The sequence below is a fragment of the Pinus tabuliformis genome, chromosome 9, assembly GCF_031772625.1.
Source record: "Pinus tabuliformis cultivar Carrire ecotype Pingquan chromosome 9, CPIR1, whole genome shotgun sequence".
Taxonomy (NCBI): domain Eukaryota; kingdom Viridiplantae; phylum Streptophyta; class Pinopsida; order Pinales; family Pinaceae; genus Pinus; species Pinus tabuliformis.
The window spans coordinates 995,905,500-996,049,678 of NC_142307.1; the positions used below are offsets into that span (position 1 = coordinate 995,905,500).

At 38.2% G+C, this 144,179-nt stretch overlaps 1 protein-coding gene and 1 pseudogene across 1 annotated transcript; both read right to left on the reverse strand.

The window, feature by feature from the left end:
• Positions 1 to 18,294: 18,294 nt before the first annotated feature.
• LOC149152077 (coniferin beta-glucosidase-like) lies at positions 18,295 to 19,115 on the reverse strand. Its single transcript, XM_089442338.1, has 3 exons — positions 19,007 to 19,115; positions 18,654 to 18,907; positions 18,295 to 18,580 (listed from the first exon to the last, which is right to left on the reverse strand). Exons 1-3 carry the CDS (start codon positions 19,098 to 19,100, stop codon positions 18,461 to 18,463), a joined length of 468 nt encoding a protein of 155 aa, XP_089298464.1. The 5' UTR covers positions 19,101 to 19,115; the 3' UTR covers positions 18,295 to 18,460.
• Positions 19,116 to 19,220: 105 nt separating this feature from the next.
• LOC149152078 (formin-like protein 14) lies at positions 19,221 to 80,367 on the reverse strand (annotated as a pseudogene).
• Positions 80,368 to 144,179: the final 63,812 nt, after the last annotated feature.

Below are 144,179 nucleotides of genomic sequence, written 5' to 3' on the forward strand. Positions count from 1 at the left end.
ATCCACTCACTCGTTCAACATATAAGATTCAAAATTGAACAAGAAGAGGGAGGAATGGCAATAAACTATGTTTTTGGTTTGAAATATTGGTGAACAGGTGGTTGTCCTTGGTGAGGAACAATGCCTCTCGAGTCCCTGTAAAGCCATAGGATGGAGATGACTTTCTCTGGATTCCCTCAGTGGTGTAGATGGAGGATTGTGTCCTTCGATTCCTAGATGGAGAGACTCTCAAAACTTCCTGCTATTGATTTACATTGGGCTCTGGATTCCCTTAAGTGAGTGGAACCACTATGTTTTGTTTAAGGGTGGATATTTACTCTCAAGATTCCCTTGGTATGTTTTGAGTGAAGGTATTGGGCATTTCAAATCCCTGTGTTTCCATTTGATTGCTGAGTGGCTGGTGGGTGTAGGAGGGAGGTCCTCTAGAGTCCCTGTTTCAACTGAAAGTTGGTGTTTTATCCTTGAACCAAGCCCCTCATTCTCTAAAATCTGGCTCAAGGATGATAGTTGCAAGTGACCTTAGCTATAATTGGCTAAGGTTGGGTGGAGAGTCCTCATCCCAAACTCAATTTCCCGAAGCATCATAAGATAAGTGCTCTTATGCATTGCAACACCATTAATCATGTGTTACACTCTTGGATTGAAATCACATGTATATGAGAAATGAATATGTATTGTGTTCTAGACTGAATGCTACTCATGATTGTGCTGAACATGGTATACTTCTTCTCTAATTTAAATTATTATACATTTGAAATATGTGATAGTGCCATTTCTAAACATGACTAATTAACCTGCTAAGAAAAAGGTTAAATAACTGGAAATAGTACCTACACGACTGAACGAGATTATCACATAATAAACAATAAAATGGTGCACAGAGTAAAGGCATATAAATTTCCAATAAGAACCAAATTCTACCATCATAATATTTAGTATACGAATCCTTTTATTACAAAATAATAGTTACATCAAAGACAAATTGTTGACATGGTCTTTGCATACATATAAATGGATGTACATGCGTTTATGAGGCATGAGTTGATGCCAAGGATGTCATCCTCTTTAAAACATATTAAATGTCGATGTTAGATTAGAGGCTCTTGTAGCCTTGCATTTTCAATAGTCATGGAGGTCTTCGCCAAGCTTCATAGTGCTTCTAGTTATGGAATTACAACCCTGAGGGTATGCCTTGGCCCATAGATCATTGAGGAGTGTTGATCTCCTCAAGCCCCTTTTGGTATTTTACAACTTCAGTGGGCTTTGGAAGATAAGTTTGATCGTAAGCTCAGGAGGGGTAGAACTAGTAAGGGATAACGACCCATAGAGGCCATGAAAAAATGTTGGTGTGGATGTCCTAGATTGCAGAACCTATGAAACAAATGAAAAAATGAACCCATGCTTAAAGGGCCAGGTTGGCGCAGAGAACTACAACAAAGTGGACCAACATATAAATTAAGTAGACATGTTGATTCCCTTGGTAGGAGGAAAGACCTAGACATGGAGGATTCTAATTAGCACGCTCATATCACACCATACTATGATTGGGAAAGGGAAGGGTGACTTTACCAAAACAGGCACCTTAGACCATCCCTCATGGACCAATCAGTGGCAGGGTGGGCGAAGATAAGGCCCACAACCCACATGTTGCGACACCCCTTCCTTGTGACATCACCGGGAAGGGAATTGGGGGTGGAACAATTCTCTTGATCCATTGGATCTGATAGAGGAGACGAGGGCTGCTCAATGTGGGGGGTAGAGCCATGAGCTTGAACCCTGATTGCACTGATCCCTGCTAGAATTATTGGTCGTTCAAGTTGCATCGACACAACACATGGAACAAGGCATCGATGAACAAGAACCGTCAAATTAGTGGGGAGATAGTTGGTAGTGAATAGTGACGTGATGTGAAAAGTGATGTGACAATCATAAATATTATTTATATGTTGATAAATAAATGTTTAGATAAATACACACACACACCCATTTTCCTATGCAAAAATAAAATAATGAATACTATCAAACCAATATCCCACTCCTCTAGTTGAACGAGAGGGGTTGGATTTTCAGTAACAACCCATTCCACCGGAGAAAAGGGTAGGATGGGGTTGCATAAGTGGTATTGGAACATCCAAATTCAACACTTGGATTGGATCATTATGAGCAAGTGATGATTTTTAGAAATTACCTAAGCGAGATGTTAGGTGTTAAAAGATAGTCTAAATAAATTAATGACATACCTAAATGGGAATTATTCACTATATGAAATGTTGGAACAACAAAAGGTTTAGCAATCAACTTGACTAAACATATTTCTAGTTGTAATAAATTATGAATTTGGCTGGCCTGCAAACTTTAGAGGGTAAATTGGTATAGTTATGTGCTAATATGGTTATTTTGTTGTAGGTATATTGTCATGGCAACTCTATAAGGGTAGGAACCTATATATAATTGGTTATTTATTTTAATGATTATGCACTAACAACTTAAATTACTTGAATTGTAATTGATGCATGTGAGATATTGAACATCACGAGTATGTTAATTTGGTTTCCTTGTTATAGCAGGGATTACCATGGCAACTCCATAAGCATCAAATTCATGGCCATAACTATGTATTTATTTATCTATTTTCATTGTCTAATAGTGTGTGTGATTGAAAACACATCATAAGAAGCATAAGACAAAGCCAAAGTAGAAATGAGGACTGGAATGGTCCAGTATAGTTCTTAGTAGTCTCATTATGGAAGTGAAGAGGTTAGGGTCAATGAAGAGGAAATATCAGTTAACCAAGGGGCAGGGATTCACTCTTTAGATTGGATGGATACCCTAAGAAGCCTAAGGGCTAAAGTTAGAAGCTTCAAGGAAGATAGTAAGAGGCTAGTGAGAGCTGAAGAGAAGTAAGCTAAGATAAATGCAGTCATTATGAAAAGTCTTTTAGATTTGCAGAGGTATAGGCAATCCAAGATGGGTCAGTTATAGAGATAGAAGGAGCCCTCATAAATGAGAGGAGTATACCAATGAGGCAGATGGTGGAAGTTCTAGGAAGAGGATTAAGCCTGAAAGCTAGGACACCTTGAAGGGAGATGCACCAATGAGCACCCCAAGACGAGGAGCGAACATTGATGTGCATCATGCTAAAAAACCATCTAGTTCTACTACTAGGAGGAACTATCATTGTTCTAATCATCACCATCATCATCATCATCCAGGAAGAAAGGAAAATGATTACACACCTAATGAGTTTGAGAAAGCCAAGCCACTCACATTTGATGGGGATATGACGAAGGTAGATGATGAAAAATCTTGGTTGTTGGGCATGAAGAAGCTTTTTAGAATACATAACTATTGTAAAAATATGAAAGCTAGAGTTGCCACCTACAACTTGAAGGGAAAAACAAATATATGGTGGGAAGATCCGAAGAATGTTAGAGTGATTGTTGAGAGGGAGTTGACTTGGACAAAATTTGAAAAGTTATTCACAAAGCAATATCTTTCTGAACACTATTATGATGGAAATGAAAAGGAGTTCTATGAACTCAAGATGGGGCCATTATTAGATGAGGAATACATCACGAAGTTCCTATGGCTATTGAGGTATGTACCATATCTCAATCATGAGAAAGCAAAGATTCAAAGGTTCATTAGTGGCTTTCATGTGGCATTCAAAGATAAAATTAAGTTTCTGGAACCACTAAATTTGAAGGATGCCATAAAAACGCTGAAGCACTATTATGAGCAAGAAAAATGTAGGCCAGAGATCGAGGGAAAATGGTAGGAAAAGGACAATGCCAGAAATAAGAGAAATTAGCCCAAGAAAAACTCAAAAGATAGGGAAGGTAAGCAACCAACCCCTGTAAACCAATTTCAACAAAAAATATAACGTTGTTGTTAAGGAAAATGTGCAACAACTAGCACTAGAGTAGACCAAGTTTGAGGGATGAGAGCCACTAAAATGTTGGATTTGTGGTGAACATCATAGAAGAAGGGATTATCCACATCAACAAAATGTTGGCCCAAAGATCTATAGTGCTCAAGAAGCTTGGACAATAGGTGATATAGCTCAGAACATGCCGAGAGTTTATGTAGTAGTGGACAACTACCAAGCAGACCAGTAGACATCCATTATTAAGAGGGAAGGTAAGTTGCATGACCAAGTTATTTCCATTTTAGTTGATCTAGGTTCTAGTTATAGTTATGTCAACCTAAATATTGTTGGTATATGAAATCTACTTAGGGAATTGAATGAAGATCCATGGTTGGTTCAGTTAGTAACTAGAACAAAAAGGAAAATTTGTCATTGGGTAAGGTCATGTGTATTTGAGCCTAGTGGCATGCCTATGAAATCTCACTTGAATGTATTTCCATTGGTTGCATATGGCGTACTATTGGGCACAGACTGATTACCCCCATGCCCAAAGATGACACATTCTATGTAAAGATAAAAGCATAAACATAGGTTTGATCTAAAGTGGTCATTGTATTAAATATAAAGTTTTGTCTTAAAATATTTTTGTCTCAAAATGCTTTTGTCTTAAATATAAAGTTTTGTCTTAAACTAATTTTTTCTTAAATTGTTTTTGTCTTAAACTATTTTTGCCTTTAAATTTTTGTCTCAAACTACTTTTGTCTTAAATATAAAGTTTTGTCTCAAAATATTTTTGTCTTAAATTATTTTTGTCTTAAATATAAAGTTTTGTCTTAAAATATTTTTGTCTCAAACTACTTTTGTCTTAAAATATTTTTGTCTTAAACTATTTTTGTCTTAAACATAACGTTTTGTCTTAAAATATTTTTGTCTCAACCTATTTTTGTCTTAAACCTTATATTTGAGACAAATCAATTAATATTAATTTTTAATGTAAAATAAAAAATGAGTTTTTGAGACAAAAGATTTGTTTTGTCTCAAAAAAATGTCTCAAAAATGCCCTTGGTGTAGTAGTGCAAGAGAAGGCGTTAGTTGAACTGAAGCACCGTCCAGCAAAAGCATCAGATGGCCTATGAAAATGAGACACTTTCTTCACCTGGCCTATGAAAATGAGACACTTTCTTCACCCGGCAAGAGCATCAGGTGGCCTATGAAAATGAGACACTTTCTGACCCAACTTATAGTTTCCAATTATATGTCTTGGCATGTTTTTCAACGACTTGATAAACATTAGAGAGACTGAAAATTAGTCTCGACTAGTGGTGGTGACTCTACTGCTCTAGTTGGACCAATACTTTAGTGTCTTTATTAGTATTTCATGTGACTCTCTCCATATTCATGCATCCCGTCACATACTTCAGGAATGGTAAACCGCTTGCAACAAGAAATCGCCTGCAACGAGAAATGACAAACATACTTAATTTTCATAGGGACATGTGTATTAGCAGGAGCCCAATAGGATACTTGTTTAATTTTATATGTCAAAGACAAAAGAAAGGAAAAATATATGTATCAATCTTGCATTCATAAAGAGCGGAAGCATGTGCAAAAGGTATTGATCGAAATTAAAATTTTCATGATGCATCACACTGGAAAGCAAAGAGAAAGCAAAGAAGACAAACAGGCAGAAATATCTTTTGGAACGAATGAATGAATCTGCTTGACTGTAATCCCAATATTCAAATAGAAAAACACATTTCGTAAGGAAATCAAAAGCAATGAAGGAATTTGATCCATCCATAATGACGATGGACTCTCAATAAGAAGACAAACTGGCAATCATAGATTACATGGTTGAAGAAAAAAATTAGAAAACATCTAAAAAGTTTTGTACCAAAACTAGAAAACTGAAACCATTAAATTGAACAAACGTGACCAAAACAATGTTGACCAAAACATTGCAGAGCAAGCTGGATGAGCCAATTTTATAGCATCACGTTAATGAATAACTATAAACCATGTTGACCAAAACATTGCCGAGCAAGCTGGATGTGCCAATTTTATAGCATCACGTTTCAGCGAACAACTGTTCTCTTAACTTTTATTAGAGGTTATATATTTCATTGGCGTACATCTAAGTTCGTTTATTTTGAGGACTTTTTATTAAATACAATAATCTAGTACCATATATTCTTTTTTAGTAAAGTTCATAAGAAAATATAACTCGAATTTTACAATTTAAAATCTGTGTACATCACCTCATTGAAGACCAACGTAAATCCTTAACGTTAAAAACAAAAAATGAGATGAATTCCAACTATTGGAAGAAATTTGTGCAAGTGGGAGTAAACTAGCATTTGCACCAGATGTTGCAAAGAAAACGCCATAAGGCATAAAGTGCGGAAATCCATTATCCATGTAGTGTGTGCATTATTCAACAAGGTGGATCTCTCTAAATTTGTTGCAAACATTTATGTTGTTGCATTGCTAATTTATTTAGAATCTACTACTACCTCCTCTTCTTGGAATATTAAATTTCTTATCACCCCATGATGACAATCCCTCTAATTATTGGCATCACAATTTTTCCACTTTAGTGGCTTTACCTTCAACCTAAAGAAACATGAATTTGAGTCACTCAATTAAAAAGAAATTGCTAAATTGCTATTTATCAGGTTTTGAGTAAAAACAATTAATAACTCATATTTACAACCTTTTAAGTCTTGTATTTATAACTCATATTTATAACCCTTTAAAATGAAACTAACTATCTATATTTTTATTAATAATAAAAAGAATCTTCTTTATAAAACTGACACTCACATGCTACTCCTATATATTTATCTTATATTTAATATTCAGTGTCCATCAATTGAATGACAAGATGAAAGCTCAACTTAATTGCACATTTCTGAACTCCTTTGTGGGAATTCATGTCCCATTAATTTAATGGAAAATTGAAGTTTCAAATACAGTACACATTTTATACCAAATTCAGAGAGTTCATGAACAAACTTTCAAGGTTTTAATGGATCTAGGTCATTTGTATTTTCTCTCATGTTCTGGGTCGTATGTATTTTCTCTGATGTTGACTATACTAGCAATTGTCCCAAAAGGTACAAACCTTAATGTCCTTTTAATGATCAAGCCTTATGTGAAAACAATCATATTGATCCACTAGTGTACAATGATTTGTTACATTTGTCTTGGTCTATAATAGAGGTGTAACAAATATGCATTGAAATCCTATAATTTTAAGCATATAACCCATTAAAACGTGACTTAAAAGTTTAATTGGTAATTATTTATTCAGTAATTTGTACATTGTTAATTCCAATTTCTCTTGAAAACCAATGTTTATATCAAAATTTTAAAAATTAACACTCACTTCTCCCGTAGTTTGGTGTAATGTGAATCTACATTTTTGACAAAGAAAAAATCAATAGAAGTCAAAAACAATTATGGATCCAGAATTGAATCTCAACACAGAGGTGTGCCTTACTGTCTAGCATGTATGAGTGGATATCACAATGAGACATTTCAGAACATTAGATACCTCAGTTTCAGAAAAGGGATGAAAAAAGAGGAATCCCAGATAAAATGGAGACTTCTGACTTATTTTAAGTTTGATACATTATAGGTGCTAAATCCTTTTTCTAACCCTAGCGTCGCTTCTGATCCTAAAATAATTCCACAATGTTCTGATTTTTATTGAGAGCTGAGAAAGTGTTAAAACATGGGTACAAACTCATAACGTTAAAGAGGAGTATACTCTGAATATAAGATTTATCCCAGGTGTCTATCTAGTCCTGTCAGCAAATCTAAAATAATTGATCTTACCATTGGTTTAGGAGCCTATAATACAATTGGATGGATATGAACTCAATTACATCTCAGAAAACATGGGAAGACAATCATATGGGTGGAAATGATAAACTTACATAAAGTTGAAAAAAGCGAATGCCTGGTCTAGTTGAAGCAACCTCTTCAACACTTGATGTAGCCCATGAAGAAAGCGTCTACAACAAATATGTCCAAGCCTCAATTTTTATCAACACAACAAACTATTACAACATCCAAAATCATTATAATTTCTTAAATCCTTAATAGCTATAAGGAAACTAAAACATTCAGAAGATCGATCCCACAAAGAGAAGACTGATGCCCAAACCATTATAGTTCCAGCAGCTCTTGCAGTAGCATACTCTCCTGTAAAAGATGATGGATTCACTTTCAGAAAATATATGCATCAAAATAGGATGTTAACTGTAATACAATAATCTAATGCATACCCTCGGGATGAGCCATCTTTTGCATGGCAGTTGGAGCAATCATAATAGGCATTGATATCTTGAATCCCAACACAGTGGTATTCAGATCCACCTTGGTTACATCAACCAATATTCAGGGACGGAACCTGATACATACAACATCAACCAAAATATTTGTAATAATGTCAATTCCCCTGATGCTTGTAATGAAAGAGGTTCCATAATGTTCAAAAGTTTGACCCAAGACAGGGTGACTAAAATTGAAAATTATAGCTATTCAATGTTTATCTAATCTGATTGCAGTCATAAAGTTGGTGAAAAAATAGATATGGGAGTTGAAGGTACATCTTTTTCAAATGACTGTATTAGCTGAAGGTACAGTAGCTAAACAGGGGAGATTGTGGAATCCATAAGAAACTCATAATATGCAAGCAATTGAAGGGCTATCTTTGTAAAAAAAATAAAAAACAACCATGCAGAAACAAATTGAACCATTTCACTTCCTGCTCATAAACTCAATCTAAACAATTTTTAGACCCGTGCCTTCTGTTAGTGGATATCACAATAAGACTTTTCAGAACATTAGATACCTCAGTGTCAGACAAGGGATGAACAAAGAGGAATCCCAGATAAAATGGAGACTTCTGACTTATTTTAAGTTTGATACATTATAGATGCTAAATGCTTTTTCTAACCCTAGCGTCGCTTCTAATCCTAAAAGAATTCCACAATGTTCTAATTTTTATTGAGAGCTGAGAAAGTGTTAAAACATGGGTACAAACTCATAACCTTAAAGAGGAGTATACTCTGAGTATAACATTTATCCCACGTGTCTACCTAGTCCTGTCAGCAAATCTAAAATAGAATGAATTTTCACTACCTATTTCTAATGTCAGACTCCCTCTACCCAAGTAGAGGTGTGTCCACAGTCAATTCAATTTCCTTAAAACCAGCCCTCTCTGCTCTTCTAACAAGTTGTGCAACAACATTCCTATTCTTGTAAACCTGCCAGCAATGACATCTAAATTTTAACACCACTCATACATCCACATTTAGTAAACCCAACGCAATATAACGGATCTTACCATTAGTTTAGGAGCCTATAATACAATTGGATGGATATGAGCTCAAATACATCTCAGAAAACATGGGAAGACAATCGTATGGATGGAAATGATAAACTTACATAAAGTTGAAAAAAGTGAATGCCTGGTCCAGTTGAAGCAACCTCTTCAACACTTGATGTAGCCCATGAAGAAAGCGTCTACAACAAATATGTCCAAGCCTCAATTTTTATCAACACAACAAACTATTTCAAAATCCAAAATCATTATAATTTCTTAAATCCTTAATAGCTAGAAGGAAATTAAAACATTCAGAAGATCGATCCCACAAAGAGAAGACCGATGCCCAAACATTAAACACTGATGTCAATTTCTTAAACACGAGAGAAGGCATCTTGTAAGCAATTAAATAATATAAGGTGCAATAGAAGTATAGTTTGGACCTTAAAGATACTCACATTTGCAAAAGCCCTGCTCAACTTCTGTAGCGAGTTAACAAGTGCATGACTTTGAACAAGCTGCTTTCCAACACTATAAAAACCTTTGGTGGATGCTGTTACAGTCACCAACTTTCCATTGCAAAGCTTCACCTCAGGGGAAATGGCATGAGAAATATAAGAAATCTACAGAAGAAACAATTCAGTTCCTAGCCATTATGGAGGTGAAGCTCAAAATTAGTGCAGGATTGGATAAGAAGTGCTCATTTCTATAGAAATTTGCAAAAGCCCTGCTCAACTGCTATAGCAAGTTGACAAGTGCATGACTTTGAACAAGCTGCTTTCCAACACTATAAAAACCTTTGGTGGATGTTGTTACAATCACCAACTTTCCATTGCAAAGCTTCACCTGTATATCAGGGGAAATGGCATGACAAATATAAGAAATCTACAGAAGAAACAATTCAATTCCTAGCCATTATGGAGGTGAAGCTCAAAATTAGCGCAGGATTGGATAAGAAGCACTCACGTCTATAGAAAAAAAATCTCCAGGAGGTTTGTCTTCAACAGATTGCCTTGTGGACTTCCTTATGACTGTACATCCCAATGTCATTAGTCACTAAATACTATTCGTAATTCACTTTTTTTCCCTTCAAAGTTCTAACTCATAAGCTCCAAAGAAAATCAACAAATTAAATTTAGCAATGTGCACATTGTTTGCCATGCTTCACAGTTCAAAATTTTCTTGAATCTTTGCATTACAATCAAATAAAGAACCATAGTTTGATGGCTGGAAGAGTACATGGAAAATCTTTCAACATCATATCCATATTTGTATGGGATATATGCATTCTTGTAATATTTCTATTATACACAAGATTGAAAACTACTACTTCCAAATTATAACAAATTGCAGGGAACAATATACTAACATTGGATAGGAGGCAAGAGATGTGAGAACGAGAAGAATTCATAGAACTGGCCAAGTTTAGAGGGAGGACACATTCCTGTCATATCCCCTTTATCTGTGGCCTCTTTGGCAGCAGCCATAGCTGCAATGGCCTTAGATTTCCCCTCTTTCGAGGATTTCTTTCTTCCTTCACCCTTAGAAGAATGTTGGTTTGAGTTCTCTTCTCCATCATTTTCTTTTTCACTAGCCTCAACCTTACCTTCAACTTTTTGAAAGGTCTCTAGTTTATTGTCTTTTCCATCCTTGTTTGCTTCTTTTCTTTCTTTATTGCTAGGTAAGATTTCTTTAGAGCAACATCGTTGTTTTGTTCAGCCACATTCTCTGTCATTGAGTGAGCTGATTCTTTTCCACCTCCCTGCCCAGACCGAGGTTTCCCTTGCTTTCCTGAAGAACCAAAGCATGTTGTACAGGCAACAATGTCCAGTAATCTTCTAATGTGTGCAACTGCATGCTCTTCAGTGTAGTCCTCTGCAAAGGAAAAATAAATGAAAATCATATATAGAGTATTATGCAAACTTTGAGTATAAACAATGCATATTCTTCTTTGCATATATATTTGAAGCACATATGCAAGTAGAAATTTAGTTTAGATCACTTCAAGAAAAAAGAGAACAATTTTATAATATTATGATTTAACATTATTTCTGACCTCTTTTCAAGATAAAAACATTTATATTTTAAAGAAAGGCAAGACAAAATTTCTAGCAATCATAATAGGCATTGATATCTTGAATCCCAACACAATGGTACTCAGATCCACCTTTGTTACATCAACCAATATACAGGGACGGAACCTGATACATACAACATCAACCAAAATCTTTGTAATAATGTCAATTCCCCTGATGCTTGTAATGAAAGAGGTGCCATAATGTTCAAAAGTTTGTCCCAAGATAGGGTGACTAAAATTGAAAATTATAGCTATTCAATGTTTATCTAATCTGATTGCGGTCATAAAGTTGGTGAAAAAATAGATACGGGAGCTGAAGGTACATCTTTTTCAAATGACTATGTATTAGTTGAAGGTACAGTAGCTAAACAGAGGAGATTGTGGAATCCATAAGAAACTCATAATATGCAAGCAATTGAAGGGCTATCTTTGTAAAAAAAATAAAAAACAACCATGCAGAAACAAATTGAACCATTTCACATCCTGCTCACAAACTCAAACTAAACAATTTTTAGATCTGTGCCTTCTGTTAGTGGATATCACAATTAAACTTTTCAGAACATTAGATACCTCAGTGTCAGACAAGGGATGAACAAAGAGGAATCCTAGATAAAATGGAGACTTCTGACTTATTTTAAGTTTGATACATTATAGGTGCTAAATGCTTTTTCTAACCCTAGCGTCGCTTCTGATCCTAAAAGAATTCCACAATGTTCTAATTTTTATTGAGAGCTGAGAAAGTGTTAAAACATGGGTACAAACTCATAACGTTAAAGAGGAGTATACTTTGAATATAAGATTTATCCCACGTGTCTACCTAGTCCTGTCAGCAAATCTAAAATAGAATGAATTTTCACTACCTATTTCTAATGTCAAACTCCCTCCACCCAAGTCGAGGTGTGTCCATAGTCAGTGCAATTGCCTTAAAACCAGCCCTCTCCACTCTTCTAACAAGTTGTGCAACAACATTCCTATTCTTGTAAACCTACCAGCAATGACATCTAAATTTTAACACCACTCATACATCCACATTTAGTAAACCCAACGCAAAATAACTGATCTTACCATTGGTTTAGGAGCCTATAATACAATTGGATGGATATGAACTAAAATACATCTCAGAAAACATGGGAAGACAATCATATGGGTGGAAATGATAAACTTACATAAAGTTGAAAAAAGTGAATGCCTTGTCCAGTTGAAGCAACCTCTTCAACACTTGATGTAGCCCATGAAGAAAGCGTCTACAAAAAATATGTCCAAGCCTCAATTTTTATCAACACAACAAACTATTTCAAAATCCAAAATCATTATAATTTCTTAAATCCTTAATTGCTAGAAGGAAATTAAAACATTCAGAAGATCGATCCCACAAAGAGAAGACTGATGCCCAAACATTAAACACTGATGTCAATTTCTTAAACACGAGAGAAGGCATCTTGTAAGAAATTAAATAATATAAGGTGCAATAGAAGTATAGTTTGGACCTTAAAGATACTCACATTTGCAAAAGCCCTGCTCAACTTCTATAGCAAGTTAACAAGTGCATGACTTTGAACAAGCTACTTTCCAACACTATAAAAACCTTTGGTGGATGCTGTTACAGTCACCAACTTTCCATTGCAAAGCTTCACCTCAGGGGAAATGGCATGAGAAATATAAGAAATCTACAGAAGAAACAATTCAGTTCCTAGCCATTATGGAGGTGAAGCTCAAAATTAGTGCAGGATTGGATAATAAGTGCTCACGTCTATAGAAATTTGCAAAAGCCCTGCTCAACTGCTGTAGCAAGTTGACAAGTGCATGACTTTGAACAAGCTGCTTTCCAACACTATAAAAACCTTTGGTGGATGCTGTCACAGTCACCAACTTTCCATTGCAAAGTTTCACCTGTATATCAGGGGAAATGGCATGACAAATATAAGAAATCTACAGAAGAAACAATTCAGTTCCTAGTCATTATGGAGGTGAAGCTCAAAATTAGTGCAGGATTGGATAAGAAGCACTCACGACTATAGAAAAAAAATCTCCAGGACGTTTGTCTTCAACAGATTGCCTTGTGGACTTCCTTATGACTGTACATCCCAATGTCATTAGTCACTAAAATACTATTCGTAATTCACTTTTTTTTCCCTTCAAAGTTCTAATTCATAAGCTCCAAAGAAAATCAACAAATTAAATTTGGCAATGTGCACATTGTTTGCCATGCTTCACAGTTCAAAATTTTCTGGAATCTTTGCATTACAATCAAATAAAGAACCATAGTTTGATGTCTTGAAGAGTACATGGAAAATCTTTCAACATCATATCCATATTTGTATGGGATATATGCATTCTCGTAATATTTCTATTATACACAAGATTGAAAACTACTACTTTCAAATTATAAAAAATTGTAGGGAACGGTATACTAACATTGGATAGGAGGCAAGAGATGTGAGAACGAGAAGAATTCATAGAACTGGCCAAGTTTAGAGGGAGGACACATTCCTGTCATATCCCCTTTATCTGTGGCCTCTTTGGCAGCAACCATAGCTGCAATGGCCTCAGATTTCCCCTCTTTTGAGGATTTCTTTCTTCCTTCACCCTTAGAAGAATGTTGGTTTGAGTTCTCCTCTTACTAGCCTCAACCTTACCTTCAACTTTTTGAAAGGTCCCTGGTTTATTGTCTTTTCCATCCTTGTTTGCTTCTTTTCTTTCTTTATTGCTAGGTAAGATTTCTTTAGAGCAACATCGTTGTTTTGTTCAGCCACATTCTCTGTCATTGAGTGAGCTGATTCTTTTCCACCTCCCTGCCCGGACCGAGGTTTCCCTTGCTTTCCTAAAGAACCAAAGCATGTTGTACAGGAAACAATGTCCATTAATCTTCTAATGTGTGCAACTGCATGCTCTTCAGTGTAGTCCTCTGCAAAGGAAAAATAAATGAAAATCATATATAGAGTATTATGCAAACTTTTGAGTATAAACAATGCATATTCTTCTTTGCATATATATTTGAAGCACGTATGCAAGTAGAAATTTAGTTTAGATCACTTCAAGAAACAAGAGAAAAAATTTCTAATATTATGATTTAACATTATTTCTAACCCCTTTTCAAGATAAAAACATTTATATTTTAAAGAAAGGCAAGACAAAATCTCTAGCTATCTCCCCTGACTTGTTCAGATTGGGGAGCAGAGTTATTGGTTACCTTCTACAATCGTAAGGGCACAGGGCTTCAAGGTTGCAACATCTGATGAATCCCTCAACCTGTTGCCATGAACCTGGTATAATTCAAGTTCTTACCAAGTCATGGATACTTCAAGAAAACTAAGATGGCCAATGTTGCCATGGTCACACTTAAGCTTTACAAACTATTAATAGATCCAATTTCACTGTACATGGCTATTTCTATCTTGACACGAACACCTGTGTTGTTAATGCAAGTAGGGTCATACCACATGATATCTTGAACAGAACCAGTCAATTGCAATCCACTAGCCTGTCAAACAATCCCATTATTTAATGAGCTTCTGAACTACTGATTTTCTTACCTCATGGGATAAAGAATAGTTGGTCAGATGGCATGTCTCCACATTCGCAGCTAATAATCGACATACATCAAGAATATGGTCTGTGGAAATTCCCTGTTTCCATAAAACAAACATATATTAAAATCTATTGTCGAACCAAACATAACTATCCATAGGTCTGGATACTGCAAGATTGGATTATATTCATCATAATTCTTAAAGCTGGATCAAACATCTATGACAAGACTTATGTTATGAGATAGCGTACCTTTAAAATAACTTGAGAATCATCTGGAGTGTTCACTGTGACGTCTAGCACAGTAGGCAGGACTGCAAGCAACAAACGATACCATATAGTCATTGGTTGCCACCATAACATTTTCTTATTTTTAAAAGCAAACGGAGACCTCATATTTGTATTGATATAAAAGTACTAAGATCAGATGAACTTGTGAATAGCCAAGAAGCTGCCCACAACTGGTCTTTTCCTTTTCAACCAATTAATCACATCGAGATCAGAGAGAACAACCACTGAAATGCAATGATAGGGCATCAGAGAGTAACCACAACACGGCCCATGCGATGCCACAGCCAAAATAATTGGAAAAAGGATACAGAGTATTTCTTGAAAAAGGATACGAAGTATTTCTTGAAGATGTAAATCATAATATGACTCGTCAAAAATAATTTTTCTGAGATTCAGAAGGTTACAAGCAAAGGCAGGAACTCAACCCCAAGATTTCTCCAGGTGCTTCTCTATCCATTTTCATTCTATTCAAACACAATACTGAAGAATTATTTGAAATATCCCTCTACCAGGACTATTACAAGCCTTCCAACTCAATGATCTGTCAATTTCACCTGTAACATATGATGCCAGTCCAAAATCCGCTGTCTGCAAGAAAAAAACCAACTTAAGGAAGAAGTCTGGACCTTGAATATAGGAAGAACTAAAAACAACATCCTTCTATTTAAATAACTCATAAAATGGAACACATACCTTCTCCATTTTCCCAAGATCCAAACCTTCGAAATTCTTTAAGGTAAGATATGGAGGCAATGCGAATCTACATTTTTGACAAAGAAAAATCAATAGAAGTCAAAAACAATTATGGATCCAGAATTGAATCTCAACACAGAGGTGTGACTTACTGTCTAGCATGTATGAGTGGATATCACAATGAGACTTTTCAGAAAATTAGATACCTCAGTGTCAGACAAAGGATGAACAAATACAACATCAACCAAAATCTTTGTAATAATGTCAATTCCCCTGATGCTTGTAATGAAAGAGGTGCCATAATGTTCAAAAGTTTGGCCCAAGACAAGGTGACTAAAATTGAAAATCAATGTTTATCTAACTTGATTGCAGTCATAAAGTTGGTGAAAAAATAGATACGGGAGCTGAAGGTACATATTTTTCAAATGACTATGTATTAGCTAAGGTACAGTAGCTAAACAGGGGAGATTGTGGAATCCATAAGAAACTCATAATATGCAAGCAATTGAAGGGCTATCTTTGTAAAAAAAATAAAAAACGACCATGCAGAAACAAATTGAACCATTTCACATCCTACTCACAAACTCAAACTAAACAATTTTTAGACCCGTGCCTTCTGTTAGTGGATATCACAATCAGACTTTTCAGAACATTAGATACCTCAGTGTCAGAGAAGGGATGAACAAAGAGGAATCCCAGATAAAATGAAGACTTCTGACTTATTTTAAGTTTGATACATTATAGGTGCTAAATGCTTTTTCTAACCCTAGCGTCGCTTCTGATCCTAAAAGAATTCCACAATGTTCTGATTTTTATTGAGAGCTGAGAAAGTGTTAAAACATGGGTACAAACTCATAACGTTAAAGAGGAGTATACTCTGAATATAATATTTATCCCATGTGTCTACCTAGTCTTGTCAGCAAATCTAAAATAGAATGAATTTTCACTACCTATTTCTAATGTCAAACTCCCTCCGCCCAAGTCGAGGTGTGTCCATAGTCAGTGCAATTGCCTTAAAACCAACCCTCTCCACTCTTCTAACAAGTTGTGCAACAACATTCCTATTCTTGTAAACCTGCCAGCAATGACATCTAAATTTTAACACCACTCATACATCCACATTTAGTAAACCCAACGCAATATAACTTATCTTACCATTGGTTTAGGAGCCTATAATACAATTGGATGGATATGAACTCAAATACATCTCAGAAAACATGGGAAGACAATCATATGGGTGGAAATGATAAACTTACATAAAGTTGAAAAAAGCGAATGCCTGGTCTAGTTGAAGCAACCTCTTCAATGCAAGAAAGCATCTACAACAAATATGTCCAAGCCTCAATTTTTATCAACACAACAAACTATTTCAAAATCCAAAATCATTATAATTTCTTAAATCCTTAATAGCTAGAAGGAAATTAAAACATTCAGAAGATCGATCCCACAAAGAGAAGATCTATCCCCAAACCATTATAGTTCCAGCAGCTCTTGCAGTAGCATACTCTTCTGTAAAAGATGATGGATTCACTTTGAGAAAATATATGCATCAAAATAGGATGTTAACTGTAATACAATAATCTAATGCATACCTTCGGGATGAGCCATCTTTTGCATGGCAGTTGGAGCAATCATAATAGGCATTGATATCTTGAATCCCAACACAGTGGTACTCAGATCCACCTTTGTTACATCAACCAATATACGGGGACGGACCCTGATACATACAACATCAACCAAAATCTTTGTAATAATGTCAATTCCCCTGATGCTTGTAATGAAAGAGGTGCCATAATGTTCAAAAGTTTGGCCCAAGACAGGGTGACTAAAATTGAAAATTAGAGCTATTCAATGTTTATCTAATCTGATTGCAGTGATAAAGATGGTGAAAAAATAGATACCAGAGCTGAAGGTACGTCTTTTTCAAATGACTATGTATTAGCTGAAGGTAGAGTAGCTAAACAGGGGAGATTGTGGAGTCCATAAGAAACTCATAATATGCAAGTGATTGAAGGGCTATCTTTGTAAAAAAAATAAAAAACAACCGTGCAGAAACGAATTGAACGAGATTTCCTGCAGATATACATGAAATGGAAAAAAGAGAACAAGAGAACCCACCATAATAGGCATTTGCCAAGCTTCCATGTGGAATGTAGTCATAAACCAATAGTTTTTCCTCTATACTCCAATAGAAAGCTCGGAGGCGAACAATGTTGGGATGTTTAACCCTACTGATTGCTTTAGCTTCTGCTTCAAAATCCTTGATACTATGAGACAAACTAAAATGGAAATACATACCCGAGCAACCATTCTGTAAATAAAATTTTAATTAATTAACTGAATTTAAAAAAAATTAAAATAAAAGTTTTACGATGATACTCTTAATTTTTTTATTCATACCCATGTTATCCTCTCCACATCGATCCCAAATCTCAGAAACTCTAAATCATAAAATATCCCCACTTACTTAGCTTATAACATTTGAATGAACCTGGAACTAAAAATAATCAAAACAGAATACCACGATTGAAACTTACCTGTTAACTTAGCTGAAAATGATATATTTTCTAGAGGTGTAAAACGTATCCACCATCATCCTACCTACAAATGGATAAGTCCAAAAAAAGGGAGAAAAAGTTTTTAGCACCAGCAATTTAACAGCATCATCTTACCAGCCAATAGTGAAGTCCAGAAGCCTCTGAACAGCTGAAATGTCTTGTGAATTGTTTAGCAGTGGTTCATACCATTTGCATGACATTACAATTCCAATGAACCCTTCTTGATCAGCCTGTTGGTTACATAATATTCTCTATTAATTATATCATCCCACCAAAATATGTTAATTGCATACGTATTTATACCTGGTATTCTTTCCTGTACAGCTGGACCGCTGAAGCGTGGGCGCGCAGTATATTGTGCGCAGCGATATATGGCTCCGTGGAAGAGTTGCCCGCCCTGCAACCCCCTAAGACTGCTGAGCATCTCCCTGGAGGATAAGTGCCTGTATCATACCCTCGTGGTACGAAGATATTCGGTTCATTAAAAGTGCTCCAATATTTCACTCGCCCGCCAAAATTTCTGAAACATGCCTCTGCATACCTAGTAAAATCATCTCCGCAGAGCCACAACAACGGTGATTAATACAAATTGATGATCCCCCCTTATATTTCGTATCATGAGAACTTATAATTGATGTAGAGGAATGCAAAGTACACAATATTTGGGCTGAGCCAACCCCCGTATAGATCCTCCAGGGCTTGTGGAATATCGTAGTGACACAGCGCAACAAAAGGCTGGATCCCTGCCATTTATACACACTTTCTGTAAATTTATTTATTTATATGCATAGTGGAATTCTAATTAATCAAAAAAAAACGCGTGAAGGAGTCTAAAATTAAAATGAGCAGAAAGGAGTGAATGGGACAAAACTAAGATTGATGAATATTATTCCCTCGGCTCAGCAGAGAGTCGATGAGTTCATTATAGTACTTGACCCCGCCCATATTGATTTCTCCACGGCCGTCTGAAGAAAAAAATTATAAAACAAAGTTAGCACAAGTATGATGTTCGAATTTGGATCAAATTCACAACCCCATGAATTCACACCAGGAAAAATGCGCGCCCAAGATATGGAGAAGCGGTATGAATCCACCCCAATTTCCGACATCATCTCCACATCTTCCTGCAATATCATAAGATGAAATTGGCTGGATGATTCAAGGTTTTTGGTCTTTGACAGTAACTATCAGATTTGATGATGGATTGAGTAATCATCTAAAATATAGGTTCCACAATTTTTTTCCGCAAATCTCTAACAATACGAAACCAAGACAAATCAAGAGTGGAATGCAATATAGAGAAAGAAAATATATACCTTATAGCGGTGATACTCGTCATCTGTTACGTCTGCGTTCATTCCATCGGCAATTGTTCCTGCACCTCCCAGTACAAATTAACCTTTGAATTTGGAATTTGATTTTGAATCTGAAAGTAGGGTTGGTAATTGATTCTGAATCTGAAGGTAGGGCTGAAATAATTATAGGTGTATGCGAGAACACGTCCCAGTTGCTAAGTCCTTTTCCATCGGCCAGATAACCTCCCTCCACCTGAAATTAAAAATAAATCAATGGCGGCCCTCAAAATTGAAATGATGGAGAGAAGATATCTTGGGTGCGTCCGTGCGTGTACCTGATAAGCGGAAGAAGCCACGCCGAACAGAAAATCTGATGGGAAGTCGCTCCTGCTCAACTCAGATTTCTCCACAAATGATCACTTAACGAAGCAGGAAAACAAGAGCAACAGAAACACCATTGAGGTGAAGCAAGTACCCACCTGAATCTTAAACAAGAGCAACAGAAACACCATTGAGGTGAAGCAAGTACCCACCTGAATCTTCATTTTCTTTTCAGGGAACCTAACAAAACAGTAAAGTCCACGTAGAAGCCCCTGGAAGTAGCGTAGCGTCGAGCAGGACAAGCGCCGATCCACTGAGTCGCATCGTATACCCGTCTAATCAAATGGATGGCTAAGATTATTTTCATCGTCTAACACTTAAATCAAAGGCTCAGAAATCTACACGTAACCCAAGAGAAAAATTGATTCCAAAGAAAAACGCCTTACGGCTTAATTACTACAATTGCTTATAACTAATTTCGTAATTCATTATAAACTTGTAATTCATTAATGAAGCAAAACCCAAAGAAATAAATAGATAATATGGAAGCAAGGGAGGGAGCGGATAACCATAGAGATGAGAGGAAGTGGTATAACCATGCCGATAATAGTTGCATGGGTAGATGAGAGGAAGCGGTATAACCATGCAGATAGTAGTTGCAACTTGGGGCAAGAATGCACCAACTAGATTGACATTGTCTCCAGAAAAACAAGTTGGATGGGCAGCCATCAGATGTAACAGTGGCGACACCATTATCACATGCTGACAACTATGTTGGTGCTAGACCATACTGAAAGTTTGCGAGCCCACCATTTCGCGTTTACTCTCCCACTGGCTGACCGGTTTCTCCCCACAATAATTTCATTCTTCACCGTACCACCAATATTGATATTCTTCCATTAAATATATATGTCATCCTTTGGATGTAATTGCACATAGCCTATACATTGCAATGAGCTTCTAAATTATGTTAGGGAACGTCTCGTGGACTTGGTTCATGCAGCGTTTTCATTTATACACACTTTCTCATTTGTTACACCGTGCTATGTTACATTGATTTCCATGATAATGGTCGAAGATCATGTTGACATGAAAATGGTACCTTTTTCCATATCAAGACCTCGAAATACAAAGGTTAACCGAGATTAAAAAGTGGTTTAACATTCATTAATGATTCGTGAGTCAAATATGAAGACTTCGAAATTAAACGGTTAACAAAGATTGAGAAGTGGTTTATCATTAGTGATTTCTTTATAAATAATATTATTAAAAGGAAGATTGAAAAGTAATATTTAAATTTTAAATTAATGTGAATTTAGTTTAATATTTGATATTCTTAATAAATTAATGTTAATGTTTTATAACCATAAGTTATATATAATTTATATAAAGAATAATGCTTTATATTGTAAATTTAACATTAACATTAATTTATATTGTCAACGTCATAGCTGACTTTGAAAGGAATAAAATGTTTGATTTAAAATTATATTTTAAACATTAACACGTGTCATATATTTATGCATTAAGTTAATAAATTTTAAGAAGGATATTTATAGTTATGTAGTGAGGATCTAAAATTATTATCCTAATCATTTTTTAACTTAATAACTTATTTATAAAAAAAATTATGTTATGTTTAAGTGAATATTGTCCATGGGTTTAGAGCAGATGGTAAAAGAGCATAATGTTAAGGCACTTATGGAGTAAAGTCACCTATTTTCTGTAGGTAAAAATCTAACCATACTTTATGGTGTAAAGGTCATCTACTTTGTGTAGTTAAAAATCCAACCATACTAAGGGATATTCTGGCTTATGTGTTGTGATCCTCGGATGGCTTAGATGTCTAGTCATAACAACATAAGCCAAAAGTTAGGCATGTCAGTGATATTTAGACTCACATTACTTAACAAACAAACAAAAAAGTTAAGTGAATAACGAAATATAGACAAATTTATAATTTATTTTTAGAGTGGAAAAAATTATAATTTATTTTTGAATAGTTAATGAAGATTTTTGTTCTATTTGCTATTTGAAAATATGGAGTGATTCATTTCCTTTATTAAAATATGCACACTATATAAAATAAATTATTGTTAGATTTAAGAATACATACATACACTTTTGCTAAATACTATGATCAAATTATTTATGTCTAAATAATTTTTGTCATAGAGCCAACACCTTTGTAGTCATAATAAAAATTATTTTTCATGAAATTATACTCATTTTAATCAAGTTTAACTTTATCTCCACACACACACATATATAAGGAGACCTAACACCAAGGAGACCTATCACCAAGGAGACTTCTGATCGAGTTAGGGGGATTGTCACTTTATTTTTTAGCCTAGAACAACCACCCACAAGCCTCTTTAGATAGGCAAACAAACTTCAAACCTCAACGAAGCCCCTATATTGGTTGGAACATTCCTTGTTCATGACATCTACAGTTCGACTTAGTCCAATGGTATTTCTATAAATTGTCAAGTCTTATATATCTAAATGATAAGAGAATTAAAATCCCATGTCCATTTTCTTCTATTCCTTCTTATCATTAAATGATGGTCATTACTATTATAGTTTGTTTGGTTGATTTTTTTGTATCAAAACTTCCTTGGCTAGATCTGAGGCTAATGTCTATCTTGTCTAATATGGAAAATTATGAAGAAATTAGGGTTAAGTGGCAAGTTGAGAGGACGCTTGGCGATTTCTTCATGGCTAGTATACCATTAATGACTGTCTTGTCTTATATGGGAAAATATGAAGGAATTGAAGGTGGATATTAATTGCTCCTTGGATTTGGGGTGCAATATGGATTTTTGAAGCTACCGATATAGAACTATTGGGAATCTCCTTTGAAAATAGTAGGATGGAACAATCTGATAGATCTCGCTTCTGACACGTGGTGAGTCCAACTTAATGGATATATTAGGAAGGTCAGAGCATCCTTGGCATCCATCTCCAAATAGAGTCAGCCTCTTAATAAACTCCAAAAGAAGACAAATAGATTTATTATACACATTAGATCTAGATCAAAAACCGACAAAACCTGAAACACTTTTACTTAGCTCCACCTACCCAAAATCAATAGCAGACAACCACCCCAAATAACAAACTAATTTAATCACTAATAATTACAACATATATGGACTTCCTCACAAAACCCTTTAATAATCCTATTAAACATAAAACTTATAAAACCCTTTAATAAACCTATTAAACATAAAACTTATAAGAACAATGTTTTCCGAAACCATATAAACGAAACCTTTAATTACACTCTCGACTAGTTCATGTGGTGTTTCACATGGAAACTTATATAGGAAAATCTAAGCTACCAATGAAATTTCCATGTGAATCATACCTATTATCCACACATTGTGGATTCCACATTCCTTAAGAGAGATTATTGAACGAATACCTTTTCTTTTCCACGATGTGTTTGTGTTTATTACATATTGAATGTGTTTTAGTTATGTGTTTCTCTCACATTGAATTGGTAGATTATAATTTTCCAACTAGAGGTGTTTGTGTTTATTATATATTGAATGTGTTTTAGTTGTGTTTCTCTCACATTGAATTGGTAGATTATAATTTTCCAACTAGAGGTGTTTGTGTTTATTACATATTGAATGTGTTTTAGTTTTGTGTTTCTCTTACATTGATTTAGTAGATTATAATTTTCCAATTAAAATTAATAGATTAAATATTTTTAAACGAAAATGTGAGAAGTGAGGCTATCATTTATTTTTATTATTTAAAATTTAATATTCATTTGTTTTAGTTGCAATTGTATTATGATTAAAATTTGGTAGGTCAAAATAAGTATGATTCTAAATTAATTTAGATATTTAAATTTAAAAATATAATGTGATGTTTTTATTAGGTGTAGAGTTGTATTTTATAATAAAAATAAAATATACATGTTTGATTATTTTTAATAAAAAAACTATCAAATATGTTGCTTGCTCAGTTTGTTCTTGATATTACAATCTAATGTCAAGAAGATGTAGTAGAAAGTGATCATTTTTTTATTTTTTATTTTTAAATCTTGTATTAGGAGAAATAAACTAATTAACCAAAAAAAATTATATCTTCACTTTTAATAGTGCGAAAGACTAATAACCTTTGTATTTTTAACAATATTTCAATAAAAGTCTTAAATAAACTCTTTGAATATCTAGGTAAATTAATTTATTTCCAGAATATATATATATATATATATATATATATATATATATATATATATATAATATATATATATATATACTTTTTTTTTTTTTTGCTTAAGCAAGAGTAGTTCCTTCTATTTCATTATATCAAGAATAAATTTACAGAATATACAAAAACCATGAACTCCAAGTGGCTTCAGGAAAGCCAAGGGTATGGTGCTAAAGTAAAGCTCCACCCCGCTACAACAACCAGCAATAATCTCTCAAAACAAACCTTAGGATAAACCATAAAAAACATAAGCCTAATTAAAGGCTCCACTATCCACCCACGTCTTTATTGCAACAAGCCCGACAAGACTCGGGGCCCCACAAAAAAGCATATATAGATCTGACCGTTGACACAACCCCACGAAATCAGACAGCCCAATGAAGTATCGCACCACATAAAATGTAGGAAACTTAACTAGCGATGGAGGGTGGTTTCATCACCCCACCCTGTCCATGTGGCGAGATCCTAATGGTATCGCTCCCAAAAAAACTAAACTGCTTACCATCCCAAATCTACGTGATCGCCCGTAAACCACTTTAGCCTGGTTTTCCGACCGGGAAGAGGAATGAAGGGGATCCGCCTTCATCAGGACACTAGAACCGCCCTTGTCCGGAAACTCACGCCTCAGTACATGCAACAGAGACCACCGTTGACTGTGGATAGAACCCTGTTGAGCAATCTTAGGAGAAAGGGACCTGGTCACTTTCCACTAGGGTGTTAAACGACAACTTTGAACATGTCTGTCTCCTCGGTGCCTGCTCGAGAACCGTGATCGAGCCTGTTTAGACATCATTATACAGTATCTTTCCTTCTGGCCCAATGTTTGAAAATTTCTCTATCTTCTACTGCTTGTTCTTAACAAAGGGCTTTTACTCTACCCTGAGACATTTCCTACCACTTCATCTCAAATCTGCTCTCTGTATTAATCACTCCTTGGTTGGCTAGAGTGTCCGCTAGTTTGTTGGCTTCTTGTCTAACATGTCTGAAACTAACAGTTCTTAGACTCAAGAGATGTTTTTGTATTCTTTGATACACTTGTATTAGTCTCCAGTGTTTTGAGACCTTCTCTGGCGCTGCTCCACAACTGATTCTTTTAACGGCTTTTAGAGAGATTTCTGAGTCTGCCTCTATGATGACATTTAAGCTATGATTTAGATTCAATAGTTCTAGGCATTGTTATAAGGCCATTAATTCAGCCATGTTATTTGTGGCTTTACCTAAGTGGCAATGGAAAATGAAGCTTATAATTCCATCTTCATCTCTTAACACCCATCCATATCCAACTATTCTAGGGTTGCCTTTTCAGGCACCATCAATATTGCATTTCAGGTATACTTTCGGAGGAGGCTGCCAGAAATCCTTTTCCCTTCCCAAATTTCCTTCTTTTCTACTGAGTCCATTGGTACTGATCTCTTGCATTCTCAGTTGCCTAAGGGTTCTCATCTCATTTACTGTGGGAGGGTTTTTGGGATAATTGCGAACAGTGGTACTAACTGTCTCTCTAATCTGCTCCAAGATCAGATCCAACAGGCAAAGAGGATTGGATTTTTCATCCTTGAAAATTCTTTTATTCCTTTCTTTCCAGACATTCCAGATGATGAAGCTTGGCATAAAGGCCCAAGCCAGATTGAGAATCTCATTCTCCGAAAAGTTCCTTCTCCACTTGTTCAGGGTATTTGTGATGCTTCCTTTATCTCTGTCTGTTTGTTGAAAAATGGTTGCAAAAGAGTCCCACAACCAAAGGTAAAGGTGCAACTGTTAAGAATATGCTCCATTGTTTCCTCTTGAGCTTCACATAACTAACATCTAGAAGGCCCAATAATCCCTCTTTTCCTAATGTTGTCCCAAGTTAAGATTTTCTTATGGTGAACTAACCATGTGAATAGCTTTATCTTCATCCACCCTTGTTGGCTCCAGAGTTGTTGCCAAGAATACGTTGCAGTGTTGGAATCCAGGTTCAGGGTAATCCTCATAGCTTCCTTAAGATTAAAGGAGCCTTCTTTATTGAGGCCCCATCTTAACTGATCCTACCCCTCTGTTACCAAGATTTTCCTTTGTTTTAGTATGCTCATAATTTCCTCGGCTTTTGTTTCTAGGGGACTATCCTCACTACAGTATATGCTTCTCCAATTTCTCCATTTTCCGGAGTTGTGAGGAAGATTCCAAAAATCTTTAACTCTGGTTAGTCCCTGGGAATCTATTTCCTACTTGAGGTATCTATAGTCCTCTTTTAGCAGCATTGGTTCTTGTTGCCATTTGTCCTCCCAAAAGAGAGCAAGATCTCCTGCTCTGATTTCCCAGAAACTGTGGTCTTGAACTAGGCTTCTATTTTCCCAAGCTTTATTCCAGATGTAAGAGCCCTTTATATTTCTAGACATTCTAATAAGATCATTAGTTTTCCATGAACTTGCATATTTTTCTTTCCAGGTTTTAGCCCATTGAGCTTCTAGTTCTTTAACCCATCTCCACCAGAGTTTGGCTCCTAGTACATTACTTAAAATTTCCTGATCATCTAATCCTAATCCCCCACGACTCTTAGGTTTGCATATTTTATCCCAAGAAACAAGTCTCCATTTCTTCCTTATTTCTTCCTTGCCCCAAAGGAAGTCTCTCTAGATATTCCTGAATTACTGTAAGACTCCTTTGGGAGCTGGGAGGGCTGATAAAAAGAAAACCGGGATTGACTGTAGGATAGATTTTGTAAGAATCAACCTACCAGCCAGGTTCAATGATCTGATGGTCCATTTTTTCACTTTGTCTTGCATCTTATTGAGCACCGGTTCCCAAATACTCTTGTGCAGGGGTCTGTCTGTAAGGGGAATTCCCAAATACTTTGAAGGGAGGGAATCCCTTTGAAAGCCCATAATTCTTGAGATATTTCTCTGAATTGCAATGTTAGTATTTAAGAAAATATTTTTGATTTGGAGAGATTGACTTCCATACCTGTGGCCAAGGAAAAATTATTCAAGATTTGTTTGTACGCTGAAGCTTCTTTGACTGTAGGAATTCCATGCAGCATTGTGTCATCCACAAATTGTTGATGAGTCATTGTCTGACCATTCTCGGTTAATTGAAGTCCCTTAATTTTTCCCAAGGCTTTAGCCTGATTAATGGATCTACCCAATCCTTCCATCATGAGGATAAAGAGAAAGGGAGAGAGTGGGTCACCCCGCCTGAAACCTCTAGAAGGAGTGAAGATAGCTGAGGTAGATCCATTCACCAGAATAGAAAAGCTGGAAGAAGTTACCAGAGCCATAACCCATCTGACCCAGTTGTGATCAAACCCAAAAGCAGCAAGGATCCTCTTGATATAGCTCCAGTTTACCTTGTCATAAGCTTTGGCAATATCTAATTGCATGATCATACCGGCCTGCTTTTTGCTGGTTAGCGTGTGAACTGTCTCGTGTGCTAGAATGATATTATTAAGGATTTGTCTGCCTTCCACATAACCAAATTGTTCACCTGAGATTAAAGAAGGAAGAAGAGGTTTGAGTCTGCTAGCCAATACCTTGGATATAATCTTGTATACCACATTACATAAAGCAATGGGTCTAAACTTATCAGTAGTCAGGGCTGAATCCTGTTTGGGGATCAGAGAGATGAAGGAGGTGTTGAGGGCTTTTAGAATAGTCCTGCTTCTTCTAGAATCCTCCACAACATTCAGAATGTCCTATTTGACAATGTTCCAGCAAGCCTTAAAAAAATCCACATTGAAACCATCTGGACCTGGAGCTTTGCCATTCTGCACGTCCTTGATAATCTTATTGACTTCCTCTTCAGTGACTGTTTTGTTCAGGTTAATATTGTCCTCTCTAGTCACCAGCTTAGGGATGTTTTTTGCAATTTCTCTGATGCATTGCTCCCTGTCTAGATTATTTTCCTTAGTGATACTTCTGAAATGTTGAACCAACACTTCTTCGATATTCTTGTGGGAGGTCTGGAGTTGCCCTTTGTCATTCAAAATCGCAGAGATTCTATTGTGAGCCCTATTGGCTATGGTGGATCTATGAAAAAATTTAGTATTACGTTCCCCTTCTTTGAGCCATTGAATTCAAGACTTTTGCCTCCAAAAGATTTCCTCTTGTTTGCATAATTTCTCCCATTCTTGATAGTGTTTATCAGCTTGCTGAATTTTGACTTTATCAAAACCCTTTGTCATCAATGCCTAGTTGAGTTCTTGTAGTTTGGCTTCCACTGCCTTTTTCTCCACAAAAATGTTGCCAAACACCTCCTTGTTCCATTCTTTGAGTCTGAATTTAATACGCTGAAGTCTTTTGTGTAGGATGAACATATTCGTGCCCTGGATCTACAGATCTTTTGCCTACCATTTTCAATGTTGCTGATGAAATCTGGGTGGGAGAGCCAAATATTCTCAAACCTGAAGGGTCTGTTTTTGGGAGAATCAAACCCCTTGAGTTCTAGTTGTATTAGCCAATGATCAGAACCTCCAAAGGGGATAACCTTAGCTGTTATTTCTCTATTTGCTAGCATAAGCTCCTCTGAGATTAAAAATCTGTCTAACTTGGAGGCGACCTGAGCCTCACCTCCTCTTTTGTTGTTCCAAGTATAAAGGCCATTATGCATTGCCAAGTCAACCAGATTCATATCATCTGTAAAGGTTTGGAACAATTCAGAGTCTTTATTTAGCAATCTGGTGCCTCTTTTTTTTCTGAAAGTGATTTAATCATATTAAAATCTCCTCCCAAGACCCAAGGTATTTCTTCATGTCTACTTCTGAGCTCTTCCAAGGAGTTTAATAGTCTTAGTTTCTCATCTATTCTTTGTGGCCCATAAACATTTGTGACAAGGAAAGTGTCCACAACTCCCATTGGTTGAATAATTACAGATAGATAATTTCTTGATGCCTCCGCATCTAATATACTGACTCTTTGGGGGTTCCATAGAGTGAGGATGCCTCCCACTGTGTTTTTTGCTTTCACTTCAAGAAACTCAAATCTGTCCATCCATTTGCTATGGATTTTCTTTAACTTTTGAATGGAACATTTTGTTTCTTGAATAAAGATTATATCCGGTGTCGCTAGTTTCATTCTATGACTTACCATTCTTTGTTTTCTTTTACTGCTAGCTGATATTCCAAGATATGAACTTCATAATTAAAGATTTGTGAAAGAGTAACTGGTTAGGTCTTTCATCTTACCCGAATCTATCATTAGCTTTCCACACTCCATCAAGAGCTCATTTTGCTTTTTCCTGCCCCTCTTCTTTCCTGGATTTCTAGTTGCTAATCCTGGAGTTGATTTCATGGTTTTCACCCCTCTGTGCTCCTTCTTGTGAATACTTTTACCTTTATCCAACCCTCTTTCCTGGGTTTTCCATAAAAATAATTGTTGTATTCTAGAGCATTCTTTTGGAGGTATTGATTCTATTCCTCCCTTGGAACCCTGTCTCAAGAAGCCTTCCAGATCCAGGTTTTCCTTGTCTAGAATTTCCTGTAATTCATGATCTTTCAGATCTATTTCGCTTTGGGTCATTTCCTAGTCCATCTCCATTTCTGTCTCACTCATAACAGTCTCATTTTGATGTACCATATCTTGAGATTCTTTTCTGTTTTCTTCCTTTTCTTTTTCACTAGTATCTTTCTCCTGAGGTTGATCATCCTTCCTGTTTTCTTCATTCTCATCCAGCACCTGATACTTGTTCTGATTGACCTTCAACCTCTCGTTTTGTTGTTGCTTCATACCCTTTTTCCCCCTTTACTTCTGCCTGCCACTTTCTAAAAGCTCTCTGTATCCTTCGAAGTATTGGGGTATTCCTTGTTGTCTACTTTACTAAGAGGGAAATCCCTGAACAGATGTCCATGTTCATGGCATCTAAATGGGATATGCTCGTAGTCCACTGTCTGCACCCACTCCTCATCAAAAACTTCCAAAATAACTTCATCCGGTAGAGCTTCTGATAGATCCATTTCCACACATATTCTTGCAAAGGAAGTATATTTCCCTCTTCTTGTGGCTTTGGAAACTTTGACAAAACGCCCTAGTTTATTACCAATCACTGCTAGCGATTCAGTTTGTCAATAATCAAGAGGTAGAGAGTATAGCGTTACCCATACTGGAACCGAGGTGAAGGTCTCCCGCTCTGGGACGAAGTTCATCATCCAAGGCCTCATATAGAGACCAACTGCTACATAAAAGTAGTGTCCTCCTTCGAATATTTTTTCTTTGTCTTCGATGTTTGAGAACAACACTATGAAGAATCCCTTTGACCCAAGATGTAGGACAATGCTTCCTTTGGGCTTTCAGTGATACTTGATCCATGTTTGTAAAGCTTTTTCAGTGGGCCATAGTCCCATGAATTTACAAATAATGGCATAGTTCCCCATGTGTTGTTTAAGCGCTTTCAGAGCAGGGTCATTTAATATTATTCTAGGAGTGATTTCAGCTTTAGGCTTGCAAGGTCCCTTTTTCCTGTGGTCTCATGAATCAAGATTTTTTTCTACTTCCTCCTTGTCCTTTATGCTGTTGTTTACCTTGGTCTTAGTCCCCTCTGTTCCTTTATCATTATCTCTATTTTTTTCCCCAGCCCCACCTTTGTTGTTTAACTTCGTTGTTTTGCCTTCGTTGGATACCGCATCCTTGTAGGAGGGATTCAAGCTCCCTCCTTTGCCGCCCTCCATCAGAAACTGTCTCTGCTATCCTCTGAACCGTCGCTGCTTGCTCCTGCCCTTTTTTCTCCCTGTGCACATGGTTATTATGAAGTGATTATATATATATATATATATAAAACTTTGATTATAATATAATATCTAAATAAAAAAACTAAGTAATTGAAAGGAAAATAATAATTACTTATTATAAAGATAATGAGAAGAAGATGTGTAATTCATTCCATTATTAAGTAATATGTGGCATTTAAAAAATATTAATAATAATTACAAAATCAATAATGTTAAAAATAAAATATTTCAATATCCATGTGATGTAAAATATTTCAACATCAAATAAATATATATATATATATATATATATATATATATATATATATATATATATATATATGATTAAGAAAAAATATATATATGTTATATAAAGTAATTGAAAAGAATAAATTTATAGAGTTAAAAAAATTATACAATTTGGCTCCATTTCAAGTCTAGTTTTTTGTTTATTTTGTCTATAGTTTTTGGTAAATTTTGCAATATAAAAGAGATTTGCACCTCAAGAGAATTGATCCCTCTCAAGGCTTGCTAAATACATGGTTAACATAAGTGTTTATTGTACATGGTGTATATGATACAATTTGAAAACCCTAATAAAAAAACTTAACATTTTAATATTTTTTATTTATAATATATATTAATACACTTATATAGATTAAATGGTAATCATATTCAACATCAAGAGACTTACCTACTTCTGTGGCATATCTTACATCTATTAAATTTTTAAAAAATTATAAAATTTAAGTTAATTTAATTATTATTACTATTATATTTGATTATAAGACAATTAATATATGAGTTAAACATATATACATTAACAAAAACAAAAACAAAAAAAAACAAACAAACATGTAATAAAAAAAAAAAAACATGTAATAAAAAAATTAATAGAAACTATAATAAACTATAAAAATTCAGTACTATAAATAAAAATTTAAAAGAAAACCAATTTAACCTATATAAAAATCACATTTTTAAAATTAAATATTAAATTTATCACATCATTTGTCAATTAAATATTGAATTCAAAATCATATATATTATTTAAATATTAAATTATTTTTTAAAATATATTTATTATAAAAAAAATTATAAGTTTTGTTATTGTAATTAAAATATATGCAAATAGGATTTATACATATGCCTTTTGTAACCTTTTTAATTTAATTAGAAAAGTTGAGTAAATCCCATAAAGTTTTATAGTATGCATATTATGCATATGCTCAAGATAAATTTAATTATGATTTTAAGTTTTTAATTTAAAAAACACGCAAACCAAAATATATTTGTATTTTTATTAAATTATATAATTATAGAAGCTTAAATACAGAAATTATATAATGTTTGATGCTTGTTTTAAGGATAGGTGAAGTATTTACCCAATACGTTGGAGGGTTTAACGAGATCACACACTCTTCCAGAAGTTTTTATTGTCATATTTTTAACTTTGATAATTTACATGTTGAAATTTATTTATAGATAAAAATAAAAATAATTAAATATATTTGTAGAGAGTTTTTTAATTTTTAATTATTTGATGATTTTAGAATTTCATGAAGTATTAGTGGCAATGTAAAAATGAAAAAAGGAGAAATATGTTAAGAGGTATGTATTTAATTACTTTCGAGATGGTGTAAAAGGATGAAATGAAAAAAATGAGTTGACTTTCTGAATATATAATGTTTATTTATAGAAACTGTGTATAACTTTGTGAATTTTGATTTTTCTTCACATTAGTATCTTATTTTTGATACTAAATATAATGCATATGTTTCTTATAGTGCATCCTTTAAGTATCTAAATGATGGAATCTTGCTACAATTTTTTTTGGAGTTGTAGAGAATGAATTGTTCTTGTGCATAGTTGTATATGCATGATTCCATATCTATGTGCATATATGGAGTCCATCTTCCATATATGCACACTTCCATAAATATGTGAATATAAAAAAGCCACACATATAAAGAAGTAATCTTTTGCATATGTGCAGATTTTGTATATGCACATATATATATGGAAGCATGCATATACGGAAGATAGCTTCCATATATGTGCAACTTCAGTATATGGCTTTTGTTTATGTGCATCTTCTATAAGATAGATATGGAACTTTGCATATACAGAAGATTATTTCCATATATGCACAACTTTTATATATGAACATATATATGGAATTCATCTTTGGTATATCCACATTTCCATATCTATGTGCATATATAGAAGTTATGCATATAAAAAAGTTGCAAATATATAGAAGCTATCTTCCACAAATTCACGCTTCCATATATGTGTGTATATACAGAAACTACGCATATATAGAAGCTAACTTCTATATATGCATAATTTTTGTATATACACACATATATATGGAAGTGCGTATACATGGAATATGACTTCCATATATTCGCAACTTGTGTATATGCAAAACTTCTATACATGCACATAGATATGGAACCGTGAATATACAAAAGATGACTTCCATATATATGTGCATATATAGGAGCTGCACATATACGAAAGCCATCTTTTGTATACGTACTCTTTCATATATATAGAGAGAGAGGGGGGGGCAGGGCCGAGAGAGGATATGCATATATACGGAAGCCATATTCTGTGTATGCACATAGATATGGAAGCGTGCAGATAGAGAATATGGTTTCCACATCTATGTGAATATATAGAAGTTGTGCATATATGGAAGCCATATTTTGTATATGCATACTTCCATATCTATGTGCATATATAGAGATTGTGCATATATGTAGGCCATCTTCCATATATGCACACTTCCGTACATATGTGCATATCTAGAAGCCACGCATATAAAGAAGTCATCTTCTGTATATGTGAGGATTTGTATATGCACATATATATATGGAAGCATGCATATACAGAAGATTATTTCCGTATATGCGCAAATTTAGTATATGGCTTATGTATATGTGCATCTTCTATAAAATAGATATGAAACTCTACATATACTGAAGATTTCTTCCGTATATGTGCAATTTCCGTATATGTACATATATATGTAAGTCATCTTGCATATATGCATGCTTTCTTATCTATGTGCATGTAGAGAAGTTGTGCATATACAAAGGTTGCGAATATACATAACCCATATTCCGTAAATGCACACTTCCATATATATATGTGTGTTTGTGTATACATGAGTTGCGCAAATACAAAAGCCAACTTCTATATATGCACAACTTTAATATATACACTCATATATATGGAAGTGTGTACATATGGGAAATGGCTTCCATATATATGTGCATATACAGAAGGAAACAATCTTCTATATATGCACAGTTTCATATCTATGTTATAGAAGATGCACATATACAGAAGCCATATACTTCAGCTATGCATATATGAAAGCTATCTTCCATATATGTTCACTTATATATGTGTGTGTGTGTGTGCATATACAAAATATTCACATATATGGAAGATAGCCTCTTTATATGTGTGGCTTCTGTATATGCACATATGTATGGAAGTGTGCATATATGGAAAATGGACTTCATATATGCAAAAACTCTATCTTTTCACATATATATGGAAGCATGTAGATATAGAAAATGGTTTCTATATATGCACAAATTCTATACATGCACATACATATGGAAGTCATCTTATGTATATGCATGCTTCCATATCTATGTGCATATACAGAAGTTGCACATATACAAGATATTGTTTCTGTATATGTGCAGATTTTGTAGATGCACACACACACACACACATATGGAAGAGTGCATATACGAAAGATGACTTCCTTATAGGTGCACTTCCATATCTATGTCATAGAAGATACACATATAAAGAAGCCATATAATGAAGTTGCGCATATATGAAAGTTATATTCCATATATGCATGCCTATGTGTGTGTGTGTGTGTGTGTGTGTGCATGTGCATATATAAAATTTTCACATACACAGAAGATGAATTCCTTATGTGCGTGGCTTCTGTATGTGCACATATCTATGTAAGTGTGTATATACAGAAGATGGTCTCCATATATGCATAACCTCTATATATGCACATAGATATGGAAGTCATCTTCCATATATGCACCCTTCCATATATGTGCATGTACAAAAGTTGCACATATATAGAATATGGCTTCCATATATGTTCATATTTTATATATATATATATATATATGCAATAGTGTCTATATGGAATATGGCTTCCATATACATTTTCCTCTCGAACTATGAAATGTGTAATTAGGGAAGGCTTATTCAAGGTTCTGTGTAGTGGAAAATTCCATTAGACAAGATGATGAGCATGTTGAATGAAGATGCGTAGTGTGTAGTTCTCAAGAAAGAGGAGGCAAATATTGTGCAATTGAGTATCACGGGAGCTAAGGGATGACCTCACTATCCACTGGAACTATGCAATGCACAATAGAAGGAAAGATACGATAAAATACTGCACAGTGAGGGGTTTTAGTCAGCAATAGGGACATGACTAACCACTATAACTATGCAATGCAAATTAATTGAGGGACATGCTCAGTGAATTGTGAAATTAAGGTTCTTATTGACATATTTCTCACTAGAAATTCACAATGCACAGTAGGACATCCACTGGATGAAGGGATTGTGTAGTTGAGCAAGTTATGGAGATATGGAGATAGGGTTCCAAGCTATAATTGTGTAATACATAGTGGTTTAGGAGGTGACTATGAATATTGCATAGTTGGGGATGGCAGTGAGACAAAGATGACCCCACTATCCACTGCAACTATGCAATGCACAATCGAGGGCCGAAGGAGTCATGAACTAAGCAGTTGAGAAAGGTTGGTAGCCATAGTGATGGCCTAAACTATAAGGTTTCTCAATAAGCAGGTGGATGAGTTTGTCCTCTAGGATTTCACAGTGCATAGCTCCAAGAGGCATAGGAAGCTTCATCTTGACTTAAGACTGCACAATATGCAGTTCTAGGAGGGAGACATATTATCAAGTCGCACAGACATTGAATGCTCTGAAAATGACTAAGTGTGGGATCATGGAGACAAGAGAGTACAAGACATGCAAAGAAGTCCTGGAATAATGATCTCACACTTAGATAACATCAACACAAGCGAAAATTCTCATTAACCAAAAAAAACATGCATAGCTTGAAGCAACAACAAAGTGGCACTTATTTCTGAAGGTAACAATTGAAACATAGCTTTGCGACACTTAGAATACAAGTTAGGACACAAGTTTCAGTTGCAACAAAAAAGTGTGCCAAGTTGTGGGAAAGTGTCTATAAGATATTATTATGGTATATATGATCAATTAATTCAAGGGAGTGCACTAGAGTTGCCTCTAGTAGTGCGCTAAGATCTAACACATGCAAGAGTACAAGCATAAAAGCAACACTTGCGATAGTAATAAAAAGTGAAAATGACACTTACAAAAGCTAAAGAAAGTGAAAGCGACATATACTAAGGCAAAGAGAAATCAAAAGTGACACTTGTGAAGGTGAAAGAAACAAAAAATGATAGTCGCGAAAGTGAAAGAGACACTTACAAAAGAATATGTGCACAAAAACAGATGTGCACAAAATTGATAGTTAAGAAAAGATTTAGATGATGCCATGGTTGCAACTAAGAGTGAGAGAATGAATGACTCATAGGATTACATGCTCTCCGTCAACTAAGATTTCAAATTGACTATAAAAAAGGATTTCACAGTGCAATGTCACCATGAACTATGCAAGTGTTGTCATCAAGTATTACATAATGTGTAGGATTTGAGCAATGCCTATCACCAACGTGCAATCACTGTTGCTAAGGAATGCACAACCACTACTTTCAAAGACTGTGAAAACACTACTTTTAAGGGTTTACATTGGCTGCTAGGCTTATTAGAAAGAAGTGTGCTTGTAAACGCACTAAAAAACTAAGCATGCGTGAGCAAGTGACTTTGGCACTTGAAACCTTTAGAAGAAGACTTAATTTGATTCGGATTTAAACAGTAACACAACAAATTATAGAGATAAGCATAAACACAAAGATGCAGTAGAAATAATACTTCATTTCATTAATGTAAAATACTGAGATATGTTTACAAACAAAAAATGGAAATAAATAGCTAGGGCGATGGTAGCTTATCTCTGAGAAGAGATGTGGTGGCTACATGCCTCTGAACTATGCTACAATGAGGCTCGAAGGCCTATTTATTGTTGAGAAACAATGGAAAACCCTAAACATCCAAAAACCTAACCCTAGAAGATGAAACGCCAAACTGTGGGCCCCGTTTGGGTAAATTGGTACATCAACTTCCTGGGGTCGTAACTTTGGCATACGATCTCCGTTTGACGCATACAATATCTCGTTAGAAAGATATATCTGAGAAATACAACTTTAGGAAGAGAAACATCATTTAGGGCCTCGAAACGGCTCTAGAAGTTTAGGACCCGAAAAACTGCTAAAAATAGTAAACTGTGCTACAATTAAGGAAACTGAAAAGTTGAAAGAAATAATGGTGGGGGCCCAAGTGGACTTGGCGGGTGGCCACTAATATCCACCTGGAATATTCCTCCCCCCTTAGGAAGCAATGGTCCCCTTTTCGTTGAGTTCCTCCATGAGATGAGGAAACTTCTGCTTAACTTGGTCCCTGGTGAGCCACTTGCCCTGGTGAAGGAGTTGGCTTGCTTTGACAACTCGATACAGTTGGATGTGCTCAATGAAGCTATTTGCCTTATTTGTTTCGAACTGGACATGAGCCGAATCTGCGTTAGTAGCTGCAAATGGCATGGCCACATTAATGGGACATAGTGGTTGGAATCCCAAGCCCACCTGAAAAGGGCTATGGCCAGTCGAGCTGTGGAGAGCCTGGTTGTAGTTGTGCTAAACATAGGGGAGGCTCTCATCCCATGTGCATGGATGATTTGAGTTGTACATGCACAGAATATGTACAATCATCCTGTTGACAACCTCTATCTGGCCATCAATTTGAGGATGGAAGGCTGTGGACTTAATGAGTTTGGTGTTCAACATCAACCAGAGATTAGACCAAAGTGTACTGAGGTACCTACTATCTCGATCTGAGATGATAGACTGTGGGATCCCAAAGTGCACCCACACTCGTTCAAAGAAGAGTTTAGCAGTGGCTTCTACTATGATATTCTTCTTGCAGGCCGTCATAATGGCCATCTTCGAGAACCTGTCGACAACCACAAAAACACAGTCATTTCCATGCTTAGTGGAAGGAAGGCCTGACATGTAATCCATGGAGATGGATTCCCAAGGTCGACTAGGGGTAGGCAGCGGGGTATAGAGGCCTTGCTTCTTGATTTTTGGTTTGGCAATGGCGCAGGCAATGCATGATCTTATGTACTTCCTGACATCCTGTCGAAGATTTGGACAGTAGAAATACTTCTGTAGTACTACCACAGTTTTCTCAACCCTGAAACGCCCAGTAGCCCGACTGTAGTGTGCTTCCAAAATCATCTTGGCACGCTCGCTTGAAGGAACACAAAGGTGACCCAGGTGGCATAACAGGGCATACTAGAGGTGAAAATCTGGAACATGCAGAACCCTCCAAGAGTGTCTGGTGTGTGTGGCCAAATTCTCGGTTTCTTTTGTAGATAAGTGGCCAATCAGAAGTCTCATGCCCAAAAGAGTTGAGCATGGTGGTTAATGACATGATCGGTGGTCGACTGAGGCAATCTGCAACATTATTGGTACTGCCCTTCTTATACTTGATATTCAAATGGAACTATTGCAGGTATGTGGACCACTTCTGATGGTGATCATTCTGTAATTTCCCTTGGGTCTGTATGAACTGGAGGGGTCGGTGGTCTGTGTGGATGACCGTTTCCTTCCCCAAAATGTAATGTTTCCATTGTCGGCAGGCCTGCACAATGGAATACATCTCTTTGTCATAAGTGGGATACTTCGGGGCTATGTCTGAAAGTGTCTCACTGTGATATGCCACTGGATGTCCGTGTTGAATAAGGATTGCCCCAATAGCTAGTCAGAGGCATCTGTCTTGACCTCAAACGGTTGTTGCAAGTCTGGCAATGTGAGCACTAGTGTCGAGCAAGGGCGGTCTTTCAACTCTGTGAATGCTTTTTGTTGAGATTCAGACCAAAAGAATTTTCCTTTTGCTCCTCCCTTAGTGACTTGACTCAAGGGCCAAGTGATATGAGAAAATCCTAACATGAACCTGTGGTAGAAGTTGTCAAGACCTAGAAAGCTGCGGAGCTCCATTAGAGTGGTTGGAGAGGGCCAATCCCGAATGACTTGGATCTTGGCTGGATCCACATGCACCCCCTGTTCATCAATAATGTATCCTACATACTGAACCTGGGTTCTGCCAAAAGTGTATTTCTCCAAATTAGCACATAACTTGTGTTGCCGCAGTGTTTGGAGAACCTGTCGGATGTGCTGGAGGTTCTCTTCCCAACTTTTGCTGAAGATCAGGATGTCATCCAAGTATACCACTACAAATGGGTTGGTGAATGGCCACAATATGTCATCCATTAGCCTCATGAAGGTTGCAGGAGCATTCGTCAATCTGAAAGTCATAACCAACCATTTGAAAAGGCCCTCCTTGGCTTTGAAGGAGTCTTCCACACATCGGAGGGTTCGATTGGTACTCGGTGATATCTTGACTTCAAATCGATCTTATTGAAATATTTTCACCCCTTTAGTTGGTTCAGGAGGTCATCGATCCGTGGGATCAGGTACCTATTATAGACAGTGATCTTGTTCAGCGCTCGATAGTCAATACAGAGTCTCCAAGTCCCATCCTTCTTCTCTACCAACACGATCGAGCTCCCACAGGGTGATGAACTCGGACGGATGTGACCTTTATGCAGCAGCTCCTAAATCTGCCTCTTGATTTCATCGTTCTCAAGAATGGAGCGCCGATAGATTGGTCCATTAGGCAGCGACGCACCTGGGGTTAGATCAATGGAGTGCTTGACCTGACAGTGCAGAGGAACCCCTGCAGGGGAGGTGAAGTTGTCCTCATACTCCTCCACGACCTTGTCCATCTGTAGTTGTCATGTGGAGGGGCCTTTTCTAGAGGTCGTGGCCACCGTCTTCTTCTTTCCTTGAGGGCGTATCATCAAGAAAACAAATTTCCTTGTTTTGGAAATGAGCTTACTGCATTGTTTTTCAGTAACCAAAGAGATGGCGGTAGGCGGTGCTACCTCTGGTATCCTGTACAACTTATTTCCCAAAGTAATAATAATAGCATGGGGCCTTGATTCATACACATCATGTCGCTTCCATAAGTATGGTTGTCCTAATAATACATCACAAACTTCAAGGGGAGCAATGTCACACAATACCTCATCCGTGAAGGGCTTGATGTTGTATGGAAGGCGACACTGCTGGCTCACACGAAGATCCCGTCCTTGGTGAAGCCACCCAATGGTGTACGGTTGTGGATGTTTTGTGGTTGGTAAGCCCAGCCACTTCACGACCTCTGCCGAAATGAGGTTCTTTTGGCTCCTGCTGTCGATAATGAACTGTAGCGGGGATCCCTTTACCCACATCTGGGAGTGGAAGAGACACTCCTCCTCCTCTAGATCTTTGGGTTCCTCCTTCTGGATCTTCGTGGTGGCAACGGTGGCGTTGGGCTCCGCATCGATAATCTACTTCCCTTTGTCATTCCCCTTGTCGGGTTCTGACTCAGAGTCGAAACATGCATTTGATTCTGAAACCTTTAGCTCAGCCACTAGTGACTTCTTGGCCCGACACTCACTTGTGTTGTGAGTGGAGCTCTTATGGAACTCACACCATTTTCCCGTGTCCTTTTTTGGCTTCGTGGTGCTGTTCTTTTCTTGCAACTTTGGCGGGTTGTCTTGGGCCACCCCGCCTTGGCTTTGTCCTTTGTTCTGCGATTTGAGGGCACCTTTCCCTTGCTTCGGATTTGCAGATCCAAAGTCTCACTTCTTCTGTTTAAACTTTTGCTCGACCTTGATGGCATATCGGTATGCCATGCCAAGCGAGGAGATGTTCAGGAATTCTATTTCTTCCTGGATGTACTTGTGCAGGCAGCCGCGGTATTTGAGTATCAAATTCTACTCTGAATCCTTGATACCCAACTTTGTGCAAAGGGTATGGAAAATATTGGTAAACTCTAGCACATCTTGGTCCCTTCCCTGCCGCAACGTGGTCCACTTTATGTATTGATCCTCATAGCTTTTGAGAGGGTAGTATTTCTCCTTAACGGCATCCCGGAATGAATTCCAGGTGGGTGCGGCTGAAAATAGTGAGCCGATACATTCATCCTTCTACTCACAGTAGGTTTCCCACCAGTCCTTGATGTGGGGGGCTGCTTTGAGAAGAGCGAAAATAATCTTTTCCCGACTGGAAAAGTCATGAACAAAAAAATAACCCTCTAGCAGATTTAACCATTTATCAAGCACATTTGCGTCTATCTGACCCTCGAATATGGGGATTTCAAAATTAACTTGTACCTTAAATGGTGTGGTGTTTCCAGAGTAGCTGTGGGAAGCCGATGCATCGCCCCTGGGTAGCCGCTGAATAATCTAGGCAAAGTTGTCCATCATCGCATTCCTTTGTCGCTCAAGGGCTTCTTTGAGCAAGATTTTGATAGGATCTCCTGCTCCCTCGTCTTTCTTTTCATCTGCCATGGGAGGTCGTCAGGTTTTGCGAGGCTGGTCTTGCAAAGGTTCGACTAGTTCAAGCCCTAACTCCTTATATCCCGACCTCATTGGGGAGATGCAAAGAAAAATAGATAAAAAGCAGACCACTCTGATACCACTAATCCGGATTTAAACAGGAACACAACAAATTACAGAGATAAGCATAAACACAAAGATGCAACGGAAATAATACTTCATTTCATTAATGTAAAATACTGAGATATGCATACAAACATAAAATGGAAATAAACAGCTAGGGCGATGGTAGCTTATCTCTGAGAAGAGATGTGGTGGCTACATGCCTCTGAACTGTGTTACAATGAGGCTCGAAGGCCTATTTATTGTTGAGAAACAATGGAAAACCCTAAACATCCAAAAACCTAACCCTAGAAGATGAAATGCCAAACTGTGGGCCCTGTTTGGGTAAATTGGTACATCAACATCTCGGGGTTGTAACTTTGGCATACGATCTTCATTTGTTGTGAAAAATATCTCATTAGAAAGATCTATCCGAGAACTACAACTTTGGGAAGAGCAACATTGGTCCATGGATCCATGTTGCTCCTAGTTTTCCCAAAAAACGTCGTTTAGGGCCCCAAAACGGCTCCGCAAGTTTAGGACCTGAAAAATGCTAAAAATAGTAAACTGTGCTACAATTAAGGAAACTGAAAAGCTGAAAGAAATAATGGTGGGGGTCCAAGTGGACTTGGCGGGTGGCCACCAATATCCACTTGGATCATAATTACTTAGGAAAACATTGTTTAGTCACAAAGAGATTATGAAAAATCATGGAATGACAGATCATAAGATCACAAGGAGGCTACAAAATTCAAGTACAGGCAAAATTTTGCAAGGTGTTTTTTGCAACGACAACACTTCCATATATCAATCCATTTTAAGAGTTATCAAGAATGAATGTATGGGGTGAAATGACCATATTATTTTAAGACAAGTCAATGTCGAGGGTTCTTTTAGACTTGTCATTTCCTTATCACTATTGGAGTGTTATGATTCATGGGAATGTTTTTGCCCACTCTTTTTCGAAGCCAAGATTATGTGTGATTTACTTTTCCTTTTAGTTAAGGGGTGGACCCTGTTGAAGAATATAACTAGTGTTGATCTTCATAATTATATTTGAGTCATGATGTAATGTATTTGTCAAAAGAAAGAAAAATAAATTTTGTTATTAAAGAAATTGACTTACTAAAACATGAGTTTCATGCTTAAGTCAACTGTTTTTAGGTGAAAGCCTCCATTGACAAATTCTAGGGTTTATGTCAAGCGTTCTTGTCCATGTAATATTCTAAAATACCCTTCTTTATCTCTATTCATCAAACAATAAATTTATTTTATTGTAAAATACATCAATTAGACCTCCACCAAGTCGGCCTCAAACTAGACAAGTTGGCCTAAACATAGGGGAAAAAACTCATATATAAAGGAAACAACTTGACCGCATTTTTCACTCACATTCACATGTTTGATATACAACTTCTGTGGCTACAAAAAAGTGTGAATTTGTAAGGAAGAAGATCAAAGGGATTAAAAAAAAGGATCTTACCAAGCAAGAGACGTCAAGTTTTTCTTTATCCTATACCACATGTGCGATGTTATGGAGTGTTGTAGGGGGCCAAAATTCTATAGTAGTCATGGAGGCCGAAATTATGAAGCTGGGGTTGAAATTTTGTAGATGGGAAGTCAAATTTCTTGATTTTTGCTTGGGTGAAGTTGATGGATAAGAAGAGACTACTAAATCATCTTGGAAGGTTGATTTGGTGGAGGAGGAAGGTTTGTTGGTCTAAGGTCTTGGTATATCTCATTTTGAATCTACTGAAGGAAGAGTTCTTTGACTGGCTTTTCCCTTATATAGGGTTTTAGCCCTCGCTGAGTGCCTACATCCGGTGCCCATGATCTTCATGTTTTTGTTTTGATAATTACTTTATGAGAAGAAGATAAAGTAAGAACACAAATAATTTAATAAGAACATAATAATATCACAAGTATTTATAAATATAAGAAAATATTTCTGCCTTTTTGATTTTCTAACACGGTTTTAGAGCTAACGTGAAGAAGAAGGAAAAAGGAAGTTTAAAGATATATTGAGGAAAAGAAGATAAAAGAAATGTCATTAAGGAAAAAGTATCATATAAGGAGATAAGTCTAGTATCTACAGGAACTATGCCAAACTCAATGAAGGGAGAAAACAAACTAGAAGGAGCCTCAAACTATAGGGCCTGGAAAAAGAGAAAAGATCTCATCCTCAAAAAGAAAAACTTTTGGATCTTGTTCAAGGAAAAGTCAAGAAACTCGTAGATGAAGAAAATAAAGCAAGGGTCAGAGAAACTGAAATCTTGGTGACGAACCTAATAGTGGATGGAGTAAAGGAAAACTTAATTCCATACATTTTCAACATAAATTCTACTCAAGAAATGTTTCAGGCTCTCTTCAAATTATTCACAATCAAGAATATTGGTCAAATAGAAAGCCTCAAGAATGAACCAAGAACTATTAATATGATGAATGATGATACCATTTCATCATATTCAATAAGGATAACTAGAATCCGAGATGAACTCCAAGAAATAGATGAAACTGTACTAGAAAGAGTGCTTGTAATTACTGTTCTTCTAGGAATACCAAAATATTGGAGTGATTTTGCATAAGGAATCAAAAGTTGGAAGGATACACCAACATTTGAGAAAATGTGGTATGCATGATGTCAAGAAGAAGATCAAATATTTTTAGTAAACAACAATATGGAAGATGAAGAATAAAACACCTCTAATGCCCATTATGCTCATCACACAAAGAAGGGAACCTTCAAGAAGTTAAAAGGACAAAAGAAGAAAGTTTACCTACCAAATATTGAATGTTATAATTGCCACAAGATGGGTGATTATAAAATCCATTGTCCTCATAATACAAGGAATAAGAAGAGAGATAAGGATCAAGTAAATATTGTCGATGAAGCATTATCAAAGAATAATAAGTCTGAGGAATCAGAATTCAAGGACATATAAGCTACTAAGTCCTATATACATATCCTTCTTAGTCTTGTATTGTTTTCCTTTATGTTTTGATTTCTAGATTTTGTAAGTATAACATGCCTTGTTGGAACATTTTTGAATTATTTTGATAGGTTGTAGGTATCCCTCAAAATGATTGGGTTAAGTGAGAGCCTCCACCATTTTACCAAAAAGATAAGTATTTTGTTCTTAATTTCATCCTTTCATGTTTGGTTTCCTCCTCACATAAAGACTTATTTATATTATATACTAATAACCCTTTTTCTTCTTTATATTTTCCATAGTTAGGAAAGACTGCAAAATACACAAAGGTTATGGAGGAGACCTGAAAGGATAAACTTGAAGCATGGAAGCATGGAAGAAGCTATGCTGCAAAGGAATACCTTCAATAATTGATCTCCTACAATGTTTGTTAAGGAATAACTCAAGGTATGTCTTTGACTATAAGCTTTATCATAAATTTCTCTTCATGTAAAAGGTATCATCATTCTTCTTTTGAAATTTATTTTACATTAGTGACATCGCTATGTCTAGGATTTTTAATCACAAAAGATTCTTGTTAGGGTGATTAATCATTATATTGAATCTACCCTCATGGTATTATTTGATCATTCTTGTGTAAACCTAATTCTTAGGGTTCACTATAAAACCCTAGCCTCTTGTTGCTAAAGGTATGTTAATATTAAATATGAAAATATATTTTACTTAGGGTTTTTATAATTTGATAATTAAGGTTTTGAGATCATTATGTTAGAAACCCTATCCCTTTAGGGTTTTCTAATAATGTCTAAATTATGTATTGAAACCCTAGATCTTTAGTGTTTGGTAAATTAAGGTTTATGAGCAAAACCCCTTGTAATGACTATAGTAAGATCCTAAGAATGAAGCCCTACGTGTATGTTCGTATGTTTGATCAAAACCCTAGCCCAATGAATTTTTTTGTATAAAACTTTGATGTATTGATGTTTGTGTCTTGGGTTTACCTAGTGGGTATGAATATTGATGATAAATGCTAGTACATAAATTCCTAGATATGTATATGCAAGTATGATAACCTAATTGTTGATACTCATGCTTTTGTTGGTGAATTCTAGGGTATCTAACAAAGCCCTAGTAGAGATTGATATTCAAGGATGTGATTGTTTTCTCATATAGTTTTGATAAATCTATGGTTTGCAGCAAACCCTAGTAGAATTATGACATGTAAAAGCATATTTTTGATGTAAATCGCTATGATTGGATTATTATTTTTTTGAAATATAAGGCTTTGTGTCTCGAAGATGAAGCCTAGGATTTGTGACAAAAGCCTAGCAAGAAGTTGAAGTGTAGTATGTAAAGAGATGTAACTTATGCTCATTATAAACCTAACTAGGTTTAGGTGTTTGATGTGTAAACTCAAAATGCTTCCATATGATTATGATATAGTTAAATTCATGCTTCTGTATGTTCGTACTTGCTATTAAAGTTTTTCAAGTACATAATCTTCAACATGTTGAAGATGTTCATAAGTAAAGATGACTCTTGATAATATTCATAAGCATGATGAAGGAAGCTATGTGAATGATCATGATTAAGATAACCTTGATACCGTAAGAAGGAATATAAGCCATGAAAGGTTCTCCGATGTTATGAAAGAAGGAAGTGGTCGATATCCTTATGTTAAGAGGGAGCTTGGATAGAAGAAAGGGCATATCTCCCCAATCAAAAGGGAGGGAATATTATGACAATGAATACTTTGAAGTAAGAAAAAGTACTATCAATACGTGTTCATGAATTTGCAAAAAAAAGGATTTGAGAAAGATCTGAAGATGTATTTGGTCTTGTTGAAGAAATGAAAGAAGAAGAAAGCTTCCAACAAATTGTATATAACTTGATAAAGAAAGTAACATAAAAAAATAAATTAGTTTACATAGATATTCAAAGAGTTTAGTTAAAGCTTTTATTGAAATATTGTTAAAAATACAAGAGTTATTTATCTTTCTCACTATTAAAAGTGAAGATATATGTTTTTTTGGTTAATTAATTTTTTTCTCCTAATACAAAATTTTATTAAAAAAAATTATCACATTTTACTACATCTTCTTGATATTAGATTGTAACATCAACAACAAACTCACTCATAATTCTTTTAATTACAACTAATCAAACATGCATATTAGTTTTTGTTTTTAACTATCATTGGCATCGTTTTTATTATTTAAAATATTTTTTTTATTGTAAAATTCAACTCTACACATAATAAGAGAATTAAATTGTATTTTTAAATTTAAATATCTAAATTAATTTAAAATTATAAATACTTTGACATTTAACCAAATTTTAATCATAGTACAATTGCAATTAAAACCATGAATATTACATTTAAAATAATAAAAATAGATGATAGCCTCACTTCTCACGTTATTCATTTAAAGATCTTTAGTCTATCAACTTTAGTTGGAAAATCCTAATCTATGGGCCCAAACCAATTCAATGTGAGAAAAACACATAACTAAAACACATCCAATGTGGAATAAACACAAACACATCGCCAAAAAGAAGGTATTTGTTCAATTATCTCTCTAAAGAATGTGGAATCCACAATGTGTGGATAATAGGTATGATTCACATGGAAATTTCATTGGTAGCTTAGATTTTCCTATATAAGTTTCCATGTGAAATACCGGATGAACTAGTCGAGTGTAATCAAAGGTTTTGTTTATATAGTTTGGAAAATATTGCTCTCGAAGTTTTATGTTCAATGAGTTTATTAAAGGGTTTGTTAGGAAGTCGATATATGCTGCTAATTATTAGTGATTAAATTAGTTTGCTACTTGGGGTGGCTGTCTTCTATTGATCTTGGGCAAGTGGAGTTAAGTAAAAGTGTTTCAGGCTTTGTGGGTTTTCTTAACCTAGGTCTAACGTGCATAGAAAATATAGTTGTCTTCTTTTGTAGTTTGCTAAGAGGCTCACTCTATTTGGAGATGGGTGCCAAGGATGCTCTAACCTTCCTAATAGTTCCCTTAAAGTTGAAGAAGATAAGTGGGTTGGAGGACAACATCTCCTTTAGTTTTGGACTCACCACGTGTTGGAAGCGAGATCTATCAGATTGTTTCGTCATACTGTTGGCAAAGTAGACTCCCAATAGTTCTATATCGGTAGCTTCAAAAATCCATATTGCACCCCAAATCCAAGGAGCAATTAATAACCACCTTTAATTCCTTCATATTTTCCCATATAAGACAAGATAATCATTAACGTTATACTAGCCATGAAGAAATTGCCAAACGTCCTCTTAACTTGCCAATTAACCCTAATTTCTTCATAAGTTTCCATATTAGACAAGACAAACATTAACATCAAATCTAGCCAAGGAAGTTTCGATACAAAAAAAATCCAAACAAAATATAATAGTAATGACTGTCATTTAATGATAAGAAGGAACAAAAGAAAATGAACATGGGATTTTAATTCTCTTATCCTTTACATATATAAGACTTTACAATTAACAGAAAGATCATTGTACTAAGTTGAACCGTAGATGTCCCGAACAAGAAGGAATTTTTCAACCAATATAAGGGCTTCGTTGAGGTTTGTAATTTGGTTTTCCAATCTAACGAGACTTGTGGGTGGTTGCGTTAGGCAGAAATAAAGTAGCAATCCCACTAACTCGATCAAAAGTCTCTTTGGTGATAGGTCTCTATATATAAAGATAAAATTGTTTTAAATGAGTATAATTTCATGAAAAGTAATTTTTTATATGACTACAAAAAATGTTGGCTTTATAACAAAAAATTATTTAGACATAAATAGTTTGATCATAGAATCACATTTTAAAATTTCTTTACTTTAATTATTTAGCAATATCTATGTATTCTTAAATCTAAGAATAATTTATTTTATATAGTGTGTATCATTTAATAAAGGCAATGAATCACTCTATATTTGGAAATAGCAAATAGAAGATATATCTTCGCATTAACCATCCAAAAATAAATTATAATTTGTTACACTTGAAAAAATATATAAATTTGTTTATGTTTAGTTATTCACTTAATTTTTTTTATTTGCTAAATAATGTGAGTGTAAATATCATTTTCATGCCAACATGATCTTCGACCATTATCATGGAAATCACTGGAACGTAGCAGGGTGCAGTTAGAAAAGGTGTGGTCGTAAAATCGACAAATGCGAAAATGTTACAAATGAAAACGCTGCATGAACGTTCAATAAAAAAAATTAGATGAATTCCTACTACTGCAAGAAATCTGTGCGAGTGGGAGTAAATTACTACAATTTATTATAACTAATATCATAATTGATTGTAAACCTGTAATTCTTTAATGAAGCAAAACCCAAAGAAAATAATAGAGAAGCTTCACTAATGACCAGCTTATTCACACTCGATGATCGTTTCGTCTAGCAAAAAAAAAAAATATGATTCATTTATGTGATGCTCAAATATAGCAACAACTTACATCCAAAAATCACGAATCAATGTGATATCAACAAGGCTATGTGCAATTACATCCGAAGGATGAAACGTATATTTAATGGAAGAATATGAATATTGCTGGTGCTCTTAAGAATGAAATTATTGTAAGGAGAAACCGGTCAGCCAAGTGGGAGAGTTAACGCTAAATAGTGGGCTCGAAAACTTTTAATATGGTCTAGCACCAACATAGCTGCCAGCATGTGATAAAGGTGTGGCCGCTTTTACATCTGATGGTTGCACATCCAACTGGTTTTTCTCGAGACTATATGAGTCAAGTGGGTGCATTCTTGCCCCAAGTTGCAACTATTATCTCCATGGTTATACCACTTTCTTGTTCGGAATAATGCTTAATTACGGATTTTGTGTTCTCTGCAAAATTAAAGCAACAGATTGTTAGGGGGTCACTGCTGGAAAGTGTTGGAAATTAGCTGTGATGTCAGTGGGTTTGTTTCAGAGTTGATTTTAGTTATAATTTTACTATATAAGAATGTAGTTAATAGTTGAATTAATAAATGAGATTTGCAGCATTTTTTAGCTCACACAGTCACTGTGTTTTTTTAATTGTTTTATCCTTTTTTTTATATGTATTTTTCTTCATAGTACTGTTGGCTTCTCAATTGGCTTGAAATAATTCATTTCATATTCTACAAGTGGCATCGAGCAGTAAAATTATTTTGGGTTAAAGTTGTATTGTTGGAATTTCGCCAAAGTTAATCATGTCGAATTCTAACCAGATGCTAGTTCCAAAATTTAATGGGAACGATTATGATTATTAGTGCATTAAGATGCTAACCTTTTTGATTGGAAAAGATTTGTGGGAGATTGTTGAATCAGGATATGAGGAGCCAGCTGATTGGAATGCTCTTACAGCGAATGAAAGAACAACAAGAAAGGAAGCAAGGAAGAAGAATGCTCAAGCTTTGTTTCACATTCAGATAGCTCTTGATAAGAGCTTATTCCAAGAATATCAAGAGCAAAAACTGCCAAAGCTGCCTGGGAGACTCTACAAGAAGCCTACCAAGGTAGTGATCAAGTTAAGGTGATCAAGCTTCAGACATTGAAGCAAGAGTTCGAAAATTTGAAGATGCAAGAAGCTGAAAGTGTCAGTGACTATTGTGTGAGAGTCAAAGATGTGGTCAATAAAATGGCTACACTTGGAGAAGCTGAAGTAATGAAGTTTTAATTTAAAAAGTATTGAGATCTTTAACACATAGATGGAATCATGTTGCAATAATCATGGAAGAAAGTAAGGATTTTACAAAACTACAATTTGATGAATTGGTTGAATCTTTGATGTCTCATGAAGAAAGATTGAAGGAAACTTTTGAAGGTGTAGAGAAAGCTTTTTCCTCTAAATTACAAATTACAAATTACAAAGAATGAAGATGCAAGTACCATCAGTACCAAAAGCCATCAAGGTCAAGGTAAATGGCAAAGCCAAAATTATTCAAGAGGTAGAGGAAGAGGTGGCTCAAGTGGAAGAGGTTGTTTCAGAGGAAGAGGTAGATGTAGATTTGATAAGAGAAATGTTCAATGCTACTATTGTAACACGTATGGTCACTTTGAAAGAGAATGCAGATTGAAAGAAGGTAAAAATGCTAATTATGCTCAAGAAAGTGGTGAGTATCCTCTAGATCACTTATTTTTATCTTATGCCAAAGGTGAAAATACTAGTAAAGATGTTTGGTACCTAGATTCTGGATGCTCTAACCATATGACAGGGAATGAGAAGTTGTTTTCAGCAAAGGATGGAAGTTTCAAATCCAAGATCCAGCTTGGTGATGATAAATCATTGGAGGTTGCTGCCAAAGGAGCTAAGGAGGTCCAAACAAAAGAAAGTATAAAGAGTATTCATGACATTTATTATACTCCACAATTCAAGCATAATTTGTTGAGCGTTGGGCAGCTATGTGAGAAAAATTATAAACTCGTCTTTGAAAATAAGACATGTACTATCTATGATAAGAATAAGGGAAATAGGGTGATCACTGTTGTGCCTATGACAAGAAATAGGATGTTTCCCTTGAGGTTTGATGAACATAATAGCAATCTTGCAAATATGGCTTATGAAGATTCAAGTTGGTTATGGCATCTCAGGTATCGGCATTTAAATTTTCAGAGTTTGAAGTTTCTAACCTCACATGCATTAGTTTCTGGTTTGCCCAAGGTAGAAGAGCATAAGGAGGTTTGTGAAGGATGTGATAAAGGAAAGCATGCAAGGGAAAGGTTTCCAAAGGGTAGGGCATGGAGGGCTCATCACCCACTTCAGCTTGTTCATTCAGACATATGTGGTCCTATGCAAACTAAGAGTTTGGGTAAGTCATCATATTTCATCACTTTTATTGATGATTACTCACGAAATTGTTGGGTATATTTTTTGAAGGCCAAAAGTGAAGCCCTGGATACATTGAAGAAGTTCAAAGCCCTTCTAGAAAATGAGAGAGGGTGCAAGATCAAATGTTTGCAGACTGACCGTGGAGGATAATTCTGCTCAAAAGCTTTCCAGAGTTATTGTGATATGAATGGCATCAGGAGGCAGCATACTATAGCATACACACCCCAGCAGAATGGCATAGCTGAAAGAAAAAATCGTACTGTGTTGAAATGGCAAGATGCATGCTACAAACTAAGGGATTGAGCAACTCTTATTGGGGAGATGCAATTGCTACATCAGTATACATCCTCAACCGTAGCCCCACCAGTGCACTGGAAAATATGACTCCTTATGAAGCATGGTATGGGAAGAGGCCTAATGTTAATCATTTCAAAGTTTTTGGTTGTTTGGCTTATGTGCATGTACCTGATCAAAATAGAAAAAAGTTAGATGCAAAGAGTGAGTTATGTATTTTTATTGGGTATAGTGAGACAAGCAAGGCTTATAAATTGCATAATCCTCTAACTAACAAGCTTATTGTCTCAAGAGATGTAATTTTTTATCAAGGGGGAGTTTATGGCCATCAAAAAGGCCATGTTGAGAAGACAAAATATGTTTTGAATGATGATATAATTGTTGATAATGATCATGACTAGCCAACTAATGTTTCTGTAACTAGTGGCTTAACTCCACCAAGCAGCCCTTCATCAATTTCTTCAACATCAATTTCAAGTCCAACTTCTTCTCCAAGGTCTACAAGGAAGGTAAGAAGATTGAGTGATATATATGAGAGGAGTGCAAATCAAGCACATGAAGAAAGCCCAATATGTGAGATAGCCAATTTTGCTTTATTAGCCAAGGCTGAATTTGAACCATCATGTTTTGAAGATGCATGTACCAATGAGGTTTGAATGCAAGCCATGCAAGAAGAGATGGATTCCATTCAAAGGAATGACACTTGGAAGTTGACAGAGCTTCCACATGACAAGAAAAAGATTGGCACCAAATGGGTCTATAAGACTAAATTTAACAATGATGGAGTTAAAAATAATTAATATTTTTTGTATTAATGGAGAAAATGGTTACATTTTTGTAACGTTCTCCCTAGTTTAGGATTAGTTCCTAAAGTTTAGGGGTTTGGGTGCAACTTCTTAATTCCTAGTATTGTATTTAATGATGTAATCTTTCATTGATGAATAATAGAGTGTACGAGAGTGATCTCTCTGTTTTGTGAGTGTAATCTCCAGGTGCAGGCCACACCTGAAAGCTACATCTCTTTCTTTTCAATTCTGTTCACATTTTATTTTGGTATCAGAGCTCAGATTGGGTGAGCCTGATCTTTTCTCACCTTTGTGGCTGAAGTGCCTTTGTAGCTAGCTTACCTATGTGGTAGAATTGCCTGTGTGGCTTGAAGTGCCTTTGTGGACGCGTGTACACAAGAGCTCTGTGCTCAATTGAGCAGGTGGACTGCAGAACACTTGGCTCGGACTCGGAATTTTTTTTTCTGAGTAGAAGGGGGTTGGCGCGGGTTACTGGCTCGGGATCGCACCAGAACTCTAGATTGGCGCGGCTGTTTTGTTATTAAGTGCGCCATCGCGCCAGAACACTGATTGGCGCGGAATTTAAGGAGGAAATCGCGCCAGAAATTTTGCCTCGCACCGATTTTATCTTGGCGCGGGATTTTCGCTTGGGAGAGCGCCAACTCACCTTCAAGGGGATCTGCGGGAAGCCTCAACTTCGTTTGGCGGTTTGCAAGGGGTGCAGATCGGTGAAGTTGCAGATCTATCCAGGAGAGGCAGATCAGATCAATTTTGATCAGATCAATTCTTCGACTGTATTGGAAACGCCGAATTTTCTCGTTGGAGCGGGATTGCCAGACACTGTAGATCGGTGGCAGAGGTGACAGATCGATCTGACAGGTATTGTTTTTTTGTTGTTGGGTAGATTCAGAATGAGTAATACGATGGAATCTTACCTTAACGAGTCTGGTAAACTCAATGGATCTAACTTCACGAATTGGAAGTTTAAGATCCAGACCTTGCTCGAGGGTGCGAATGCTTGGTCCATAGTTACAGGCGATGAGCAGAAGCCGAACGGAGGGCCACAGGAGCAAGATTGGGAAAAACGAGAGAACAAGGCCAAAGTCTTGTTGAAGATGTCTGTGAAGGACAATGTTATTGCGCACATCAGAGACTGTAAAACGTTCGCAGACATCTGGACGAAAATAAAAAGTCTGTATGAGACCCAGAATACAAGCCGAGTCTTGGCACTTAAAAGCAAGCTATTTTCAATGAGGATGGACGAAAGGGAGACTGCTACTGCATTTGTTGCACGAATTAAAGATGTGAAAGACGGATTGGGGGCCATCGGAGTGGCGGTGTCTGATGAAGATCTTGTTGCAATCACAATGAACGGGATGCGAGATGATTTTCAAACATTCATCACTGGAGTGTCGGCAAGGGAGAAAGCGCCCACATTTGATGATCTCACTGGGATCTTGCAGCAAGAGGAGGAGCGGCAGCAGAACTTGAACCCCCAGAGTGATGATCTTGCACTGATGGCAAAACGACGATCATCCAAAGGAAAGCAGTCACAGCAGCAATCAAAGCAGAAAGGAGGAACATCACATAAGAATCTGCATTCTCATAAAGGTATGCTTGCAAATCATTCTTAAAAGAAATGTTATTATTGTGGAAAGAAGGGTCATATACAGAGTGAATGTTATAAGAAGCAGGCTGATGATGCAAAGAGGAGGCAGGCAAATGCAAAGCACAGAGGATACTTTGTTGAAGAAGAAGACTTCAGTCATGAATTTCGACTGTTCACAGTCGACTGTGCCCTTTCTGCATCTAATGAGGACAATATTTGGTATGTTGATTCCGGAGCATCCTCTCACATGATAGGTAGAAAGGAATTTTTTGATAGTCTTGAAGAAAGTATAAATGGATCAAAAATATATCTAGGAGATGATAGTGGATATGAGATTAAAGGTCATGGGGTGATTTCAGTTAAGTTACCAAATGGAAAAATTAGTCACCTTACAAATGTTTTATATGTACCTGGAATTAAGAAAAACCTGATATCTTTATCCATGATGGCTGATCAAGATATGCAAGTTGAGTTCTTCAAGACTCATTGTGTGATAAAGGATTGCATGAATGAAATAGTTTCAACAAGCATGCGAGTTGGAAGCCTATACAGACTGGATGCAAAAAGCATACCAAAGCAAGCCATGGTTGCAGGAGGATCGATAGCCGAACAACTCTGGCATCAGAGGTTCGGTCATTTGAATTTGCAGGACCTCATGTTATTGCAGAAGAAAGGTATGGTTGAGGGGCTCCATATCTTTCGTAATATCCAGTTAAATTGTGATGGTTGTGCCTTAGGTAAAATGCATAGAGAACAGTTTCCTGTGCATGATAGGAGGAAGGAAACAGATGTTTTAGAACTAGTGCACACTGATGTATGTGGACCTATGCAGACAAGGTCGCTAGGAGGAGCATATTATTTTCTGTTATTTACTGATGACTGCACTAGATATTCATGGGTTTATTTTTTGAACAAGAAAAGTCAGACTTTCCAGTGCTTTATAGAATTTAAAACCTTGGTGGAAAAACAGTTTGGTAAGAGTATAAAAATTCTCCGATCTGATCAAGGGGGAGAATACAAGCTAAAGGAATTCATGAAATTTTGCAAATCTCATGGGATTGTTCAGCAGTATACAATGCCACACACACCACAGCAGAATGGAGTTGCAGAGCGCAAAAACAGAACCTTGGTGGAGTGCGCAAGGAGTATGCTACAAGGTAAGGGTCTGTCTAATAGTTTTTGGGCAGAGGCTATCAACAGTGCTGTATATTTGAAGAACAGAAGTCCTACTAGGTATCTTGGCTTCAAAACTCCTTTTGAAGCTTTATATGGATTTAAACCAGCAGTAAACCATCTAAGAGTATTTGGGTCAAAAGCATTTGCCCATATATCCAAAGCTGATAGGAAGAAATTAGACCCTAAAGCAGTTAAATGCATCTTTGTTGGTTATGGCACATAATTTAAAGCATATAAATTATTCAATCCTGAGTCTCGTAAGACATTTGCAAGAAGGGATGTAGTGTTTCATGAACAGGTACAGGAAGGGAAAGATGACATTGGTGATGATTGGCACATTCCATTGTTGTTGGAGGAAAGCAGCGAGGATGAAAGAGAGCAGGAGCAGAAAGAAGAGCAAAAAGAAGAACAACAAGAAGGTGATGATGCAAGCCCAGTTATAGCAGAAGAAAACAAATTTGAGGTAAGTCCCCTACCAGGGAGGTCATGTAGGAAGACTCAATTACCATTAAAATTGAGAAACTATGCTTTGATGTCAAAGGTTTTGAACATTGTAGAACCCTCTAATTACAAAGAAGCTAGTCAATTTAAGGAATGGAGAGCTGCAATGAATGAAGAGATGGAATCAATTCTTAGAAATGATACTTCGGATTTAGTTGAGTTGCCTAAGAATAAAACACCCATAGGATGTAAATGGATGTTTAAACCAAAAATGAATGCAAACGGAAGTATAGAAAAGCTAAAAGCTAGGCTGGTTGCAAAAGGATATTCACAGCATGAAGGTATAGATTTTGATGATACTTTTGCACTTGTAGCAAAGTTAAATACAATCAGAATGCTTATTGCTTTAGCTACTAAATGTAATTGGGAATTACACCAGCTTGATGTTAAATCTGCATTTTTAAATGGTGATTTAAAAGAGGAAATTTACTTAGTACAGCCAGAAGGATTTGTAAAGCAGGGGCAGGAACATCTTGTTTGCAGATTGAAAAAGGCTTTATATGGTCTAAAGCAAGCACCCAGGTCTTGGTACGAAAAGGTTTATTCTTTATTTGTAGAGCATGGTTTCCGTAGAAGTTTAAATGACCCAAATTTGTATACCAAGTACAATAATCAGGGGCAGATTATTTTGATTTCTTTGTATGTGGATGACATGATTATAACAGGAAGTGCAGATGATTTAATCAGAGGAATCAAAAGGCTTATGGCACAAGCTTTTGAGATGAAAGATCTTGGAAGCCTTCACTATTGTCTGGGATTAGAAGTATGCAGAGATACTGGGCAAACTTTTCTTACCCAAGGGAAGTATGCCAGAAATCTGTTAGAAAAGTATGGTATGGATCAGTGTAGATCAGCAGCGATACCTTTGCAGCAGAATCTGAAATTGAGCAGTGATGATGGCACTATGGAGGTTGATGCCACAATGTACAGACAGCTGGTTGGCAGCTTGATATATCTTACAACAACCAGACCTGACTTGGCATACTCTGTTAGTGTGTTGAGCTAATTCATGTCGAAACCGCTTGAAAGTCACTGGATAGCAGCAAAGAGCATGTTGAGGTATCTTTGTGGTACTGTTAATTATGGTATTTTATACACTGATGTATCTGATGTTACTCTAGCAAGTTTTTCAGACTCAGACTGAGCAGGTAACCTGGATGATCGGAGGTCCATCACAGGTTACACATTCAACATAGGTTTCGGGGTCATAGCTTGGAGCAGCAAGAAGCAGAGTACTATAGCCTTGTCTTCATGTGAAGCTGAGTATCAAGCATTGTGTGCAGCAATGTGTGAAGCGATCTGGTTGAGAAGGCTTCTCAAAGATGCTGGAAAAGAACAGAAGAATCCCACTTCCATCAAAAGCGACAACCAGAGCACCATTAAATTAGCATACAATCTAGTGTTTCACAAAAACACCAAACATATAGACACTCAGTTTCATTTTGTTAGAGAGAAAATACAGTCAAAATAAATTACTGTTGAATATTGTAAAACTTGTGACAATGTGGCTGATATTTTCACAAAGCCTCTTGCACGAGTGAAATTTGAATTGTTTAGAAAGATGCTAGGAGTCCAGGAGAACCCTTTCTCCATTAAGGGGGGGAGTTAAAAATAATTAATATTATTTTGTATTAATGGAGAAAATGGTTACATTGTTGTAACGTTCTCCCTAGTTTAGGATTAGTTCCTAAAGTTTAGGGGTTTGGGTGCAACTTCCTAATTCCTAGTATTGTATTTAATGATGTAATCTTTCATTGATGAATAATAGAGTGTACGAGAGTGATCTCTCTATTTTGTGAGTGTAGTCTCTAGGTGCAGGCCACACCTGAGAGCTACATCTCTTTCTTTTCAATTATGTTCACATTTTATCTGATGGGAGTGTTGAAAGACATAGAGCAAGATTAGTTGCTAAATGATTCACACAGAAGTATGGAATTGATTATGAAGAGACATTTGCACCAGTAGCAAGACAAGAGACCATTAGAATGTTGGTTTCATTAGCAGCTCATAAAAAGTGGAGCATACATCATATGGATGTGAAAAGTGCCTTCTTGAATGGGTACTTAGAAGAGGAAGTATATGTGGAGCAGCCACAAGGTTTTGAAGTGGAAGGAAAGGAGAATAATGTCTACAAGTTGAAGAAGGATTTGTATGGCCTTAAGCAAGCACCAAGAGTGTGGTATGCAAGGATTGATGGATACTTTCAGGAAAATGGCTTCCAGAGAAGTAAGAATGATCCTACCCTTTACTACAAACAAGAAGGTATTGATATTTTAATCATAAGTCTGTATGTTGATGATCTATTGTATATTGGTAGTAGTTCTAAGATGAATGATAAATTCAAAGCTGCTATGATGAATGAATTTGAGATGAAAGATCTAGGCATCATGAAATATTTTCTAGGAATGGAGATTTATCAAAGTAAGGATGCAGTTTTCATTTTTCAGACAAATTATGCACAGGATATGCTAAATAAATTTGATATGCTTGATTGTCATCCATCCCCTACTCCAAGTGCTCATGGAGAGGTGTTATGTAGAGATGATGGTGATGATTTAGTTGATGAGAAAACTTACAGAAGTACTGTGGGGAGTTTGATATTTCTAACCCACACAAGGCCTGATATTACATATTTATTTTCACTTGTTTCAAGGTATATGACAAACCCATCTGAAATATATATGAAGGCAGCCAAGAGGATTTTAAGGTATGTGAAAGGCACTCTAAATTTTGGTATTCATTACTACTCTTCTGAAAAGTTCAATCTTGTTGGATTTAGTGATTCAGATTGGGGAGGTAGTCTTGATGACCGTAAGTCCACATCTGGAAATTGTTTCTTTTTTGGTGCTGGTTTGATTACATGGAGCTCAAAAAAATAAAGAATTGTTGCCCTCTCATCCACATAAGCGGAGTATGTTGCAGTTACCTCAGCAGATACACAAGCTCTTTGGCTTAGAAAAATTTTGGAAGAAATTGGAGAAAAACAAATTCAGCCTACAGTGATTTATTGTGATAATGTAAGTGCCATTAAGTTAGCAAAGAATCCAGTTCATTACAGGAGGACCAAGCATTTTGACCTGAAATATCACTTCATTAGAGATTTGGTGCAGAAGAAGAATATTGAATTGAAGCATATAAATACTCAGCATCAACTAGCAGATATCTTCACCAAAGCAGTTGCAAAAGATCAATTTTTAGCACTACAAGATAAGATAGTAAATCCTCATTAATCATTAAGGGGGAGTGTTGGGAATAATGCTTAATTAGTTATGTAAATCGCTGACAAAGTAGCCAGCAGATTTTGTGTTCTCTGCAGAATTAAAACAGCTGATTGTTAGGGTGGTCACTGCTGGAAAGTGTTGGAAATTAGCTGTGTGTTGTTGGGAAAAGTATCTATTCAGAACGCCCCTATCCCACTCTAAGGTGTGACAGTGCCTTAGCAACAAACAAGGAAAACTACTTGAGTATTCTTCTTTATGAAATGTAAATGAAGAGGAAGGATGTAACTAACCTGTATCTTTCGCTAGTTTGTTGATCCAATCGCTCTTCTCTTTGTTTGCTTCCCGCTGCCTACTCCATTACTGGCCCAGCTTCACTAAGTTCCTGCAAGATCACAGAAGAGAGAAACTACACGAAGATATAGATTTACATTCATAAAAAGCTCAGGATCAGATTAAGCTAAACATGCAAATATAACAAAACATCACTGATATACAAGCAGGTAGAAGAAACTCAAATAGTTTTATTGATATGATAAGAAAGTCCAAGAGGAGATATAACCAAGTGAGTCCCGATCCAACATCTACCTCCCAGCAAAGGAATCCCTTCCTTACCTCCAACAAAGCATAAATCACCCAATGTACTAATCTCAATCTCAAACCAACAACAATTCTCTGCAAAGTACAAAATTCCAGCCTCTGGATCTCTGGGATGAGGGATCCATATATAGATGTAAGCAGAGAGGATGAGTCAGCTTATGTTTTGACTTGTGGCTTCTCTCTGTCAGTTCTTGCTTCCACTTGGAGGCTGAGAGCCTCTTACTCATCCTTGGTCGAACTCAGTGAGGCAAGTGTCATTGAGGAAGATTCTGGAAGCTTCCATTGTCTGTACACCTCGCGGAATGACACTGCCATTTGGCATTTCTCGCTCAGCGCACCCTGGTAGTGCATTTAGGTGCATTGCAACACACCTAGCTAGTGTACTGGGGTGCTTTGCAACGCAGGCAGCTAGTGGAGCACTTGAATTGATCCTGATTTGACTGATTCTGAGTAGTTTTTGGTGGAGAACTTCTGGTAGAAGCTATCATTGGTTGACCTTGTTCCTTTAGAGGCAGGAACAACACTTTTAGGGACTTTGGATCCCTTGGATTATGGATATTTCATGCCCAAAGCTGTAAGGCACAAAAATGTTTATAATAGTTGCCCCCTAAAGTATGAGGCCGTTTATCGGGTGAAATTCTTTATTAGGAGGATCCGAAGTTCTTTCAATGCTGGGAGGAGACCTATAATAAGATACAATACAATACATTATTTTTCATACTGTTTTCGTGATCTAGCTGAGGCGGGCATTCCCATGCTCAGCTTTATAAATTCATTTTTATGTACATAGGACAGACAATCGTCTGATGGTAGACTGATGATTCTGATGAAATCATCATCCTTTTGGTAGGATGATTATCTGTGCTGCAATGCTATACATGTCAATGTCTTTATTTTTCCTGAATATATATCGCATCCAGGATGGATGAAACTAGATCCGGGGTCTTCAATCTCGTCCGATCTTCACTCTAAGTACAAGTCGATCCATGTGAGAAATGTTTTGAAGTCGAACATGGAAAGACATCGCTTGATTACCAGTCAATGGTGTAAACTGTTAACAAGCGCGAGAGGAATCACCGATAATGATAATGACCCTCAAGGTACTGCAGTACAATTCACGTGGTGTGAATAAAGGACTTGGCGTCGAACACCACGCAAAATCTTTCGGTCGAAGGTCATTGATGTATACCTGTCGCCGAAAGTGAGAAACTTGCCATTGAGGCATGCAAGCTTCAAAGTACTGAAGGGGGTGTTCCTAGATCAACTTCTTGGATAATGAGTTGATGTCGACAAGAAGCGATCCGTCAAAGGAGGGCCTTAATGTATCCCACATCAGTGACACGGAACGGAGCAAATGATTTTGATGGAGGTGAAAACGATCTGATGATATATGGTTCAGGGTGGCGGTCATGAAAGAATGAAGTATAATGTATGGCAGTGGATGGGACATGGGTTACTTCTCTGGATGACTTCTCTTGAACATATCGACGAAACTTATATGATGGATTGGTAGCATTTACCCCAAAGGTGGATGGTATGGCGAGACCATGGTGATGTGACCGGTGAATGAAACAACCCAACCCGACTCTGGCACAGAGTGGAAGTGTCATGTTCAAGAGCGACTTGCTACCAATAAAGGTTCTTTGAGTTTCTTCCCAAATTTTCCCTAGTCATTGTTGACCAGTGCCTCTTTATTTTTGTCAAGCTTGAGGAGGATAACATATGCTTGTTCTATAATTTGCCCTTCGGGCAAACCCATCGCTATGTTTTAACGAGCCTAGCGATAGTGAAACTCGTTCTCGTCTAAACACAAGTTTGTCGCTATTAATCCTTTTAACGAGTCTAACGACAAAGATAACTCGGTCCTTTTCATTTTTAGAGAGTCTGAAAAGGTACGTAAAGTTAACTCCGGAATTCCTTTTTCGTCATCTAATCCCTTAAGTCCGAAAAAGTATAAAACAATACAGAAGGGATGAATTTTCGATAGTTTTAACGAGCCGAACAAAACAAGCGCTCGATCTTTTTGTGCAATAATCCCTCAGGTCCAAAAAGATTAAAATCTAGAGGAGGGATATCACTTCGGTTGCTTTAACGAGCTGGAAGGCCAAAACTCGGCAATCTTTTCATATTTTACGAGTCAGATGAAAAGAGCTTAAAGAAGACTCGTCTTTTGAGGAACGAGTGATAAGACGGGTAGCAGCTGATTCCAGGTAAGGGTTGGAATTTTCCAATCACGGCAGTGTCACAAGGATGGCTAGTGAAATCACTCTTTGCAGCTGTTCCTCAAAATGGGTAAACAATCAAATGGAGGTGAATGATCAGCCAATGGAAAAGTGGAGGTGACGGTGCAAACACGACCAAGGCTTTAATGGCTAATAATGTTACATTCACGGTGGTTATTTACCGGAGGATAGTTCATTTTTTAACGAGCTTAAACGCGGGTTGAAACACTTGCTCGATCTTATGTTTATTTTTTAACGAGCATGAACTATGTTCTAAAACTGCTCGATAATCCAGTCATATGATAAGAATGTCTCATATAAGATGCCATTTTTTATGGAGCTTGCGCCTTACAAAGCTATGCCCCGCATCCTCTCGTTATGCAAGTTCGGAAACGACTAATCCTACGAGTTTAAAGGGTTAGAGGTCCTAAAAATTTAAAAAATAAATAGCCGCCCCTTGCTTGCACTCCAAAAGGTTTGCATGCCCCCAGGTATAAAGTATGATTTCAAGGTTACCCCTCAATTTGTAGAAAAAACATTTGTTCTATCAAGAAAGGCCTACCTCTTTCAGGTTACCAAAGATTGTCTCATTTGCGCAGCAAACAAAACATTTCTCCAGCGATGTCTACCGAGATAAACAAAGGTGAATGACGACGCCCGCCGATTCACATAACTTTGACAAAAGAATCTTATTCTAGAACAACCCCTTTTCCAATCACGGACGGGGTACGGACTAGTCATATTCTCCCGCGGAAACCTACCCTATACCCAAAGTTTTCCTGCCGAAGCAGACCAGGACGCATGCCCCCTGGGTTCCAGTCATATCCCTCCGAATTACTCGGCCTCATCGGGAGGACGAACCGTGGGTTGAGACATTTCTTGCGCAAAGAGACCATTTATGGATGGTATATGACTATTTGCGATGCATGATCCGGGAAATGAAAGCTGGTCCACGAGCTTGACCACTCTTCCTTTGTGCGGAAAACACATTACTCTAAAGAGTGAGGAGACGATGGCTCCCATGCAATAAATATAGTCTCGTCCAAGGAGTAGGTTATAATCCAAGGGTCCTTGAACGACCATCACGCTCATTTGAACGGTCTTCCCTTTCAATGTTATGGGCACGTTGGGGAGGATCCCTAAAGGTCGACTGGTTCCTTTATCAAAGCCTGTCAGATTTCTCATCTCAGGCAAAAGCGATGGCGAACCAAGCGCTTTCCAAGCAGTAGAGGAAAGGATACTCACAGAAGCCCCCTCATCTATGATGGTACCAGCCATCACCATTCTATATATTTGGACAATAATTCTGAACGGTATGCTTGCTGGTAAACGGGGTCTGCCTAGTTGATTCCAGTCGAAGGAGAGAACTAGGTTGCTTGGCGGTGGGACCGAGTAGACGGCTGGGTACGGCTCTGACGAACTTCCTTCCTGCGATAAAGGAATGGGTAGGTTGCCCCCGTGTTCTTCGGAGTCTGTGTTGATGAAGAGAATTTGGACGGTGTCATCCTTATTCTCCTCAGTGACTGTATCATTCGAAGATAAAACCTCTGAAGGCAAGACCGGGTCAACTGCCGCCTCGACCTTTTGACTTTCATCGGGTATGGATTCAGCTGGTTCATCTTCAATGACCGGCACTTCAGCTGACCACTTGAGCGGGCCAGCTGGATTTTCAACTAACGAAGGACTCGGCAAGAGTTTTTTATATCCAGGAGGAAGTCGTAACGGTGAAACCGAACGATCATCCAAAACTCTTTTAGCTTCGTCTAAGAAGGGACAACAGTGGATGGCATGATTGCCTTCGCACAGTTTACAAGGAGATCTAGCTCTCCCTTTTTGTCCTGGGACTTCACTTTCGCTAGTTGACGGTGTGCTTTCAACATGGCTATCGGAGGTTGACGCCACCGGATTGTGCAAACGGGGAGACCAGTCCCTTAGTATCCGAGGGATGCAGGGACAATCTTTGTGAAAGTGGTCTCCCTTGAAAATGACACATGGCGATTTAGCCCTGGTCAGTGCAGTGTGTGGATTTTCGTTAGACGACACTCGTTTGCCCCCAGTCGCTTTTGGCTCCTTCTTCTTCTTCTCTTTCTTCTTCTTTTCCTTCTTCTCCTTAGGAACTTGACTTTTGGCTTTACCAGCCCCATCAAGCGAAGAGGAAGGAGGAGAGGAAGAATTAGAGGAAGTAGAAGGTTGGTGGGTAACTCTGGACTGGTCTAACTGCTGATTCGACTGTTCAGGAATAGTGGTGTTCTGAACGACATTGGTTGAGAAGAGCCAGACTGGCAAGCCAATTGTCAGTCCTGGAAGCGACAATGTGGCCATATGGGGCACACCAACATCTCCCCAAGAGGAGAAGGGACTAGGATTTCCACCAAGGGGAATTCCTTGGTTGGTAGGCTCCATTTTCTCAACCTAAAGATCAACGCGGGAGAAAGGGTATGAATATTCCATTTAAAATAAATTTTAACGACGCTTGGACATAACTTGCTTTTTCAATTTTAAAGAGTCGAGAAAAAGCAAAAGATGACTCTTGTCTCCTTCGATTTTTAATGAGCCTGAAGTGACAAGTGCTCAGATGGACCTTTTCCGTTAAGGAGTCTGAAAAGGAACGAAAGGGACTGCTCTGGAGATCTAGGTAGAGGGTGTGCCAAACCAATCACAAAACCGCATAATACTTTTTAAGGTACGGGCGGTCAATCTTCCCGAATGCTGTGTTCAATGCATTGCGATCAGTAGGGCGGCCGACACGGCTTCCTATGGATAAAGGTTTTGAGCCTATAGGGGTCTCCCAATATATACTCGACGGTACGTGGGAGCACAATCCGTACTGGCACTTATCGTCTCTCAGGAGGAATCACCCAACCATCAGTGAGGCCGACAGTCACCAGGTTTTACGACGCTGGAACACGTCTCTAGCCTAGACCTCTATGTTGTGCGTTAAGTTCCAATGCGTTGTTAAGTTCATTCAATTTATTTTAGGTTGATCTTTCTTAGAAGTTTGCCTTTTTGGATCACCACGAGATGTAGATACAATTCCTAAATGCAGTCTAAAGATGATAAGCAAGCTTTTATCTCTTTTCAACAATGAAAATCCTAGCTACAAGGGGAAAAGAAAGACACAATCTTTTCTCAAAGAGCATAGAGCACACTGTAAATGCACTTTTCTAAATCAATCCATACAAACTGTCAAAATGAAAATGCACTTGTGCATGTATTTGTTTTCACTTTCTTAATATTGATGCCTAAAAAGAAAGTTGTTGTACAAATTTGAATTCGATTTCAAGTGAAAAACACAAACAAGCTTCTTTTTCGAAATCAACAAAGTAGAGACGATTAGGACACTTTATGATTTTGAAATAAACACTTGTTTCGACACTAGAAATTCATAAATTCAAACCAAAAGACAAAAGTAAAAGCGTAATCAACTGTCAACAGCAAACAAACTCACTCCTAAGATCAAAACGACACTTACGACAGGTCTAGATATAAGGGCGATAGTGTGACTAGTTTACTTTTGTAATGGGAAATTGCAAATGATGTAACAAATACACAAAAATAAATACAGTTTCTTTTATACAACTGAGGCGGAATTAAGGCAAAGAAAAGGGATTTTCAGATAGGTACACTCACTGATAACAGGCTGCAAAAATCAGAGATAAAACTAAACAAAATGAAGCAAAGAACCACAGCTGCACAGGGCAAAGGCTGATCAGCGCACCTGTTGCATAGAGAAACTGAATTGCAGCGCAGGTAGCCCTCTCGGGACCTGCGTTGAAATGCAGAGTCTCTTCACAGAGCCTGCGCTGAAGCAGAAACGAGAATTGTCTCCGGGTTCTGGGTCACGGTTTGCAGTTTGATCTAAGGTTTTTGGCCGGATAAAAGCTATCAACAAGGTACAATTAGAGGGATGATTTAAAGGAGGACTAAGAGCTATCACAAAGGGCAATTAGAGCATTTGTGGATCATCTGTTCAGATCATAAACAGGCCCAGTGAATGGACTAGAGTAGCAGATCTCTACTTTGTATTTGTAAATGGAAAATGCAGTTCGATTCGCCACTCCTAAGTTTATGAGAAGAACAACAATAGAAACACAAATAAACTAACTAGATACGATCCCCAGTGGAGTCTCCATTCTGTTGTTGGGGAAAGTATCTATTCAGAACACCCCTATCCCACTCTAAGGTGTGATAGTGCCTTAGCAACAAACAAGGAAAACTACTTGAGTATTCTTCTTTATGAAATGTAAATGAAGAGGAAGGATGTAACTAACCTGTGTCTTTCACTAGTTTGTTGATCCAATCACTCTTCTCTTTGTTTGCTTCCCGCTGCCTGCTCCCTTACTGGCCCAGCTTCACTAAGTTCCTGCAAGATCACAAAAGAGAGAAACTACACGAAGATATAGATTTACATTCATAAAAAGCTCAGGATCAGATTAAGCTAAACATGCAAATATAACAAAACATCACTGATATACAAGCATGTAGAAGAAACTCAAATAGTTTTATTGATATGATAAGAAAGACCAAGAGGAGATACAACCAAGTGAGTCCCGATCCAACATCTACCTCCCAGCAAAGGAATCCCTTCCTCGCCTCCAACAAAGCATAAATCACCCAATGTACTAATCTCAATCTCAAACCAACAGCAATTCTCTGCAAAGTACAAAATTCCAGCCTCTGGATCTCTGGGATGAGGGATCCATATATAGATGTAAGCAGAGAGGATGAGTCAGCTTATGTTTTGACTTGTGGCTTCTCTCTGTCAGTTCTTGCTTCCACTTGGAGGCTGAGAGCCTCTTACTCATCCTTGGTCGAACTCAGTGAGGCAAGTGTCATTGAGGAAGATTCTGGAAGCTTCCATTGTCTGTACACCTTGTGGAATGACACTGCCATTTGGCATTTGTCGCTCAGCGCACCCTGGTAGTGCATTTAGGTGTGTTGCAACGCACCTAGCTAGTGTACTGGGGTTCTTTGCAACGCAAGCAGCTAGTGGAGCACTTGAATTGATCCTGATTTGACTGATTCTGAGTAGTTTTTTGTGGAGAACTTCTGGGAGAAGCTGTCATTGGTTGACCTTGTTCCTTTAGAGGCAGGAACAACACTTTTAGGGAATTTTGATCCCTTGGATTATGGATATTTCATGCCCTAAGCTGTAAGGCACAAAAATGTCTATAACATTGTGATGTAGATTTGTTTCAGAGTTGATTTTAGTTATAGTTTTACTATATAAGAATGTGGTTAATAGTTGAATTAATATATGAGATTTGCAACATTTTTTAGCTCACATAGTAACTATGTTTTTTTAATTGTTTTATCTTTTTTTTATATGTATTTTTCTTCATAATACTGTTGGCTTCTCAATTGGCTTGAAATAATTCATTTCATATTCTACACTCTCATCCACCCATGCAACTATTATTTGCATGGTTATACCACTTCCTCTCATCTGCATGGTTATACCACTTGTGGCGCTCCAATTGTTGTCACTTCACCAGAATACGTTCTCTCCGAAAGGCCCATTAGAATGCTGGAGGAGGCAGTCGCCTTTTCTTTCCCTTGCATATATAAGCGCATACTTTGTAAGCATGACATTCCATTTTAGTGGAGGACTCCCACTTGCCTCCTTGCCTTGCTCTGTGAAGCGAGAAATCCTTATATCATTTTAGTGATGCTCGTACCTACTGCAACCACTTGTATGCTGCTCGTTACAACGCTTAAGGTAACGACTACAAAAAGTAAGACGCAATCGCCTGCTCATTTTAAGGACAACAATGAAAAAGAAATCTGATTAGTAGAAAAGTAGTGGCTAGAGCTGGATGGAAGTGGTGGCAATATCTCATTCAACCATTCCTGAATCTGAAATTCAAATTTCTAATTTTTGTTTGGGCTGGGTTTCTCATTCAAATGATGTGCCCATCACGCGAGTACATTGTTCATCTTAACTGTGATATGATAGGTGGAGGTGGCAATAAATATTACATGCACGCGAGTACATTGTTCATCTTAACTGTGATATGATAGGTGGAGGTGGCAATAAATATTACATGCAGAGACAGACTGATGGATGACCAGGGGTCTCCAGGCTAGTTCTTATGGTCTTCCTGATGTCATGCTAGTCATGTTATGACTATGTCATGTGAATGGTAATGGACTACACTTTAATGATTGGATTAATGACTTGATATTAAGAATTGCTTTGTAAGCCTCCTTTACAATGATTTTATAGTGATTTGACTTTTATGAAGACTTCCCAAATGAGAAAAAAGGATCCCATCTAAGTAAAGATTAAAGATGTACTTTTTTCATTATGAGGAAAGGTTATCCGGAATGTTCAACATTTCGGTATTCGTTGGGCATTCATCCAAGGTGTTGTCTTTAAGCACTTGAATATTCACACCATGTAGGAAAGTACTCAGAGGAAAGACCCTAAATATTCACACCATGTAGGAGAGTAATCAGAGGAAAGGAAAGGAAAGGGTGTGAGAACTTTCCATACCTGAGATGATGTCAAGACCAATTTTCACGGTGGAACCATTGCCAATGCTCTAGGACAAATTGGCCAGAAACCAATTTTTGGATAGGAGCAGACTTCTCCAAGATTGGGAAATCCTAGCTGATACTGGAGCACTATCTCGAATCCACCCTGCAAGGTCCTTGTTTTTTTTAGGTATTTAGCTTTAATGATTCTGCCCCAGAGACCTTCACCATTGGCAACCTTGCAAATATTCTTGAGGAGAAGGGCCAGATTGAAGTTTTCCAGGTTTTTGAGGCCCCAGCCCTCGGCAGCGACAAGCCTAGACAGCATGTCCAACCTAACAAGATGGATTTTATTATTATCTCCTCTTGATCAGCCCAAAGGAAGTGGGTGGAGATGCTATTAATCTTGTGAATGACGCCCTTGAGAAATTTATAGATGTGCATCCAATAGATTGATATGCTCTGCAAAACTAAATTAATTAGAATAAGCCTTCACCTAAGGAAAGCCATTTATGGGACCATGAAGTGAGGCACTTCTCCAGATTTTCAATCAGTCAGAACCAGTCATAATTACCATATCCAATTGGCTTAAGAGTAAAGCCCAAGTAGTTGAAACCCCCCTCCAATGGGATGGATTTGACTCCAAACATATTAGCGATTTCTTGCATTATTTCCCATCAGGGCCCACAGAAATCAAAACAGTTCTTTCTTTATTCATATACAACCCTGTTACCTGTCCAAAATCGAGGAGAATCTCAGGAAAAATCATCCTCTCGTTAATGTCTGTACCTTATCTTATGCAATTCACTAATGAAATATTTTCATCCACGTGGTATAGACGTTTGACAAAGAGCAAGGGACCTGACTAAGTACAGTGTGTTGTGATCTGGCTGTTGACGAAGAACAATTTGAACCAGATCATCTTTGTATAATCTTTACTTGTTATTGTTCTTCCAAACAATTTTGAGTCCTCTCTGCAAGGAACTCCTCATAGTTTGAAGATGGAGAGATCATCCCACTGAATTGTGCTTTGCAAAAAATAAACATCCTCTCAGCCTTCCCTCAACTTCCAAAATCTCAATCTCCCACTAAGATCTCCCATGAATCATAAACATGGGCATGTCATGGGCCTTTTTCGATGTTGCCTCTTAAGGGAACTCCATACAGGAGGAGCTGGTGGTGTCCTCCATCTCCGAAGGGAACACAACATTTCCCTTTATGTAGGAATAGGAAATTAAACCAATAATTCTTGTGATTTGTTAGCTTTCAAGCTCACTCTACACTTGGCCTACGAAAAAGGCATTCTGCAAATTTATAGGGATTCTCTACTAATTATATAATGGATGAAAAGAGTTTTCAATCTACAAAACTACACCATGCTACTTCCAAGTCAGCATAACATATCTGATTTCACTCATATCACTTTTAAACATGTCTACAGGAGCACGAAAACAGAGGAAGGCCTTTAATCCAACATTGTGTTGGCATTGGAAAAAGGAACCTAGAAATTACAAGAACTCAACAAAACCACACCTCAAAAGATTTTCATGAATCATGGGTTTAAAATGATGTAATACTGCTTACTAATTTTTAACCGAAAGTCTAAACAGGTTTTGATGAACACTGATGAATACAGACTGAATTCTGATATGCATTTTCTGTTTCAAAGGCCGATAAAGGAAAAATCAGAACACTTTCTTTAATGTAATTTTGTGCAAAGTTCACTTTTGGATTTAGATGGAGGCTATTGGATTAGTCTTGTGAAAGTTGGCTAAACATGTCTACTGGAATGCTCATCGCCATCGTCCTCTGTAATTTTGTTACATTAGAGCTCTTTTCCTTTGGAAAAAAAATAATTATGCCAGTTTTGTTTTTGAGGTTGTCTTTTTCGCTTTTTATCAGAATACTTTAAAAACTGGAGCACTGGAGCTCTAGCCTCAATGTAATAGTTTTTTGTCAAGGTGGAAATATTGTTGATGGCAAGCGGATCAAAATAATGTGCACAAAACATTACGATAGTTGCAAGAAGTGGTATAGCCGAAAAAAAGTTTCGTTGCTGCAAAAAATAGCTTCACACTATTGACTCTCACCAACCATGGCCACCTACATTGCAACCATCCAAGACAGGAAGGAAGTTGTGATGGCTACTTTACTTCACAGCCAATGATGTGACAATTTCTACTTTTCACCAATGCTCCGAAACTCGCGAGGATTGTCCATTTCATGGCCACCTAGGGGAAACACAAACCCATTGGATGAGTGAATGGGAAACCTAGGGAAAGGAACAACATTTGATGCTTCTTAGGAAATGTGTGTGGACCTTTTGCATGGACCAGAGTAGAGCTTTAAATTATGTCGATTTGTCTGTCCAAAAGATGAAGTGTCACAAAAACTTATAACACCTGTCGGAATAGCAGCTAGAAGAGATGCCACTAACAAGCAATGTTGTCCGAGTGCATCTAATAATAGAGAAGGCAGAAGCAATAGAACGAAGATGGCTGCTTCAACATCTATTGAAACTATTGTCTCGATTGCAGTCCTTTTTGCAGCTGTTGTCCTTTTTGCATATCTTAAAAGTAACAGCCATATATGATGAGATTTTGACATTTTGACAAGGTCAGTGAGTCTGTAGATGGCACACGTGACACCTATACATAAGTTATGCTATTTATGGCTATTAAAAAACAGCACATTCAAGAATGAGACCAAACAAATGTTACAATCATATTTGGTTACTAGTGATTCCTCCACTTATAATTTATAAGTGACAAGTTCAAACATATTGTCATAGGAAAACAAGGGTGAAAGGTACATACAATCATATCTGGTAGAGGCATCTTGATTTTTGTTAACATAATTTCACAATTGTTAGCCCTTCGCATGTCAATGCAAAGGGGAATACAAAATTATGTTCATTAAAAATGCTCAAATAACCACTAGGGTATACACAAAAAAGAAAGTAACTAGGCTTCGAGCACATGGCAAAAAAAAAGAAAAGAAAAAAGAAAAGTCAATATATTGCATGCATGTGGTATTTAGATTATCTGGTGTATCAGAAATAAAAATGCATTTTCTAAAGCTATCAAGAGTATCCAGTTGAGTGAAAAAAACAAAACCATTAATAATTGGGGATATATAATCCATCAAGTCAAACCTAAGTTAAGGCATCCTAAGTAGTCAGAAATGTATAGAGATAGTTTGGTGTAAAACATAAGTCAAGGGTTCATGGATGTAGAAGTTGTTGATGGTGCTGGACCCGCCAACACGACAGGGGATATCCCTTATAAGAAGTCCCAACTATACCTCAAACCATTTGGAGTAGGAATCCCAACAGTGGGTACTACAGTAGCGCTTTGACTAGCGCCTTAACAACGATAACGCGCAGATGTAAGTCATATCTCTTTGTCGGAAGCAAGGGTGTGACCTTGCAGCAAGTCAAGAGAAATGCATGGGGAGGTTCTAACACACGGAGGGGAAAGAAGTGTGTCCCATAGAAGTCTGTAATAGTACGCAACCTGAAAGGAACACACGAGCTGAAAGACATCACGAACTGGAAAGCAAAATAGTTGACAATCCAAAATGATGAGTTAAACCAACAACACACTTCAATAAGATTTATACAATCACATACAGAATAGTCCATACATAAATGCATAAGTTAAAACTACATACATTGCTAAAGTAACTAGAATAGTTGAACTACAATAATAACATATGCATGAAACATGATGGTTTTATTATATTATATAAAGTGAAAGTTCCATCCATACATAAAACCATGACAACCACTAGCCCTAATAGTGGAACGTTACAGTTAACACTGCCTGCTCCTCCAAAGAGATGTACTCACTTTGTAATGTGGAGAAGCCAAGGCTCGTCACAGTACTCCCCAAGACCTCTCTAAGAAATGCCTAGCAAAAGCTTGGTTCTCAAAAGCCTGTTCTATGAGTTATGAGGTTCTATATATAGCAAAGGGTGGGGTGACCCTTGACATTCCCTTTGACTCTTGAACTACCCTCATGACTCTTCAAATTCGTTACATATAACTCTTTACATTACATATGAATGTTTGCATTCCACTAATGACACTTGGAATTTCACTTTACATTACATTTGATTACAACAATTACGACTCATAGTAGTGAGGTGGCCGAGACAACTCATAACACAACTCAACATGACACTATTGACATGTATTGGCTGACTGTGGTGTCCATGTCAAGCTGTTGTGTTGTTAAGTGATGGATGTGTCTTTGAATGTGCTTTGTCTTCATCTCCGCATAGCTTGGTGCTGCAGGGTATTCTATGGTCCTAGTCTTCCCAAGATGGTTCCATGCATGTGCTTCTTTCGCTTGTTGCTTGATGTGTTTCGTGTGTACGTTCAATTGCAAGAAAGTCTTTTAGTATGCGCTCCTTCTTCATCTCGTTCGTTGTCATGCCCTGTTCCATCAATGTACCTGTTCATGTAATCAATCATGATGAGATGGCATCAAATCCAAAAGTATCCTAGTCTATCATGATGCATTATTTTCTGTCTCGGGTGCAAGTGACCAAGAGGAAGGACAAGGCACTGAAACTATGCAGAGCACAACTTAGGCCGGGATGAGAGGCTCTAGAGGACTGTTGAGAAAAAATGCATAGATGTCACTAGGAGGTAGATTTGTGCAATACGGGACAACAACGACAGCTGCAAGATAGGACCCAAATGGGCATAACTGTGCAGTTCCCGTGAGGAAGACAAGGAAGGGTGTCAGGAGGGACTCCTAGGCAATTTTGTGCAGTTTTCATGATGAATATTGGATAAGTCATCTGGGGGTCCAGCTGGAAATCTACGATGTTTCTCCGGGTAAGACAGAGTGGGCAGCATGAAGCATTGCCAGACATTTCTGCGCCATTTTACAGAGCAAGGTTGGATCAGGCTGCGGGGAGCTATTGGTCAGAACTGCACAATTCTAAGGGACAGTCTGGGACAGACAACAAGGGCCTTCCCAAAATAACTACGCAGTTTATGGGATGAGTGCAGAGTGGAGCACGAGGCAGATTTCAAGTCAAAACTACACAATTTTCAAAGGGAGAGCAGAGTAAGCCAGCAGGGGGCTTTCTAGTTAGATTTCCGCAATTTCCTATGATAGTGAAGTGATAGGTAGTAGAGGTCTGTCTCACATGTCTGTGCAGTTTCTACATGCATTGCAGGCCCGCAGGAAGTTGGGAAACTTTTGTGCATTTTTGGGGAGCTGTGCAGCCCCAGGTCACAATACAGTTAAGGTTTTCTAGTTAACAAGAGGGAGGCTTGATGAGTGATCTTGCGGGAAGCGTAGACTGGATTAGTCTTAGGGACAAATTTTGCATAGTTCTGGGAGATAGTCAGCTTTCTCACTTCCAGGATTGCGTAGTGCAAGCTTCCCCGAAGGACAACCTCAAGTTCTGCGTAGTTCTGGGCAGCGGAGCAGGGTCACTGAGAGCTGAAACTGCACAGTGCAGCTTAGTCGGGGTCCGGTTGAACGAGGGTTGTTCGATAGATAATTTTTAAGGAAAAATAGCTAAGTGTGAGAGCAAGTGAACTAGCGATGACTTGACATTGTAATCACACACTTAGCATACATGACAACATGACGACACTAACCACCAGGACAACATAACAAAGCATGCCCTGTGCAGGACCGTCTAATGGTTAAAGTGACAAGTCTGACATATGGGATAGACCTTCGGATGACCGCGACGACACTTGTGTGACAGTGCTTACGAATTTTTGTGTGAGTGTGACAGGTGTTCACATAGCTAAGACAACCCAAACACACAAAGACAAAGCTTCGAAATCACCAGAACCGGATCACAAGCATGACATAGCAATCAACATGCCATAGACGACAGTTGGTTCAACAAGAGAAAAGGAAGCAAGACACGTAGGGGAAACACATGGAATGACTTTTAGTTCTTGCAAACATGCATGTAATTGAAGAAAGAATGATATTAGAATGACAGGGAGTCCTTCAAGCTACACTAAGACATGTACTTCAAAAGATATACTTTACTTACCTTACTTACCCTCAAGATGATCATGCATTCGACAGAGTTTGCATGCAGTCTTGATATTTTATAATAATTTGGTTTCTTGGTCCTTGTACTCAACTCCTTGAGAGTGATATATCATGTCATCCTTTCATGTAGTCATTGAGAGATAATTCTGCACAGTTTCAAAGGTCAGTGACTACTGCTGGGATGAGGCCATGGGAGGCCGATCTGTGCAGTTTCTGAAGAAAAGATAGATTGGACAGATTGGACTGCTGCAGGATGGAGTCTTGGCAGGACAACTATGCATAGTTTCTGAGTGTAGTGTAGTCTAGGAAGCTGAGAGGCAATACTGCAGTTTCTTAGTGCAAGTCACTGCTGTGAGATGGGTCCCGGGAGGACACATCTATGCAGTTTTAGGTTGCAAGACAGACCGAGAAACCAAGGGACAATAGTGCACAATTTCTGATGATAGTGGGTTCGGCTGGGAAAGGGCATTGGAGGAAAGCACTGTGTAGTTTTGGATGCCAAGGGAGGTTAGGGTCTCTGTGCATTGTGCAATTCCAGCAGGAAAGGGAAAAAGCTTGAGGGTTGCAAAAGCAAAGTGTGTAGTTTCAGAAAGCACAATGAGGTTAGGTTGCTCACGAAACCAACTAAGTTTGAGATTAGTGAAACCGATGTAAATAGTTATAGAACTTGACTATGATCGCATACGAACACTTAGTTATAAAACATAGACCATTGAGGGCATATAAAACATACTCTCCTTGATGCAACAACCTTCGTGACAAGAGTGTGTGAAGTGAGTGTGAAACATGTCTATGTGATGAAAACAACCCATACACACGATGATTCCCCTTAAAGCCAAACAACGTCCCCTTTGCATGACAAACAATAATCCCTATGCCCAAAGATGACACATACTGCATAAAGATGAGAACGTGAACAAATCTTAAGATCAAGGAGGGGGCTTGAGATCATCAACTTACCAATAAGTGACCAAGGAACGATCGATCACAGGATCCAAGGTAGGCTCTGAAATTTGTATGTGAGCCAAAATTTTGGAGGGTGGTTGTAGCCGCTACAACTGAAGCAAAAGTGAAAAAATAAAACACCAACTCTTTTCATCTTTTCAGAGATCTCGGAGTCCAGAATAGAAATAGACTGCATCAAAACATGACAAAAAATAGTTAAGATGTTTAGTCATCAAGCTTTGAAAGGGAAAATGATTGAGACTACACATATCTTCTTTCCCTCCCATCCTTTTTGTACAAAACCTTAACATCTGAGAGTATATAAACAAATAATTGCACATTGTTGCAAAGAAACAAGAGTTTTGCTGCATATAACCTTAAAATGGTTAAATTAAACCAAAAAATGGTGATAACCAATGGCTAATTTTCCATGGAACTGTAAGATCTGATATAATGAATCTATAGCAGCTAGATCAAACAACAATAGATCCTATGCAACTCAAGCATAAAGTAGGATAGGTTTGTCCTACTCCAAACATGAGCTACCTACAAGTTCTTTATACATGAGCTACCTACAAGTTTTTTATAGAAATAAACTATAATCTACAAACAATACATACATAGGCATGTATATAATTTAAAATGAACCCAAGCCCTGCTCAAATTGTGTAGGAAGCCTAGAAGTTTAAAAGAAAAATGACATAAATGAAACCATCACTATTTGATGAAGCTGATCATGAAGAATTCATGTGCACTAGTACAATTTCATCTCTATTGCAGATATTCCTACATTTAGAGATGACAAGACAGTGAGAAAGTATATTCCCATGATACATGTGAGAGAATTTCTATGTACATATCTTAACAGTAAGGACCTAATTATGCCTCATGCAAGTAAAACAAAATTAGGGCATCACATGCTAGAATGGAATTAATTATCTTGTCAGCCATAAAAGAAGTGGAAGAACACTGGAGGGAAAACAAAATAGAATATCAAATATATAATTCCATGTTGCCTTGTAGGTAATTAGTATTTGCAAGCAGCCATCAACTGCTCATATGTGGAGCAGTCCAAATCTTTTGTAATTGCAGACCATAAATGCAAAGTAACCCAGCAAGAGCTTCACACGAGAATTAGAAGTTCATCCAGGCTTTTTACTGTTGACTAGGGTTTAAACATTCCCATTTTAAAGACCAAAGGCTGCTCGGTTCTGCCTTTGTGCACTTGGTGGTTCATTAATCATGGAAACCTTCCTTTGGATGTAAAAGGTTAGCTATTTAGTCATATTATTTCTATTGTACATTGTTAATTTCAGATGTAAGAATGGTGTAGTTAATAAAATTTCAGACGTGAGAATGTTGTAGTTTATAAAATAATTCAAGCCCACTATATAAGAATTGCTTTGTGCCCACTTCATTCACTTTGAAGACAAAAGTGAATTTTTTTCTCCCGTAACAACATTTCCCTTTTGTCCTATAGCAGTGTTTGTCTAGAGCCATGAAACCAAACAAATCGTTCATATACTACTGCCTGTTATTTGAAATCAGTAATGGAAAATTCTAAGCCTTGAAGAACCAAATACCCATGTTAGATCCAGGTCCTCATAAGGCTACAATCAACAGCATTTGTGCTGATCAGTATTCTTACAATACAATTGATATTTTCGTTAACAACCGCTTCCACAGAACAGTTAAGAAAGAATCTCTTTAAATTTTAGAACATTCCAGCCAAATTTTTAAAACAGACCAAAAATAACTAATATACCGTCCTTGTAAAAATGAATTCTCCAAAGATAAGAGCAGTATCGTACTAATATTCCATGTTTCGGCAAAACGATGTTGACTAAGAACAGTCCACAATGTGTACGGTAAAGTAATAAGATCCAGGACAAGTTTGGCTACGTTGGCGTTGTTCAACATTGCCTACACCTAATGTAGAAAACAGAAAATAGCCTAAACAAAGGATAACAATCAGCCTACATCAGAACACGATGATTTCAAGTTCCCTTCCGTGTTGAATGTCAATGTCATTTTATATTATTTGTCTTCATTAGGTCATCTAACTTTCCCAAGAAACGACACTAACCTTGGATTGAGTTAATAGATTTATTCCCCGTTAAATCAGCATGCTTTAAAGTAGTCAGTGCAAGCACTAAAATATAGAGGTGACAAGTACCCAAGGTTATTGTATATACAGAAAAGTAATCACTATATTTATAAATAGTAATGGTTTCAAAATACATATGCACCGATAGCTCTGAATAAAAAACTTTTGTGATTGTAGGTACTTATTAAAACCTGAATAGCAATAAAAGTGTAACTAAAGGTTCGGCTGGACGAAAAGTCTTTAGGTCTTAAATTACACATAAATGTATTTTCCTGTTTTCTCAACCACATTTCTAGATTTCAATATGCGTACAAATGAAGGATAGACAATAGAAGGATGATATATGTGGCTACATACCAAATGTGCAATCTCTAGTTTAGGCACATTAGTGCCCCAACGATTCCTTCCAATTCCCGTGCTTCCTGAATTTGAAGATGTCACATTAGCTTAAAAAAGACTTTCGAGTTCAGACATATCAATTTCTGGGGCCTTGAAAGACAACACCAAAATCAGTGGGATGAGAACTTTCAAATGCTCGAATGACCAGGGATGGGTACCATGAATGCAAGAATTACATGTTAATAACTAACAACAAATAGAAAACAAAACAATGCATGGGACATCCAAAATATGTTTTTGATGGTTTTTTGACCCCCTCGCCTGATCTTCCTGTCTTTGAGTATCTGCCTAGAGGTTGCCCTGCATTGGACGTGTAACTTAAATTCAATGTAGTGGCTCCAAATATGCTTGCTTTGGGGCTAATGGTGCCGATGATGTTGTAGTTGGATGACCCCTTCCAATTGGTTGTAAAGGGGCATTGGGTATACTCTCCATCTTCTATGTGGAGAAGGTGGTGAGGGAGCACCAGTTCCTTCAACCTTGTACCTCTGGAAGGGGAGGTGGGGGTGGAAGTGGACGTGAAGGGCCTCCATAACCTCCACTTGGGGGAGGAGGATGTGGGGGGAATTCTATAACTTCCCCTTGGAGAAGGAGGTGGTGAAACTCTTGGAAGAGGTGGTGGTGGACCTCTTGGAGGAGGAGATGGAGGTGGAGTTGGTAAGACTCCACGACTTTTACTCATAGGAAGAGGAGGTGGTGGAGGTGGGAGTGGTGGGCTTCCATGACTTGTACTCATAGGAGGAGCGGTCGGGCAAGTGGCCTCCACGACTTGTAATTGCATGAAAAGGTTGTGGTGTGGAGGGAAAGGACGACGGTGGCACACCCGCTGATTGATGAGGTGGTGGTGGGGGTGGAGGTGGATTTGGAGGTGAAGGAAATATTGGGTCTGATCTTTATGGAGGATATGCTAGAGGCTGAGACGATTTCATTTCCCTTCACGGTGGTGGAGGAATTGTCTGAAAAGGTGGTGTTGATACATGAGTAGTATATGATGCAATTTGAGCTGAGAAATTGGGCTCAAACTTTGATTTATAATGCAATGAAGTTGGAAGAGAATCTTCATGTTTAACCTCTTTCTCCTCTTCTTCAAATACCATGGGTATTGAATGTACATTTTGCATGCTACGCAAAGTTGGGCAATTGTGCATACCATTGGAAAAGAGTTTCTCAAATCTTTCTTGAAAGTCATAAGAAGAAATATGTTGAAAAAACAATAGTGCAACATCACCTTCACTATCAATCCACTCAACACTACTGAAATATTCCTGGACCCTTGCAAAAGATTTCATAGGCAACCCACATTTCTCTTCTCCATTCAATGTTGCGATAGGCGGTGTTGAAGGAGAAGGGCATTCTACTTCTCCAAAGAGAACTTGATGACAAATATTTACAAGTAAATGACATCAATTTCATAAAATGAGATGACACAAAGTTTAGAACTATTGATTGAAAACAATACATCTTGAAAGAGCGAATTTTTTTGAAAACCATTCCTTAGAATCCCAGAGGATGTCAAGATCATCTACGTTTAGCATCAAAACATTGGACCAAATAAAAGAAGCATTGAACATAAATCTAAACATCATAACCTCTCTCTCTGGATCTATTTCTAAATGAATGCATTCCAAAACAACAACCCCTTGTACCATGCATTGGATCTCAATTTTCACAAGATCAATCAATCTTCTCAAAGAATGTATGGTGTCATCACATAAGTTCTAATATAATTGAAGCAATAATATTCAATCTGTCAATATAAGCATAAACAATGTACATTAGAATATACATGCAAATGGAACACCTAATTGTAGTGCCGCAATGTATTCTTCTTCTTAGTCATGGAGAAAAGCATGTGTACAAAGCCCACCCTTATTATTAATATCCCACCCAAACACATGAATAATTGGATGACAACCATTATGGGAACCAAAGCTAGGTACAACACGAAGAATGAGACAATCCAAAGAAAATGACCCCTCCAACGATGGCCACTCCAGGGACATATTTCTTGTAGCAGCATATTGAAGATACTACAACTGTGAAGGAAATGGATTTAGAGGTGACAAGAGCTGCAGATAACCTTTTGGCGCCTCTCTGTAAACACTATCAAGAATCCTTTGCTCACCAGTTTGAAGCTTTCTGTAAATGAGAAAGCACGAAAGAAGAAAAGCTAGTAAGGGCCAGCCTCCTTTTTCACAATGCATAAGTATAATGTTCTGATGGTTTCTCATTGACAGCCACTTATCACTTGCACGAAGAAAATGATGGATCAGAGACAACGGAAGAAGAGGGCAATTCTCATACTGTCTGGGGTAATCCATAACTGTAACATCATATTCACACACAATTTCCGCAAATTCACTTCTCTTCTCTCCCTCTCTGAAATTAAATGCGAGAAAGGCAGAATCGGGATACTGTTCATGCAACTCAGTGACAATTTCTCGCAAATAAATGTGATATATCTCATCTGGTAGAACCTCAGTTGAGAAACATGAGTCGAATACTGCATGCCATAAAATGAAATGGAAATTTTAATATATTTACACAAAAATTTAACAAGTAAAGATTTGCAATACAATTGCTTACCATAAACTCTATAAGCAAATTTAGCAAGGCCATCGGGACACCTTCTCCACAACAATCTGCTAAGTAGAGACATTCTGAGACTGGTTGAAGATACTGTTAATTTCGCAGCTTGATGACAAATTCCAACCATTGCATTAAATTCCTCTTTTTGAGAGGAGCAAAATTTACTTTTGAATCACTCAATTTGGACAAGGAAAAATATATTTTTGATAAAAATCCCACATTGGCACATTTTTTTAGGTCAACCTAGAAGAAAAATGAGCACCCCTCCAATGCATATAAATACAAGTTAAGTCTTCCTCATTTGGCACCTTATCAACTCAACACATTCTTCTCTCTCTTCATCTGATTGGTTCGTACAACTCAAGGATTGTAGGAATCTCTCACACATGTGAAGGATAGGTGTCTTTTTCTGTTTGGGCCAAATTTTATATCTGTTGCAAGGATTTTACCAGCGTTGACCAAGGGGTTTTTGATTGATTTTGACTGTGATTTTCTTGGGATTCTTCTTGTTTCTCTAGGCCACATTGGAGGGTAAAAAATCGAGGAAGTGTTGGAACTTTAACAGAAAACCAATTGTAGACTTTGACTGTAGGCTTCCTCTATGCCTTGACCAAGTTTGATTGCTCATAATTGGACTTTTTTTACTTCTGGTTGACTAGCTAAGGAGTCTGAGTTGGAAGACCTTTCACCGAGTTTCTAAGGGACTTTTTTAACAATTTATTGTTGATAGGTTAGGGAAGATATTGCTATTGTTGACTGTTGTTGACTTGGACAAATTTGCTGAAGAGTTGACTTTTGTTGACTTCCTTTCTCTCTTGTCTCTATTTTGGATAAATTGTTTGGAAATTGACTTGGTTGGATATTGGATATTATCTAGTCAAGGCTTTACTTTGACTCTTGATGATGTACACTCTTTGTTGAACATTTGAAGACAATCTAATAGAAGAAGATTTGCGAAGGGTTCCCCCCTTGTGAGGATTTTCCCTGGTCATTGACCAAATATTATTTCTCTTGTCTCTTGGTTCTATTTCATTATGCATTTGTATAATTGTTCTCTCTTCTATTGCTCTATTGTCATTGGCTAATTGAAGAAAGTGAATTTGTAATTTGGATGCTATTGGAAATCGTTGACGTAATAGTTGTAGCATAAAATGAAAAATTAACATGCTATCAGAGTTGAGGTGAAGACAAGCCCAAGAGACATAAATAAAAAGAATCCATCCTCTAGCATTGGAATTTTGGTCTGGTAAAAAATGTCTTCCTCATACTTTAGGGATAATGAAAAGTTAGTTGATGCATATGGCTTTGCAGCTTGGAATACTAGGATCAATGCCACCTTTGAGAAGTACGATGTCATGGAATTTGAAAAATCATCTCAAGGAAAACAATTTGAGCCACAATATGGATTTGAAAAATCAACTCGGGGAATCTAAGACGCGCAAGGGAGATACTATACAATCATTTGTCATGAGAATCACTAAAATCAAGGATCAATTCCAGACTTCTCAAGAAATTGTTCCTAACAAGGAATTAGTGATGACTCCCCTTACTGGTTTGTAGAAAATCCTGTAGATTCACAAGCTCATGGAAGTACAAAAGCATAGGACAAGAATTTGCTTCTACTTTCAACCAGTGGAAGCCAATAGATTGAGGAAAACAATATGAATAAGAAAAAGATAAATCAATGGCACATAACACAAGATGTATCTGGGGAAATCCACTGCTCAAAAACCCACTATCTGTATTGCATATTTCAGAAATATGAGTGAAGATACAAAGCTTGTTCTCACTAGAACAATTCCGCAAAAGTATGCTCAACTCTCTCAACTCACAAGCTAGCTCTTGGCCAACACTTAACCAATTCTGCATCTCTCTAAGCCTCTAATCTCTTGTGTAACTCTTAGGATGAAGAGCCCGTATTTAAAGGGAATTCATGCTTCCAAAACTACGCAATCCAAACATAGGATCAATATATGTTGCATGCATGATATTTACACTCGAGTAAATAATACCATAGATAGTACACTGTCCCTCCACTCTAGTCTCAACTAGGTATTTCTCATAATCGACATGCATGAGTTTTTGAAGAGGGAATCTTTAGTTAAATCGAGTAGCACTAGTGGATGCATTAGTGCACCAACTGACTATTAGTCATATATTAGTTCCAAAAACAATTTAGAACTAATTTAACTGAACTTAACTCAGTAAACTGACTTATCTAATTTCCAACTCAATTTAAACTCATATTAGACCCCTAAAACTTAGGGAGAACATATACATGACTACATAAAGACTTCCAACTCGAAATTCTAAGCTAATTAAGTTAATTAAACATAATTAACTATTTACAAGTTGTTATGAGAACATAATTCGATTTTAAATCTCAGTTTAATTCAAGGACAGATTAAAATGGAATTTCTTGTTGCCATTTCTCAACACTCCCTCTTAACAAGAAAGGGATTATCAGCTACCCCGATCCTGTCTATGCGAAACTTGAATTTACATCTTAATAATGCCATTGTCAAAATGCCAAAATCTTGCTCCTTCGTTGGAATTTACTCTAACAACATAATCCGCCTCAATACACAATCTCTGAGATGATGATATCAGATATCAATATGCTTGGACCGATCATGAAAAACTGGACTTTCGGATAGTTTGATACAACTTTGATTATCGCAATAAATCATAGTTAGATCCATCTACTTACTAAACAAACCAATCAGGATATTCCTCATCCATATGGCCTCACATACTGCTTGACTCGTAGTCATGTACTCTGCCTTTGCCAAACTGAGTGCAACCAATCTATGTTTCCTACTGTACAAAGAAATTTCCGCTGACCCAATACTGAAGATCCCTCCTGATGTGATCTTCCTATCGAATGGAATCCTCGTCCAATCTAAATCAGTGAAGCCTTTAAGCTTCACTCCATTTGTCCGTATGTACCATAGTCCATATTGAGAAGTTCCCATGAGGTATCTCAACACATGCTTTGCCACCTTCCAATACAGCTTGGTAGGGCTAACCATCGCTTGACTAAGCTGGTTAACTGCATAGAACATATCTGGTCGTGTGTTCACCAAGTACATGAGTGAACCCACAAGCTTCCTGTAAACAGTAGCTTCCACTACTTCTCCTGAAGTAGCATCCTCCTTCCTCCAGTTACCTGCTAGAGGAGTCTCCATGGGTTTGTTGCTCTCCATGCAGAATCTCCTGAGTATCTCGTTGGCATACTTTCCTTGAGACACAAACAACTCCCCATCTCCCTTTTATACCTCCATGCAAAGAAAGGAATGCATGAGCCCCATGTCCTTCATATCAAACTCTCTTGCAAGGTCCTCCTTGCAAGACTTGATCAGTTGATCATCACCTATCATTATGAGATCATCAACATAAAGTACAATGATCAACAACTTACCTTCCACCACCATGTGGTATAGGTTCGCATCCGCTTCACTCTTCATGAAGCACAACCCATGAAGTAGCTATCTATCCTAGTGTACCAAGCACATGGTTCTTGCTTCAGCCCATACAATGATCTTTTGAGCTGACACACATGCGACTCACGGTAAAAGGTCTCAAAACCTTCAAGCTGCTCTATGTACACCTCTTCTTCAATCATGCCATTAAGGAAGGTTTTCTTCACATCCATTTGATGTATCTTCCAACCCATATCCATTGGTAATGCCAATATATATTTGATCGACGAGTACCTTGCAAAAGGAGAAAAGGTTTCATTATAGTCAATCCCCTCTACCCGGGAAAAGCCACAGGCCCAAAATCTAGCCTTATGCTTCTCCACACTACCATATGTAACTTTCTTTACCTTTTAAATCCAACAGGATCTCACCACTAACGTGTTCTCTGGTCTTGGGACCACATCCCAAATACTATTACGAGGTATGGAGTCATATTCCTCCACCATAGCATCAACCCAAACTGGATGTTGCACTGCTTCCTTAAAGGAAGATGACTCTGTCACAACACATTCGCTCATAAGACCCATGTATCGAGTGTACCTCTCAGGTGACCTTCTTTGCCTGCACTGAGAAGTGGGTGCTCCCACATTATCCCATGCATTATCCAACAATATGTCAGCTTCTCTGGTGCGCTTTCTTCCCTATCTGGAAGACTTTTCCTGGGTGGATGTCTCCACTCATAGATCCTTTGCATGTGGCTGCTCCACATCAATATGAGGCTCCTCAATATTAGGAGCTAACAACTCCTCCACCTCATCTGCATGTATCTCAAGCTCCCTCTTAAGGGAAACTCACATGGCCTTCTCCTCATCGAATTTGACATCCCTGCAAACCACTGTCATCCTATTAGTCGGCAAGTACACCCGATAGTTGTGAGGTGTATCAGTGTACCCCACAAATATCCCCAACTCTGTTGTCGGCTCAATATTCTTTCGTGCATCTATGGAAATATACCGATGACCCAAAAATCCTGAAGTGACCAACATCTACCCCCTTATCGGAATAAGCCTCCTCTAGTGCCTTCATCTCAAGTATCTGATGTGGGCTATGGTTCTGAACATAAACCGCTATGTTTCATGCCTCAACCCACAAGTGTAGTGGTAGGCCCTAATCATGCAACATTGCCCTCGCTACCCTACTATGCTTTTGTTCTTCCTCTCGGCCACCCCATTCTGTTGAGGGTTATGGGGTGCCGTCAACTCCCATTTAATCCCTTCCATTGCACATAAGTTCTTAAACTCATTTGAGAAATACTCACCACCGTTATCACTCCATAGAGATTTAACCTTATTTCTTGACTCTTTCTCCACCAATGCTTTAAACTCACTAAACTATGTGAAAGTTTGATCATTTTTTTGCTTGAAAATATCCAGCACTTACGAGAATAATCATAAAAAAATATAACATAATACATGTTTTTGGTCGTGGATGTTGTTGAGAATGGTCCACATACATCTGAATGGACTCGGTCTAGAATAGACTCTACTCGATTATCTCTGTCGTGAAAGGAAGACTTGGTGTATTTTCCCAAAGTAAACCCCTTGCATGTATCAACTTACTCAAGTGTACCTTTAGGAAGACCGATAGAGATCTGTTGCAATATCTTCAAGCCCCATGATGCAAGCGGCCCAATAGTTTGTGCCACAAATAGCCAACGTCTCGGCTCTACACCCTTTCTACTTTTTTGCTCAAAGAAACACACTCCTCTACCTCGAGCTTATAGAGATTCTTCACCTGAATCCCTATCTTCTTTACTTGACCCGTGGCTATGTGTTGAACGAATGCCTTTCCTTTGAGAAGATCACATCATAGCCTCTGTCCTCAAGCATGGAAACGGGTACCAAGTTCTTCTTTAGCCCGAGAACATACCTAACATTATTCAAGGTGAGTGGAGCCCCATGCTCCCACTGAAAAGTAATCGTGCTTAATCCAGTAACACTATACTTCTCGTCGTCACTCGTCACGATATGCATCTGGAGATCTTTGTCCTCGAGGTCACATAATAACTCTGTCGCTAGTCATGTGGAATGAAGCTCCACTATCTAAGTACCATACACTTCCCATCATTGACGACACCATGCATGCAATGAGGAAAAATTCCAATTCGAATTGAGAGGCCAAAGCCTCACCCGCCACTCCTCTTGAGGACTTATTCTTCGACTTCTTGAGTGGACAATTTGTAGAAAAATGGCCCAACTCATGACAATCAAAGCACTTAACTTTCATCATGTATTTCTTCTTACCTCCATGATAACAATCTGATTTGGAATGGGAAGATTTCCCTTTCCCCTTCTTAGCCTTAATCGCTAAGGCACAATTCTCTTCATCATCAAAATTTGATTAAGAGCCATCCCTGGTGTTCCTCCTGATCTCCTTCGGCATCAAATATGACCATAGTTTTTCCCAATCCGGCAGCTTCTCTCGACCATTGACAGAGTCCTGATAACTATGCCAACTCTTTGGGAGGCCTAGGAGAGAAATAATCAGCATATCATCCTTGGCAATCGTGATTCCAACATTTACAAGTTCATCATGACATTGAGTGAACTTGGTCAAGCATTTTGGAATAGTCTTGCCTTTCTTCATTTTGATTTTTCGAAGTTTGTCCTTCAGTGCCAATTTCTTTTGGTCATTTCTATTCTGATACAAGTTCATTAATGTTTTCCATATAGAATACAGATTTTCCTTACCATGGAGACTCGAGACAATGTGGTCTCGAACTCCCTCAAGGATTATCTGCCTCACCTTCGCAATAGACTTCTTCCATTCGACCAAATTTTGTGCATCCGATGCCACTGGATTAGGAATTTCTTTATCAATGAATTCCTTCAAGCCATTATCCTCTATCACATCCTCCATTTTGTCCCTCCAGGCTATAAAATTTGAGCTGCCTTCCAAGGCATACTCGAGCCGCAAACCGTAGAATGCCATTTGTCGATCTTGAAGTATGTATTGCAAATTCGAATTTCACCTATAACCCAAAACTCAAAACTTCAAAATCTCCTCTAGTATATTGTCTTCAGCTTTGATACCATGTAGAAAATTTTGTAGATTCACAAGCTCATGCAATGTGCTAAAGCATAGGACAAGAATCTACTTCTACTTTCAACCAGCGGAAGGCAATAGATCGATGAAAACAATATGAACAAGAAAAAGATAAATCAATGGCACATAACAAAAGATCTATCTGGGGAAAGCCATTGCTCAAAACCTTGCTATCTGTATTGCATATATCAGAAATATGAGTGAAGATACAAAGCTTGTTCTCACTAGAAAAATTCCGCACACATATGCTCAACTCGCTCACCTCGCAAGCTAGCTCTTGGCCAACACTTAGCCAATTTTGTAGCTCTCCAAGATTCTAATATCTTGCATAATTCCTAGGATGAATAGCCTGTATTTAAAGGGAATTCATGCTTTCAAAACCGACAATCCAAACATTGGATCAATCTGTGATGCATGCATGATATTTACACTCCAGTAAATAATACCACTGATAGTACACTGTCCCTGCACTCTAGTCTCAACTTGTTCTTTCTCAGAATCGACATGCATGAGTTTCTGATTAGGGAATCTTCAGTTAATTGGAGTAGCACTAGTGGATGCATCAGTGCACTAAATGACTATTAGTCCTCTATTAGTTCCAAAAACAATTTAGAACTAATTTAACTGAAATTAACTCAGTAAACTGAGTGATCTTATTTCCAACTCAATTTAAACTCATACTCGACCCCTAAAACTTGGGGAGAACATATACATGAATATAGAAAGACTTCCAACTCGAAATTCCTAGGATAATTACGTTAATTGAATGTAATTAACTATTTACAAGTTGTTATAAGAATAGAATTTGATTTTGATTCTCAGTTTAATTCAAGGACAAATTAAACCGGAATTTCATGTTGCCATTTCTCAACATAGTCTTCCTTTACCACGGGACGTGTTCATTACTTCTATCAACAATACATAAATGATACCTACTTTTGATGAGCTACTTTCTCTATTCAATCAAGAGGAAAGATTGATGATATCTAGGGGGGGATTAAAATGGGAAATGAAGGAGAGCCTACTACCATCATTGCTCAAGGGAAGAAGAATAACAAGAAGAAAGGAAAGGGAAAGGAATATAATGCAAGAATACCTCCTAAAGACAACCGAGACTCGAAGGAATCAAGAAGACGAGATAAATATGTTGAATGCTACTGGATCAAAAAAGTCACTATGCTTGAGTTTTTCTCTGAGAAGAGAGATGCTCAAGAAGAAACACTTCAAGGTTCTACAACATTACATGCTACAACAACAACAACAAGTCATATGATATAAGAGATGATATGAGAGATGTGTTACAGATCCATTTGGGCACATAACTCCCATCATCCAGATCAGTCATTGGGCTAATCAAACCCTAATTCGTTGCTACATGCCCTAGACAAGTCACACTTGGAATGCTTCTTCCTGAGAGTTTCTTGGCTTGAAGCCCTCTAGAATTTCCTCCTTGAGGGACCAGTGCAAACTTGGCCAGGGGTAAGTGCACTTCAGTGCAGGTAGGCTCATGTTAGGGTGCTTTCCATAGCACTTAGGCCCACTTTGACCTACGATGGGCAAGTTTGAACGAAATCATTATAGGGTTTTGGGAATATTCTTATCTTCCGGAGCCATCTAGAAGATTCCCCACTTATCATCTCCTATTGTTACACTAAAAAATGTCACCTTGACTACTTACAGTTAGTATGGCTCAAATCAACAAGTCATGCTACCCTCTTAGGCAAGTCTCATGCCTCTGTTATCCATCTCAAACTCAAAGAAGAGAGAAAGTCTTGTAAAAATCATGTTTATCTCTGGGGTCGCAGGTTCTCTCTAGCCTTACCTGCGGGGACGCTGACCATGTTCACAAAATCTGCGTCCATAGACGCTCTGTATGTTAAGGGACAGGTGCGTCCCTCTGTAAAAGGCAAAATGCGCGAGTTTTATCTTGAAAAAGTTACTTGTGGTTACTTCTAGAACATTCTAGAGGTCGGTTTGATGAAATGGATGCGCCTCCAGTTGGTTCATGTATCTCTATTAAGGGGGAACTTATCCCATCAATAAGGGAGCTATCCCACCCATAGAGGGGGATGATCCCATTGATAGTGGACCTGAATAACCTCTTTACAGCACTATAAATGAAGGCATTGAGCCAGAAGGAGAAGAGGTTGGAGCTATACATTTTCTTTGGGTAAATGCTGCAGGATTTAGGTCTTCCATTAGAGCCTTTGTGAGGAGAGATTGTCTTCACTTGATTCTACTTGGGAGAGGGTGAGCTTTGTCAAAGTAGAGGAAAACCCTTGATGGACCTGGGAGGAACTTGCACAACACCAAGGCCAGGTTGTAAGAGTTTCTTTGTTTCGTTATTAATACAAACTGGTTTATTTTTCTCAATAGCTTGTGTTAATGAGTTATTTCATGTGTTCCTTGGTCTGCATGTTGAATATATGTTTTATTATATGAAATGCAAGTGCTTGGTAATTGTTTGATTGTTTGTGGTTGCAGGAATTGACTTGAAGGAGGAGCTCATCCGGATCGTCAAGAACGGACTTCAACAACAGCGTTTTGGAATAAGGTAAGCCTAAACACTTGTAGTTTTCATGTTGTAAAAGGTGTATTTAGAGAAAGATCACTCCATTTTGTCTTGTTTGTCATTAGAATGTCTTAGACTTCTAGGAAGGTCAGTCGTGTCCGCACCCTTGACAGATTCCGTGTGACAAATTGGCGACTCCACTGGGGAATCCATTAATGAGAGAGTCTTTTCCTTTATATGAACTTTGCTTTGAGAAAATCATTTTTATTTTCTGGTTTTTGACTGTGAGAATTAGTATTTGGGTGGCTTAGCTGTAGCTTTAGTTGGCTTTAGTTTTTCTTCTTTTTTCCAGAAAGACGCAGTCTCTGTGTGCTGCACAGTGCGTCCTTGGACGCGCTGTTGTCGACTGCACAGTGCGGGGCCGCACCTGTGACAACGGCTGGCCTGCGTCTTCCTGTAAAAGTTAAGAAAATTCCATTTTTGCTTAAATTACTTTTAGATTTTGTTTTTTCTTAGTGTTTTCTGCCCAGATCCTTTAGTACCCTGTCAAGAATTCTCACCTGAACTCGTTTTGTGAGCTTTGAGTGTTTTAGTGGTTTTCAACGAAGTTTAGACCTAGGGTTTGATTTTTGGAAAGGCTTTGTAGTGACTTTGAGCTTAGAAAGTTGTCCAGCCTTAGATATCTCTGGTTAGTCAACCTTCTTAGAAGTTGAGCCTGCGTAAAGTCTCCTTGTTTGAGCAACTTGTCATTTGAGTTGTTTTGGGTCAAATTTCGAATTGCTTGTTTTTAAAGTATTGATTTCCATTTTCAAAAAGGACAAAAAGATTAGAATTTTGTTTTGACTAGTTTTTGGTTCTGCAATAAGCTAGTCCTTGATTTGATTGTGATCAAGTAAAAACCTTAGAAAAATCATTGTTAGTTTTGGCCTCGTTAAGATTGCTTAGAGTAAATTTGCCTTTAGTTTGCTTATGAGTGCATTTTCATAGATTTTAAGAGTTTTAAGATTGATTTTTGGTTATATTAGATTTATTTGCTTTATTAAAAGAAAAATACAAAAACATCTTCTTAAAAAGTCTTGTTTCAAGTAGCTTTTTGTTTTCAAAAGAAGAAAAGAGTTTTTTTCGTGCATGTAAAGAGAAGTTATGTTTTTATGCTTGGAAAAGAAAAACGAATTGTTTCTTTGATTGTCTTCAATTAAGAAGTTGCTTTTATAAGGATTGCATTCTCTCAACTTTTTAGTTAAGCAATTCATCGAAAAAGTAAAGTAGTGGATAAATCATTTTAGGTGCATTTTGTAGTGGTTTCGAGTCGAGTCAACACACCACTAGTTTCACTTCCATCACCTTTTGACTTAAGAAACAACCTTAAAAGTAACGCTTAAATTAAAATCAATCTAGTAATCTTTATTTTTCTAGGGCTCTGAAGCACCAACATAGCTTAGGCTAGGGTCTTGGAGTAGGTGAGTACTTAACTCTCCAAGACTACAAAACCAAACAGATAGTCTATCTTGAGTAGAACAAATCCAATTGTTTCAGTTACATTCTGGGAAAGCTCCTCTTAAAGGAGAAACACGAGCTCGTGTCCGAACCAGTGAGGGGATCATCCTCCCTCGTTGGGAACGACGCCAGGCAGTACGTATTACAAACGGTAAACCTCGGATTAACCATTGTCGAGGAGCCAGGGGTCACTTATCGGTAAACCTTGGATTGTTGTCAAGGAGCCGGTAAGGGGATTGGAGCTTGCTACTCTGCCCTTGCGTGCTGTCGGAGTTTAGACTGTTCCCCCAGGTGTAATTGTTGTGATTGGTAACCTTAGTGGCCATAATATCTAGGATTCTACCCAAGGTGACGGTGGAGGGAAGGTCCCACTGTACCTGGAGCAGACGTCGGTTATACTCACTTGGATTTTCTGGGGGGTTCGCTTCACTTCGAGACGGTTAAAGTGGAGGAACTTGGTCCAGTCTATTCATTAAGCAGGTTGCCGGGGTAACTGTTCCACCCACTATTTCTGTACTGAATCCTGCGAGGTTGGGCCTAATCACCAACTAGCGCTTTTGGTCCGGAAGACTACTGTTTGTGTGTGGTTTGACGCTCTAGATTATTTAGGCGTGTGCTTCAAATTTGATTGGTTCTTTAGAAGACTTTAGGTGGTTTGATTTGAAATTTTTTACTTTGATTTCGTGTGTTGTAGTTAAAAATCTTTAATTGTGGCGGAATTACCGAGACAGTCCCGTAGACTTCGGGGCAAGTCTCCTGAGATTGTTACGGGATAGATTTGTTAAGAAAACTCCGTAAATCGGGGGGTGAATCTCCTGAAACACCCGGGTCATTTAGAAGGGTTAAAGGTCCTTGTAACTCCTCCTAGTGGCAGTAGAGTAGGTTCACCTGAAGAAGGAGAATCTTCTTGGTAGTCCATCCAGATTACCAAAGATTAGAAACAGGTTACAATCCCGAAGCTGTTACAGTTTCCGAGCTTGCTGGTAGTTTTTCATCTGCCAGTGAAACAGGCGAAGAACCTGAAATTTCAGAACCTGTTACTCCAACTCCTAGTGTTCCTGATTCACCAAGAATAGAAAGAATTATCACCGAAAATCTTCCTGTTGGATTAATTGCTATAGAAGAACTTGTTCCAGAGGAAGAAATAGGCGTTTCTGATTCTGAAGATCTAATTACCCTTGATCTAAGGGAGCGTGAATCCATCTTTTACAGTCCTCCTAGAAGTGAGTCTTGGTACCTTGCATTAACCAATTTTTTAGACAACTCAGTAGGTTTTTCTACACCTCGTACTCCGGTTCCACCTAGAGGAATTCATTCTCCTGTAAATATGTCTGGTCAGTCATCTGTGTTTTCACAAAGTCCTGAATCATTTTTACATGGCGGTCCTTCTGTTCCTACTGGGTATCAGTCACTTTCTGGTACCTTTGCGGGAGCATCTCCTCAACCTGTTGATCATGGGTTATTAGTTGGAAACAGTGGTAATGTACCATTGAGTATAGGTGAAGTTTATATGATGTCAGGTTCAACTCCCATTAACCAACCTCAAGGTGGCCAATTACCGCCTGGGGGGCAACCTTCGTTAATGCCTGGGGGGCAACCTCAAGGTACTTCATTTGTGACTGGGGGGCAACCTCAAGGGTATCAACCCCAGCCTCAATACGTACCCCAAAGTCAACCTCAGTATCAGTATCAACCTCAAGGATGGCAACCTCAAGGATGGCAACCCCAAGGGTATCAACCCCAAGGGTATCAACCTCAAGGATACCAACCTCAAGGTCAAGGTCAACCCCAGTATTCGTATTTACCTCAAGGTTATCAACCTACGGGTCAATACCCTGGTCAAGGTTATCAACCACCTCAAGGGCAATCATATGGGACTACACCTTACAGTTATCAACCCTATCCTCAATACGGCTATGGATCTCAGTATCCTCAACCTGTTACGAGTCAATACCCTGGAATGTTAACATGGGATCCGTCACAGGGTCAACAGATGTCGCAACCAAGTATACAGTCGGTACCTCAAGCAGGACAACCTGCAGTTCCTGGTCCACCCCAGCAACCGCAACCTGTCCAGTCAAGTGTTCAGACCCCTGTAACTTCTGTAGTTACTCAGCCGCCAATTGCACCGAGTACTCCACCTCACACGGCTGCAGCAACTACCGCTTCATCTACCATGCTTACATCTGGAGTATCGGCAGCTCCGGTTTCTACTGTCCCTGTAACCGCTCCTCAGACATCTGTACCGTTGTCTGGACCCACGGTTCAAACCACAGTCCAGATGCCTGCAGGTCAACCTGGTACAAGTACGGTTGTTACTACTCAACCTCAATTTGTTCAACCTCCGTACCAGGGACAGTATCAACCTGGGCAAGCTGCCCAACAACCGGTTTACCAGTATCAACCGTATCCTGGGTACAATTATCAACCACCTCACAACCCCAGTACGGTCCGGTTAATCCTGGTTTTCCAGGAGGATATAATATCCCAATGCGAATCCTGTTCCTAGTTATCCTGGATATCCTCCTCCTGGGGCTGGTATTGTGACTCAGAGTTTCAGAGATCCTAACCGGCAGTTACCATTTATTGCGACTTTAGATTTACCCGACTTGACGCGCCTAACGAACGATCCAATTCAATATCTTCCGTTCTGGCCGCCAATGCCAAATAAGTTGCCCAGCGATATACCCAAGTTCGAAGGTAAGTCTGGAGAGGATCCGTCTAATCACGTGATGACTTACCACCTCTGGTGTGCATCAAATTCCATCTCAGATGATTCTATCCGCTTACGTCTTTTCCAGCGTACACTCATTGGTCTCGCAGCCAAGTGGTACATTGAGTTGCCACGGGCTTCTTTTTACAACTTTAGCCAGTTAGCTACTTCATTCTTAACTCATTTTCAGTTACCAGTCAGATACGATAATGGTACGGAATTATTAACTTCGCTAAAACAATCGACATCCACGTACATTTCTGATCACATCCATGAGTGGAGACGTCGAAGGAGATTAGTGAAAGTTTTTATCCCGGACCAAATTTTAGCTGAATGGTTTGTAAAATCATTATTACCAAGAATTACTGAAGATGTAGCTAAGGCCGGCGTAGTTACTGAGGAGCAAGTCATTGCTCAGGCACAATACCTTGACTTAGTTTACACTCAGTCGGGTACGTTACACGAGAAAATTCCGGATCTTCCAAAGTCAAACCAAATCGCTGCTGCTCCTTCGGGATCTCATGCCGCTGATGGTATGATCGGTATCGTGACTACGAAGAGTAAGAAGAAGTCTTCCAAGACCTCCAATACTCCAATTATCACTTTGCCTGATTCTCCGACAGGAGAGTCTTCTCCTCCTGAACTTACCGCCGACATTCACGCTGTAGAGTCATCTACGGCCAAATCCAAAAACGGTGGAAAGAAGAAAGGAAAGAAGAAGGCTAAAGCAGACAAGGCTCCAAAGGAGAAAACGGAAAAGTCGGAAACTAATGACGAAAAGCGCAAACCTCGTTATCCTTGTCTCATTTGTGAAGAAGATCATTTTACGAGAGACTGCCCTCATCGGGCCGAGGTAGTGAAAATAGTTAAAGGTTCTCCGACTCCTGCTGTGTTAAAGAATCCATTCCCGAGCAGGAAAAAAGATGATAGGTTCTTCTTCGAATGCCAGTGAAGAACCCATTTTGATGATGTCTCATGTCAGGATTGCGACTCGATCGCAAGATTATGGTAGTAAGGCTCCTGTTGATGGTAAAGAAGCAGAATCTTCTAACTCTAACCCATCAACCTCAGCTCCTGGTTCCGATCCACTACAGATCGAAAAACCTAACCCAGACTTAGTGATTAAGCCGCCCGCCAAGGGTGTACTTCGAAGGTCTGCTTTCAATCCACATGCGAGAGCAGCCCAGAATTACAACATTGTTGAAGACTTAGCTGTTTCACCTTCAGCAATGTCGGCACTCGAAGTGCTGCAATCATGTCCAGCGCAACGAAAATTGCTTTTGTCGGCTATTGGAGCTGTCGATGTTCAGGACCCGAACCTAATGATCTTTGATCTAGAAAGTAGTACACCGCGTCTCCCCCATCAAATGGCTTTCCAAATTCCAGTGATAGTCAAAAACAGGCCTATTCATCGGACTGTGATTGATGAGGGAGCTTCTACGTGTATTATGTCGATTCAATGTTGGAGATCGCTTGGTTCTCCTTCGTTGAACCAATCCCCCACCATCCTTAAGGCCTTTGATGGCCGTGGGTTCCGTCCGTTTGGTATTCTACAAGAATTGCCTATAGGGGTCGAAGGTAAAACCGTTAGTCTGGATGTGGAAGTGGTTGATGCCCCTCTAGACTACAACCTTCTTTTGGGTCGAAGTTGGTCATATGCTATGACAGCGGTCGTTTCATCGGTCTTCAGAGTCATTAAGTTTCCACATAACGGTAAGATCGTGACTATTGATCAGCTGACATACTTTTCATCCGACCCAACCTCTTTAGAAACTATCCAGCATGTTGGTAAAACGACAATCCCTTATAGGGACATTGGTGTAGGTTTAGTTAAGGATTCCGGTTTACTGGGAACTTTTCCTCTCCCTCCACTCAATGCAGACCCTTCGTTCGCAACAATTCATATGATCACGTCAGAAAACATTATTTATGATGATCCTTGGTATGTTCCTCTGACTCTGAGCTAGACTCACTCGGTGATGTTATGCCGTTGAGTCCGTATGAGATTGCTTATGAAGCTCTTATGTCTTTTACCGACTTTCATTCAACCGACCAAATGAATGTGGTCAGTGAAGAGTCACTTTTCACCTCACCCTTAGAACGGATAACGTTTCCCGAAGAAGTGTCATCTGACGAACAACTTCGCGAAATCCTAAGTGTAGATGATCTACCATGGGAAGATCTCCATCACAGATCTTCGTTTTTACCTAAGGATGATGCATTTGAAAATGATTTTTCATCTATCTTTACCGCTGAATATGTCAAAGACGCTCAGGATCCAACGAAACATTCTGATTCAGAGCTGAATTTAGGGAATATTTCTCGTACTATTCCCATTGATATTTCAGTGAAGCCCGGAATCAAGGAGAACATTCATATAGGTGCCGCATGTACTGACGAAGAAATTGAAACTTACAAGGCCCTATTCCAAGAATTCCGCGACGTGTTTGCCTGGTCCTACGAAGAAATGCCAGGAATCGATCCTGCCATTGTTGTTCATGAAATCAAAACCTACCCGGATGCTAAACCCATTCGGCAACGGTTGCGTCAGATTCACCCTCGAAAAGCAGCTGCAATCAAAGCCGAAGTCGAAAAGCTGTTGAAAGCAGGTTTCATTTATCCGATCCCGTTAACGGATTGGGTATCGAATATTGTTCCCGTCAATAAAAAACAAGGAACAATAAGAATCTGTATCGATTATAGGGATATCAATCGAGCTTGTCCAAAAGACAACTATCCTACGCCTTATATCGATCAAATTATTGATGATTGTGCCGGAAGTGAGATGTTTTCCTTCATGGATGGTTTCTCAGGGTATAATCAAATCAATATTCTACCTGCCGATCAACCAAAAACAGCATTCATTTGTCCATGGGGGACATTTGCTTATTGCAAATTACCTTTTGGCCTTAAGAATGCCGGTGCTACTTTTCAACGGGCCATGTCTTATGCATTTCATGACATCAAGCACATTGTGCAACCCTATCTCGATGATTTGCCTGCTCATTCTTTACACCGAGCTGATCACCTTGTCCATTTACGAGCAATCTTTATGAGGTGTAGGCATTATCGAATTCGGTTGAATCCCCACAAGTGTGTTTTCTGTATAGAAACAGGTCGATTGCTGGGATTTGTTGTTTCCAAAACCGGCATTCGCGTCGATCCCTCGAAAGTCGAGGCTATCATCCAATTGCCTCCTCCTTCGAGTTTGCGCCAACTCCAAAGTTTGCAAGGGAAAGCAAACTTTTTACGCCGATTCATCCCTAACTACGCCGAGGTCACTAAAGGTTTTACACGGTTGTTGAAACAGAACGTACAATTCTTTTGGGACGAGATTGCTCAACAATCTTTTGATGCACTGAAACACGCGTTGACCCATGCACCGTTATTGCATCCTCCCAACTACAACCAGGACTACTTCTTATACCTCGCAGCTTCGCATTCCACCATTGGAATGGTGTTAGTTCAAGAAGATGAATTCAAGGCAGAGCATGTGATATATTACCTTAGCAGAACCTTAAATCCAACTGAGTTAAAATATTCGCATGTGGAGAAATTGGCCCTGGCAGCCGTTCAAGCTGTCCAGCGTTTTCGTCACTACATTCTTCTCCGCAAAACTACTGTTATTTCGGATTGCAACCCTATGATTTATATCTTGACAAAACAACTGCTAGGGGGCAAGTACTCTAAATGGATCGTCATCCTGCAAGAGTTCGACTTGGAGTTTGAGAAGTCCAAGTCTAAGAAATCTTTAGTCTTCGCGGAATTGATGTGTGATTTCCCGAGTGCTGACACAGAGACTGTGGCAGAGGAGTCCATTGCGGACGAATCTTTGTTTCTTATTAGCACTGTAGATCCGTGGTATGGGGATATAATCATCTATCTCCAAACCCAAACCTTTCGGCCTGAAGCTTCCAAGGAAAACCGTCGAAAAATTCGGTTTCAATCCCAGCAATACAGAATTATTGGAGATACACTTTATCGCCTGGGGGCAGACTTAGTTTTTCGACGTTGTTTAACTCACGATGAGGCTGAGAGAGTTTTGAATGATTGTCACTCTGGAGCATGTGGCGGTCATATGTCTGGGTATGCCACAGCTCAGAAGGTGTTGCGCGCTGGCTATTTCTGGCCGTCTATGTTTAAAGATTGTATCCTTGCCGTCAGAAAATGCCACAACTGTCAAGTGTTTGATCGCAAGATGCGCGCTCCACCTGCTCCTCTCCACCCTATAATTGCCGCTGGTCCATTCGCCAAATGGGGCATTGACTTTATTACTTGTAACCCTCACTCGGCCGGGGGGCATGCGTATATCATCCTTGCGGTTGATTATTTTACTAAGTGGGCCGAGGCGATGCCTACATTCGACGCAAGCGGCAAGACAGCTGCACTTTTCGTATTCAATCATATCATAACTAGGTTTGGTGTCCCACAAGCAATCATTACGGACCATGGAAGCCATTTTCGAAATGTCATGATGACTGAACTTACAAGCCAGCTTGGTTTGCGCCACGATAGCTCTACACCTTATTATCCGCAAGCCAACGGTTTGGTTGAGTCAATCAACAAAGTTCTAGTCGTCATGATTCGACGGATCATTGGTATCCATCGAACGAATTGGCATAACATGTTATTTTCGGCGCTATGGGCATATCGAACTTCAGTGAAAAATTCAACAGGTTTCACCCCTTTTCAGCTAGTTTATGGCTTAGAAGCTGTGTTACCTATTGAGTGCGAAATCCCATCACTTCAAATGGCTGTCGAATTACTTCCAGCTACTTCCGAAGAGGAGAAACGGTTGTTATACTTAGCTAAATTAGATGAGACTCGACGTGACGCTACTTTAGCTATCGAGACTCACGCGAAACGAATGAAAGCTCAGTACGATAAAAATGTAACCCCTCGAAGTTTTTCGGAAGGAGACCTAGTACTATTATATGATCAAGCTAACGATAAGCTAGGTGCTGGAAAATTCGTTCCCATGTGGCATGGGCCCTACATTGTAAAGCGAAAGCTAGCAAAAGGGGCTTATGAGTTAGTTGATTTTGATGGGGACTCTTTGGGCAAACCCAGAAATGGACTTTACCTAAAGAGGTATTATGCTTAAAATGATGGATGGAGAAATTTTTAGATAGGTTAGATTTCCTTTCTAGCTAGCAAGTGTGTTAGTTTAGTCAGTGTGCTTAGCTTAGCAAGTGTGGTTTTTCGTCATTATTTTGGCTCATCTTGGTTTTACTCTTGATATTGTAGATGTCGACGCCTCTCCAAACATACATTGGATTTGCTGATGGTGCTTGTCGTAGTACACGGAATATCTCTTCCGCAGCTTGGGTTATCTATTCGCCCTCTGACGAGTTAGTTTCTATGCATGGGGTAAGCCTCGGTCAAACAACGAATAACATTGCAGAATACAGTGCAGTGGTTGAATTATTATCCGAATCTATTTCATTTGGAATTCGACGTTTGATAGTGAGGTTAGATTCTGAACTTGTTGTATTACAGCTTAATAGAGTTTATGCCATTAGAAATCCTGTGTTATTAAGGTTGTTTTTGAGAGTGCGTCTCTTGGAACGTGAATTTGATTACATTGAATATCAACATATTCCAAGGTCTTTGAATACATTAGCAGATGCAATTGCTTCTCAAGTGTTGGACAGACATTTATAATAATCATGCAAGTAAATTTAAAGACATTTCATCATACATGTTAAACAAGATAAGCCGGTAATAGTGATATATATATATAGATAGAAGTGTGTCCAAAAATATATACATCGTCTTCGATCATAGGTTTAACACACCTTATGATCGGCAAAATGATAGTACAAAAAGTCAAAAATGTCACATGTGACTACAAAAGTGACTAGTCAATCACTGGTGGTGCTCTCTGTACGACACCACTGCGCGGGCTACCTTACGCAAAAATCTCCTAAACGGTCCAGGGACCGCGACTACGAAGCGCTGAAGCCTCATTGGAATGTCATCCATAGTAGTCTCAGGTATATCTGCCGTGAGACGCTCTAGATCATGCTCCAAATCGCTAGTACTTCTGCTGTCGCATCCTGTGGGCCGGTGCCGGTGCAGCTGGATGTCGTCTGTCGTAAGGCCGGAGATTGGCTGGACGCTGTGGTCCAACATCTGCATTTTTAAAATTTTACTGTTACTTTGAGACGATATATATGAAAAATAAAAAATACATAATTAGAAAACTTGTGAAAATGAAAGTACCTCTGTCATCCCATTGTTCTCCCTGTGGAAGAACCATGTCCGGATCACCTCTGAAATCCATTCCGGCATATGGAAAGTCTTGTATCACAAAAAGCTGGCCCTCTAGCCAGTCGAAGTAACTGTCTGAGAATCGAACCACTGCAGCACCCTCGTCAGGATGCCGGGCCATCACCGCAACCCATCGAACAAGCTTTGGCTCCCGAGGACCCAAGTCATCAACAGTGAGTTGCTGAGGGATCAGCATAGGAACTCTCTCCAAGGCAAAGCTCACGACTAGAGGCCCATATCCAAAAGTCTTTAGTCGTCCGTTCTTTGCCTTGGTTAGTTGGCTCTTCATATGAGCCGACACAGCTTCGCACCAGTTGAAGATGGTGCCTTGGTAACAGTCAACTGCCATCCGCATTTGGGATCCGGAAGCAATGTGCAAGGCGGCCGCGCCACAAATCTGGTGACCGTAAATGCAATAACTCTAAGTTCCGCCAGAGCGATGTGCTTTATCTCCACGCCTTTTTTATGGCGAGTCCCTGGTCTGCACCACTCCTCGCGGAGATCATCAAGGGATTGGCCACCCGGCCTGGTCCCCGCAAGGTTGAGTTGCTCACCTCTGTTTGGCAAGCCAGTGAGAAAGTATACATCCGAGGGCTCTATCTCGAGCTGGTGCCCTCCAATGTAAAAGCATTGATCTTGAACGTTCCATCGCTCAACCAGCCATTCCAAAAATCTTACCTGGCCCCTCATGCCCGGTATGGTCCAATATTTGTACAATCCACATGTTCTTAAGGCATCCAGAGAGGGTTGGTGGTTAATCGCAGCTTCATCGTCCTCTACGTGCTCTCTCTCTCTCCAGTCTAACATGTTTGGCCCTGCACATCAAAAGAGTCAATTAGAAATTAATTTGAGAAATTTGGTGGTTTTTTGAGAGAGTTAGGGTTTTGAAATGCGCCCTTTGCGGAAGACGCACCCCGGCTTTTTAGCACAGGGCGTCCGGACGCAGCTCGCCTGAAGGCGGACTGCGTCCCAGACCTTTTTCCGTGTGAGAAAAAGTCGGGGGACGCGGTCACCCGAAGGGCACCTGCGTCCGCCGAGGGGCGCATTTTGAACCCAAAACCCCCCAAAAAATGAAACAGAGACCTAAAAAAAACTAAACGGATAAAAATGAAGAGTGGGATGTGTAAAATACCTCGGTGAAGCGGCGTTCGATTCCGACGGTCAGATTTTCCGCAGCAGCAACCACGGGAAGTTTCTTGTCAAAAGCTCCTTTTTCAACCTCAACAGTGAAACGGTAAAAATGACATGGTAAAAGGTCTTTTTATAGGTTTTTTGGATGAATTAGTTCATTTTTTACCATGAAAAGATGTTTTCAAATGTATTTTTGCCTATTTTAAACAGGTATGAGTAATGTGTCGCTTTTGTGCAGGACGAAGGGATTTCGAGGGAAATTGTAATTTTTCACAAACAAAATTTCAGAGTCATCTTTTAAGCCCTTTTCTGACTCCTAAAACATGAAAAGATCGCCGAGTGTTTCTTTTTCACTCGTTAAAACGGAATTAAAAGACGGTCCCTTTTAGCTCTTTTCTGACCGCAAAATCAGGAAAAGATTGCCGGGTTTTTGTCGTTTCAAACTCGATAAGGAAATAAAACGACGTGTCTTTGATCGCTTTTTACTTTTCAGGTCAACGACACTATTATGAAAGTACTCCTTGGTCGCAAGATCAAGCGGTTCCCCCAGGTATTATTTTATACTTTTTCGGGCTTGAGGGACACAAATATACGAAAAAGTTCAACGTGGAGTTTCCTTAAGTTTTTCAGACTCTCTAAAATTGAAAAACGCCGAGTTTCTCCTATACTGGGCTCGTTAAACTTTTACAGTAAAGGACCTGTTCAATTACAAACAGGAACGAACCACTCCTTCCTAGGGTTCGCAATTTAAACTAGGTTGGACTCGTCCGAAGGATGAGCTTATAATCAAGCATATGTTATCCTCCTCAAGCTTGTTAAAAATAAAGAGGTACTTGCCAGAAATGGTGGGGGAAAAAAGAGAAGAATGAACCTATTTGTCACCTTTTGTCTCAGAAGAAACTTTATTACCGCTCTTGAACACGACACTTTTCATTCACCTGGGTTGGGAAATCTTTTACCTCACAGTTGACTAAATCACTTTGAAAATCTTTAACCGGGTTCAGGGATCAACTTTGAGTTATTCGTCACCAAACCATCTGTTGTGTCGTTATGTGTTCAAGAGGTCTGCAAGCAAAACTTTCATCTGCAAAATACTTGTCATCCATTTGACCATCCCTGAGTCAGTCCTTACAGCAACATTTCTTCAACTTGAACAATGATTTCGTGTTGCGGGCTTGCCTGCAACGGGTCGCTTTCTATCGACATCGACACATTATCTAGAAAGATGACTTAGGAATCGACAGTACCTTGAAGTCTGCATGCATCAATGGCAGGTTTCTCGCCTTTGACGTCAGTTTACATCATTGACTTTCGATCAGAGGATTCCGTGAAGTGTTCGACATCAAAACATCTATTCACATTTCACGGGTTGTGCTTGGTACTTTGAGAACCATTGACATTACTGGTGGTTTCTCTCACGCTTGTTAACAGTTTACATCATTGACTGGTAATCAAGTGGTTTCTACCATGTTCGACATCGAATCATTTAATCACATGGCTAGAATCGTACCAATTCGGGAAGTAGAAGTGAAGACCCTGGATCTAGTTTCTACCATCCAGGCTGCGAGGAGTTTTGTATTCATTGTCTATGTAGACTAATCATAAACAGATGGCTGCGTCCATACTGTGTCTACAAAAGTCTATAAAAATGATGTACTGCAAGATCATTCCTGTATCAGAATAGTTAGTCCATTAGTTAAAGTTTTGAATCTGAGTATGGGAATGCCTACCTCAGTGATGATATAATCTTATCCATGTATTTTGTGTTGAAAATTGCAGGTTCCAACCAGGCCATCCACAAGGCAATCCTTGAAATGATAAAGCGCTTCACCCTTCCTAGAATTACAAAACCCTATTCTATTCCAGGCTTCGCACTTTAGGGGGCAATCTGTTACACTAAAAAATGTCACCTTGACTACTTACAGTTAGTATGGCTCAAATCAACAGTCATGCTACCCTCTTAGGCAAGTCTCATGCCTCTGTTATCCATCTCAAACTCAAAGAAGAGAGAAAGTCTTGTAAAAATCATGTTTATCTCTGGGGTCGCAGGTTCTCTCTAGCCTTACCTGCGGGGACGCTGACCATGTTCACAAAATCTGCGTCCATGGACGCTCTGTATGTTAAGGGACAGGTGCGTCCCTCTGTAAAAGGCAAAATGCGCGAGTTTTATCTTGAAAAAGTTACTTGTGGTTACTTCTAGAACATTCTAGAGGTCGGTTTGATGAAATGGATGCGCCTCCAGTTGGTTCATGTATCTCTATTAAGGGGGAACTTATCCCATCAATAAGGGAGCTATCCCACCCATAGAGGGGGATGATCCCATTGATAGTGGACCTGAATAACCTCTTTACAGCACTATAAATAAAGGCATTGAGCCAGAAGGAGAAGAGGTTGGAGCTATACATTTTCTTTGGGTAAATGCTGCAGGATTTAGGTCTTCCATTAGAGCCTTTGTGAGGAGAGATTGTCTTCACTTGATTCTACTTGGGAGAGGGTGAGCTTTGTCAAAGTAGAGGAAAACCCTTGATGGACCCTGGGAGGAACTTGCACAACACCAAGGCCAGGTTGTAAGAGTTTCTTTGTTTCGTTATTAATACAAACTGGTTTATTTTTCTCAATAGCTTGTGTTAATGAGTTATTTCATGTGTTCCTTGGTCTGCATGTTGAATATATGTTTTATTATATGAAATGCAAGTGCTTGGTAATTGTTTGATTGTTTGTGGTTGCAGGAATTGACTTGAAGGAGGAGCTCATCCGGATCGTCAAGAACGGACTTCAACAACAGCGTTTTGGAATAAGGTAAGCCTAAACACTTGTAGTTTTCATGTTGTAAAAGGTGTATTTAGAGAAAGATCACTCCATTTTGTCTTGTTTGTCATTAGAATGTCTTAGACTTCTAGGAAGGTCAGTCGTGTCCGCACCCTTGACAGATTCCGTGTGACCACCTGAGCTCAAATTGGAATAGGGAATAGTTAAGTACCTCCTATCCTCTCATCCTTCCTCATAGAAACTAACTCTAAGTTTGGAAGGGCCATTCAATACCCTCATTTATGATCAAACCTCCTCCATTTTCCTATAAATTGAGCACTCATTACGTGATCAGGGGGCTGGACATTGAGAATTTGTAAGGAGATACTATTGGTGTGAGGATTGATATTATAAGCAAGTATTGTTATGTTGCCAGAGTGCTGTGCTATTGATGTGATGTTGGTTGGAACCTAAGTTGAATAGTGACAATGGATCGGACTTCACGGTTGTAACTCTTCCTTCTACTTAATAAAGTTGTTTACACCTTCTTCCATATGCTTATCTTGATATATGATGTTTATGTGTGAATGTATCTGATTCCATTTACTTATAGTTGATAGATCTCTTTCTTTGATTGGTTCTTTGTCTTCTGTTTATGCTTGCAGGTACTTTTTGAGCGAGTTAAGTTCGATAATGAGTGATGGGAGCCATACAAAGAGACAAAAAGAAAGCAAAAGAACAAGTAGGTCCTTTGATTAAATTGTGTTATTTATTGGCTATAGAAAAAGGATAAGCACTTTAAATCTGTTGTTCTAGGTATAACTACCTACCTAGGGAATTAGTATTTATCCGTATATGAAAAATTCCTCATAACAAATTGGCGACTCTGCTGGGGATAAATCATCATTCCATGTATTTTACCGGCATCCTAGTACACTGTAGTAGACCTTACTTGCTTCCATTGATCTTGTTTCGGCCTTTTAGAAGTGTTTTTTTGTCAAAATTGTGCTTGTAAGCCCCTAGGATGGCCTCTCTGGCACCAATGTAGGTTTGGTCTAGAGAAAGAGCATTGCAGAGCACCCTTAACTTGAGGACAGTGCTCTGAAGTGCATTGTCTCCCATTCAAGGTTGTGCCGATCCTCCTTAGGACAAAAATCCTTCCTTTGAGTTGATTTTTTCCCAAATTTCCTTCTGTTTCTTCTTGTTGAAAGGTCAATGATGCTTGCGTCTGAAATCAATTTGTGTTTCCTTTGTCAACCCTACTTTGTCCTTGATTGTTTAGTGTTTCTTAAATGATTTCTTTATCACTATCAAGTCATTGTCAAAGTTAGTTTATAGTATTTTTTCAAAAGAAAGTGTTGTAAAAGTCTTCATTTCTTTCTAAATAGAATTGTCGTAAAGTCTTCATTCTTGCAAAAAGATTGATTTATTGTATGTGCATTAGTTTCCTTTTTTTCATCATAACATTAAGGGAATTGAAAATAAAAACCTGCATTGTGCATTGGAAAAGTTTTTGTGTGCTCATTGGAAGAGTTTAGGGAAATTACATTAGATGTGTTCTTTGTTCTTTGATTAAAAGAATCTGATTGCTCTATCCCTATTACCTAAGGTTTTCATTGTTAAATTTGAATGAAAATAATGCTTATCATATTAGTTGCATTATAGGAATTGAAAATACATCACATGGTGAACCTTGAAAGGAAAATTCTTAAGCAAGATCAACTTAAAATTAACATCAATTAATGTAATGGAGCATTGTCACCTAACGCAAAACATTTAGAGGTTCTAGGCTAGAGACGTGTTCCGATGTTGTAAAACATAGCAGTTGTCGTTAACTTGTCTGCGATACATTCTGAGTGTGATACCTCATTCCACGTACGTGAGTATATCGTAGCTCGTCCATGTGCCTTCGGGTATATAGGGCGGTGTTATAGTACATAAAGTATATGGGAATGCTCTTACTATGCGGTTTCGCATTAGACAACGCTAATATAGATTGGGCCTCCACGTACTTTTGGGTATATATGGCAGGACAACACTAGGTTTCTATCCATCCTTAGGTAATTGAATTGGCTGCCTTGTACACTGTGATACAGCGAACATAGTATTCAGGGAGATTGCCTGCTCGTACTTCTTGGTTCACCAAGAGGTATTCTGTAGTTCACAGTTGCTTGGTAAACCTTTTTCCTAGTTTACCCTTTTTTGTTTATTTCGTTTTTGTAATAAAATCAATCAGAAATCGTGGAGGAAAATCAACCCTTACCCCATCGTTCGCGGAGAGCAACGAGTAAAGTGCCTTTACCACCCGAAGCTACACCTATCCAGTCGAAGTGATCTCATTTGACTGGATCCAGTACTTCACAAAACTCTGGTTCTTCATCTGAATTACTATAAACACCTATACCGGTACGTACTGTGACCCTAGTAAATCCTATGGTTACTAGTGCATCTGTTACTGAAATGGAATCTCCACAATTACCTGAGGAAACTAGAATTGAATCTAGTGAAATGGTAACCCAAGTTGTTCAACAACAAGTTGATTCTCAATCCAAAGTTGTTCAACAAGAAATTACTTCTGAGCCTGAATCTATTCAACCAGAAGTTGATCCTAAACCTATCACTATTCAATTAGAAGTTACTTCTAAACCAGAAGTTGTTCATGAAGCCTAACCTGAACTTGTTCTTTTACCAGAACAATTGGATCTTGAGGTTGAACAATCAGAAGTTGCTACCTTACTGGAAGAATATTGACCGGTACATCCTCAGACATCCGTAACTGTCGAGACTTCCTCTTTACCTCAACAAAAAATACCAGAAATATATTATGGACCAGACGGTGGAATTCTTCCCCCTGGTTTGATTTTGATAGAAGAGGAACCTGATTTAGAATCACCTAGAACTCCATTCCCTTTTGGAACTGGACTTTATATGTATCCTCATACTCCTCATTTTACTGCTCCTTTTGATCCTGATTACTTTCATACACCCGTTGATTCGTTAGCAAATTTATTTGGACATCTAAATATGGAAGAGTCAACATCCCAGACCGTACCATCTGTTACGGCTATGGCATAATATTTTTTTGCAACCACTTTGATGTTCACTATGACACCTAAGTCACACTTGTATGGTGTTCCGTTCATCCCATCGAGTTACCAATCTTTATCGGGAACCCACTCAGGTGTTTCTTCTAGCCCTTGGTCTTCGCCAATGTCCTCTACTGGAATTTTATTTGGTTCCTCATTAACGGATACCGAACAACAGGACCCATCAAGTTCACATGAAGCTGGTTCATCTAGTTACTGTCCTATGTATCCGCTTTACATTGGACTACACCCATACAGAGAAAAATATGCACATTCTACTTATCCTCGATTTTTTGGGGGGCAACCATATGTCGGTATGACATTGTCTTTAGGTCAGCCTGGAATGATTGTCTATCAGTGGCAACCAACAATACCCATTCAACCTAGGCTTGTGTATCCATAACAACCTATGAAATCTGTCTCATCCATACCTACAACACCTATTGTTACAGCTTTACTGCAGTCACAAGCTCAGATTGTTGTATCTCAACCGGTGCAGGCTGGTCCTTCAACCTCAGACCCCGAAGTTTCAGGTATATAGATCCAACCTTCTCAAGCATTTTTATAACAACCACTTTTGTCTGGAGTCCAACAACTTCAGGCTAGTTTACCCTTTACTGGAATGACTCAGACTTACACTAGTTTAGTGTATTCACAACCTGGTCAACCTTACATTGGTGGGCAACAACCATTGTATCAACAACAACAACAGTTTCTTCAAAAACCTTGGCAACCCCAATATCAACAACAAAAATTCCAGCAATACCAACCTCAACATGGAATTAGACAACAAGCCTATGTTGGGTTTGGTCAGAAATAAGTTTATCCAAATCTTGGTCAACAAGCCTACGCTGGGTTTGGACAACAACAAATATACCCTGGTGCACAACAACAACCTTACATCGGATTTGCTCAACAAACTTACCTATATCAAGGTTACCAACAACAGATGCCTTATGTTGGTATGCAAAGGCCTATTGCCCAAACAATTCCATCATACCTTGGATATGCTCAACCTGACCTCAATAGACAGTTTCCTTTCGTTGCGACACTTGAGTTACCAAATCTAAATCGGCTCACCAATGAACCAATTATTTATGCACCTTGGTGGCCGTGATTGGACTCATAAGTTACCTTCTGATATTACGAAATTCAATGGAAACCTTGGAGAAGACCCGTCCAACCATGTCATGACTTTTCATTTATGGTGTTCATCAAACTCCTTGAATGATGATTCTATTAGACTACGTCTTTTCTAGAGAACGCTTACTGGTCCAGCTGCGAAGTGGTACATTGAGTTGCCACGATATTCTTTTGATAACTTCACTACCTTAGCTACCACGTTTTTAACCCACTTCTAGTTACCCATAGATATGAAACTGGAAAAAAACTATTAACCAACTTTAAATAGACTATTGCTACTCATATCTCTGATCATATTCATGAGTGGCGTCATCATTGTCAAATGGTTAAAACTTATGTTCCTGATCAGCTTCTAGCTGAGTGGTTTATAAAATCCTTGCTACCATCTATAACTAAGAATATGGTGAAAGGTGGAGTTGTCACAGAAGAGCAAGTGATTTCTCGTGCCCTATATTTGCACTTCATTTGCACACAATCTGGCATGCTCTATGACAAGATCCTAAATGCACCCCGACCAACTTTCACTATTCCTCCTCCACCATCGAGTAAGGACTCTCATGCCGTAGACGGTGTGATTGGTTCTTTGAGCACACAAATGGCAGGTAGACCATCTGGTCAAACACTTTCCATTTCTAATCAAACTTCAAATGCATCTAATAACACACTTGCTTCTGAAATCAATGTCATGTCATCTGGAAAAGGCAAGAATGAAAAGCAACCAGGAAGCAAGAAGAAGGGGAAAGGAAAGAAGAAACAAAATAATGCCCCTCAAGAGAAATCATCTGATTCCTCTCCTTCGGCTAGGAAACCTTGTTACCCATGTTTGATCTATAACGATGAGAATTTTACGCAAGATTGTCCTCACTGCTTCGAAATCTCAAAGCTTCTCAAGACTTCTAATACATCCACGGTATTGAATGATCCATTTCCGAACCCGGAAACACATATGGTTGCTACATACCATTCTTCCACTTCCCAAGTGCTTATGCTATCTGCCTCTAAGCCAAAGAATGATATTTTGGTGTCAACATGAAGTAAAGATTATTGAAATCAACCTTCGTCATCGAATAACTAGGCTAATCAACCTAATCCTTCGAATTTGACTTCGTCTTATCCTATTCCACCACCTATTGCACCAAAGTTAACAACAATACCGCCTAAGGGAGTTGTACATAAATCAACATTTAACCCTCGAGCTCGAGCTGCACAAAATTATAATATAGTAGAAGATTTGGCTCAGTCACCTTCTGCTATGTCAATGCTCGAGGTACTTTAGATCTATCCCTCCCAAAGCAGGCTTCGTTATCAGCAATTGGTGGAATCGATCCAATTGATTCCAATCTTGTGGTTTTCAACCATCCGGGTTATACGCCAGAGTTACTAGCACAATTAACATTGCCGATTCAAGTAAATGCCTTGAATAGACTTGTTCATCGAATGATTATTGACGAGGGGGCATCTACTTGTATTATGTCTATGAATTGTTGGAAAACACCTGGCTCACGCCTTTGTCACGTTCACCAACAACGTTAAAGGCTTTTGACGGTCGCACATATACGCCTTGTGGGATATTGAGTAATTTGCAAATCGAACTAGGAGGCAAAACAGTAACTGTTGAATTTGAGGTTGTTGGCGGACCCCTTGACTACAACATTTTGCTAGGAAGACCATAGGTTTATGCTATGGCTGCTGTCGTTTCAACATACTTTTGTACGATTACATTCCCTCATAAGGGTGGAATCATAGTTATTGACCAACTTGCCTTCTTCGCCTCTAGTTCACAGGATACTGGAAGCATTCCGTTGGTACACGGACCCCTGCTATCTCTTCAAAACATTGGTGTAGGTCTCTTTAAAGATTCTTCCCTAATGGGTACTTTTTCACTACCACCACCATCAAATTTGGCGGAAGTGGCAAAAGTTGAGACTTGCAACATGATATCTTCCACTTCATCTGACTTAAGGAAGATTACCAATAGTTTTGAAGTTGATAGTAGTAATGAAATCATGCTGCTAAGCCCTATTGAGATAGCATAGCAATCAATCTTTTTGGCTTGCACGGCGAACCCAAATCCATTTTCGTCAATTGTATGGGTAGATCGTTCATTAGAATATGGTACTTCCTCTGATCCTTTTTCACGTATATTTTGTACTGATGAAGGAATAATCCAATAAATGATGATGGAAGGAGAGCCATGGGAATATTATCATCATCATTCCCATCTTCTAGATCACATAGAATATTATTCAAATGAGCTTAACCACCCTTCAATTATCGATTTCCTTTCGAATTCTGTTTGCATAGATACAGTAGATTCCGAGCAAAACTTGTAAAACATCGAAGAAACTATTTCTATCAATATTTCGACCAAACCTAACATTGTAGAAAAAATTGATGTTGGCAAATCTTGTTCTCCATCAGAACTTGATATTTATCATTCTCTCTTTCATGAATTTCGAGATATATTTGCATGGTCATACGAGGAGATGCCAAGAATTGACTCTAGTATAGTTGAACATGAAATCAAAATGTATCCTGATGTCAAACCAGTGTGAAAGCGCCTCCATCCTATTCATCCAAAGATGGCTGTTTCTAGTAAATAGATGTTGAAAAACTTTTGCATGCTGGTTTCATTTACCCTGTCCCTCTTAATGATTGGGTTTCCAATATTGTTCCTGTCATGAAGAAACAAAGGACAATACAAGTGTGCATCGATTATAGGGATGTTAATCAGGCTTGTCCAAAAGACAATTATCCTACTCCCTTTATCAACTAGATTATTGATGAATGTGCCGGATGCAAAATATTCTCATTTATGGATGGATTTTCTGGCTATAATCAAATCAATATCTGCCCAGAAGACCAATCTAAAACTGCTTTTATTTGTGTATGGGGCACATTCGCTTATAGGAAACTCCCTTTTGATTTGAAGAACGCAGGGGAAAATTTTCAGAGGGCAATGAATTATGCCTTCCATGACATCAAACATATTTTTCAACCATACCTTGATGATTTACCTGCTCATTCATGAAAGCGGTTTGATCACCCACAACATTTGAGAGCTATATTTTTACGGTGTCGACACTACAAAATACGACTCAATCCACACAAATGTGTGTTTTGTGTTGGTTTTGGTCATTTTCTTGGATTCGTAGTGTCTAAGGATGGAATTCGATTCGATCCACTAAAGGTTCAGGCAATTCTTGACTTGCCTCCACCTTCTAATCTACTACAGTTATATAGACTCCAAGGGAAGGCTAACTTTCTGAGGAGGTTCATTCCCAATTATGCTGAAATGGCTAAAGAATTTACTCGTCTTTTGAAAAAGGGGATACCCTTCCATTAGGATCAGGTTGCGCAAGCTTCCTTTGATGCTCTTAAAGATACCTTGATTAGAGCCTCAATAATGCATTCCCCGAATTATCAAAACGACTACTTCCTATATCTCGCCGCTACAGATACAACCATTGGAATGGTTTTAGTCCAAGAAGAAGATGGGATTGAACATCTGATATATTATTTGAGACACAATCTCAATGATACATAATTTAAGTACTCTTATTTCGAAAAGTTAGCTTTGGCTGTTGTTCAAGCTATATAGAGATTTCGCCACTACATCTAGCTCCAAAAGACCACTGTCATTTCGAATTGCAACCCTATGGTGTATATTTTGTCACGTCAATTACTGGGGTGAAAATAATCAAAATGGATCGTCATTTTGCAGGATTTTGATTTGGAATTCATCAAATCCAAATCAAAGAAATCTCTAGTCTTTGCCGAGCTTCTTTGCGACCTTCCCTCGAATACCATTGATTCAACATCAAAACCATCAATTCTGGATGAGTCTCTATTCCTGATTTCGTCATCTGATGCGTGGTATGGAGATATACTGATTTATCTCTAGACCCAAAATTTCCAGCCTGATACCTCTCGCTCGCAATAACGACGTATCTGATACCAAGCCAAAGATTATTAGATCGTTGGCGACACTCTTTATTGTCATGGTATCGATATGATTTTACGAAGGTTCCTCAATCATGAGGAAGCCGAGAAAGTTTTGAATGATTTCCATTCAAGTGCTTGTGGTGGACACTTATCTGGTTATGCTACCATGCATAGAATTCTCTGTGCTGGTTACTTCTAGCCTACCATATTGCATAATTGCCTTCAGAAGTTGTCACGCATGCTAGATCTATGACCATAAAACTAGATTACCACCTGCACCATTACATCCTGTCATTGTTGTTGGACCATTCACCAAATGGGGCATTGACTTCATGACATGTAACCCCACCTCGGCTGGGGGGCATGGGTATATTATAGTTGTCGTTGACTATTTTACCAAATGGGCTGAGGCGATGCCAACATTAAACAACAGTGGCGAAATGGCTGCACTTTTCTTTTTCAATCACGTGGTTGCCCGGTTTGGTGTACCACACACTATAGTTATAGATCATGGGTCGCATTTTTGCAATCACATGATGGCTGAGTTAATTGCCAAGTTATGACTTTCACATGATAATTATACTCCTTATTATCTACAAGCGAATGGAAAAGTTCAGGCCATCAACAAATTCCTAAAGCAAATGCTTCAAAGAATGATTGGGGTTCATAAACAAAACTGGAATTTAATCCTATACCCTGGCTTGTGGGCATATCGAACCTCGATGAGAAATGCAATTGGATTTATACCCTTTCAATTGGTGTATGGTCTGGATGCAATCTTGTCGAAACAATGTGAAATTTCATCTCTCAAACTCGCGATTGACCTGTTACTTGACACTTCTGAAGAAGAAACATGTTTCTTGGAACTTATCCATCTGGATGAAACTTGTCCTAAAGCCACATGGGCTAACGAAGTGCATAAGAAATGAATCAAGCGTAATATGGCAGAAATGTCAACCTTCGCATTTTCTCAGAAGGAGACCTCGTCTTGCTTTACAATCAGGAAGCTGATAAGCTAGGACTAGGAAAATTTGAACCACTATGGATGGGTCCTTATATTGTCAAGAGTGTTTTTACAAAAGGTGCCTACGCGTTGGTGGATTATGATGGAATTCCATTGTCATAGCCCCAAAATGGGTTGTATCTCAAACGTTACTATGCTTAATTGAGTGTATTAAAAATCATTGTATATATGCTTTAACTGCATGTGTGTGTGTCAGTGTGTCTTTTAGAGTTTTTATGTGGTTAAGTAATCTGATTTGCACTTTTTGCAGATGTCGGAACCTTTGGAACCATTTGTTGGTTACGCCGATGGTGCTAGTCGTAGTACACAGAACATATCTTTTGCAGCATGGGCCATTTTCACTCCAAGTGGCGAGTTAGTGAGTTTTCAAGGGATTTGTATCAGTCGATCAACAAACAATATCAATTAGTATAGCACGTTGATCAAACTTATCTCTGATGCCATTTCACTTGGCATCCATCGAATCATCATTAGGCTAGACTCACAACTCGTTGTACTACAACTAACAAATATTTATATCGTCTGAAACCCAATGATTCTTCATATGTTCCTTAGAGCTCGTCTTTTGGAAAGACATTTTGAGTACATTCAATATCAACATATTTCTAGAAACTTTAACACATTAACCGATTCATTAGCAAACTATGTGTTAAACAGAAATTTGAGACACATGTAAAAAAAATATTTTGAATTCACATCATTAGTTGAATAGGATTGCACATAAGCTAGGACTAGGAAAATTTGAACCACTATGGATGGGTCCTTATATTGTCAAGAGTGTTTTTACAAAAGGTGCCTACGCGTTGGTGGATTATGATGGAATTCCATTGTCATAGCCCCAAAATGGGTTGTATCTCAAACGTTACTATGCTTAATTGAGTGTATTAAAAATCATTGTATATATGCTTTAACTGCATGTGTGTGTGTCAGTGTGTCTTTTAGAGTTTTTATGTGGTTAAGTAATCTGATTTGCACTTTTTGCAGATGTCGGAACCTTTGGAACCATTTGTTGGTTACGCCGATGGTGCTAGTCGTAGTACACAGAACATATCTTTTGCAGCATGGGCCATTTTCACTCCAAGTGGCGAGTTAGTGAGTTTTCAAGGGATTTGTATCAGTCGATCAACAAACAATATCAATTAGTATAGCACGTTGATCAAACTTATCTCTGATGCCATTTCACTTGGCATCCATCGAATCATCATTAGGCTAGACTCACAACTCGTTGTACTACAACTAACAAATATTTATATCGTCTGAAACCCAATGATTCTTCATATGTTCCTTAGAGCTCGTCTTTTGGAAAGACATTTTGAGTACATTCAATATCAACATATTTCTAGAAACTTTAACACATTAACCGATTCATTAGCAAACTATGTGTTAAACAGAAATTTGAGACACATGTAAAAAAAATATTTTGAATTCACATCATTAGTTGAATAGGATTGCACATAAGCATATATATAAAAACTATGAAATTAAAGTAGATGAATGCTTTAAAGTTTTTACAAAATTTGTGTCCAAGACATGTCTGGTCATCTGACCTAAAAACTCAAAATGCATGCAAAAAGCATCCTAAGTAGAAGTGATGCTCATGGTAATAGGTCATAGGCTGAGCTATCATGTGCAAGAGCCACATCCAATGGCCTGGAACACCAATAGTATGGCGCTACATCTTCATAGTTAACTCCTCGATCCGGACATCCAAAATACCAAGGATTAATCCCTCTACATGATCCTGCAACTCAGCCAATGTCTCGACCAAATCCAGATCCTAGAGAACTCTCTCCCAACATTTCTCCGCACTGGCCCACCTGCCTCTTGTGGGTGCCTCATAGGTCAAATAGTACCCACATCTGTGCGCATGAGAATGATTTTAGTTTAGTCTTGGAACATCAAAATACAAAAATATGTATAAACTTAAAGATCAAAAAACATTTTGGTCAAAAACAATTTACCTATAGCACCCCATTAAGCACCCACTATTAGACTCAACTCTGGATCTCCATGAAAATCCATCCCTGAGTATGGATGCTCCTCAATGATAATGTGTTTTCAATTGAGCCAACTGAAGAATGCAATGGAAAATGTAATCGATGACTGATCAACATGTCTAGCCATCAATTCAACCCATCGTTGCATCCATGGATCTATAGGACCAGCTACACCCAGTGTTACATGCTAGGGTTGCATCAATGTAATTCTCTCTAAGGTAAAAGAAATTAAGACCCATCCATAGCTAAAGTTCTTTGTCTTACCGCTCTTTACCTTTGTCAGGTGCTCTTTCAGTGAAGAAAGTACTGCCTCACACCAGTTGAATAAAGTTGGCTCAAGACACTCAAGTGCATACTATACGTATGATCTATTTGCCAGATGAAGTGTCACACTGCCTACCAACTTTGTGATGGTGAAAAGGATTGTTCTCAAAGGAAAATCATGGATATCTTTGATGATTATCTTTCTATCCTTTCTAGGTTGTGTACCTGGCTGATAGAATTGTCGAACATATTCCCTCACTGACTCCCCTCCACGGGAAGAACCTAAAAGGGATATGGGGGCACCACATCTCGACAACCATGTAAGAAAGTAAAAACCATTGATCACAATAGGGACCACTTTTTCCCTTATGTGAAAAGCCTGATTTGTCATATCCCATGCATGAACTAGGAACTGCAATATTTCTGATTGTTGCCTCATTCCAGACAACCTGAAGTATTTCAGCAACCCACAGTTTTTGAGGGCCTCAACTGTACCCGGACCATTTAGGGAAACCATGTCTTGTTCTTCATGCTCTCTTTCTTGCCAAGTAATAGACATTTTTATCCGATGAAAGCCTGAAATCAAACCATAAGCTTAGTTAGGAATCTTTCCATGCAAAAAAAATAAAGAAATTTTGGGTCAATTTGGTGATACAAGTTTGTGAAACTCGCCCAGTGCAGCCTAAGCAAGGATACATTGCGTTGCAGTGCAGAATGTCTTCTGTTTGGGTGCTCCCCAGTGCAGCTTTTGACATGCAAGCCTACGTTGATCCTAGGGTGAAAAATTCAAACCCCGGGACCCTAAAATCCCTGAACACTTGCATGAAATAGTAAAAGAATTACATGGAAAGAAATAGGAGGGATAGATCTCCTACCTGGTTTGCATGGCACTAGAAATGATCCACATAATCTATCACAATCAGCTGATGAAGATCGAGGTAAAAAATAGGGTGAGATCACAAACTGAATGGTAAATATCAAATGGTGAAAATAACATGGCAAATTCTTGTTTTTATGTTTATTTCATGATCATTAAATGAGTAAACTGTCGTATTTACCTATTTTTACCATTGAAACAGGTATGTTTAATCCATTTGGTGTTGCTTTGAACATATTTACAACTGACTTACAGAATTTGACATGTACGATCTTGAATTGTACTTTGACCACAGAGCATACTTTTATCCCTTTTTCGAGCTCTGTTAGACATCGAAAGAGGAAACCCCTTGGAGTCCTCTTTAATCTCTTTTCATACTCTCGAAATATGAAAAGATTGCTAAGGGATTGTCCTTTTCATCTCATTAATGGATTGGAAATGACATCTACTCAGTATAAGTTTAACCCTTTCTCGCGCTAAGATAGATTATTTACGAAAAAGGAATACGTTGATCGAACATGGTCAATAGGTTCTCTCCTATATTGTTTTATGCTTTCTCGGACTTGAGAGACAAATCTATGAAAAATAACTTGTGAAGTTTTCTTTTTGTCCCTTTTCAAACTCTCTAAACATGAAAAGGATTGAGTTATCATTGTTGTTAAACTCGTTAAAACATCAAATAGTGACAAACTTGTCCATCATGACAAGATCGAGTTTCACCTTCGCTAGACTCGTTGAAACTTCACATAGCGATGGATTCACTCGAAGGGTGGAATTATACAACAAGCATATGTTATCCTCCTCAATCTTGATAAAAAACAAAGAGGTACTGGTCAACAATGACTGGGGAAAATGGGAAAAGGGGTAAACCACTTTATGGTAGCAGGTCGCTCTTGAACATGACACTTTCACTTCATCATTGTGACTATATGGGTTGGGATATCTGCTTGATGGTCATCATACCTTGGTCTATCACACCATCCATTACTTTTCTTTTGGGTCAATGCTGTCATTTCATTAAGTGTCATTGACATGTTCAAGAGAATTCACTCAGTTAAAATTCATCCTTTGCAATACTCATAAACCTTCATTTTCATGATCGACATTCTTGAACCTTGTATCATCAGTCAAATTGCGTCTCCAAAATCATTACACTCGTTTCATTTCATTGATGTGGGATACATCAAGGCCTTCCTGCGATGAGTCACTTCTTTTCGACATCAACACATTATCCAAGAAGTTGACTTAGAAACACCCTTACAATAACTTGAGGCTTGCATACATCAATGTCAAGTTTCTCGCTTCCGACGATAGGTTGACATGAGTGGCCTTCGACCGAAAGACTTTGTACTATTTTCGACATCAAAACATCCATTCACACCATGTAGAATGTACTGTAGTACCTTGAGGATCATTATCATTATCAGTGATTTCTCTTGCGTCTGTTAACAAGTTACATCATCGGCTGGTAATCAGATGGTGTCTTCCCATGTTTGACTTTAGATAACATATTAGCATGGTTAGACTCATACTTGAGCGAACGATTGAATGATATCAAGGACACCGGATCTAGTTTCATCCATTCGGGTTGCGATTTCAGGAAAGTACCAAATCATCCGTACAATGGCTTTACATTTATGGTCATTTGATCATGGGTCTATATCTGTAGACAACTATCTATGTACTTGTAATGAAAGTTTATATGCTCAGCATGGGTATTATAAGAAAAAATCAAAATATCATGATATTATGTATTGTAATCGATTGAGGTCACTCTCCACTTTAGAACCTCCTCATCACATCGTAAATTATATCACTCGACATTATTATTTTCGAATTATGCTTTAGGGGGTAGCTATTACAAATCCATTTGGGCGCATCACTCCCATTATTCAGATCAGTACCATTAGGGCTCATCAAACTCTAATTCAGTTGCTACATTCCCTAGATAAGTCACCACTTTGAATGCATCCTTCCTTGAGAGTTTCTTGGCCTGAAGTCCTCTAGAGTTGCATCCTTGAGGGACCATCGCAACCTTGGTCAGGGGTAGGTGTGCTTCAGTGTAGGTAGGCCCATGTCAGGGTGCTTTCCAGAGCAGTTAGGCCCACTTTGACCTGCGTTAGGCGAGTTTGAGCGAAATCATCATAGGGTTTTGGGAATATTCTTATCTTCTGGAGCCATCTAGAATATTCCAACACTTATCATCTCATATGAGCTTGAAATTGGATAGGGAATGAGTTAAGTAACCTCCTATACTCTCATCCCTTCCTCCATGGAAACTAACTCTAAGTTTGGAAGGCCATTCAATACCCTCATTTATGATCAAACCTCCTCCATTTTCCTATAAATTGAGCACTCATCTAAGTGATTAGGGGTTGGACTTTGAGAATTTGTAAGGAGATACTGTTGGTGTGAGGATTGAGATTATAAGAAAGTATTATTATGTTGCTAGAGTGCTGTGCTATTGATGTGATGTTGGTTGGAACCCAAGCTGGAAGAGTGACAATGGATCAGACTTCATGGTTGTAATTCTTCCTTCTACTTAATAAAGTTGTTTACACCTTTTTCCATATGCTTATCTTGATATATGATGTTTATATGTGTGAATGTATCTGATTCCATTTACTTATAGTCGATAGATCTCTTGCTTTGATTGGTTCTTTGTCTTCTGTTTATGCTTGTAGGTACTTTTGAGCGAGTTAAGTTCGAGAAGGAGCGACGAGAGCCATACAAAGGAGACAAAAGGAAAGTGAAAGAACAAGTAGGTCCTTTGATTCCCTTGTCTTATTTATCATCTATAGAAAAAGGATAAGCACTTTAAATATGTTGTTCTAGGTATAGCTACCTACCTAGGGAATTAGTATTTATCCATAGATGCAAAATTCCTCATAACAAGATGGAAGAAGGAATGATAGAAGAAGAAGAGACTCTCCCGATGATCATGAAGAAAGTTATTGTCCACAAAAGAGGTTAAGAAATTCTAGGTATGAAAGTAATGTTGCTAATTAATTTGAATATATCCTTATTTATACTATTTCTTGTTCCTCTCCTTTGAATACTTGGGATAGATGGTTCGTTGATAGTGTGGCCTCTCGTCATTTCTCTGGTTTTATGGAAGTTCTCTCTAATTTGGTAGAAAGGGATTCAAGTTTGAAGATTATTCTTGGAGATAACTCCACTCATCCCGTCAAAGGATTTGGGTCTATTAAATTTCACTTGGACTCTAGGGAAAATGTTTTGCTTCATGATGTGATGTATGTGTGGGGATTAAACAATAATTTGGTAGCCATATCTGCTTTGGAAGACAAAGGAATGAGGGTTGCATTCATCAAGGAAAATTTTAATCACTTGGACTGTTGGACCCTCTATGAGAGATACCTTCATATTATTATATAGATTTGAAGAAATCTATAGAGTCACTGGAAGACCTCTTATAGTAATGGTCCATGATATAAATCATCAAATCTAGTTATGGAATCAAAGGCTGGCCCATCCTCACTATAAATCACTTTAGAAATTGAAAAATATAGTCTTTGGGATCCTAGATTTCAATCTCAACATGATGGAGTATGTCGAGGGTGTGCAAGTGGAAAGAAGAGAAGGGGACCATTCCCCTCTAGAAAGAAAAAGACAAAATATATCCTCCATCTCATTCATTATGATATATGTGGTTTGATGCCCATACACTCATTTGGTGCCCATCTCTATTACATTACCTTCATTGACGATTTTTAAAGAAATAAATGGATATATTATTTGAAGCACAAGGATGAGGCCTTTGAAATGTTCAAGGAGTTCAAATCTTTGGTCGAAAATCAAACAAGAAAGAAAATTAAAATCTTCAGGTCTGACATTGGTGGGGGATACATCTCTAACGAATTTATAGACTTTTGAGAGAAGGAAGGTATCGAGAAGAAGACTATTATGCCCTATAATCCTGAATAAAATGGAGTTGTTGAGAGAAAGAACCGGTCTATTGTAGAAGCTTCCCGAGCCATGCTCCATGATAAAAAACTACAATAGTTCCTTTGGGGAGAAACAAAAAATACAATGATATATGTTCAAAGTAGGGTGGATCATCAAGCATTGGACAACAAGACACCTTAACATGTATTCACAGGTGTCAATCCCAACAATGGTCACCTCCATATATTTGGCTTCTCCATATATTTCCATATACTGAAGGACAAAAGAACAAGTTGGAAGCCACTAGTAGAAAATGTATGTTTGTTGGATATTGTGAAGATTCTAAAGCATTTATAATATATATTCTTGGTCAAAGGAAGGTTGAAATTAGCAGGGATGTAACGTTTGATGAATATGTCACCCTTGGAAAAGAAAGGGAACTTCCTCTGTCTTCTCCTCCTAAGAAGAAGAGTGATGTTATGGATATTCTAGAAGGTTCATTTGTGCTTGATTCCGAGAGAGATACTATTGACGATCCCATGGAGCCCATGGAACCCATTTGATCCTCCTTCATGTGACCCTCCTACAAGGAAGATACCAATTTTACTTCATGACTCATTACAATATGCCGAGAGACACATGCCTGCTAATGGGACCATTAGAGAGAGAAAGAAGCCATGCAGGTACCAGGGACATGTTGTAGCAATGAGCAATATGATTCAAGCCGAGCCTCCCACCTTTGAAGAAGTCATAAAAGAACAAGTATGGAAGGATGCTCTGGCCAAATAATACAAGTCATCTATGAAGAATGACATATGGGAAGTTGTTTTGAGATCGAAGGGAAAATATGTGGCGACCCCAAAATGGCTCTACAAGATAAAGCATGGGGTTGAAGGAAACATCGGAAAATAAGGCAAAGTTCATAGCCTAAGGGTTCTCCCAAAATAAGGGAGAAGATTATGATGATATATTTTCTCCATTTACTCACTACACCACCATTCGATCCATTTTTACACTTGAAGGTAGTCAAGGTTAGACTCTTCACCAGATGGATGTGAAGATTGCCTTTTTTCATGGTTTACTTGAGGAAGAAGTATACGTTGAATGAATTATAGGGTTTTAAGTTCAAGAGAGGAAGACCCATGTGTGATGATTGAAGAAATATCTCCACGGATTGAAGAAAGCCCCCCATGCTTGGTATGCTCACATTGGCAGTTACTTGATGAAGTTGGGATTCACAAGGAGTAGTGTTGATCCAAACTTGTATTTCAAATTGGTCCAAGGTATGCCTCTCCTTTTGGTATTATATGTTGATGTATTATTCTTGACAAGTGAAAATCCTATCATTCTTGAATTTAAGAGGGAGTTGGCTACTAAATCCGGGATGAAAGACCTTGGTTTGATGCATTATTTCTCAGACTAGAAGTATGGCAAAGATGAGGTGATATTTTCCTTTCACAAGGGAAATATGTTTTGAAACTGTTAGAGATATTTGGCATGGTTGAATGAAAGTCCTTGCCTACACCTATGGAGATGAATTTCAAGAAACTATGCGGAGAGGTTGCCAAACCAAACCTGACAAACCCTTCTAAGTATAGACAACTAGTTAGTGCTCTACATTTTATTTTGAACACTTGCTCTAACATATGTTTCAAATTCAACACTTCGAACCAGTTTATGACTGAGTCTCACCATGTACATTGGGTCGCTACCAAACATATATTGAGATACCTACACGAGACTAATAACCTTGGACTGAGATATGCCATTGTAGATTTTAGACTACATCGATATATGGATGCAGATTGGGATGGCAGCGTTACCGAGAGGAAGAGTACTTCAAGATGATGTTTTAGTATGGGATCAACCATGATATTATGGATGAGTAGGAAGTAGAAGTACATATCCCTTAGCACAACTGAGTCAGAGTATATTGCAACCATCTTGGTGAGTTGTGAAGTAGTTTGGTTGAGGAATCTCTCTGGAGAGCTATTTGAAACGGTCCTAGACATAATAGTTATCTATTGCAGCAACAAGAGTGGGATTTGTTTGTTAGATAATATTGTGTTCCACTACAAGTACAAGCATATAGAGATAAAATGTGATTACTTCCAAGACATGGTGGAGAGAGGAGTCATCAGACTCCTCCACATTTTGACATATGAATAGATAGATGATATCCTCACCAAGGCTTTACCAAAAGGGAAGTTCTTGGTATTTAGAAAACATCTTTGGTTGGTTGAGATGACCCTTTCAGATAAGGTTTTGGAATGATCAAGAACACTAAGAAATTCTCTTCCCCACTGGTTAAGCTCTTAGGGTGTAATAACCCTGGTTAAAAATCCATGTAAAAATATATAAAACCATGGTTGATGGGACATGTATTCTAAGCTGAATGGCTAGAAAAACATCCAAGTGGGTGTTCATTTGGTTTGTTATGGATAAGGAAATTGGAAAAGGAATTGAAAAAGGATTTGGAAAGGCAAAATGGCATTTTTGGCACATTTATTTATGAAAATAATGGAAATTAGGAGAAAAGGAAGGTGAAAGTTCATAGGTTATATTTGAGGAGAAAATTGAAGGAAAATAATGGAAAATGAAGAAACTAGAGGCCTCATTGGTAAAAAGGATTCTGAGGATTAGTGGGCAGGCTTGGTCAGAAAAAAAATTTGTCAGTTTAGTTTTGGAGCTCTCTCATTATTCTCTCTCTCTCTCTCTCTCATTCTTGGACCACACTTAGTGTTTTCTTGGAGCACTTTGGCATTGGAGCAAGAAAGGCAAAGAAGGAAAGAGGAAGGAAGGAGCAAGCAATGAAGAGTAGGATCAAACATCTACAACAACATTATTTACAGGTGTCGATTTGCATGTGTGATTTCCTTGCTAGATTTGACATGCATGGTATTGCATGTGGTTCTTTTGTTGTTATGGCATGGGTTTTTCAGGTTGTGATAATGTTTTCAGCCTAGCTTTACCATTTCCGGATAGCCATGATGTGATGGGGTTCTCATGTTTTGGTTGAGTTGGATTTGGATTTGAAGCTAAGTGAGGTGGATCTCTGAAAGAAAGAACACATGGCCTAGTGATCCTTGAACTAGACTGTGGATTGTGGTAAATCCATTGGCCCAGTGACCCCTAAATCAAACTATGAATTCCCGTAAATCCAGGTATTTTCTACCTCGGTGGGCCTAGGAAGCTTTTTCGGTGAATGGAGGAATATATGGGAAATCCTAGAGGTGGTTTCCCTTGATTAGGCCTAGGAATCCTTGCCGATGAATGGCGGGATATAGTAAATCTTAGAGGGTGGTGTCTTCGTTTAGGGCCTAGTGATCCCTAGATTGGACTATGGATTGCGGTAAAGCCTGAGAGACTAGGAGACAAGAAAATTCCTCGCAGTGTAGGTGGACAAATCTGGTGGCATCTGTGCATGTTCTGATCTAGTGATTTGGTGGAGATCATGGTAAATCCTGTTATTACATGTTTATTGTGTTGTCCTAGTGATATGGGATGGATTATGGTAAAGCCTGCTTTCTATTGATGAGGGTGAGGTGGTTTAGCCTCGGGATGCCCTGGTTGGTTCTTTTGGTTTGAATCCCACATTCATGCCTAGAATATGGCATGGGGGTGAATGAAGGAAGAGAGAATTGCCTAAACCATTCTATGGTTGGGTGGAACGTGGTAGTCCCATCCCAAGTTGGCATTTGCATTCATTAATAAGAGGTTATTTCCTTAATATCTTATGTATAAATGTATTGGTTTACATGTGGATTTTATAGCTGATGTATCCTTGATAATTGTGTTGTTATTATGCTCGTTATAAGCATGTATTGTGACAGTTATGATGTATGGATTTACTCATGTTTTGAATTGTAAATGAATGAAAAATGTATCTATGACCTAATAGATGATAATGCAGCTAATGATACAAGGTAACAATGTTTCTTAGTGATTCTCAGATAAGCATGAGACCCCTTTGCTCATATTTGTTGTTTACTCCTGTAGATTACATATTTGTGACATGTTTGACGAAATGCCTGTCATGGCTAGTAGGGGAGTAGTGAATGGCTTGTTCAAGTAATTGCATTTGTATCATCACTTCCTTGTTATATTTCTGTTCTGAAGGTGTCATTTAATTCCGAGCAGTGACCTGGTCTCTGGGCCTGAAAAAGTGGCTCAAATCCTAGGGACACTGGCACAACACTGAGAAACATAGTCCCTGGATGCTCACACACCATGATGTGGGAGTTTCTAGAGCCTTCTAGATGCATGCATGCCCATATCATGGGAGCATCTGTGGGTCAATTGATCTAAAAAATTAGTGGGACCCAGGGGTTGGTTACTTAAGAGGTTGGGATGGTTCTTGGGAGTCCTGTTACTAATCTGGAAGTTCTGTATGTCATGTTTTCGTCGGTTCCACTTCCTTAGGTCACATTGGAGGTTGAACCCCATCATAGTAGTCTCTCATCACATGTTTACCCTAGTTGGCTAGTTACTTGGGCAGCTATGGGAGAAGGGTGTTACAGAGTGGTATCAGAGCATGGTTCACCCCTCGGACTGGATGGGAGGTGTGCGTTGGTCATGCATTCATGTTAGTTGCATATGTGTTCCTTATGCTTGTAGTCCATGTTCTTGTTGCATTTGCACGATGTTGATCATGGTTGTAGTGATGTCACCATGTGAAGGTTGACGGTGTTGTTGTGGGATGTGTCATCATGAGTGTATGGTTGTATATGCTTTTGTTATGCATGTTGATACCTATATGTTGTTATGCATGGATTGTCATGGTGAAGGTTTTTGTGGATGAGGTCATTGTATGCAATTAGGTCATTGTATGTTATGATGCTAATGTGTTGGCCGAGATAGAGTAGGAGATGCAAATCATCAAAGTGAAGTTGTAGCATTGGACCTCGAGGCAAGGGAATGTTTTCATATAGGTTTGTATCTTGGTCATGCAAGTATGTAAGTTAAGGATTTTTATATGCATTATGGTTATGTGTATGCCTTTCATTCTATTGATGTTATGGCTACGTACATGATAGCTACTAGTTGATTATTCTAGTTATATGCACTTGTGTCGGATAGTCATGAGTGATAGTAGCCTATGGTTGTATGCATTGCTACTATTGTTTTATGTTAGATAACTTGATGATTATGTTATATGTTGTTGATGAGTATTTTATAGGTTAACTTTTTGTTGTTATACGATAGTTAGATTGATGATTATGGTATATGTTTTTTATGAACATGATATAACTTATTGTTGTTATATGTTAGTTAAATTGATGATTAGAGTCATAACATTATTATATTGATGTTATATGTGTCATGCTAAATTGGATTGGCCTATGCAGATGATCATGGTAATGACATTCAGGGATGTGTTAATATGTTGTGACATTATGTCATACTAATCTAGACTGACTATGTAGATGTGATTATTATGTATGAATGATAATTGTTTATGAGTTTATGATGTGAACATGTTATCTAGTGACTATTATGGATATCATGACTTTATTTATGTTTGAGTTGATATGTTGTGCAGTTATATCATGCTAATCTGGCTTGACTATGCAGACAAGATAGCCCCCCTAAGATATATTAAGGTATGAGCTTTCTTATGTCATCTACTTGGTGTTAAATGTTTGATTATGCCATCTATTTGGTGTTTGAGTGTTTGGTATCTATTATATCATCTACCTATTGTTTTCATGTTTGATTAATTACATGATATGTGTATGTGTATGTAAGATTTCTCAAAGAAATGATATTTTATTAAGATGATTTTACTAACACATAATATGTGTTGAGACAATTGATATGTACTTGAGTTTAATAGGTGTCAGTTGTAGCATTATGTCTAATGACTATGAGTTGATTATGGATTTTGACATTATTGTTAGTCTTGGCAAAGGTTGATTTCAAATTGATAGATATGATTGTCTTGATATTTGGAACATGTGGTTGACATGTGTAAACAATTACAGGAAACATGTTTGGTATTAGCGTGACAAGGAAACAATTCATGTGTTTATATAACTAAAATTTGGGTGATGTGATAGTACATAGTAAGCCTCGATTGCAACACAGTAAAAAGGTAAAAGAAAGGAATTGGGAAAGAATTCGTTTGGCTATGTTTGGAAACCCTAATTCCAAACGAATGAGTGTTGTGCATACTAGAAGTCTTATTAACCTTGATTTCATTTGACATTATGTGGGTATGTGCTTTTCTCATGGGCCTATATTTGACAGGTATAATAGCTAGTGTCTAGTTATAGGTAGATATGTCAATGGAATTGGATTCCCTTGAGACATGGAACAAATATGTCCAGTTATAAGACAGCGTGCTTGGCACAACAAGGTAAGGTAACTAGTATGTTGTTATGTTTATTTATGCATTGACAATTATGTGTTTTTGATAGTGTGATGCAGGGAGTTACATGGTAAGAGAGGTTTCCATGAAATCATAAAGAAGGCTCAGGTTGAGCTTTCACTTGGATGCTTTGGGAACCATGGGGATTGAGTCATGGTGTTTTTTCCTAGTCTTGTGCTTTTGGTATTTTGTGACTTGTTGTGTTTGATTGAGGCTTTTCTTATGTCGGGTGTATGGACATACCGCTTTAATTGTGGTGTCGTGTTGTTATTGGCTTTCATAGTTTTCTTCTTGTTTGTTTCTTATCTTGCCTTTTATATTTTGAGCCTTGCGAATTGGTTGGGGAAGGAGAAAGTTAATGGGGCTCGGGGAGAGTTATGTGGTACCCGATAGGTAAAGTAAGACCTGGATGAAGCTTGGTGCATGTATAGGGGCAGTTGAAGGCAAGAGTATGACAACCAGCTGGACCAGTTGGGTCCATTGGTGTAAATGGACGATGAGAGGACAGTGATGGGAAAGGTAGTAAAGAAAGGTAAGGTGAATGGTATTGAAGCATCATATGCCTTGGCTATGTTTGGAATCGTTGTTCTCGATGTTGCGCATGTGTTGCACGCATAAAGGGTGTTTCTTAACCTTGACCTTACGATATCTAGTAATTATGTGGTGATCATGATTATGTTGATGTCTATATGTGTATACATGTATGTATTTATGTATTTCATGTATGACAGGGTCATCATGGATCATGATTATTAATGCTAATATTTATATGTATATATATGTATGTATGTATGTCATTGTTTGACACATTGTTTAATGCTAATATTTATATGTATATTTATGTATGTATGTATTTTGTTGTCTTATAGGGTCATTAAGGATCATTCTTATGGAGGAATGATTTCTTCACAAGTGAATGACATGAAGAGGTTCCTGGTTTATGAGGAATCAAGTGGAAGAGTAGTCATGAAAAATATATCAGGTTAATATAATGTGGTTATGAGTTGATATTATGTGATTATATTATGTTTATGTTATGAAAAAGTAAATGCTGAGAGATACATTAGCGGAATGAAAAATAGCATGATCTGCGGCATGCTTAGACAAGTGTTGGGAAAAATTAATTGCTTAATAAAAACAACTAATTACCTGGACATTAATTATCAATCCGAGGAGCATATTTTTATTTCAAGGAAATAATAAACATATATGCATAACAAATACCAACACCTAATACTAGTTCTATATGTGTGTGTTCTATACTATCAAGCTCATTCAACAAGAAATAAAATTTAAGACTTGAAAACCAATGCTAAATTAAAAAGCAGAAAGTAAATGACAAGAAAAGAATTATGCTAATCACAGGGTTTGAATAAATACTAAATTAAACCACACATTGCTGAATTGAAAATTTAATCTATTGCACCCAATATAATTCAAATGCTAATCTAGAGCAGTAAATTAAATGAAATCTAGACATTACAGGAAACAACAAATCTAAAAAACGCAGAAGCCAACAAATTACTTTGAATAAAAGGAAATTTAATTTAAAGAACAATGTTTGAAATTCAAAGAAACAAGCACATAATTAAACTGTTTTAGTTGCTCAAGGCAGCACCTCGTCCAAGGTAGTGGGCCCAACTGCCCAAGGCTTCATTCCGCCTTGAGAAATAACTCAGATAAAATTACAGATAACAGATGTAGAACTCAATGGATAGCTTCCTTGATTAAAACATATGAGCGAAATAATTACATAAAATTGAAGTTCTTAGCCTTGCCACCAATTCAACAATTGCTCATCTCCCATCTCTCATCTCATATCTCATATCCTACGTCCTATCTAATAATTGTCCATCTCCTATCTCCCAATTATCCCTCCATTATCCCCTCCTCTTTGATCTCTCTTTTCATTTAAATACATAGAGAGAAAATGGAAGTTACAAAAAAGTTGATTACAAAATAATTTCCATTAAAATTTTGGATTGATTACATAATCTCAATAAACAAGATCAGATCTAAAAGATCTTCCCATCATCATTCAACAGGAACAAGTTGAATCTGGTATTGCAATTGGAAGAATTTGGAAAACGGTCACAACAACAAATCTAAGAAAATCACCTTCAGAGAACCTTGTATTTATCTCAATCCAAGCCGAATTTTGGAAAACTGCTCTATACAAAACTGATTTGGTCCATTCTAGAAAAAACCCATGTCTCAAAGTTTCAAGATTCGCCTTCATTTGTCCGGAAAGTCCAATGAAAAACTGTCACTTCTTATCCTAGCGAATTTTTGAGTTGGAATATTTGATTATGAGCTGGAAATCAAATTTGCAATCTGGAAAAGATCTTGGAGGCTAAAATAGTGAGTGATGTTATAACAAATTCATTAATAAACCATAATTGGAAAAATAATGCATAATAATCTTCAATATATTAAAAATAAAGGAGAAAAAATAATATTTATCCATGAGAGCATAAATAATTATAAAATGGAATTATATGATAAATTTTGATAAATGACATGATAAAGAATGGTAGAAATGGATGAAATAGACCTTAAAAAGTGATAATAATAGTGACAAATTAGTGGCCCACATACCCCCAAACTGAATATGTTGCAGGTCCTCATGCAACCCAAAGCCTCTGTATTAACCAAGCTATAATACAAAAATGTTCATCCCAACTCATGAAATTGGTGGAGCAAATGACTTCTTTCTCAAATAATGAATATTCAATTTTAGCAATGTTGATGAAGGCGTAACAATTTTCACATTGACTTTAAACTACATGTATATGAAGTTGCAGCAAAAAATAACGATATAAATTAAACTTCATTTTTTTTTACAAACTAGATTTTGTTGAAATTTTGCAAGAAGATTTCTACTATATTAATGCTTCTCTAATCCAAAAAATAGATCGTTTTGATGCACAAATCATGAGATATAAATATAATGGCTATAGGTGACAATGCATGATTTCTGAAATTTTACAAACTAATTTAACTTGAAATTTTCTGGGTTTGTGTATTTTAATGATACCTCTTTTCTATCCAAAAATAACAAGAATTCAGTTCACAGTTTTAAATATATACACAAATCAATTTCTTCATTGTATAAAAATGAAATTGTATGCCTTAAATGAGAAAGAAAGTAGAAAAAATCCATCATGTGTAGCAATTCCTCCCCCAAACTGGAGAATTATCATGCCCTCATGCAATACTAGAAAATAAATTGAGGTGGTTGCTAAAATCGTTGTTGAAATCTATGCTTGGTGTAAAACAACATGGAATAAGGGAGGTTTTGAGAATGAATAAGGAGATTGATGGATGATGGCATGGTCATAATAAATAAATGAATGAAAGTAACACTCCCCCAAACTGAAAGCTTCTATGTCTCTGAAAAATGTGAAGTGGTAAAGATGTGGAATTAATGATCATAAATAATTCTCAATTGATTTTCATGAAATTCTCTTAAATTTTTAATAAATCATAAACTTATGCTATTTTACCTCTGAAAAAATGTGGAATGACATGTATGGACTGACATTTGTTGAAGCTGATGTAGGTTGAGCTGATGTTGAAAATGATGCAAAAGGTGGAAGCGATGCAAGCACATCCTGTCTGAACAATTGCTCACATTTGCGAGTTGCTCGAGCCTCTTCTGTTAGTTGCAATAGTATGGGCTTGTTGTGAATAAAGTTTCCCCCTATACTTGTTGTTCTCCTATAAACAATTCACTACTCTGAATGCAATTTTCTTGAATCCACAGTTTTAGTTTTGAATAGAAACATATAAGCCACATGAAAATATTTCAATCAGAAAAAACTTTTGTAGAAATGCAATAATAATATTTTTTCAAATCAACAAGTTATGGCAGAGTTCCATAATTATATCTTGTCATATCATCATAGTGCATGGCCTTCCCCCTCTAATGAGAAAAGGGCATCCACGACCGTAAAGCATAGGAGAAAGGGAAGGGACGTTGGGGATTCATAAACGTGGTAGGACAATAGTCAGAACAACGTAAATACGGCAAAAAAACGGTCAAAGAAGAACAAATATCAAAGATGGGAAATGACCGTGTTGACAGTGCTGGACCCACCAACATGTCAAGGGGATGTCCCTGGTAAGAAGTCCCAATTAGACCTCAGATTGCTTGGTGTAGGGGTCCCAACAGTGGGTCATAAGGTAACGCCTTGACCATGATGTCACACAGAGGCAAGTAAGATAACTATGTCAGTAGAAATGGTGTGATTGATGTAGTGAGTCAAGGAAGGTGAATGAAAGGTTCTAACACAAGTCGGTTGGGATGAGTGCATCTCTTGACAACCTGTATCAATACTCAGCTGGGAAGGGAACACATGAGCGAACATGCATCACAAGCTGGAAAATAGATTAGTCGACAATACAAAGTGATGGTTAAACTAATAGCACATCTGCAACAAGATTCATATAAATGCATACGAAGCAGTTCATACACAAATACTTAAGTTAAACAACATACATAATTAAAGAAACCAGAGTAGTCCAACTACAATAACAACATATGCATGAAAATGTGTTGGCTCTTATTATATAAAGTAGTGTAAGTTTTAATCATATAATACATCCATGTAAACTCGCTAGCCCTACCAGTGGAATGTTACAAACATATCTGCCCGCTCCTCCAAAGAGATGTACTAGCTCCATTTAGTGGAGAAGCCAAGGTGCATTACAATACTGTCCAAGCTTTCTCAAAGATAGTCTTATTGGAAGCTTGGCTTACCAAAATCCCATATAATGAGTTATGAGGGACTATGACATGAATGCTACTAAATCCCTTGCATGTAATCAACAACACTACTCACCATGTCTCCTCTGCGTCAGCTACTGGGATGGATCTTTAACTTGTACGGTCACAGTTTCATCCATGAGTGCATGTTGTGCTCATTGTTGTTTCTGTTCCTACTACAAATCATTCATCTTTTTGTGTAGCTTCATGTTCTTCCTGAGTCGCTGCTTCAGCACATGCAACTCCTTCTTTGTTCCACTCTTTGTCTTCGAGCAATCTTCATGTCGCACGGTCATGTCATAGCCTGAGTCTCCAAAGTTGCTTTTGTTATCAGTGGATCTACTTGATCTTGCAACTTTGTTTTGCCTCTGTGTTTTCAACAACCTTCCTCTTGCATCCATTGCATTCACTGCGTTCGTTTCATTCGGTATGTTGCCTTCAGCTTGTTGCTTGTTGTGATATCTTGATGTTCTTGTCTATGAACAACTTGATATATTCGTGAGTAGGCAAGCTCATAGACATTTGATGTACTGCATCTCCAGGCGTGCTCTGAACGATGTCTTAGACTCTGTTGTCTTGGAAACCATTGTACCTACACTACTGAGAGGCAGATGAACACCTGCAATACCTGGAGACATGGCAACACTCATGGCAAGCAATATGTCAATCGAAAACCAAAATGAAATTGAGAACTGACTTGTAACATACCTGTGTGAATGATCATGAAGGTTGCACAATTTCGGCCGGGAGGTCAAGGGACTGACTGCCAAGACTACATGAGGCACAGTTTGGGTTGCTGGGAGACTAACTGATGCAGGAGCATCGGAACTGGCCAGCAATGTGGAAAATTGTCCACATGTTGTCGCCTGACAGGGTGAAATTCAAAACTGTGTATTAAAATCTAGTTTGCTAAAAAGGTCGACTTCATAAATAATTGTGTCTATCTTATTGATAAGATTGTTATAACAGGTGTAAGAGAGTGCAAATAGATAGGAGTTTTATTGTTAGAATTTTTATATTTAGAAGATTATGTATCGAGTAGTTCAGAGAGTGAGAAGTTCGTGTGAGTTTTAATTGGACTGTACGTAGTAGAAGTTATTTTTATCATGTATGCAATTGGGTCCATAAATCTCGCCTTGGCACCGTGGAATCCACAACAACATCGAAACAAATCCTTACCACCAGACATATTCGGTAACTATTATAACAGGAGTTAAAGAAGGGGCGATTCTGGTGGCAATTATTTGTAAACTGAAGATCTCTGACAGTTAATACCTTGGAGCGTATCAACGCCAATTCCTCGTGGGCAATCTTGGTTCAGATCACATGAAATCTGATAAATTGTTATATATATATGTTATATATTTGTTTTGACCGCCGATTGTGGCAAATATAGTTGTGTTGGACCGGAATATCGGTCAATCGATATACACATATATCGAACCTGTATTAATGAGCTGGAAAAGGCGAATATGTGGGTGAAAATAAAAATCCAACTGAAATATGGTTGGTATATGTATTCATTAGAAAATTGCGGTCAAAGGGGAATAGGGAGAGACCGGCAACGTTTTTTTTTTTAAAACATTTCACTGTCATATGTTTTTAAAAACAGTAATCTATGGTCTGCATTCTCGATGAAATGTAGAAGGAATTCTACAGATTAAAGGCGCATTTTGTAATTGTGTGTTATAGCCTTGAATTGGCTAGTCGGTCGATAGATAGTGATATTTTTTTTTTATGATTACATACTGAAACCTTTATATGCCTGAAGTTGTTTTAAAACAACATTTTAAGTTATTCTTTTATTCAGATAATCATATCTGCGAATAAGGACCTGCGTTTTCAAATACAAAATGGACGGAAATGTTTTTTTGCTTTGTTTAAAACCAGTGGCTGTTATCTGATATATGATATAAAATAAATATATGGTTGCGCCCTATATGAAACAAGAAAGGAATCTAGTTCCTATGTTTGAGTTGAAATAGAATTTCTATTTTGGTATTCGGAATTTTAGAAGTGGATTGGATTGATTTGTATGCTTAAGATACAAGTGGAGTGCGCTCAGAGTTTCAGGTGCATTATTTTGGTATCAGAGCCAGAGTTACAGGTGTTGCAGCAAAGATGCCGCCAAGGAGAGGAATTGGTCGAGGGAGACCAGAACCAAATGCAGTCCTGATAGAAGAAGTGCGAAGACTGCGTGAATGAATGGAGACAATGGAAACAACCCAGAGAAGAGCGCCTGATGAGGGAGCTGAAAGTTCTTCAGAAGAATCTGAGGAAGAAGCGGAAGCAGGAGAAGAAAATGAAACTGCCAAAGTCCTCAAGATGCTGGCAAAAGTTGGAAGCAAACCCAAGATAGAAATTCCTATGTATGAAGGGAGTTTGAATGCAGAGGAGCTCATGGATTGGATCAGATCCATAGATCAATATTTTGATTATGAAGAGGTTGAGGAGAATAAGAAGGTGAAGTTTGCAGTCACTAGACTGAAGGGCCATGCAGCCATCTGGTGGGACGAGTTACAGACATCAAGAACGAGAAAGGGGAAATCTAAGATCAAGCAATGGGATAAAATGGTAAGCAAACTGAAAGCCAAGTTTTTTCCTAAAGACTATCATTTGAATCTTTTTAAGCAGATGCAAAATCTGAAGCAGAAAGGAATGTCTATTAAAGAATATACTGAAGAATTTTACAGGTTAAATATCAGAACAGGGCATGTAGAAGATGATTTGGAGAAAGTAGCCAGGTATATTAATGGGATAAGGTATGAGATCCAAGATGAGATTAGCCTGTTAAGTTTGAAAACTATTGAGGATGCCTATCAAGCAGCCTTGAAGGCAGAGGAAAAACTCTTGCGCAAACAAAACTAGAGAAACATAGGTAAGAATCCGGCAAAAGAAGGAGGGACATTCGAATCCAAAGTTCAACACTCTCAGAATGAGGCAGGGAGTGCGAGCAATAGAACACCACAAAAAGGAGATTCTGGCCGCGGAAGGTTCGTGCCTAGAGGCAGAGGCCGAGGAAGAGATGTTCGGTGCTTTGCATGTGGTGAATGGGGACATGTACAATGGGATTGTCCTCATCAGAGATCAGCAAACCAGCGCAACGTGAATGTTGCTGAAGTTAAAGAGGAGATTCCTCAACCTGAAGTTAAAGAGGAACCACCAGAAGTCGGAGAATCCCTGTTACTGAAGAGGGTATTACTGGAAGAAGCTAAGGAAGCCAAAGAACCAGTTCAAAGAAGGACTTTATTCAGAACTGTATGCAAGTCCAAGGGTAAGTGTTGCAAATTGGTAATTGATAGCGGTAGTACTGACAATCTTGTTTCTACAGAGATGGTGGATAAGTTGAAGTTGGAAAGGACAGTACACCCCACTCCTTATAAAGTATCGTGGCTCCAGAAAGGCCATCAAATTTTTGTAACTGAACAATGTAAAGTTGACTTTCAGATTGGTACTTATCAGGATGTTATTTTATGTGATATAATGCCGATGGATGTATGTCACATATTGCTTGGAAGGCCCTGGCAGTTTGACCGAAATGCCATACATGATGGCAGAAGAAATACTTATACTTTGGAAAAAGATGGGAATAAGCATACACTACTACCGTTGAAAGCTGAAACTGATAAAGAAGCAGCTGGAAACAGTGTTACATTGATGAATGAGAAGATCCTGTTGCAGGAAGATGAGAAGGGTAAGGAGATGCATCTTGCTAGTGTTGGCAAACCCAAGGTAATTTTAACTTCTACAAATTTAGAAGATTTACCTGAAGAAATTCAGAATTTCTTGAATGATTGTGCTGATATTGTTGTGGATGAGTTGTTACCCATCAGGAGTATTAGTGAACATAACGATCTAATATCAGGAGTCAGTCTGTCGAATAAAGTAGCCTACAGGGTAATGCAGGAAAATGTCGAAGCTAGAACACAAGTGAAAGAGTTGATGGATAAATGGCTAATCAGTGGAAGCCTTAATTCATGTGTTGTGCCAATAGCACTCAGTCCGAAGAAAGAAGTTGAATGGCGCATGAATCCAAATTCTCGAGCCTTATATAAAATCACCATCAGGGTGAAGAATGAAGATTTGAAGGAATATGCAGTCTCTAAAGAAGAGCTGAAATTGGATCCGAAGAAAATCCAAGTAGATGTGAATTGGCTAACTCCTAGAAGCATATTTGAGGGAGATTTCAAAAGCAGATGGCAGGAATGCAGTAGCAAAAACAAACAACGAGCAGATATGAAGAGACGGAAAAAGAAATTCCAAACAGATGATTTAGTCATGTATTACAGATTAGTGCTTATACAAAAAGCCAAAAGAAGAACCACAAGGAGACGTCATAACAAACGAAAGCCCAAAGCAGGAAAAAGGAAAAAGAAAGAGCCAAAGAAAACCAAGAGTCAGACTCACTATCAGTGTTTGGTCAAGTGGAAAGAGCAACCAATGGAAGATTCCAGTTGGTTGACAGCAGCTGAATTGCAGAAATATGGAGTAAGTCTTAAAAGTTTGAAGGACAAATCTTTTCTTCCTCGGGAGTCTGATGCAGGAGCATCGGAACTGGCCAGCAATGTGGAAAATTGTCCACATGTTGTGGCCTGACAGGGTAAAATTCATCGCTGTGTGTTAAAATCTAGTTTTCTAAAAAGGTCGAATTCATAAATAATTGTGTCTATCTTATTGATAAGATTGTTATAACAGGTGTAAGAGAGCGAAAATAGATAGGAGTTTTATTGTTAGAATTTTTATATTTAGAAGATTATGTATCGAGTAGTTCAGAGAGTGAGAAGTTCGTGTGAGTTTTAATTGGACTGTACGTAGTAGAAGTTATTTTTATCATGTATGCAATTGGGTCCATAAATCTTGCCTTGGCACCGTGGAATCCACAACAACATCGAAACAAATCCTTACCACCAGACATATTCGGTAACTATTATAACAGGAGTTAAAGAAGGCGCGATTCTAGTGACAATTATTTCTAAACTGAAGATCTCTGACAGTTAATACCTTGGAGCGTATCAACGCCAATTCCTCGTGGGCAATCTTGGTTCAGATCGCATGAAATCTGATAAATTGTTATATATATATGTTATATATTTGTTTTGACCACCGATTGTGGCAAATATAGTTGTGTTGGACCGGAATATCGGTCAATCGATATACACATATATCGAACCTGTATTAATGAGCTGGGGGAAGGCGAATATGTGGGTGAAAATAAAAATCCAACTGAAATATGGTTGGTATATGTATTCATTTGAAAATTGCGGTCAAAGGGGAATAGGGAGAGACCGGCAACGTTTTTTTTTTAAAAACATTTCACTGTCATATGTTTTTAAAAATAGTAATCTATGGTCTGCATTCTCGATGAAATGTAGAAGGAATTCTACAGATTAAAGGCGCATTTTGTAATTGTGTGTTATAGCCTTGAATTGGCTAGTCGGTCGATAGATAGTGATATTTTTTTTAATGATTACATACTGAAACCTTTATATACCTGAAGCTGTTTTAAAACAGTGTTTTAAGTTGTTCTTTTATTCAGATAATCATATCTGCGAATAAGGACCTGCGTTTTCAAATACAAAATGGACGGAAATGTTTTTTTTCTTTGTTTAAAACCAGTGGCTGTTATCTGATATATGATATAAAATAAATATATGGCTGCGCCCTATATGAAACAAGAAAGGAATCCAGTTCCTATGTTTGAGTTGAAACATAATTTCTATTTTGGTATTCGGCATTTTAGAAGTGGATTGGATTGATTTGTATGCTTAAGATACAAGTGGAGTGCGCTCAGAGTTTCAGGTGCATTACTAACTGACTAATGGAACTGCACAATGCATAGTCCACTTTGGCTATTGACTGTTGGAATTGCACAATGTGCAATCTCAGCTAGTAATGGCTACAGGTTTAGTGATTGCATTGCGCAATTTCCTTGTCCAGCAGTCACTTCCCCTCAGGATTGCACAAATCATGCCTAGGGAGTAGTTGTTGGGCATAAATGCACATTTCTGGAGAGGAAGGCAGAGCCTTCCCTCTCAGGATTGCACAATGTTGTCTAGTGAGGCAAAGTCCGGGCCAAGGTTGGCCAGACTCGTCGACGGGCAACTGAACGTGAATGTGAATGTGAATGCATGTTGATACTGAGTGTAAGCATAAGTGAATGATCATGCATGCAAATGGTGAATAATAGACATAGAAATGGAACAACATGCATGTGGGTGAGGCGAGTTGCCGAATCAACGACCGTTCATGAAAAACAGTTTCATGCATGTGACAATAGTGAGATGTTGGAGAAAATTGAAACGGTGCTAAGACAAGCTAATATACATGTAAACGATAGCAAGCATTCAAAGAAATCAAGCAAATAATACTCATACAAGAGAAAACACAAAAAGCGACCGAAATGCAACACAAGACATGGGAGGGGGCCTTACCCCAAAACAACTGAGATGAATGTGCTGAATACCCCTAGATATGATGTAGGATGTCATAGATGGAAGGTTGATGTGAGGAATGAGCTCTACAACGTCTGGTTGATGAGTTTCGATAACATCGAGGTTGTGACGTGCATGCCACAAATTTAGGGAAAATGACACTTGGTGGGAGGTTTCTGAAATGATCCTTACAGTAACCTCCACATGCTAAACATAGATCCCTAAAACAAGGGTTGCCTTTGAATGTTTCCTTGGGAGAAACAACCATTGCATGCAAGTCCGTTTTTCTCGGTCCCAGAGGGAACTGGTCAACTCAGATGCACATGAAAGAGGTTGTTCCACTACTTGAAGGAAATGTGCTTTTCTGGATGGTAGCTGGGCTGACTGCCCAGGATATTTGCGCAATTTCTGGGTAGAGTAGCTGACTGCTATGCAAATTTGTGCAAATTCTCGGCTGAGCAGCCCTACTAGGGCAATTTGCGCAATTTCTGTTGGGAATGTTGGCTGGCATAATTGTGCAATTCTAGAGCCCAATGGGCTACCAGATAGAATTGTACAATTTCTGAAGGGAAGGATAGTTGCCTTCCAGAAATACGCAATTTTCTTGGGGAAGCTGCTTAGTGTGCAGTTGGACCAAATCTGAGTGAACAACCTGTGAGGGAAGTGGATTGAGCTGTGATTGATAGGATACCTTTGTGCATGAAAAACATTGAAGTTTATGTACTTGATGAAGCAAGATAAGGTGTTGTGAAATGCTGGTAGGGAGGCTCCAAAACTGGCTAAGGTAAAAATTTTGATGGTGGTTGTAGCCGCTACAAAACTTGGTGACACACAGGTAGAATGCCAGCTCTATAAATGGACCTTGTTCGTGAAAAAACAAGTCTAACACCTCCAGAAGTATTGTTAAGTTCTCAGCTCATCTTGGCTTCACACTAGCTTGATTGTAAGATATAGCATCTGCCAAAATGTTTGTCGATTGACACACACTCCAAGCCAAGGCAACCCAATTGTTTCGATTGGGGTTGAGGGGTATATAGGTGCACAAAAAGTATAGTCATCAGAGTCTTAGTTTCATCTATGGTGTTGTTCCACTGCCAGTAGGCATGGACAATACCGTGGTGGAGTCACATAGGAACAAAAGCATGGATTCGCTGCCAGCGAGCCTAGTTCGTACCTGAGCGGAGTTACTTGCATCACCTCCCTATGTAGGAAGCCTTTCTCTTCTTTTTCCTTATTCATTTTTCATTTTGAATTTTTTGACTTTTCATTTTTTCCAATTTTTCATTTTTTTCAACTGTGCACATCACTTATTCATTTCAGAGGTAGAAGAGGGATCCCAACTTATTGAGAGCAGAAGAGGTTGTTCCAGCAAAGAAATAGTTTATTGTATCTCTGACGTGCCTGTTAAGGTTTTCCCCTTCACCTTACTCTACTTGACTGAGTTGACAAGGGTTAACGCAAAAACACCTGACTATAGAAGGTAACACTAGTTAGCATGCAAGAATTGTGTTTTCGTCAAGTTTCACTTCGAACAGTATGCATTTTCCTTTGACGTATCATAGATAGAAAGTAACAAGATCTTCATACAGAGGCAAGATGATAGATAACCAAGTAGTTATAGTTGTACAAGCCCTCTTGTACTTCACCCAGCATGTTTCAATATTCATACATGGTTTCATGCAAAACTAACCTACGAATAAAATCAATAAAATTAGCAAATAGGTGAACTGACAAACAACAAAGAAAAGCAAGGGCAGAAGCAAAAGTTAAAGCAAAACAAGAAAGCAAACATACAAGCAAACAAAACATGTAAGCAGACAAGCATGCAAGCGAACAACTGAAAGCCACTACTCCTATTCCTACACTAACGGTGCATGGGCCTGATCACGTGAAGTGATACTTCCAATGCAGCCACTGGCACATTGGTTGACCCATGTTAGTGAAGGCTTGATCTGCAAGAAACCCAATTGTGCGAACCAACAAGTAAGAAAGATATAACAATGAATACAACCACACTTCATGTTTCAAAGTGCCCATGGGACATAAGTGAGTACAAGTGCATGACGGGAAGTCCATGGACTTATCATGGTGATGTGTGACATTGCGTACAATTTTGAAGCATAAGCACACTCTTGACTGAGACATGCAAGAAAAAGGAAGAAACAAAGATAACTTGTGTTGTACATGTGTGATTGCAATGTAAGATTTGTCCAATGCATGGGCGATGGGATCATGCCGTTTGCGTGGAGGAGATGTGATATGTGTTTGAGATGGATCTTCAATGCATACAAATGAGTGATGAGGAGCCTTGGGTGATAGAACAATTTCATGGTCGGATGTGAGACTAACCCCAAGAGAACGAGGACCTGACATAACCATTAGCTTGCGCTGAAGTGCCTCGACGGTATTGGGTGTTTCAACTTCATCATCAGGTAGATCACCATAAACCAGTGGCTTTGAAAGATCAACTGTGATAGAGCCATGATCGTGATAAAATATGGAAACAAATGGATCACAACCACCACGATCAAAAAAATCAATGAATTCATCGACATCCTCATGATCAGATGTATCAAATAGAGGGGTAGATGAAAATCGAATAAAATCATCCTCTATGTTTTCGAAAAATATAGATGAAAGATCAAGTGGATTTTCAACGAATAACTTATCCTCTCCATTGTTGAATGATGGACCAAAATCCGGTGAGTCCTGCGAGTGATCAAAAATGGGTGCATCCGTGGATGAAGACACACATGCAAAATCTGGGATGGCAAGTTCACCAAAGATGTTAGAAAAGAACGGAGGGGGCTCGGATGGAAGGGAGTCATCCTTCGTCGAGTGTTGATGCTTAAGCTCCCACTCATACTCTTCATGAATGACAATGCATGTTGGTTGTGCAACACCAACTCCGTCAATGGATTGTTTCTCGTTCACAATAATTGAAGAGTTCAGAATGGATGAACACAAGACAAAATCATACAGAGGGACACCCAAGTGCGAAGACGGAGGTCATAGAATAGAATGCATATGAGAACTCAAAGGACTCACAACCAAATATACATGCAAATTAAGAGAAGTGATGTTGGGAGAATGTGAAAACTGAACAATTGTGTGAGCATGACCTTTAACATCACTAGGCAATGGTGGAGCTCTTGAATGAGATGGAGGGAGACAATCAGTCGAGACAGTAACCACATCCACATGACATTGCGCAGCTCCATCAATGAAGGATGTTGAGTGAGGCTTGATCTCAAACTTCCTCTAGGGATGGAAAAATTTCTTAAGGCAATGCTCGAACCGGTCGCAAAGATAAGCAAATTTCATTTGGATCCTCGGAGCTTAAAACTGCAAGTCATGGAAGCGCTACCAAAAATCAATTACTAATTCATGGGGAGCCATCCATTGCTGTAATAGTTTCTAGTCAAGATGGTGTGGATCGAAATGATAGAATGTGTCCTCAATAATATCACAGAAGTGCTCAAATGAGTGCACACTGTCAGCTAGTAGGTTGTGCAGCCAATGAAATGGAGATTCGTGAAGTGTGTATGCAAGCAACAAACCGACATGTTCATCAGAAAACTCATCTTCCTCATGAAGCATGGAAAGACATTCATGTAAGTACTCAGGCCAGGCCACTTCGCCTACACCATCAAACATGAAAGTGGACAAGAGATCGAAAAACTCCCCGTTGATGGAGACATCTTCACGATTTGAAAAACATCGTGGGGGAGAAGAGTGCAAGAACCATGAAAGGTACGTAGAGGTTCAAAACTAGATGAGAGGACACATATTGACATCTAGCCCTCCTTCTAGCGCCAGAAATGTTGATGGTGATGGACCCGCCAACATGTTAAGGGGATCACCCCAGTAAGAAGTCCCAATTAGACCTCAGACCATTTGGTGTAGGAGTCCCAGCAGTGGGTCGTAAGGTAATGCCTTGACCACGATGTAGCAAGGGTGTGACCGCTGTAGTGAGTCGAGGAAGGTGAATGAGAGGTTATAACAAAAGTGGGTTGGGATGAGTGCGCCCCTTGACAACCTGTATTAGTATTCAGTTGGGAAAGGAACACACAAGGAAAGATGCATCAAAAGCTAGAAAGCAAATCAGTCGACAATCCAAAGTGATGGTTAAACCAATAGAACATCTACAACAAGATTCATATAATTGCATACAGAGTAGTTCATACACAAATACATAAGTTAAAAAACATACATCATTAAAGAAACTGGAGTAGTCCAACTACAATAACAACATATGCATGAAAATGTGTTGGCTCTTATTATATAAAGAAGTGTAAGTTCCAATCATACAATACATCCAAGTAAACCTGCTAGTCCCAACAATGGAACATTACAGCCACATCCGCTTTCTCCTCCAAATAGTTGTACTACTCAGTGCAGTGAAGAAGCCAAGGCGCATTACAATATTGTCCAAGCTTTCTCCAAGATAGTCTTATTGGAAGCCTGGTTGACCAAAAGCCCATACAATGAGTTATGAGTGAATATTTATAGCAAAGGGTGGGGTGACCCTTCACATTCCCCTTTGTGACAATTCAACTACCCTCATGAATCTTCACCTACTCTATGATTGTTACATTCGATTATTCACACTTGACTTACACTTGAAATGACATTACATTACAATGCACATGTACTCATGTTAGACAACATGGTTTCACTAAGCTATGCAATACATCACTAACACTCGATCCATTGTGATGAGACCAACTCTTTGGCATGCTTATGATGGTTAAGGTGGTGAGGTGATGCCAAGATTGGTCATCTATGATGGTGTGCATGCACCTCATGGTGAAATATTGTTGAAGTGAACTCTTGCCTCCGTTGCAACTGATGAATTGATTCAGCTCTTTCATCCAAATCCTCTGCTAACATGCACATGGTCTTCTGGGGTGTGGCTGAAATGACAACACATTGATGCATAGTTTCCGTGTTGATCTTCAAGTGTGTGCTGGTGGTCATGCGTATCAACTTGCCGAAGTACATGTTCATCTCTAGTTGGACTTTCTTCTTGTCTTCACCTTAGTGGGTGTGCTGAATGGGTTGGATTGCATGCGTGCGCACAATGACATGAATGTTGTTGAATCCCTTGCATGTAATCTGTTACCACTCAAGAAAAAATTATTTTAAATTCTGAACATCAATTTTTTAATTTTGTCAAAGGGTTGGTGTCAGTTTTGGGTCTAGTCTTTTCATCTTGTTTTAGAGTCTTGTTAGTATGTCAAATAGGGTCAAATTTCTATTTTAGTCTATCATTGGTCTCATATCTCACATGAATACCATATGTCGAAACTCATTTCAAAGTTCATATGGACTATGAAACTGTCTAGGTGATTTCGTAGCGTAGAAACCCGGTCTAGGTGATTCCGTAGCGCAAAACACCGATTTTGCACTGACTCCCTCACGAAATCGGGGATTTGTGCTGATCCATAGCAAATCTCACCCAGCTGTCATATTGATCAAAATCCGCTGTGTTTACATCAACAGTTGTTAGCTTATACACTTCGTCCATCATATCCAACCGCTTATGCTCATCATTAGGTCGTTAGGTGTCTTGGTACTAGCGCGTGTTTGTAGTTGTTCTCTGCTCTGCGGTTTTGGTCGTTCAACTAGGTTTTTCGAAATGGTATCAGAGCAATTGGGGGAATGTCGTTCTGGGTTTTTCATCTTTTCTTTGGATTTGGGGTAGTCTGAAACTATTCCTTGTAAACAATCTTGAGTTCATTTTTAGTTTTCCATATGGTCTTGGGGATGGGCATTTGTTCAACTTTATATTGAATATGAGCACTGGAGAGTTGTCGGACTGGAAGAAGATTTCGTTGGGTACAAAAGCTATCACCTTCAGGACCTTTCGCTCTAAGAACACAACACATGTTTTTGCAGCATCAGACAAGCCGACAGTTATTTACAGTAGCAATCAAAAGTTGCTGTATAGCAATGTGAATCTCAAGGAAGTCAATCACATGTGCCTTTTCAATTCAGTTTCCTTTCCAGACAGCTTTGCAATTGCAAAGGAGGACCTGCTTAATCTAAGAGATGTTCTTCTGCAGTCCATATCAGTATTAGTACAATATAAAGAGTACATGGTTGCCTTTGAAAGAAATGAAGTAGCAGTGGAAAGGATGCCTGGTGCATTGCTTTCAGCATTTGATAATCGGTTTTGGATTCCAGTAACAAACATTCTTTTGTGGCTTTGTAAGGGTTCTGGATTTGGAACATCAAAACATGGAGAATCTTGGTCTAATCTCTTTCAGGATTTACTGTGGAAAAAGTGCTACTTGGATGAAAAGATGTTTGCGTCTTTCCTTAATCGCTTGTTTAACACCCTGAGTTGGACTATTACTGAGTTTTCTGTTTCACTTAAGGAGATGGGAGAACATTACGAGGTCCCAGATTTGCAACAAAGGAAATGCACTATCATTTTTTAGCTTTCTTGTAATCTTACAAGGGCTCTTGAGTTTTTCACTTGTGGAATGCTACAAGCCTTTCTTTGTGGGCCTGAAACAAATATGATAAGGTTGATTGAATTAATTGTTTTTGTGCTAAATCATACAACGTCAACTGCAGATGCTGAACTTTTTGACAATACACTCAAACAACAGGGTCAATCTTTAGAAAAAATAAACTGGGGAATGATTTTGGCACCCCTCGT

Bases quoted from the DNA above. Each gene is read 5' to 3' on its own strand.
- LOC149152077 (XM_089442338.1), bottom strand. From the start codon at position 19,100: ATGGCAGGGATCCAGCCTTTTGTTGCGCTGTGTCACTACGATATTCCA. The intron at 18,908-19,006 runs TGTACTTTGCAT...TGTGGCTCTGCG, and splicing joins TTGGCTCAGCCCAAATATTG to GAGATGATTTTACTAGGTAT. The intron at 18,581-18,653 runs GTATAAATACGT...TGTAACCAACAG, and splicing joins TGTACAGGAAAGAATACCAG to GCTGATCAAGAAGGGTTCAT.